This window comes from Nerophis ophidion, linkage group LG17 (assembly GCF_033978795.1).
Source record: "Nerophis ophidion isolate RoL-2023_Sa linkage group LG17, RoL_Noph_v1.0, whole genome shotgun sequence".
NCBI lineage: Eukaryota > Metazoa > Chordata > Actinopteri > Syngnathiformes > Syngnathidae > Nerophis > Nerophis ophidion.
This window is the reverse complement of record NC_084627.1, coordinates 5,025,053-5,150,664: the sequence shown is the minus strand read 5'-3', so window position 1 is coordinate 5,150,664 and position 125,612 is coordinate 5,025,053. Positions and strand designations below refer to the sequence as shown.

The 125,612-nt window shown below is 38.7% G+C and overlaps 3 protein-coding genes across 7 annotated transcripts; 2 read left to right on the top strand and 1 right to left on the bottom strand.

Moving 5' to 3' along the window:
* The first annotated feature begins 10,822 nt into the window (after positions 1-10,822).
* On the top strand, positions 10,823-53,624 carry anxa4 (annexin A4). 3 transcript variants are annotated; one of them, XM_061875837.1, is made up of 13 exons: positions 10,823-10,974; positions 21,641-21,692; positions 28,801-28,888; positions 33,607-33,701; positions 43,204-43,317; positions 43,406-43,496; positions 49,008-49,087; positions 49,146-49,202; positions 49,272-49,365; positions 51,352-51,447; positions 51,528-51,586; positions 51,726-51,848; positions 53,429-53,624. In XM_061875837.1, the coding sequence occupies exons 2-13, from the start codon at positions 21,684-21,686 to the stop codon at positions 53,480-53,482; spliced, it is 960 nt and encodes a 319-aa protein (XP_061731821.1). In that variant the 5' UTR covers positions 10,823-10,974; positions 21,641-21,683; the 3' UTR covers positions 53,483-53,624. The 3 variants fall into 3 exon arrangements, with proteins under 3 accessions (XP_061731821.1, XP_061731823.1, XP_061731822.1); XM_061875838.1 differs by lacking the exon at positions 10,823-10,974 and adding an exon at positions 13,321-13,345; XM_061875839.1 differs by lacking the exon at positions 21,641-21,692 and having other exon boundaries at positions 10,891-10,974.
* brf2 (BRF2 RNA polymerase III transcription initiation factor subunit) lies at positions 53,263-117,223 on the bottom strand. 3 transcript variants are annotated; one of them, XM_061875832.1, is made up of 5 exons: positions 116,967-117,223; positions 114,164-114,223; positions 113,767-114,088; positions 105,482-106,164; positions 53,263-53,467 (listed from the first exon to the last, which is right to left on the bottom strand). In XM_061875832.1, the coding sequence occupies exons 1-4, from the start codon at positions 117,112-117,114 to the stop codon at positions 105,483-105,485; spliced, it is 1,212 nt and encodes a 403-aa protein (XP_061731816.1). In that variant the 5' UTR covers positions 117,115-117,223; the 3' UTR covers positions 53,263-53,467; position 105,482. The 3 variants fall into 3 exon arrangements, with proteins under 3 accessions (XP_061731816.1, XP_061731817.1, XP_061731818.1); XM_061875833.1 differs by lacking the exon at positions 53,263-53,467 and adding an exon at positions 84,927-85,096; XM_061875834.1 differs by lacking the exon at positions 53,263-53,467 and adding an exon at positions 91,943-92,164.
* Positions 75,362-92,424, top strand: LOC133535856 (prolactin-releasing peptide receptor-like). The gene is made up of 2 exons (XM_061875845.1): positions 75,362-75,774; positions 91,744-92,424. The coding sequence occupies exons 1-2, from the start codon at positions 75,362-75,364 to the stop codon at positions 92,375-92,377; spliced, it is 1,047 nt and encodes a 348-aa protein (XP_061731829.1). The 3' UTR covers positions 92,378-92,424.
* Positions 117,224-125,612: the final 8,389 nt, after the last annotated feature.

Genomic DNA, 125,612 nt, shown 5'->3' with positions numbered 1-125,612 from the left:
TTTTTCTAGTAGATCCCCAAAAACAACATAACTCTCTTGTCATAAAGAGGATCTCTGACTAGTGTTTTTGCAATACCTCCCTAAAAACAGCAGTTCTCCTGTTATAGAGGATCTTAGACAAGCTTTTTTCTAGTAGATCCCTAAAAACAACATAACTCCCTTCATATAGAGGATCTTTGACTAGTAATTTTGCAAGAGAGCTTTAAAAAAACAGTTATTCTGTTATACAGGATCTTTGACAATCATTTTTTCTAGTAGATCCCCAAAAACAACATAACTCTCTTGTCATAAAGAGGATCTCTGACGAGTGTTTTTGCAATACCTCCCTAAAAACAGCAGTTCTCCTTTTATAGAGGATCTTAGACAAGCATTTTTCTAGTAGATCCATAAAAACAACAGAACCGTCCCTTCATATAGAGGATCTTTGACTAGTAATTTTGCAAGAGAGCTTTAAAAAAAACAGTTATTCTGTTATAGAGGATCTTTGACAATCATTTTTTCTAGTAGATCCCCAAAAACAACATAACTTTCTTGTCATAAAGAGGATCTCTGACTAGTGTTTTTGCAATACATCCCTAAAACAGCGCTTCTTCTGTTATAGAGGATCTTTGACAAGCATTTTTCTAGTAGATCCCTAAAAACAACAGAACTCTCCCTTCATATAGAGGATCTTTGACTAGTAATTTTGCAAGAGAGCTTTAAAAAAAAACAGTTATTATGTAATAGAGGATCTTTGACAATCATTTTTTCTAGTAGATCCTCAAAAACAACATAACTCTCTTGTCATAAAGAGGATCTCTGACTAGTGTTTTTGCAATACATCCCTAAAAACAGCAGTTCTCCTGTTATAGAGGATCTTAGACAAGCATTTTTCTAGTAGATCCATAAAAACAACAGAACGCTCCCTTCATATAGAGGATCTTTTACTAGTAATTTTGCAAGAGAGCTTTAAAAAAAACAGTTATTCTGTTATAGAGGATCTTTGACAATCATTTTTTCTAATAGATCCCCAAAAACAACATAACTCTCTTGTCATAAAGAGGATCTCTGACGAGTGTTTTTGCAATACCTCCCTAAAAACAGCAGTTCTCCTTTTATAGAGGATCTTAGACAAGATTTTTCTAGTAGATCCCTAAAAACAACAGAACGCTCCCTTCATATAGAGGATCTTTTACTAGTAATTTTGCAAGAGAGCTTTAAAAAAACAGTTATTCTGTTATAGACGATCTTTGAAAAATCATTTTTTCTAGTGGATCCCCAAAAACAACATAACTCTCTTGTCATAAAGAGGATCTCTGACTAGTGTTTTTGCAATACATCCCTAAAAACAGCAGTTCTCCTTTTATAGAGGATCTTAGACAAGCTTTTTTCTAGTAGATCCCTAAAAACAACAGAACTCTCCCTTCATATAGAGGATCTTTGACTAGTAATTTTGCAAGAGAGCTTTAAAAAAAACAGTTATTCTGTTATAGACGATCTTTGAAAAAGCATTTTTTTCTAGTAGATCCCCAAAAACATAACTCTCCTGTCATAAAGAGGATCTCTGACTAGTGTTTTTGCAATACATCCCTAAAACAGCGGTCCTCCTGTTATAGAGGATCTTTGACAAGAGTTTTTCTAGTAGATCCCTAAAAACAACAGAACTCTCTCTCTTTATATAAAGGATCTTTGACTAGTAATTTTGCAAGAGAGCTTTAAAAAAACAGTTATTCTGTTATAGAGGATCTTTGACAATAATTTTTTCTAGTAGATCCCCAAAAACAACATAACTCTCTTGTCATAAAGAGGATCTCTGACTAGTGTTTTTGCAATACCTCCCTAAAAACAGCAGTTCTCCTTTTATAGAGGATCTTAGACAAGCATTTTTCTAGTAGGTCCCTAAAAACAACAGAACCGTCCCTTCATATAGAGGATCTTTGACTAGTAATTTTGCAAGAGAGCTATAAAAAAAAAACAGTTATTCTGTTATAGAGGATCTTTGACAATCATTTTTTCTAGTAGATCCCCAAAAACAACATAACTCTCTTGTCATAAAGAGGATCTCTGACTAGTGTTTTTGCAATACCTCCCTAAAAACAGCAGTTCTCCTTTTATAGAGGATCTTAGACAAGCATTTTTCTAGTAGATCCCTAAAAACAACAGAACCGTCCCTTCATATAGAGGATCTTTTACTAGTAATTTTGCAAGAGAGCTATAAAAAAAAACAGTTATTCTGTTATAGAGGATCTTTGACAATCATTTTTTCTAATAGATCCCCAAAAACAACATAACTCTCTTGTCATAAAGAGGATCTCTGACTAGTGTTTTTGCAATACATCCCTAAAAACAGCAGTTCTCCTTTTATAGAGGATCTTAGACAAGCTTTTTTCTAGTAGATCCCTAAAAACAACATAACTCTCCCTTCATATAGAGGATCTTTGACTAGTAATTTTGCAAGAGAGCTTTAAAAAAAACAGTTATTCTGTTATAGAGGATATTTGACAATCATTTTTTCTAGTAGATCCCCAAAAACAACATAACTCTCTTGTCATAAAGATGATCTCCGACTAGTGTTTTTGCAATACCTCCCTAAAAACAGCAGTTCTCCTGTTATAGAGGATCTTTGACAAGTGTTTTTCCAGTAGATCCCTAAAAACAACAGAACTCTCTCTCTTTAAATAGAGGATCTTTGACTAGTAATTTTGCAAGAGAGCTTTAAAAAAAACAGTTACTCTGTTATAGAGGCTCTTTGACAATCATTTTTTCTAGTAGATCCCCAAAAACAACATAACTCTCTTGTCATAAAGAGGATCTCTGACTAGTGTTTTTGCAATACATCCCTAAAACAGCGGTTCTCCTGCTATAGAGGATCTTTGACTAGTGTTTTTCTAGTAGATCCCTAAAAACAACAGAACTCTCATTGACTAATATTTTTGCAAAAGAGCTTTAAAAAAAGGCAGTTTCTTCTAGAAGATCTTTGACAATATTTTTTTCTGGAAGATCCTTAAACACAGCACAGCTCTCCTGCTTTATAGAGGATCTTTGACCAGTGTTTTTCTAGTAGATCCCTAAAAACAAAAGAACTTTCCTTTTATATAGACCAGTGGTTCTCAACCTTTTTTCAGTGATGTACCCCCTGTGAACATTTTTTAAATTCAAGTACCCCTAATTAGAGCAAAGCATTATTGGTAGAAAAAAAGAGATAAAGAAGTAAAATACAGCACTATGTCATCAGTTTCTGATTTATTAAATTGTATAACAGTGCAAAATATTGCTCATTTGTAGTGGTCTTTCTTGAACTATTTGGGGAAAAAGAGATAAAAAATAACTGAAAACTTGTTGAAAAATAAACAAGTGATTCAATTATAAATAACGATTTCTTCACACAGAACAGGGCTGTCCAAAGTGCGGCCCGGGGGCCATTTGCGGCCCGCAGCTAATCGTTTACCGGCCCGCCACACATTCTGCAAAAATTGTAAAATTGATAGTATTGCAAAAATAAAAAAAATAAAAAACATTTGAAAAAAAGTGGAATGAGGTGAAATCTAATGAGAAAAAGTGGCAATGTTGACACAAAGCTGCCATGCAGGCAGTTTTTTTTCTTCCTTTTGTCTTTATTTTGTTTTTTTTCCCATTGCTCCCAAAAAAATGGACACAAATATTTATGTTATTAGGAATTATTATTTAAATATTATCACTTTAAAATGTTTTATGTTAAAAAAATTATGCATATGTTGTTTGGTTGCCATATAAAAACATCAAAGTTTTGACCAAAGAGCATAAAACAAACAAAATAATAGTTCAAACTTAAAATCGACAGATATACCGGAAGTTGATCTTGAAATTTAAGTGTTAAAAGTAAAAAAAAAAAAAACTAATAAATATGCATCACTTTATGAGTGGGGAACCTTTCGGATCTCAAATATATTTAGTGGATTTTATTTTATTTTTTACTGTGAATACTCAAAAATATTAAATATTTAAAATCAATGGTGTCCTACATTATTGATCTTTGTGGGCTTTAATTGCTAAATAAAGGAACTCTCCTGAAGGAGTCAATAAAGATCTATCTATCTATCTATCTATCTATCTATCTATCTATGTATCCATCCATCCATCCATCCATCTATCATCTATCTATCTATCTATCTATCTATCCATCTAAATACTGCATATTTCAGTTTTACTATAAAAAAACAAAGTTTTCTTTGACAGAAAAGGCATAAAACCTTATTTGTTTTACTTTATACCAACCTCAAGTTGATATAGAGATTTAATGTAAACATTAAATTAAATAATAATAATAATTTGACTTATTTTTAACATTTTAGTGACTGAGACCCTTTATGCTCCCCAGGAGCCCTAAGGATAATAAAACAAATCCATATATTTAGTTATGCTTTGAAAATGAAAAATATGAAAATGGCCCCCGCATGCTTACATTTTTCCGTGTGCAGCCCTCTGTGGAAAAAGTTTGGACACCCCTGACATAGAAGTAATCATCAACTTAAAGTGCCCTCTTTGGGGATTGTAACAGAGATCCATCTGGATTCACGAACTTAATTCTAAATATTTATTCACAAAAAATGAAGTCTTTAACATTAATATTTCTAGCAAAAAATCTAGCTGTTAACACTGAATATTGCATTGTTGCATTTCTTTTCACAGTTTTTGAACTTACATTCATATTTTGTTGAAGTATTATTCAATAAATATACTTATAAAGGATTTTAGAATTGTTGCTATTTTTAGAATATTAAAAAAAAAATCTCACGTACCCTTGGCATACCTTCAAGTACCCCCAGGGGTACGCATACCCCCATTTAAGAACCACTGTTGTAAATTAAGCTTGGTCTTAACATACATCTGTTTATTACATTAAAAAACATTAAAACTGCACGATCTTGTTGACCTCAACATAGCTGTTGTGACGTACAAAGCTCATAACCACATGCTGCCTGGGTGTCTGCAGATTGATTGATTGATTGAAACTTTTATTAGTAGATAGCACAGTACAGTACACACAATATACTCCATAATGTCCGCCCTAAGATCAGAAGGTTGTGAGTTCAAACCCTGGCCGAGTCATACCAAAGACAATACAAATGTGACCCATTACCTTCCTGCTTGGCACTCAGCATCAAGGGTTGGAATTGGGGGTTAAATCACCAAAAATGATTCCCGGGCGCGGCTACCGCTGCTGCTCACTGCTCCCCTCATCTTCCAGGGGGTGATCTAGGGTGATTGGTCAAATGCAGAGAATAATATCACCACACCTAGTGTGTGCGTGACAATTATTGACACTTTAACATTACATGAATATTAATTGCTCACGAGATTAAGGACTCCAAAGGGAAGTCTGGGTTTCCCTGCTTAGGTTGTTGCCCCCGCGACCCGACCTCGGATAAGCGGAAGAAGATGGATGGATGGATGGATGGATATTAATTGGTGAAGTAAGTAATATTTCATATGGTGGGATGAGTAAGATTATCTTGAAAATGAATGGATGAGATTAATTCAGAATGTTTATCAAGGTTTTTCTGCTTTGTTCTTTGTAAACACTGTAAGTTTGAAGAGTTTCTTGAAGTTGATGGTATTAGTACATTGTTTGATTTCTTTGCTTACTCCATCCCATAATTTAATTCCACAATACTGACATCCTTTTTTTTCAATTCTTATTTTTTATCTTCATTACTTATGTGATTTATTTCTATTCTATATTTGTTTCCACGACCCCACCTTAAATTGGAGTCCTTAATCTCGTTATATGCAAATATAATGACAATAAAGTCCATTCTATTATATTATAATATATTCTACTGAAGGTCTTAAGTGTTGTACGTGCGTACAAATGTTTTTAAAATACATTTTTTTCTAAGATTATATTTTTCCTCTTTTGTTGAGAAGAATTGTTGTATATTCTTGGGTAATATACAGAGGTGGGTAGAGTAGCCAGAAATTGTACTCAAGTAAGAGTACTGTTACTTTAGAGATTTATTACTCAAGTAAAAGTAAGAAGTAGTCACCCAAATATTTACTTGAGTAAAAGTAAAAAGTATGTTGTGAAAAAACTACTCAAGTACTGAGTAACTGATGAGTAACCTGTTTGTTTAATGATTACGGCAACAAATAATGCACAAAAACATAAAAATAGCAATGAGCAAATTCAGAGCCAGGAATATCTCTTAAGCAACTAAAACAATAATATATATTAAATACTAATACATTAAAATAAAAAAATAAGGCAAATTGAGCCACAATAACTTAACAGCACCGTAGTCTCAGTAGGCATTTATTGATTGATTGATTGATTGATTGATTGATTGAAACTTGTATTAGTAAATTGCACAGTACAGTACATATTCCCTACAATTGACCACTAAATGGTAACACCCCAATAAGTTATTCAACGTTAATCAATTACTTTATAAATGACCAAGTCGAGGTGATCTACCTCATATATACATATACACACACACACATATATATATATACATATATATATATATATACAGTATATAATTTATAGTTTTTTATTCTGACGTTTTTGTTGACATGTTAAAGGTGTTTTAATGAATATACATGCATGTTTAACATATAGATTCCTATCTTTCATGAAGACAAGAATATAAGTTGGTGTATTACCTGATTCTGCTGACTTGCATTGATTGGAATCAGACAGTATAGTGCTGATAATGTCCACATTTTCAAATGGAGGAGAAAAAAAGTTCCTCTTTTCTGTCTAATACCACATGAGAGTCGTTGGTTTTTGGCATCTTATTTGTCCAGCTTCCATATTCGTTTTTATACACTTTACAAGAAATACATTGGCGGAAAACTCCGTAGTTTGCTAGCTTATTTGCGCTGGCTTTCGGAGACTCTTATTTTGTTAGCGCAGGCGCGATGGAGCGGCACTTTTATTGTGAAGACAGGAACTGTGCAATCAGCCTTTAGGCTTTTGACGGGAAGTACGGTTGAAATAAAGTGTCTTTTTTCCTTTACACTTTTGATTGATTGATTGAAACTTTTATTAGTAGATTGCACAGTACAGTACATATTCTGCACAATTGACCACTAAATGGTAACACCCCAATAAGTTTTTCAACTTTTTAGGTCGGATTCGACGTGTGACAGTCACGTGACCGCCTGGTTTTGTTTGATTGGTCCAATGTCACCAGTGACTGCATGTGATTGGTGAAACGCAAGCATGCGTGGTTCCTACTTTGAATGCGTGTCTGACAAAATCAAAACAAACAAAGCGTGCATTAACAGATCGATAAAAAAAAAGTAGCGAGTAACGAGCTGATTGTAGATAAATGGAGCGGAGTAAAAGTAGCGTTTCTTCTCTATAAATATACTCAAGTAAAAGTATGTTGCATAAAAACTACTCGTAGAAGTACAATTTATCCCAAAAGTTACTCAAGTAGATGTAACGGAGTAAATGTAGCGCGTTACTACCCACCTCTGGTAGCATATTATAGTTTTCTTTGTGTTTTCATTGTAGCTGTTTGCAAATTCACTATGTCGTGGGATTTCAGTATTTTTGATTCAATAAATAAATGAAGAAAATAAATAAGTACTTTCTCTATATCCAACAATATGTATTATTCTAACTGACCTTGGAAACCCCTCGGGATCCCCCGGGAAGAGCTGGACGAAGTGGCTGGGGAGAGGGAAGTCTGGGCTTCCCTGCTTAGGCTGCTGCCCCCGCGACCCGACCTCGGATAAGCGGAAGATGATGGATGGATGGATGGAAGGTCTTAAGTGTTGTGCGTGCGTACAAATGTTTTAAATTCCATTTTTCTCTGAGATTATATTCCTCCTCTTTTGTTGAGAAGAATTGTTGTATAGTCTTGGGTAGCATATTACACTTTTCTTTGTGTTTAATTGTAGCTGTTTGCAAATTCACTACGTCGTGGGATTTCAGTATTTTTGATTCAATAAATAAATAAATAAAGAAAATAAACAAGTATGTTCTCTATATCCAACAATATGTAATATTCTAACTGATCTCGGGAACGCCTCGGGATCCCCCGGGAAGAGCTGGACGAAGTGGCTGGGGAGAGGGAAGTCTGGGCTTCCCTGCTTAGGCTGCTGCCCCCGCGACCCGACCTCGGATAAGCGGAAGATGATGGATGGATGGATGGAAGGTCTTAAGTGTTGTGCGTGCGTACAAATCTTTTAAATTCCATTTTTCTCTGAGATTATATTCCTCCTCTTTTGTTGAGAAGAATTGTTGTATAGTCTTGGGTAGCATATTACACTTTTCTTTGTGTTTAATTGTAGCTGTTTGCCAATTCATTATGTCGTGGGATTTCAGTATTTTTGATTCAATAAATAAATAAATAAAGAAAATAAATAAGTATGTTCTCTATATCCAACAATATGTATTATTCTGACTGATCTCGGGAACGCCTCGGGATCCCCCGGGAAGAGCTGGACGAAGTGGCTGGGGAGAGGGAAGTCTGGGCTTCCCTGCTTAGGCTGCTACCCCCGCGACCCGACCTCGGATAAGCGGAAGATGATGGATGGATGGAAGGTCTTAAGTGTTGTGCGTGCGTACAAATGTTTTAAATTCCATTTTTCTCTGAGATTATATTCCTCCTCTTTTGTTGAGAAGAATTGTTGTATAGTCTTGGGTAGCATATTACACTTTTCTTTGTGTTTAATTGTAGCTGTTTGCCAATTCATTATGTCGTGGGATTTCAGTATTTTTGATTCAATAAATAAATAAATAAAGAAAATAAATAAGTATGTTCTCTATATCCAACAATATGTAATATTCTAACGGATCTCGGGAACGCCTCGGGATCCCCCGGGAAGAGCTGGACGAAGTGGCTGGGGAGAGGGAAGTCTGGGCTTCCCTGCTTAGGCTGCTGCCCCCGTGACCCGACCTCGGATAAACGGAAGAAGATGAATTGATTAACGTGGACCCCGACTTAAACAAGTTGAAAAACTTATTCGGGTGTTACCATCTAGTGGTCAATTGTACGGAATATGTACTGAACTGTGCAATCTAGTAATAAAAGTATCAATCAATCAATCAATCAATCAAACTTACAAACCCCGTTTCCATATGAGTTGGGAAATTGTGTTAGATGTAAATATAAACGGAATACATCCATCCATTTTCTACCGCTTATACACTAAATTGGCCCTAGTGTGTGAATGTGAGTGTGAATGTTGTCTGTCTATCTGTGTTGGCCCTGCGATGAGGTGGCGACTTGTCCAGGGTGTACCCCGCCTTCCGCCCGATTTAGATAGGCGCCAACGCCCCCCACGGGAAACGGAATACAATTATTTGCAAATCATTTTCAACCCATATTCAGTTGAATATGCTACAAAGACAACATATTTGATGTTCAAACCTATAAAAAAAATGTGTGTGTGCAAATAATCATTAACTTTAGAATTCCATGCCAGCAACATATGACAAAGAAGTTGGGAAAGGTGGCAATAAATACTGATAAAGTTGAGGAGTGCTCATCAAACACTTATTTGGAACATCCCACAGGTGTGCAGGCTAATGGGGAACAGGTATGTCACACCCCGCCTCGGGTGAAGGTAAAGTAACCTCTGCAAACCGGACTTCAAATCAAGGATGGCAAGGCACGCAGTTGGCAACGGTTTACAAACATTTATTGAAAATCCCATAAAGTGTCAAGAGGTCAATCAATCAATCAATGTTTACTTATATAGCCCTAAATCACTAGTGTCTCAAAGGGCTGCACAAACCACCACGACATCCTCGGTAGGCCCACATAAGGGCAAGGAAAACTCACACCCAGTGGGACATCGGTGACAATAATGACTATGAGAACCTATGTCGAGCGGGTCTAACATGATACTGTGAAAGTTCAATCCACAACTGATCTAACTGATCTCAGGAACGCCTCGGGATCCCCCGGGAAGAGCTGGACGAAGTGACTGGGGAGAGGGAAGTCTGGGCTTCCCTGCTTAGGCTGCTGCCCCCGTGACCCGACCTCGGATAAACGGAAGAAGATGAATTGATTAACGTGGACCCCGACTTAAACAAGTTGAAAAACTTATTCGGGTGTTACCATTTAGTGGTCAATTGTACGGAATATGTACTGAACTTAGTGTGTGACTGTGAGTGTGAATGTTGTCTGTCTATCTGTGTTGGCCCTGCGATGAGGTGGCGACTTGTCCAGGGTGTACCCCGCCTTCCGCCCGATTGTAGCTGAGATAGGCGCCAGTGCCCCCCGCGACCCCAAAAGGGAATAAGTGGTAGAAAATGGATGGATGTACTGAACGGTGCAATCTACTAATAAAAGTATCAATCAATCAATCAATGGATGGATGGATGGATCTTTTTTGTAACACCAATAATGAATGAAGTGTACTTCATTCAGAATTAAGTCATTCCGTGATCAAACTCGGCTCCCGTTTTGAAACATGCGTCGTTGTTTTGTTATAGTCAAAGTCAACGTGCTACTTTCCGATTTTCACGTGGTACGTGAACGCATCGGCCCAACTCAAAAGGGGGAGTGGCGACTTGTCCAGGGTGTACCCCGCCTTCCGCCCGATTGTAGCTGAGATAGGCGCCAGTGCCCCCCGCGACCCCAAAAGGGAATAAGTGGTAGAAAATGGATGGATGGATGGATGGATGTACTGAACTGTGCAATCTACTAATAAAAGTATCAATCAATCAATCAATGGATGGATGGATGGATATTTTTTGTAACACCAATAATGAATGAAGTGTACTTCATTCAGAATGAAGTCATTCCGTGATCAAACTCGGCTCCCGTTTTGAAACATGCGTCGTTGTTTTGTTATAGTCAAAGTCAACGTGCTACTTTCCGATTTTCACGTGGTACGTGAACGCATCGGCCCAACTCAAAAGGGGGAGTGTCCAAGAGGGAAAAGAAGAGCTCCTTTCAAGAGGGTGGGACGCGAAGGCAGCTCGGCCGTTAAAAAGGTGACGTTTTCCGGGTGGATTCTGTCCTCTGGCTCCGTTTAGACAAGGACGAGGTAAGCCCTTTTTGTTCAGTTTATAACCACGTCTACTCTTATTGAGAACAGTTTGTCCGTGTTTGACGTAATAAGGGTCGGGACTACGGACTGACATTTGGGTGTGCCCCACATTCATTGCGAGTTAACGGTCATTTTTTTTTACAAGCTTTTAAAAAAAAAAAAAAAAAAAATCTAATTCCTAGATGTGAAACAATGTCTTTTTGTGAGTTTTAAGGAATATTGTTTCGCACTGTTGCGCAATTATTGCCAAGCTGTTATGTATATATTGCCAACATGGTGGCATAGGTAAGTGTTCCTATGTGACTTTGTTCACCTGTGACATTCACCTGAGCTGTTCTGTGTGATTGCATAGTAATTACGTCATCAGGGCTGCACTTTTCTCCCCGTGAAGACATTAAGTTGAATTACACGTAGCTGTTGAGGTGGCGACTTGTCCAGGGTGTACCCCGCCTTCCGCCCGATTGTAGCTGAGATAGGCGCCCCCCCCGCGACCCTGAAAGGGAATAAGCGGTAGGAAATGGATGGATGGATGGATGTTTTTCCTCCATGACACAAACCAGGTTGAGTTTGTATCCCCTAAACTAGTGTTTTTTTTCAACCACTGTGCCGCGGCACTCTACTGTGCCGTGAGATATTGTCTGGTGTGCCGCGGGAGTTTATGTAATTCCACCGAATTGTGTTGGAGCCATTATGGATTGAACTTTCACAGTATCATGTTAGACCCGCTCGGTCCCCTAGAGCAGGGATCTGGGGAACCTTTTTGGCTGAGAGAGCCATGAAAGCCAAATATTTTAAAATGTATTTCCGTGAGAGTCGTATCATATTTTTTAACACTGAATACAACTGTCAGGTTCACACACTGATGACATTTATTAAACAGACAAGAAGCAAGGAATTAAACAGAGACTGGATTCAATTTAGCTCAATGAGGAGAAACCCGTAGACCTGTACTCTAGTACAGTGTCATTCTACGCCTCCTTTTTCATTTGGACTTTCCCAGAATAAAACAACTGAATGCGTCCATCTCTTATTCTTTTTAATAACATTGTCACTCTGAAGCGAACCAATAATAAATAAAATACTTTTGACCATTAACGCGACCTCTTGAACAGGTGCGGTAGAAACAGATGGATGGATTCAAATGCATGAGATATGTTTTATATTTTGAACGTTTTTTTTAACACTGTGATTACCAGCGGAACTATTAATTACTTATCGTGTTAAGCAACGTCAGCGAAGATTTATCCGAGAGCCAGATGCAGTCATCAAAAGAACCACATCTAGTTCTAGAGCCATAGGTTCTCTACCCCTGCCCTAGAGGTCCTCTCCAAGGTTTCTCATAGTCAGCATTGTCACTGGCGTCCCACTGGGTGTGAGTTTTCCTTGCCCTTATGTGGGTTCTTCCGAGGATGTCGTTTTTGCAGTCCTTTGAGACATTTGTCATTTAGGGCTATATAAATAAACATTGATTGATTGATTGATTAAAAATAGTTTTTTGCAAAAGCCAGTAATTACAATCCGTCAATGTGTCGGTGCTGTCTAAGGCAGTGGTTCTCAAATGGGGGTATGCGTACCCCTTGGGGTACTTGAAGGTATGCCAAGGGGTACGTGAGATTTTTTTTTTAATATTCTAAGATAACCGTACTTCCTTGAATTGCCGCCGGGACGCTAATTAATTCAAAACCTCTTCTCAGTCCTGCGCTTACCAAAGGCATGCGGTAAAAGTAAGCATGCGCTAGTTATTTTAAAACCTCTTCTCACTCCGGCACTTACCAAAGGTATGCAGTAAAAATTTGAGTGTGATGTAAGCTTGGACCTTAAATCCTACCGAAGAGCTCTTAAAGGCCTACGCAGTCTGATATTAACATTGCAACACATGCCAATACGGCTTTTTTATTTGACTAAATTACAATTTTAAATTTCCCGGGAGTTTCGTCTTGGAAACGTCGTGTAATAATGATTTTTAGAAAATATGAGCGCTACGCACACACACACAGCTAAAAGTCGTCTGCTTTAACGGCATAATTACACAGTATTTTTGGAGATCCGTGTTGCTGAATCTTTTGAAATGTGTTTTAATGAATATTGGAGAAGTCACAGTAGAACGATGGAGTTGGGAAGCTTTAGCCCTTAGCCACACAAACACACGGTGATTCCTTGTTTAAAATTCCCGGACCTGAAACTTTACTATGGATCAGAGCGCGGTCAAGCAGACATGGATCCCAACCGTATGTCAACCAGCAGGTTCGGTGAGAAAGTTGTGGTTAAAAAATCGCTTCTTACCGGATATCAGCTGAGCTTGTGTCGTCCATACAGCTGCTGTCGACACTCGTGAGACATTGGCGTCAACACAGCCGTGGACTATCAGGTAATATTAAACTCACTAAAACACTAGCAACACAATACAAAGATAAGGGTTTTCCCAGAATTATCTTAGTAAATGTGTCTGAATCGCTCCCACTGCAATCGCCTTTTTTTTTCCTAGTCCTTCACCCCGAATTTCCTCATCCACGTTTCAATGCTATCGCATTTTTTTTTTTTAATTCATTTTTTTTTTTTCTAGTCCGTCGATATCAATATCCTCAAACACGAATCTTTCATCCTTGCTCAAATTAATGGGGAAATTGTCGTTTTCTCGGTCCGAATAACTGTTTTTGTTGGAGGCTCCCATTAAAATCAATGTGAATATGTGAGGAGCCCCCACTCTTGCGACGTCATCGTCTGCGACTTCCGGTAAAAGCGAGGCTTTTTCTGGAAGTACCAAAAGTGGCAAACTTTATCGTGGATGTTCTCTATTAAATCCTTTCAGCAAAAATATGGCAATATCGCGAAATGATCAAGTATGACACATAGAATGGACCTGCTATCCCCGTTTAAATAAGAACATCTCATTTCAGTAGGCCTTTAATCTTCTTCCCTTTATGCGATTTCAAATTACCGGTATTGAAATCAGCCTCCTCCATTTTGAAAATGATGACAGGGTGAGTGTCACAAGTTTGACCAGGCGGTAATTCAAGGCAGGCGCATACTATATGCCTGGCGGCAATTCAAGGAAATACGATGGCAACAATTCAAAAATCCTTTATAAATATATTTATTGAATAGTACTTCAACAAAATATGAAAGTAAGTTCATAAAGTGTGAAAAGAAATGCAACAATAGTGTTGACAGCTAGATTTTTTTGTGGACATGTTCCATAAATTTTGATGTTTTTTTGTGAATAAATGTTTAGAATTAAGTTGATGGATCTCTATTACGATCCCCAAAGAGGGCACTTTAAGTTGATGATTACTTCTATGTGTAGAAATCTTTATTTATAATTGAATCACTTGTTTATTTTTCAACAAGTTTTTAGTTATTTTTATATCTTTTTTTTCCAAATAGTTCAAGAAAGACCACTACAAATGAGCAATATTTTGCACTGTTATACAATTTAATAAATCAGAAACTGATGACATAGTGCTGTATTTTACTTCTTTATCTCTTTTTTTCAACCAAAAATGCTTTGCTCTGATTAGGGGGTACTTGAATTAAAAAAAATGTTCACAGGGGGTACATCACTGAAAAAAGGTTGAGAACCACTGGTCTAGGGCAGGGGTCGGGAACCTTTTTGGCTGAGAGAGCCATGAAAGCCAAATATTTCAAAATATATTTCTGTGAGAGCCATATCGTATTTTTTTTAACACTGAATACAACTAAATGTGTGCATTTTTAAGTAAGACCAACATTTTTAGAGTATAATAAGTCTCTTATTCTTTTTAATAACATTGTTATTCTGAAGCTAACCAATAAGAAATAAAATGTCATGTCTGTTGATCATGTTTTTGTTTGGCCATGTGCTGTTTGTCCTTTGGGCTCTTTAAGTTCCTGTTTTTTTTCCACTCCCTTGTCTGGTTTCCTATTTTACTCATTTTGTCCACCTGTCTCTGGTGGACAAAATGCCCGCTCACCTGCTTCCCGAGCACTAATCAGAGGCAGTATTTAAGCTTGTCTTTGCCAGTCAGTCGCCCTGCGCTGACTTGTTTCATGCCTTGCCATAGTTTCGTGCTTCATGCCATGCCAAGTAAGTTTTCTTTGATTTATGTTCATAGTCTTTTTATGCGTTAGCTTTGTTCCTTAGCCCAAGTTGTGCCTCCTCTGTGAGCGATTTTTGTTTGCATATTTTTTTTAGTTAAAATGAAGTCATGTTTTTACCTAAATACTTCTTACCATTAATGCGACTTCTTGAACAGGTGCTGTAGAAAAACGGATGGATGGATTTAAATGCATGGGAATGTTTTATATTTTGTACGTTATTTTTAGCTCTGTGATTACCAGCAAAATTATTCATAATTATCGCGTTAAGCAATGTCAGCTAAGATTTATCTGAGAGCCAGATGCAGTCATCAAAAGAGCCACATCTGGCTCTAGAGCCATAGGTTCCCTACCCCTGGTCTAGGGGGACGGCGTGGCGAAGTTGGTAGAGTGGCCGTGCCAGCCATCTGAAGGTTACTGGTTCAATCCCCACCTTCTACCATCCTAGTCACGTCCGTTGTGTCCTTGAGGAAGACACTTCACCCTTGCTCCTGATGGGTCCTTGTTATGCCCCACAATATTATTTTCTAAGACACCTAGTGGTGGAAATCAGTTTTTCAGTTTGTGTTCTATTTTGACCCTCCTGTCTTTCCGTAGCCAGCTTAGTGTGGGTGTGTTTCAGAGAGCAGTTGAGAGCAGATGTCAAACAAACAGCACTCACTGCAGGCTTTAAAGGCCTACTGAGATGAGATTTTCTTATTTAAACGGGGATAGCAGGTCCATTTTATGTGTCATACTTGATCATTTCGCCATATTGCCATATTTTTGCTGAAAGGATTTAGTAGAGAACATCCACGATAAAGTTCGCAACTTTTGTTTGCTAAAAGAAAAGCCCTGCCTCTACCGGAAGTCGCAGACGATGATGTCACATGTTGATGGCTCCTCACATCTTCACATTGTTTTTAATGGGAGCCTCCAAGCCCTCGGGAAGTCCTGTGGGGAGTGCTCAGAGAGTATGGGGTACCGGACTGTCTTATTGTGGCGGTCCGCTCCCTGTATGATCAGTGCCAGAGCTTGGTCCGCATTGCTGGCAGTAAGTCGGACACGTTTCCAGTGAAGGTTGGACTCCGCCAAGGCTGTCCTTTGTCACCGATTCTGTTCATAACTTTTATGGACAGAATTTCTAGGCGCAGTCAAGGCGTTGAGGGGATCCGGTTTGGTGGCCACGGGATTAGGTCTCTGCTTTTCGCAGATGATGTGGTCCTGATGGCTTCATCTGGCCGGGATCTTTAGCTCTCACTGGACCGGTTCGCAGCCGAGTGTGAAGCGACCGGAATGAGAATCAGCACCTCCAAGTCCGAGTCCATGGTTCTCGCCCGGAAAAGGGTGGAGTGCCATCTCCGGGTTGGGGAGGAGACCCTGCCCCAAGTGGAGGAGTTCAAGTACCTAGGAGTCTTGTTCACGAGTGAGGGAAGAGTGGATCGTGAGATCGACAGGCGGATCGGTGTGGCGTCTTCAGTAATGCGGACGTTGTATCGATCCGTTGTGGTGAAGAAGGAGCTGAGCCGGAAGGCAAAGCTCTCAATTTACCGGTCGATCTACGTTCCCATCCTCACCTATGGTCATGAGCTTTGGGTCATGACCGAAATGATAAGATCACGGGTACAAGCGGCTGAAATGAGTTTCCTCCGCCGTGTGGCGGGGCTCTCCCTTAGAGATAGGGTGAGAAGCTCTGCCATCCGGGAGGAACTCAAAGTAAAGCCGCTGCTCCTCCACATTGAGAGGAGCCAGATGAGGTGGTTCGGGCATCTGGTCAGGATGCCACCCGAACGCCTCCCTAGGGATGTGTTTAGGGCACGTCCAGCTGGTAGGAGGCCACGGGGAAGACCCAGGACATGTTGGGAAGACTATGTCTCCCGGCTGGCCTGGGAACGCCTCGGGATCCCCCGGGAAGAGCTAGACGAAGTGGCTGGGGATAGGGAAGTCTGGGCTTCCCTGCTTAGGCTGCTGCCCCCGCGACCCGACCTCGGATAAGCGGAAGATGATGGATGGATGGATGGATGGATGGATGGATGGGGAGCCTCCAACAAAAACAGCTATTCGGACCGAGAAAATGACAATTTCCCCATTATTTTGAGCGAGGATGAAAGATTTGTGTTTGAGGATATTGATAGCGACGGACTAGAAAAAAAACAAGAAAACGCGATTGCATTGGGACGGATTAAGATGTTTTTAGACACATTTACTAGGATAATTCTGGGAAATCCCTTATCTTTCTATTGTGTTGCTAGTGTTTTAGTGAGTTTAACAGTACCTGATAGTCGGAGGTGTGTCTCCACGGGTGTGTTGACGCCAGTGTCTCAGGGAAGTCGACGGCAGCCTTATGGGCGGCACAAGCTCAGCTAATCTCCGGTAAGAAGCGACTTTTTACCACAATTTTCTAACCGAAACCTGCTGGTTGACATTCGTTTGGGATCCATGTCTGCTTGACCGCTGTGATCCATGGTAAAGTTTCACTTCCGGGAACTTTAAACAAGGAATCACCGTGTGTTTGTGTGGCTAAAGGCTAAAGCTTCCCAACTCCCATATTTCTACTTTGACTTCTCCAATATTAATTGAACAAATCGCAAAGGATTAAGCAACACAGATCTCCAAAATACTGTGTAATTATGCGGTTAAAGCTGACGACTTTTAGCTGTGTGTGTGTGCAGCGCTCATACTTCCTAACAGCCCGTGACGTCAAGCGTACACGTCATCATTACGCGACGTTTTCAAGAAAAAATTCCCGGGCAATTTAGTAAACTAAAAAGGCCGTATTGGCATGTGTTGCAATGTTAATATTTCATCATTGATATATAAACTATCAGACTGCGTGGTGGGTAGTAGTACGTTTCAGTAGGCCTTTTAGCTTTCTTTTCGACTTTGAAGACTTTGAAGGTCTTAACCTTTTTACAAAATATACAATTGATCCTTCACTAAAAAGGCCTAAAATACACTACAAACGCTTGGGACTCTTTTTTTCATCAAGAATTATATCATGTTAGCTATCTGCTAAGCTAACCAGCAAAAAGCAAGAGCAGAATAGTCCTGGTTAGTGTGTGAATGTGTGTGTGAATGGGTGAATGCGGAAATACTGTCAAAGCGCATTGGGCTCCTTAAAAAGGGGTAGAAAAGCGCTAAAAAAGTACAACCATTTACATTTAATTTAATTTAGAGCTCGGCAGAGTAACCGCGTAATCAGAATCAGAAATACTTTATTAATCCCAGAGGGGAAATTAAAATTTTCAGCACAATCCCATTCAAGATCCGACAAACATTACAGGGAGACAGAACAGGATCGTTGACGGGTTTGCCAACTTCCATATCAATAGGTGGCAGCAGGTAGCAAATAGCTTTGTAGATGCCGGGGACGACGACAATGGTTTTCAGGTAAAAAGGTATTTAATGCTCAATCAATCAATCAATGTTTATTTATATAGCCCCAAATCACAAATGTCTCAAAGGACTGCACAAATCATTACGACTACAACATCCTCGGAAGAACCCACAAAAGGGCAAGGAAAACTCACACCCAGTGGGCAGGGAGAATTCACATCCAGTGGGACGCCAGTGACAATGCTGACTATGAGAAACCTTGGAGAGGACCTCAGATGTGGGCAACCCCCCCCCTCTAGGGGACCGAAAGCAATGGATGTCGAGCGGGTCTAACATGATACTGTGAAAGTTCAATCCATAGTGGCTCCAACACAGCCGCGAGAGTTCAGTTCAAAGCGGATCCAAGACAGCAGCGAGAGTCCCGTCCACAGGAGACCATCTCAAGCGGAGGCGGATCAGCAGCGTAGAGATGTCCCCAATCGATACAGGCGAGCGGTCCATCCTGGGTCTTGACTCTGGACAGCCAGTACTTCATCCATGGTCATCGGACCGGACCCCCTCCACAAGGGAGGGGGGGACATAGGAGAAAGAAAAGAAGCGGCAGATCAACTGGTCTAAAAAGGACGTCTATTTAAAGGCTAGAGTATACAGTTGAGTTTTAAGGTGAGACTTAAATGCTTCTTCTAGTGCTAAAACCTAAAATAAACTAAAGGCGAGTGCCGCTAAGAAAAGGACTTGAAGCTCAGGGAAGGCAATGCAAAACTAAAATTAAACAAAAACAGAACGCTGGACGACAGCAAAGACTTACTGCGTGTGGAGCAGACGGCGTCCACAAAGTACATCCGTAAATGACATAAGAAGCAACAACAAAATAGGAGCGTATGACAAGAACTAAAACACTACACACAGGAAAAAAAATTAGAAAACTCCAAATAAGTCAAGGCGTGATGTGACAGGTCGTGACAGTACACCTACTTTGAGACGAGCTAAATGCCCATCCATTCATTTTTTTTTACCGCTTGTCCCTATCGGAGTTGCGGGGGGCCGCTGGAACCTATCTCAGCTGCATCCGGGAGGAAGGTGTTGTACACCCTGGACAAGTCGCCACCTCATCACAGGGCCACGAGCTAAATGGTGAATGGGTTATACTTGTATAGCGCTTTTCTACCTTCAAGGTGCTCAAAACACTTTGACACTATTTCCACATTCACACATTCACACACTGATGCGGGAGCTGCCATGCAAGGCGCTAACCACCACTCATCAGGAGCAAGGGTGACGTGTCTTGCTCAAGGACACAACGGACGTGACTAGGGGATTGAACCAGGAATCCTCAAGTTGTTTCCCATTCTTGCTTGATGTACAGTTTAAGTTGTTCAGCGTTTCTGAGTGTTGTTGATAAATGGCTTCCGCTTTGCATAGTAGGACATAGAAGGACAGCTCCAGACTTGAGAAACTGATCAGGCGGGCCGGTTCTACAATGGGAATGAAACTGGACTCACTGGTGACGGTGGCAGAGAAGAGGACTGTTGACAAACTAGTGAGCATCCTGGATGATGCCAGTCACCCTCTGCATAGCGTTATCAGTAGCCAGAGAAGCCTGTTCAATGCTAGACTGCCTAATCCCAAGTGCAGGACTAATAGACTCAAGAACTCCTTTGTCCCACACGCCATTAGACTGTACAAGTCCTCTCTGGGACGGGGGGCGGGGGGTATTAGGATGACAGGGGATGCAAAACATTAACAGTGCGGTACGTTTTCATAACATGGTCACTACTGCCTACTTTGTCTTGTTATATTCTTATTTTACTGTTATATTGTTATTAGTAATACAAGTGTAAAATAGGTCAAACATTATTTTCAAAGCAATTGTTGGTGTAAACACATTTAAGTGTTAAAAACATTATTATCTGTATCCATTCGGCATCCATTGCGGAGGTCACCCAGGGGGGAAGGGGTCCATACGTCTGCGGTCCCTTTTGAAGGTTTCTCGTTGATCCCTTTGAGATGAGTTTTTTCCTACCCTGATGTGGGATCTGAGAGGAGGATGTCATCGTGGCTTGTGCAGCCCTTTGAGACACTTGTGATTAAGGGCTATATAAATAAACTTTGATTGATTGATTGATTGATATTGTTATTCCCATTGTTTTTATTCTTTTTGTAATATTTCTCTATTTTGTTTCCTTTTAAACCCTCATTATTTACTTTTTTTTTTTAAATTGATTTCAACTCTGTATACTGCTGCTGGAATTTTAATTTTCCTGAAGGAACTCTCCTGAAGGAATCAATAAAGTACTATCTATCTATCTATCTAGTAGAGATTGAACTTGCCAAAACAGATGTAGAGACCAACTGTAGTTACTGATAGTGGTTTTCTGAAGTGTTCCTGAGCCCACGTGGTGATATCCTTTACACACCGATGTCGCTTTTTGATTCAGTACCGCCTGAGGTACTGAATCACGGGCATTCAATGTTGGTTTTCAGCCATGCCGCTTACGTGCACGGCCACTATAGTGATGCATGCTCGGTTATTGTGGGAATTCATATCAAACCATTGCGAAAACGCCTTTTTTTGGTGTCAATATCGGCTGCTGAGTGTCATTTTTTTAATGAAACTGCTGGTGGCGTGCCTCAGAACTTTTTCAATGGGACGGCGTGGCGCAGTGGGAGATTGGCCGTGCGCAACCCGAGGGTCCCTGGTTCAAATCCCACCTAGTACCAACCTCGTCACGTCCGTTGTGTCCTGAGCAAGACACTTCACCCTTGCTCCTGATGGGTGCTGGTTGGCGCCTTGCATGGCAGCTCCCTCCGTCAGTGTGTGAATGTGTGTGTGAATGGGTAAATGTGGAAGTAGTGTCAAAGCGCTTTGAGTACCTTGAAGGTAGAAAAGCGCTATACAAGTACAACCCATTTAATGGTAAATAAAAATGTGTCTCTGCTCAGAAAAGGTTGAAAAGCACTGCAGTAAACACTCAAATGTGTGCTGACCCCTTTTTGTAAATATGTGGCGTGCACATGTACTGTATTTGCATGTGTGTCTACAAATATCACACGCTTACAACGAAACAGCCAGAATGCAGCCCTGGCAGAGTGTAAGATGACCCAGTGAAGCCATTGGTTGATTTAATTACAGGTGTGTGCAACAACAGAAACAGACAACAATGCTTAATTGGATTAGCAGGGACACAAGAGATGCTCTAAAGTGCATGTATTATTGATATGGGGTCAATGGGTTCAGTAAATAATAATAAGTACTTCCATTCTTATTTTGCAGCTTGCCTCAACTCCAATTTAAGATATCACCCAATTATCCTACAATGGCAGCGGTAAGTATGTGCATTTTTTGTAAATTTCATGTAATCGCTCCTACTCAAGATTGTGTTGACGGAGCAAAGCAGTCATAAACAATGAAACAAAAATACAAACATTTTTTACCGTAGCAATGCAGGTTAAAATGTTCCTATGTTCCTCAAGGAATACTAAGGCCTCGGTACAAACCCCGTTTCCATATGAGTTGGGAAGTTGTGTTAGATGTAAATATAAACGCAATACAATGATTTGCAAATCCTTTTCAACCCATATTCAGTTGAATGCACTACAAAGACAACATATTTGATGTTCAAACTCGTAAACTTTTTCTGTTTTTTTGCAAATAATAATTTAACTTAGAATTTCATGACTGCAACACGTGCCAAAGTAGTTGGGAAAGGGCATGTTCACCACTGTGTTACGTCACCTTTTCTTTTAACAACACTCAATAAACGTTTGGGAACTGAAGAAACTAATTGTTGAAGCTATGAGAGTGGAATTAAGTGGAATTCTTTCCCATTCTTGTTTTATGTAGAGCTTCAGTCGTTCAACAGTCCGGGGTCTCCGCTGTTGTATTTTACGATTCATAATGCGCCACACATTTCCAATGGGAGACAGGTCTGGACTGCAGGAAAGTACCTGAACTCTTTTTCTTTTTTCTTTTTTTTCAAAGCCACGCTGTTGTAACACGTGCTGAATGTGGTTTGGCATTGTCTTGCTGAAATAAGCAGGGGCGTCCATGAAAAAGACGGCGCTTAGATGGCAGCATATGTTGTTCCAAAACCTATAAGTACCTTTCAGCATTAATGGTGCCTTCACAGATGTGTGAGTTACCCATGCCTTGGGCACTAATGCACCCCCATACCATCACAGATGCTGGCTTTTGAACTTTGCGTCGATAACAGTCTGGATGGTTCGCTTCCCCTTCGGTCTGGAAGACACGATGTCGAATATTTCCAAAAACAATATGAAATGTGGACTCGTCAGAGCACAGAACACTTTTCCACTTTGTATGAGTCCATCTTAGATGATCTCGAGCCCAGAGAAGCCGGCGGCGTTTCTGGATGTTGTTGATAAATGGCTTTCGATTTGCATAGTAGACCTTTAACTTGCATTTACAGATGTTGTGACGAACTGTATTTAGTGACAGTGGTTTTCTGAAGTGTTCCTGAGCCCATGTGGTGATATCCTTTCGAGATTGATGTCAATTTTTGATTCAGTGCCGTCTGAGGGATCGAAGGTCACGGTCATTCAATGTTGGTTACGTGGAGTGATTTCTCCAGATTGTCTGAACCTTTTGATGATATTATGGACCGTAGACGTTGAAATCCTTAAATTTCTTGCAATTGCACTTTGAGAAACGCTGTTCTTAAACTGTGTGACTATTTGCTCACGCAGTTGTGGACAAAGGGGTGTACCTCGCCCCATCCTTTCTTGTGAAAGACTAAGCATTTTTGGGAAGCTGTTTTTATACCCAATCATGGCACCCACCTTGTGACAGTTTGACCCCACACTGTCACTGTTTGACCTTTGACTTCCTCTCAAACCGTGCACATTTGTTAAGAAGCTCAACATGGACACACTACAAACATTCAATCGTGTTAGTGAAAAGCATGCTCAACAAATAAATTGTAAGCTGTCACTCACCATGGCTCTGAATGCGTGGCTAAAAGAGTCAGGGTGGGGCTGAAGGCTGTATGTAGCTGAGCACATCTGCTTCGACTAATTAGGCCTAATTTGGGCCAAACCATGATTGTCAGGAGCCGGGTGTTGTTGAGGGACACTGGACATTTGAAAGTTGTGTTGTCTAAGCCTGAATACACTTTGTACAAAAGTGACTGCTTTAAAAATGCAAAAGTACTATGTGGATACTTTTTAGACATGTGATGGTTATTTATGGTGTAATTAAAAAAAATAACTGTTCCTAATTTCCCCTGTCAAAGTGGTCCCAGTTAGTGGGCGGGGCTATGGGATATTTAAGGGGAAAAAATGCAATTTTTCTGCCAGTCTGCTGTCTGTCCTGAGCAAGAGTTTGGCTCTACATGCATCAAACATCTACTGAGATTGTGGGTGCTTTGTCTTCCTGTTGTTGTTCACCGGGACTCTCGCTGCTGTGTTGGATCCGCTTTGGACTGGACTCTCGCGACTGTGTTGGATCCATTGTGGATTGAACTTTCACAGTATCATGTTAGACCCGCTCGACATAGGTTCTCATAGTCATTATTGTCACCGACGTCCCACTGGGTGTGAGTTTTCCTTGCCCTTATGTGGGCCTACCGAGGATGTCGTGGTGGTTTGTGCAGCCCTTTGAGACACTAGTGATTTAGGGCTATATAAGTAAACATTGATTGATTGATTGACCTCTTGACACTTTATGGGATTTTCAATAAATGTTTGTAAACCGTTGCCAACTGCGTGCCTTGCCATCCTTGATTTGAAGTCCGGTTTGCAGAGGTTACTTTACCTTCACCCGAGGCGGGGTGTGACATACCCGTTCCCCATTAGCCTGCACACCTGTGGGATGTTCCAAATAAGTGTTTGATGAGCACTCCTCAACTTTATCAGTATTTATTGCCACCTTTCCCAACTTCTTTGTCATATGTTGCTGGCATGGAATTCCAAAGTTAATGATTATTTGCACACACAAACATTTTTTATAGGTTTGAACATCAAATATGTTGTCTTTGTAGCATATTCAACTGAATATGGGTTGAAAATGATTTGCAAATAATTGTATTCCGTTTCCCGCGGGGGGCGCTGGCGCCTATCTCAATCGGGCGGAAGGCGGGGTACACCCTGGACAAGTCGCCACCTCATCGCAGGGCCAACACAGATAGACAGACAACATTCACACTCACATTCACACACTAGGGCCAATTTAGTGTATAAGCGGTAGAAAATGGATGGATGGATGGATGTATTCCGTTTATATTTACATCTAACACAATTTCCCAACTCATATGGAAACGGGGTTTGTAAGTTTGATTGATTGATTGATTGATTGATTGATTGATACTTTTATTAGTAGATTGCACAGTACAGTACATATTCCGTACAATTGACCACTAGATGGCAACACCCCAATAACTTTTTCAACTTGTTTAAGTCGGGGTCCACGTTAATCAATTCATGGTAAATGTAGTCTAAGCCATATTATATATAAACTGAGCTGCCATTTTTTGACTATAAAATCTACGGTTGTTGTTTTTCACTGTAAATGGAAAGACGGTACATTGATTTTAATAGTTGAAAAAACTGGCAGCTAAGTTGCCAGAATAAAAAAAAAAGAACTTGTACTGTTTTTCCATGAACAATATAATGTTGTAAAAACCTATGTAATAGTCAAATTCTGGTAATTAAACTGCCAGCTTTTTCTGTGAAAAAGCAAAACAAAAAACAGTGGTACTGTTTTTCCATCCATTCATCCATTTTCTACCGCTTATTCCCTTTTGCGGTCGCGGGGGGCGCTGGCGCCTATCTCAGCTACATTCGGGCGGAAGGCGGGATTTACCGTAAAATGTTTAAAAAAAAAAAAACTAACAAAAACCCCCCACTATATTTTTTAATAAAATGTTGTAAATGGAAAGTTTTTACTGTAAAATGGACAGTTTACTTAAAACCCATCCATCCATTTCCTACCGCTTATTCCCTTTGGGGTCGCTGGTGCCTATCTCTGTTACAATCGGGCGGAAGGCGGCGTACACCCTGGACAAGTCGCCATCTCATCACAGGACCAACACAGACAGATAACATTTACACACTAGGGCCCATTTAGTGTTGCCAATCAACTTATCCCCAGGTGCATGTCTTTGGAAGTGGGAGGAAGCCGGAGTACCCGGAGGGAACCCACGCAGTCACGGGGAGAACATGCAAACTCCACACAGAAAGATCCCGAGCCTGGATTTGAACCCAGGACTGCAGGACCTTCGTATTGTGAGGCAGACGCACTAACCCAGGGGTCGGGAACCTTTTTGTCTGAGAGAGCCAAGATGCCAAATATTTGTGAATTATATTTATATAGCGCTTTTCTCAAGTGACTCAAAGCGCTTTACATAGTGACACCCAATATCTATGTTACATTTATACCAGTGTGGGTGGCACTGGGAGCAGGTGGGTAAAGTGTCTTGCCCAAGGACACAACGGCAGTAACTAGGATGGCACAAGCGGGAATCGAACCTGCAACTCTCAAGTTGCTGGCACGGCCACTCTACCAACCGAGCTATGTATTTCCCTAAGAGCCATATAATATTTTTTTTAACACTGAACACAACTAAACGCGTGTATTTTTAAGTAAGACCAACATTTCCAGAGTATAATAGGTCTCTTATTCTTTGTAATAACATTGTTATTCTGAAGTTAACTGTGGAGGGGGCGTGGCCTGCGGGCCTGCAGCAAAGCGGGATGTTGCCAGGACCGGCATCGAAATCAGCGACAGGCGCGTAGACGGCCCACCTGGGCCTTTTTATCTAACCACCTGTCGCTCTGTTATAAGCAGGAGGAGAGACAGGGTCGGGGCTGGAGCCAGAGCGCGAGTGAGGACGAGAGGGACAAGAGACGAATGCTGGAAAGCAACTGAGAGAAAAATAAAATAAAACAATATTGTAACCACAACGATCCGTTGTGGTGAAGAAGGAGCTGAGCCGGAAGGCAAAGCTCTCAATTTACCGGTCGATCTACGTTCCCATCCTCACCTATGGTCATGAGCTTTGGGTCATGACCGAAAGGATAAGATCACGGGTACAAGCGGCCCAAATGAGTTTGGGTCTCTCCCTTAGAGATAGGGTGAGAAGCTCTGCCATCCGGGAGGAACTCAAAGTAAAGCCGCTGCTCCTTCACATGGAGAGGAGCCAGATGAGGTGGTTCGGGCATCTGGTCAGGATGCCACCCGAACGCCTCCCTAGGGAGGTGTTTAAGGCACGTCCAACCGGTAGGAGGCCACGGGGAAGACCCAGGACACGTTGGGAAGACTACGTCTCCCGGCTGGCCTGGGAACGCCTCGGGATCCCCCGGGAAGAGCTAGACGAAGTGGCTGGGGAGAGGGAAGTCTGGGTTTCCCTGCTTAGGCTGTTGCCCCCGCGACCCGACCTCGGATAAGCGGAAGATGATGGATGGATGGAATATTGTAACCCTAAAACCGGCTCTTGGTGGTCTTAAGAACCCCCAGGAGGGCAAGCCCCACACTAACCAATAATAAAAAAAAATACTTCTTACCATTAACGCAACTTCTTGAACATAAAAATGCATGAGAATGTTTTATATTTTGAACGTTATTTTTAACACTGTGATTACAAGTGGAATTATTCATTACTTATCGTGTTAAGCAATGTCAGCTAAGATTTATCCGAGAGCCGGATGCAGTCATCAAAAGAGCCACATCTGGCTCTAGAGCCTTAGGTTCCCTACCCCTGCACTAACCCCTCTCCCACTGTGTTGCCCCAGTTTACTTAAAACAATTTATATAATTAATAATGAAATCCCCTGTGACTTGTCCAGGGTGTATCCCGCCTTACCCTGCCTTCTGCCCGATTGTAGCTGAGATAAGCACCAGCGCCCCCTGTGACCCCAAAGGGAATAAGCGGTAGAAAATGGATGGATAATGAAATCTAGAGGAAAATTAATGCTTTATTCACTGTTATAACAGCAATAACTGCCATGTGGCCCTCAATGAAAACCAGTCTGACATTCCTGCGATAGGCAAATGACAGCTGTGCACAAATAAATGTAATGAGTTCAAAATAAAACTTGGAATATTTTTTTCTCCGCTCTCATTCCTCGCGACGCCCCCTAGAGCAGGGGTCACCAACCTTATTGAAACCAAGAGCTACTTATTGGGTACTGATTAATGCAAAGGGCTACCAGTTTGATACACACTTAAAGAAATAGCCAATTTTGTTCAATTTACCTTTAACTCTATGTTATGATTAATAATTAATGATATTTATCTTTGTGGGAACACTGATCATCTTAATGATTTCTCACAATAAATATATATTTTTGATGACATGTTTTAAATCTCTATAATCCAATCTGCACTTTGTTAGAAAATATAACAAATTGGACCAAGCTATATTTCTAACAAAGACAAATCATTATTTCTCCTTGATTTTCCAGAACAAAAATGTTCAAAGAAATTCAAAAGACTTGGAAATAAGATTTAAATTTGTTTTTACAGACTTTCGACATTTGCCAGAATAATAAATGCATTTATTTAAACAATTGAAGACCAAGTCTTTAAAATATTTTCTTGTATTTTCAAATTCTTTTTGAGTTGTGTCTCTCTTAGAATTAAAAATGTCGAGCAAATCGAGACCAGCTTGCTAGTAAATAAATCCATCCATCCATTTCCTACCGCTTATTCCCTTTTGGGGTCGCGGGGGGGTGCTGGCGCCTATCTCAGCTACAATCGGGCGGAAGGCGGGGTACACCCTGGACAAGTCGCCACCTCATCGCAGGGCCAACACAGATAGACAGACAACATTTACACACTAGGGTATAAAATGTAAAAAATAGAGGCAGCTCACTGGTAAGTGCAGCTGTGAAAGACTCAAGTCGTCGTCTTGCGGGTTCCAAGGACCGCCAAGGAAAGACATGCCTTTTGACCAGGTGTAGACTTCTTTTATTTTTTAATAAACAAAAGCTTTTGCTTGTTGCTTTTCAGCCTTCCCGTTGTCTGCGTCTGTCTCTCGCTCTCTTCCGGGTTGCCTCTTGGTAAAGAGCGTACTCTGCCTCTCTGTCGGGCTGTCGGCTCCGCCTCTCCACAGCTGCTATTTGAGCTATTTTTAGAACAGGCCAGCGGGCGACTCATCTGGTCCTTACGGGCGACCGGGTGCCCATGGGCACCGCGTTGGTGACCCCTGTTCTAGAGGATGCCGCTGTAGGCAATTTGCCAATACCATCAACTTTCATTTTTATTTTATTTTTAATTCCTTGAAAGCTTGTATGTTTTGTTTAACACATCAGAAAGAACCAAAGAATACCAACTAATGAGAATGATAAGATGTGCAGTAATATTTCATGAAATATTCAGATGTTTGCATAGAAGTGTGGTTATATCAAACTGTAGAGTCACTGTATTTTCCTCACTGCTGTAAAACCCTTTTTTTTTTTTTTTTTTTTAATGACTAGATTGGAAACCGTGGAACAGTTACTGAGGCTTCTGGGTTCGACCCAGAGGCAGACGTCCAGAAGCTTCGTGGAGCCATGAAGGGAGCGGGTGAGTCCACACACACAAACACACGCGCACACACACACACACACACGCGCACACACAGAGTAACATCTCCATGGAAAAACAAACAACACTTGCTCCTCCTCAATAGGAAAGTCTGAAAAGTAAGTTCCGTCTTGCTCAGGTTGTCCATTCATGCTGATTATTATGTCAATAGTCAGTTAGTTAGCTACCGTATTTTCCGGGTGTTACAGACTCAAGCCGTCGTGCGGGTTCCAAGGACCGCCAAGGAATGACATCATGGCGAGCAGGGTTAAACTTCTTTAATTGAAAGAATAAATTTCTCTTGCCGGGTTGCTTTTCAGCCTTGCCGTCCGCTGCTCGCGTCGTCCTCTTTCTTGGGCTCTCCGTCTCTCTCACTCGGCATCCGCTTCTCTCTTGTTCCGTCTCTTCTCTCCGTCTCTCTCCCCCACCTTCATGGCTGGCCCCCTTTCATACAGTGCGAGATGATTATTTAATTGTGCCCAGCTGGGCGACCCGTGCACCTGATCACGATTGCGGCGTCGCTCCCGGCGCGCCCCCCCTCGCTGATCGCTTGCCGTCCACGCCTCCTCACCGCCATCTTGGGCCGGGCTCTGGCGTGCCCTGCCTCGCTGTCAGACTGCCAGCTCCACCTCTCCACACCGGGCTATTCCGGTATTTAAGCCAGATCCACCAAATTTTATTTTTGTACATATAGGGCTTGTGCAGGGGCCCAGGCTTAGACCAATTTTTTATTTTTTTTCTCACCCGCCAAACCCCACCCCCCCATTGTTTACCTGTATCTCACCTTTTTTGTAAGGGGCGCCGTAAGTTGGCAGACCCGTCAGCGATCCTGTTCTGTCTCCCTGTAATATTTTATCCTGTTCTGTCTCCCTGTAATGTTTGTCTGATCTTGAATGGGATCCGGCTGAAAATTTTAATTTCCGCTTGGGGATTAATAAAGTGATTCTGATAATAGCCAAACCACACTATAAACCGCGGATAAATATCAGTATGAAATATTTTGTAAATGTTTAGTTACATACCATAAATCTTTCCAAACGGTGACAGTTACAAGGCAGTAAAACGGCTGATCAAGCAAAACAGAAGTCATCGTCATGGACCCACTAGCTGCGGATAGCTTTCCAATCAGCTAAACAGACTCAATAACTCCATGGTGATGTTTTGGTGGATTTAGGAAACAAACAATACAAAGAGAAGGCCATTGTAGGTTAATAATACTAACACAGACACTTGTAAACGGGTTAGCATAGTCGCTAATGCAACCGACGCTAGCTTGATTATATTAGCATGAAATATGCATGAAAACACTCTTACAGACAGCACACAGGACGGATTAGTAAGTATGAATTGTTGTAGTTATATTGTAAAACTAACTACCGTTGCTTGGGGTGATGAATCAAGGACAAACATTATAGACGAATAGGAAGTGCATTTTCAATCCGCAGCACCTGCAGCAAACATACTTGTTCAAAAGATGGCGCCGTAGCACAGACAATAACACACCTTTTCTGTGTCTCTGTAATATGAAAAGTATGTGTTGAATATAAACCATTATGACCGCTAGCGAAGAAAAATCTATACATTTTTCCGCAGTTTTATAAGCCGCAGGGTTCAAAGGGTTGAGAAAATAGTAGCAACATACAGTAATCAATCAATCAATCAATCAATGTTTACTTATATGGCCCTAAATCACTAGTGTCTCAAAGGGCTGCACAAACCACTACGACATCCTCGGTAGGCCCACATAAGGGCAAGGAAAACTCACACCCAGTGGGACGTCGGTGACAATGATGACTATGAGAACCTTGGAGAGGAGGAAAGCAACGGATGTCGAGCGGGTCTAACATGATACTGTGAAAGATCAATCCATAATGGATCCAACACAGTCGCGAGAGTCCAGTCCAAAGCGGATCCAACAAAGCAGCGAGAGTCCCGTTCAGAGCGGAGCCAGCAGGAAACCATCCCAAGCGGAGGCGGATCAGCAGCGCAGGGATGTCCCCAGCCGATAACTCAAAAAGTAACAGTTGGATTTTCATCAAACTTTTAGGAAATGTCAGAACTGGGATAAGGAACAAAGGATTACATTTTTGGGACTGATCCGGATCTTTTCTACCGCGTTGCCCTACATTTGCGTTATGAGCTTCAACTTGTGTGTGTGTGTGTGTGTGTGTGTGTGTGTGTGTGTGTGTGTGTGTGTGTGTGTGTGTAAGCGGGTGGCCCCGCCTCCAACCACAGATACAAAGACAGGAGATGACTGACGAGAGGCTATACTATGTTTCTTTAATTTCTTTAATTCAGCAATAGATAGCTAAAAAAAATCCATGTGCTGATTTCCATCTAATTTTCAGGAGATGTCAAAAATGGGATAAGGAACGAGTGATTGTATTTTGGGGCTGATCCGGATTACCATCTGGATTCATGATATTTTTTTTTACTATTGGGAGGTAGAGGGCACGGCTTAGGTATTTTTTCTAGTTGTGTGTGCATTCTAGCCAGCATTAAGGAGTACGTAGCAGACATTGTGTATCAGCAAAAATATATTAGAAGCAATGTGGATTTAGTTAGCAAGTGTAATCATCTTCCCCTGACTCTTGCTGCAGCTAACAGATGCTGTCTATGTGGAGGCTCGCTTACTTTTGCCCTATTCTGACTCCAAGTCATGAGACTGATGCCCTATACTTAAGTACTGATGTCTCAGAGGTGCCACTAGTGTGTATTGTTACGCTTCATGCTGGAATTTAGACTGTTTAAAAAACATTTCCTTGTGGTCTAATGGTGGCTATTTGGTCAAAATGTAGCATAGATGATGTTTTACAGATCATCCTCAAGTCGCTTTCTGACAGTCGCTTCAGGATGTGCCGTTTTGTGGGCGGTCTTATTTACCTGGCTCACCTTAGAGGGCGTCTTGTCCCCGTCATCTTTGTTGTAGCGGTGTAGCGTGCAAGGACGGGAGTGGAAGAAGTGTCAAAGGATGGAGCTAACTGTTTTAATGACATCCAGACTTTACTTCAATCATCAATTATTGCTCACGAGTGCAATAACAACGCCGTGAAAAACCGTCCGACCTGACCTCTCTAACAACTAAAGCTCCTTGGGTGAATAATATAAACTCACAACACCGGTATGTTTTAGCGCTTTCATGGCGAGTTTACTGACAGATATAAGTAAGAACTTTACACTACTTTATATTAGAAATGGCAACAGCTGAAGATGAATGTCCCATAACAAGAAGATAGAGGAAAAAGAAGAAGCTTATCGACAACGGTGTCGGCACAGACTACAAAGGCGGACTCACGCACATTTTCAGGATTTATCATCATCATCATCAGCCATTGTCAGTCCACTGCTGGACGAAAGCTGAGAAAGCCTCAGCATGTTTCTGCCATTTGGCGTACTTTTCATGCTGGTTATTAGCCTACACCTTCCACGCTGGCTTGGTGCGGGTTGGCAGTGGTATTTTATATCAGAGATCCTTCTCCTAGACTAATTGCCTTACTGGGCTGTCGAACTTAAGTCTGTCCTGTTTGTTGTCCGCGCCCTATTTACCCAGGGACCCGCTCAGCTTTATGGCGCTGACCGCCCGCCAGTCACAAGAGAAGGTGCAAACGGTTCTTTGTGTGCATTTTATAGACGTTAGTTGGGACTCACTAACCCCACACACAACCTCCCATTTCATGCCTGGATGTAGTTTAACGTCATACCCAGGATTTATGCAGATTCAAAATACAGATCAGCAGGTACCAGTAGGTAAAAAAAAAGTTGATTTTGCATAATATTGTGAAACAAAACACCAGGTAATATCTCTTACGTTATACACACACCATAATAATACTGGTATGTTGAAGCACAGTACAATCCATCAAGCTTCATAGCTTACCAAAGTTGTACTAAAACATTTTAATAGATTTTTGAGCGCTGTATGTAATGTTTTATATCATCAATGGAACACATTTTGGTGTTGTTTACTTGAGTCATATTACAGTCTACACGTGGGTGTGAGTTTTCCTTGCCCTTATGTGGGCCTACCGAGGATGTCGTAGTGGTTTGTGTTTTGGTTTGTGCAGCCCTTTGAGACACTAGTGATTTAGGGCTATATAAGTAAACATTGATTGATTGATTGATTATGTGTGACTGCCATCATATTGCAGTCTACACGTATCTCTTATGTCTGACTGCCATCTACTGGTCACACTTATCATTTCACCATGTACCAAATAAAATAGCTTGGAGGTCGGTAAGCACAACCCAAATTATCCCGTACATTAGGTACACCGGGTTATAAGACGCACTGTCGAGTTTTGAGAAAATGAAAGGATTTTAAGTGCGCCTTACAGTCCAAAAAATACGGTGCTACAATGTAACTTAAATGATTGGGATCGCAACACACTAGCATCGCAATGTGAGATTAAGTGCGAACATTACGCTGACTGACAGTAACATCATGCAAGGTAAGCCTATTCGTTGGCAAAAAACAAAATTATAAAACTTACGGTTCCTACGTCCGTAGCTTCGGGCTTTATTTTAAGATGTGTAGTGAAGCCAGCATTTTTACTAAATGGTGGGCGTCGACTAAGGGTGAGGTCCTACAGCTGGGAGCAGGTCGGAAGGAGAGTCGATACAGGTCATTTTTGCTGTAAAGCGCACATATTACTACTATAACTGCATGACAAAGTCAATGTTGCCAAATAGGGGATTTTTAAACTCTCATTGTCTTGCAGGCACCGACGAGGCCGCCATCACCGAGGTCTTAGCGCATCGTACCATTGCCCAGAGGCAGCGCATCAAGGAGGCCTACAAGCAGACAGTGGGGAAGGTGAGACATGTTCTTGTTAAAAAACGCAAAAGTCCTTACAGGAAAACAATGACGGGGTTTTTTTTACACTCCAAACAATGTAGAATTTAAACATCCAGAAGCTGCAATAAGTGCTGCTAGGATCCTGATGAGAGTGCGGAAATATGACCGTATTACACCACTTCTCAAATTCCTGTTCCACTCAGGATTGAATACAAAGTCTCCCTACTAACCCACCAGTGCCTCTATGGAAATGCCCCCCTCTACCTAAAAGAGCTACTCATCCCCAAATCCTCCACACTACACCTCCGATCCGGACAGGCTAACCTCCTCCAACCTCCGAGGACCAAGCTACCGCCGCTCCCAGTCTGTGGAACTCTCTCCCTGACCACCTGAGGGCACCACAGACTGTGAATGCTTTAAAAAAAGGCTTAAAACCCCTTCCTTTTTTTTTTAAATATATTTTTTAGATATATACATACTAAATAAATAATGATAAATGGGTTGTACTTGTATAGCGCTTTTCTACCTTCAAGGTACTCAAAGCGCTTTCACACTACTTCCACATTTACCCATTCACACACACATTCACACACTGATGGAGGGAGCTGCCATGCAAGGCGCCAACCAGCACCCATCAGGAGCAAGGGTGAAGTGTCTTGCTCAGGACACAACGGACGTGACGAGGTTGGTTCTAGGTGGGATTTGAACCAATGACCCTCGGGTTGCGCACGGCCACTTTCTCACTGCGCCACGCCGTCCCTAGCTAGCTCTGTTCTAGTTTTTATTTTTATTTTTTTAATACACTGTATCCCATTGAGGTTGTTTACTCAATGAAAAGTGCCTTTTACAAATAAAATCTATTATTATTATTATTATTATTAAAAGCCACCAAAATAGGAGCGCAAGACAAGAACCTGAAACATTACTCACGGCAAAACGCCAAAAAACTCAAAATAAGGCACGGCGTGTTGTGAGAGTTGTCAAACTTGGACTTGGATTTGGGTTGTTTCTTCGACGCAGAGGGAATTTGGAACGAGCCAGGCGTGAACGTGAGTACATGTTTAATTATTTAACACTATAACTACTAAAGACAAACAAAAAGTGCTCACAATGGAGGTACAAAACTTGGCTATGGAAACAAACACTTGCACGGTGGCATAAACAATGAACATGAAACAAAAGCTTGCACAATGGCAGAACTATGACCAACTAAAACAAAAACACTTACTGTGACGAGAAAGAGTGAGGACAAAGCAGCATGGATATCATTAGCAGGAGGTGCAGCATAGGAAGGTGAAGTTGCCAGTACGAAGACAGAAAAATAATGGCTTAAATAATCCATCCATCCGCGTATTCCCTTTTGGGGTCGCGGGATGGCTTAAATAATGACTATGATAATTAGAAACAGGTGTGAGGGCTGAGGACAAGGGCGGGACTTGAGGGCAAGGTGAAAATCAAAGAGTTGGCATGGAGACGAAAACAAAACAGGAAGTGCAAAGACAGAACTAAATGTCCAAAAAACTAAACATAACATGACCAAACATGGCAAGAAACAAAACATAATCTACAGGCGTGACAACAGTACACCTACTTTGAGAGAAGCGATATACTGATCAATGGTTGGTTATGGTTTAAAGTCGTATCCCACACTTGCGAGAACGACTTTTTAATTGTCCATATCGGCTGCTGAGTTAAATTTTTCAATGATTTCTGCTGGTGGTGTGCCTCTGGATTTTTTTCAATGAATAAAATGTGCCTTGGCTCAGAAAAGGTTGAAAAACACTGGTTTAGGGGACCGACAAATGACGTGTGTGTGTGTATGGATTGGAGCAGAATTGTTAGGAAAACCTACAAGCAGAAAGTAGGGAAGGTCAATCAATCAATCAATCAATCAATCAATGTTTACTTATATAGCCCTAAATCACTAGTGTCTCAAAGGGCTGCACAAACCACCACGACATCCTCGGTAGGCCCACATAAGGGCAAGGAAAACTCACACCCAGTGGGACATCGGTGACAATGATGACTATGAGAACCTTAGAGAGGAGGAAAGCAATGGATGTCGAGCGGGTCTAACATGATACTGTGAAAGTTCAATCCATAATGGATCCAACACGGTCGCGAGAGTCCAGTCCAAAGCGGATCCAACACAGTCGCGAGAGTACAGTCCAAAGCGGATCCAACACAGCAGCGAGAGTCCCGTTCACAGCGGAGCCAGCAGGAAACCATCCCAACAGCGCAGAGATGTCCCCAGCTGATACACAGGCAAGCATTACATGGCCACCGGATCGGACCGGACCCCCTCCACAAGGGAGAGTGGGACATAGAAGAAAAAGAAAAGAAACGGCAGATCAACTGGTCTAAAAAGGGAGTCTATTTAAAGGCTAGAGTATACAAATGAGTTTTAAGGTGAGACTTAAATGCTTCTACTGAGGTGGCATCTCGAACTGTTACCGGGAGGGCATTCCAGAGTACTGGAGCCCGAACGGAAAACGCTCTATAGCCCGCAGACTTTTTTTGGGCTTTGGGAATCACTAATAAGCCGGAGTCCTTTGAACGCAGATTTCTTGCCGGGACATATGGTACAATACAATCGGCAAGATAGGATGGAGCTAGACCGTGTAGTATTTTATACGTAAGTAGTAAAACCTTAGTCACATCTTAAGTGCACAGGAAGCCAGTGCAGGTGAGCCAGTACAGGCGTAATGTGATCAAACTTTCTTGTCAAAAGTCTAGCAGCCGCATTTTGTACCAACTGTAATCTTTTAATGCTAGACATGGGGAGACCCGAAAATAATACGTTACAGTAGTCGAGGCGAGACATAACAAACGCATGGATAATGATCTCAGCGTCTTTAGTGGACAGAATGGAGCGAATTTTAGCGATATTACGGAGATGAAAGAAGGCCGTTTTAGTAACGCTTTTAATGTGTGACTCAAAGGAGAGAGTTGGGTCGAAGATAATACCCAGATTTTTTACCGTGTCGCCTTGTTTGTTTGGTTGTCAAATGTTAGAGTTGTATTATTAAATAGAGTTCGGTGTCTAGCAGGACCGATAATCAGCATATCCGTTTTTTTGGCGTTGAGTTGCAAAAAGTTAGCGGACATCCATTGTTTAATTTCATTAAGACACGCCTCCAGCTGACTAAGGTGAGATGTGTTCTTGTTAAAAAAGGCAAAAATTCTTACGGGAAAACAATGGCGGGGTTTTTTTTTTTTTAGATCCCAAGGAATGTAGAATTTAAACCCAACGCTCACGTTTTCCGCGTGCTGTCTTGTCTGCAAAGCTGGCTTGGGCTTTGTTGCCATGGCGCTGATAACGTGACTGTTAATCATTCGCTAAAAAGGAAATGGGGAAAGTAAGAACAGGAACAAGTGAGAGCTTTGTTCTCTGCTGAGAGGAGGAACGCACCGCGTTCTTCTCCAGAATATAACACCCACGCTGCCGTCTTTCTGCGTCCGTACGATCAAAGCGGAAGGTCAAGTGGTGTTTTATCACGTTGGCGTGATGAGATAATGATCAGCCAGCGGTGCCGTGGTGATGTCAACAAGGTTATCTGAAGCAGGGGTTGGGTTAATATCGAATACAGAGTAGTAATGAGTCATGTCCAGGAGCATGAAGTTTAATGATGAGTCACAAATATTGTGCTCCATATAACATTGGGAAATAATATATAAATACTGAGCCAAAATCTCACAAATTTTTATATTTAAATAGCTTTTTTTGTTGTATTTTAAATAGAAGGACACACAAAATTCAGAAATTAAATTAGTTGAGTAATACTTTACACATTATTTTGTATATATCTTTTAGGACAGTGTTTTTCAACCACTGTGCTGTGGGAGATTATGTAATTTCACCTAATGGGTTAAAAAAAACAAAAAAAAAACATATATATATATATATATATAATATATTGTCCAGTTTCTCAGGCATATCGTATAGTAAATATAGTTGCCCAGATTTACTTTACAAAAGAGAAGTGTAGGATACTTCTCTTGTTGCCTTATTTGTATTGGACTTTATTAAATGTATTTATATTATTATTTGGTGCAGCCGGGAGGGGATAGAAAGAAGGAAAAAAAATGGAAGACAGAGGGGGAAATTGTGGGGATAGGAGGGGGATAAGACAGAGAGACAAACAACAACAGCAAACACAACAATAGAACAACATCAGGACTTTTTATAACTTTCGGAAGTTTATTTTGTACTTGAATTATTTTATAGGGTTAGGCGCAATAAGTGTTTAACTTCAGCCTAAACCCTTTCGGTCTGTAACATTTTTCATTTTCAATCTATGAATGTACAACTTTTTATTTTCAATCTATGAATGTACAACGGTTTTTTTTGCTTTGTTGACCATTGACCGAAGAACAATAAACTTGAAAAGACTTGAAAAGACATCAGCACATGCGATACGTACAAATATGATGGTTAAAGTGATAGCAAAGAAGCAGTTAGCGAAATAAATAATAGTACATATTTACACTACAAATGGAGCATTACAAATACTAATAGAAATAGCGCAATTGATAATGAACAATACCAATAATTTACGTCTTTTATCAACAATGTAGTTGTGCAAATGCAACAATACTTATACCTAATAACTATAGATAAAAAATGAATACCGGAAAATGGAGGGGAAGAAAGAAAAGCAACCTAAATTAACCTTGTAGATTGTTATAGATCAATAGGTTAAGCTTTGTCAGAGTGCATTGAAAAAAAAATAAAATAAAAAAAGTGAAGTGAATTATGTTTATATAGCGCTTTTCTCAAGTGACTCAAAGCGCTTTACATAGTGACACCCAATATCTAAGTTACATTTAAAGCAGTGTGGGTGGCACTGGGAGCAGGTGGGTAAAGTGTCTTGCCCAAGGACACAACGTCAGTAACTAGGATGGCACAAGCGGGAATCGAACCTGCAACCCTCAAGTTGCTGGCGCAGTCACTCTACCAACCGAGCTATGCCGCCCCATAAATGTTTGCAAACCAGTAGTTGTAATCCGCAAATGTGTCGGTGGCGTCTAGAGCTTGGCAGAGTAACCATGTAATACTCTTCCATATCAGTAGGTGGCAGCAGGTAGCTAATTACTTCGTAGATGTTTGTCGTGATTAGGGTTGGGCGATATTGCCTTTTTTTAATATCGCGATATTTTTAGGCCATATCGCGATATACGATATATATTACGATATTTTTGCCTTGGCCTTGAATGAACACTTGATGCATATAATCACAGCAGTTTGATGATTCTATGTGTCTACATTCAAACATTGTTATTCATATATGCTACTTTTAAACTTTCATGCCGAGAGGGAAATCACAACTAAGTCAATTGGACAAAAGTGTCTTTATTAAAGTTATTAAGCAATGGCACAAACATTCAAGTCATTTCCAAGACATAAATTGCAAGATTGTCAGAGACATTTTAAGTGTCAAATAAAAATGAGTTGCATAATAGGAAATCAAATAGTATGTGTCCTTCACTTTGTGGTATGTTACTAAGTTTATGAAATTATCTTCATTCTCTAGCGAGTGACTTTACAAACGATGCTACATATTAGCCGTAATGCTACTTTTTACAGCAACGCTTTCCCCCCCCCCACACTTGACAAATTACGATTGTCTGTTCGACATATTCCCACTTGAAGCCGAACCACCGCCAGACGATCAATCAATGTTTATTTATATAGCCCCAAATCACAAATGTCTCAAAGGACTGCACAAATCATTACGACTACAACATCCTCGGAAGAACCCACAAAAGGGCAAGGAAAACTCACACCCAGTGGGCAGGGAGAATTCACATCCAGTGGGACGCCAGTGACAATGCTGACTATGAGAAACCTTGGAGAGGACCTCAGATGTGGGCAACCCCCCCCCTCTAGGGGACCGAAAGCGATGGATGTCGAGCGGGTCTAACATGATACTGTGAAAGTTCAATCCATAGTGGCTCCAAGACAGCAGTGGGAATCCCGTCCACAGGAAACCATCTCAAGCGGATCAGCAGCGTAGAGATGTCCCCAACCGATACAGGCGAGCGGTCCATCCTGGGTCCCGACGAGCGGTCCATCCTGGGTCTCGACTCTGGACAGTCAGTACTTCATCCATGGTCATCGGACCGGACCCCCTCCACAAGGGAGGGGGGGACATAGGAGAAAGAAAAGAAGCGGCAGATCAACTGGTCTAAAAAGGAGGTCTATTTAAAGGCTAGAGTATACAGATGAGTTTTAAGATGAGACTTAAATGCTTCTACTGACATATTCCCACTTGAAGCCGAACCACCGCCAGACGATCAATCAATGTTTATTTATATAGCCCCAAATCACAAATGTCTCAAAGGACCGCACAAATCATTACGACTACAACATCCTCGGAAGAACCCACAAAAGGGGCAAGGAAAACTCACACCCAGTGGGCAGGGAGAATTCACATCCAGTGGGACGCCAGTGACAATGCTGACTATGAGAAACCTTGGAGAGGACCTCAGATGTGGGCAACCCCCCCTCTCTAGGGGACCGAAAGCGATGGATGTCGAGCGGGTCTAACATGATACTGTGAAAGTTCAATCCATAGTGGCTCCAACACAGCCGCGAGAGTTCAGTTCAAAGTGGATCCAAGACAGCAGCGAGAGTCCCGTCCACAGGAAACCATCTCAAGCGGATCAGCGGCGTAGAGACGTCCCCAACCGATACAGGCGAGCGGTCCATCCTGAGTCTCGACTCTGGACAGCCAGTACTTCATCCATGGTCATCGGACCGGACCCCCTCCACAAGGGAGGGGGGGGGACATAGGAGAAAGAAAAGAAGCGGCAGATCAACTGGTCTAAAAAGGAGGTCTATTTAAAGGCTAGAGTATACAGATGAGTTTTAAGGTGAGACGATGGATCCCCTGCTGTTTTTATTGGGAATTAAGTCTTCCTTCATTTGTTACCAGATCCGCACCATCTTTCTCTCTACGTTAGCAGCTAACATTAGCCACGTCGCTACCTCTCTGCCCTTTTTTTAAATTTTTTTTTATACCTCTCTGCCCTGCGAGGGCGTGTATGTGACGTGTGACGTATGTAAGTCTGCGAGAAGGAGAGAGAGGAAAGAGCGAGGAGAGCCTGAAGTTTACGCCCACAGCTAAAAGTCCTGCGTGTGAACGTATATTCGAATATTACGATAGTCATTTTCTATATCGCACAGAGACAACCCGCGATATATCGTATGTATCGATATATCGCCCAGCCCGAGTCGTGATCACAAAATGCAGACGACAGCGGGAGGCAGCATGCAGGTAAAAAAGGTATCTAACGCTTAAACCAAAAATATACAAAAGGCGAGCGCCACTAAGGATGGCTTTGCAAAACCAAACTAAATCTGAACTGGCTGCAAAGCAAGCAAAAACCGAATGCTGGACAACAGCAAAGACTTACAGCGTGAGGAGCAGACGGCGTCCACAAAGTACATCCGTACATGGCATGACCATCACCAATGTCCAAAAAAAAGATAGCAACAACTTAAATGTTCTTGATTGCTAAAACTAAACAGGTGTGGGGAATAGCGCTCAAAGTAAGACGTGAAACTGCAACAGGAAAATACCAACAAAACAGGAAAATGATGATCATCCACACTTACCGACTGCCTGGAGGAGATAAAGGCGTGGATTAAACACAATTTTCTTCAACTGAACAACTCCAAAACCGAAGCCATTCTAGTCGGCACCCCACATCAGACTCGGTCGTACACCATCAGCAGCATCACCTCCTCCGGCCACGACATTCACTAATCTGGGTGTTAGAATGAACCCTCACTTGACCTTTGAGGCTCGAATAAAACAACTGTGCAAGACCTCCTTCTACCACCTCAGGAACATTGCTAAACTCCGCCCCTCACTCACTCTCTCTGATGCCGAGAGGCTCGTCCACGCCTTTTGTCATCTCCAGGCTCCACTACTGCAACATACTTCTTGTCGGGATCCCCAGCAAGAACATCCTGAAGCTGCAAAAAGTGCTGCTAGCATCCTGATGAGAGTGAGGAAATACAACCATATCACACCAATTCTCAAATCCCTTCACGGGCTTCCTGTTGCAGTCAGGATTGAATACAAAGTCTCCCTACTAACCCACCAGTGCCTCTATGGAAATGGCCCACTCTACCTCAAAGAACTACTCACCCCCAAATCCTCCACACGACACCTCCAAACCGGACAGGCTAACCTCCGAGGACAAAGCTACGAACAATGGGGGACCAGGCTTTCTGCTCCGCCGCTCCCAGTCTGTGGAAAGCTCTCCCTGACTACCTGAAGGCACCACAGACTGTGAATGCTTTTAAAAAAGGCGTAAAAAAACCTTCTTTTTAAAAAAGCCATTTTTTTTTAGATTTACCGTATTTCCTTGAATTGCCGCCGGCTATATAGTATGCGCCTTCCTAGAATTACTGCCGGGTCAAACTCGTTTCACAAAATAATTAGCGCATGCTTAGCATTACCGCCGGCTCAGGATTAACGCCGGGTCAAACTCGTTTCGCAAAATATTATTTTTATTAGCGCATGTCTAGAATTTCCGCCGGGTCAAACTCGTTTTGCAAAATAATTAGCATATGCCTAGAATTTCCGCCGGGTCAAACTCGTCACGTCACGAGTGACACTTCACCTGTCATAATTTTCAAAATGGAGAAAGCTGATTTCAATCATATGAAATCGCATAAAGGGAAGACGATTAAGAGCTATTCAGTAGGATTTAAGGTCCAAGCTATTGAAAATGCTAAAAAGAACAGTAAGCAGCTATGTTTTATTAGTATACCGTAGCTGCGTGTGTCAAATATGAGTCATTAAATGACTCCCGCCTCCTGGTGGTAGAGGGCGCTAGTGATCCTTCTTGCGACTACTCAGCTGCAACAGAAGTGACAACAAGCAGCAAGAGTCAGCAGCGATCGTTTATTTTTTCCTCTCGCTTGCACTTTTAACATGGAGGATTACATATCTAAAATAAAACAGTTTTCTAAACTGGACTTTCAATCGAAGCAGGAGGTAATAAAGGAAGCTCTCCATCGAGACAGAGAGACTTTTAAAACTGAAGAAAGATAAGGAAGACTTCTATAAACAAGTTATCGATGCTTTTGATCAGAAGGAGCTGCGCATGGACTTCATTTATAAGTAAAGGTAAGACCATTATAACGTATTTTTTTTTTAATTAAATGTGCTTTTCATGATGGTATCCTTACATCACACTCAAATTTATAAGCGCAGGCCTAAATTTACCGCATGCCTTTGGTAAGTGCCGGAGTGAGAAGAGGTTTTAAAATAATTAGCGCATGCTTGCCTTTACCGCATGCCTTTGGTAAAAGTCGGAATGAGAAGAGGTTTTGAATTAATAAGCGCCCCGGCGGCAATTCAAGGAAATACGGTATACATACTAGTTCTGGCTATTAGGCTGTTTTATTTGTATTTATTTTTTATTTTTATTATCTTTTTTTTTTTTTTTTTAAATACACTGTATCACTTTGAGGTTGAATTATTCAAACGTTCTTCCTCAGGACCTGTCAGAGGACTTGTCCTCAGAGCTGAGTTCCAACTTCAGGAGCGTGGTCCTGGGTCTGCTGATGCTGGCGCCGGCGTACGACGCCTCGGAGCTGAAAGCCGCCATGAAGGTCAGACGTGAACCAGGACGTTTGCCGACTCCAGCCAATAAAAAGGACACGGTTTCATGGGTGTTTTGACATGCGGCGTTTTTATCAGGGCGCCGGGACAGAGGAGGCGTGCCTCATCGACATCCTGGCCTCCAGGTCAAACGCCGAAATCCAAGCCATCAACGCCTTTTACAAAAAGGGTGAGTGGCAACTCTCACTTGCCATATCATTAGGGACACCCGCATACTGACAAAACACTTTTTTTGGATTTGTTTTTCATTCACAATCCTTATGTAAAACAGGCTTAACATGTTTTTCTTTGTTATGCATTCTAACTCATCAATAAACGCTAGCAAAAGTCAGCTAACAATACAGGTAATGGGACTCATTACCTCTATTGAAAAACCTCCAAAAAGCTCCATCATCGTTTCATAAAAACGCTGTAAGTATATGTGTCATGTAGTAACATTCATAATAACATTTAATATTCACATATTTTGGTCATTTTAAGCAAACTATGATCCAAAGCCTGAATATAAGGAGGATGAGCACAAAGTATTAGATAAGCAGATCCAGGACGCATCACTACTGCTAAGTGCTAAACAATAAATATGAATACAATAATAAATAAATCAATATTACAACAATCACTTACTGTACAATGTCTGCTCTCACTGGGAGGCCGACTGATGGGATGTTCATATATTTCTGTTTAGATGAAGAAATAATCATAATCCTCACATAGGTAGAAAAAAAAGGTTTTAACTATCATAATAACATGTAATATTCACATATTTTGGTCATTTTAAGCATACGGCGGGGTATTCATTTCACAGAGGTTCGCTATTTCGACTACTTGGAACAAATTATGATCCAAAGCCTGAATATAAGGAGGATGAGCAACAAGTTTTAGATAAGCAGATCCAGGAAGCAGCACTACTGCTAAGTGCTAAACAATAAATACAATTACAATAATGAATAATAAACAAATAATGAAACAATCACTTACTGTGTAATGTCTGCTCTCACTGGGAGGCCGACTGATGGGATGTTCATATATTTCTGTTTAGATGAAGAAATAATCGTAATCCTCACATAGGTAGAAAAAAAAGGTTTTAACTATCATAATAACATGTAATATTCACATATTTTGGTAATTTTACGCATACAGCGGGGTATTCATTTCACAGAGGTTCGCTATTTCGACTACTTGGAACAAATTATGATCCAAAGCCTGAATATAAGGAGGATGAGCAACAAGTTTTAGATGAGCAAATCCAGGAAGCAGCACTACTGCTAAGTGCTAAACAATAAATACAATTACAATAATGAATAATAAACAAATAAAGAAACAATCACTTACTGTACAATGTCTGCTGTCACTGGGAGGCCGACTGATGGGATGTTCATATATTTCCGTTTAGATGAAGAAGTAATCATAATCCTCACGCAGGTAGAAAGAAAAAAGGTTTTAACATTCATAATAACATGTAATATTCACATATTTTGGTCATTTTAAGCATACAGCGGGGTATTCATTTCACAGAGGTTCGCTATTTTGACTACTTGGAACAAATTATGATCCAAATCCTGAATATAAGGAGGATGAGCAACACGTTTTCGATAAGCAGATCCAGGAAGCAGCACTTCTGCTAAGTGCTAAACAATAAATATGAATACAATAATAAATAAAGCAATATTATAACAATCACTTACTGTACAATGTCTGCTCTCACTGGGAGGCCGACTGATGGGATGTTCATAGCCTCCCGTTTAGATGAAGAAGTATTCATAATCCTCACGCAGGTAGAAAAAAAAAGGTTTTAACAATCATAATAACATGTAATATTCACATATTTGGGTCATTTTAAACACACAGCGGGGTATCCATTTTACAGAGGTTCGCTATTTCGACTACTTGGAACAAATTATGATCCAAAGCCTGAATATAAGAAGGATGAGCAACACGTTTTAGATAAGCAAATCCAGGAAGCAGCACTACTGCTAAGTGCTAAACAATAAATACAATTACAATAATGAATAATAAACAAATAAAGAAACAATCACTTACTGTACAATGTCAGCTCTCACTGGGAGGCCGACTGATGGGATGTTCATATATTTCCGTTTAGATGAAGAAGTAATCATAATCCTCACGCAGGTAGAATAAAAAAAGGTTTTAACAATCATAATAACATGTAATATTCACATATTTTGGTCATTTTAAGCATACAGCGGTGTATTCATTTCACAGAAGTTCGCTATTTCGACTACTTGGAGCAAATTATGATCAAAGCCTGAATATAAGGAGGATGAGCAACACGTTTTAGATAAGCAAATCCAGGAAGCAGCACTACTGCTAAGTGCTAAACAATAAATATAAATACAATAATAAATAAATAAAATATTACAACAATCACTTACTGTACAATGTCTGCTCTGACTGGGAGGCCGACTGATGGGATGTTCATATATTTCCGTTTAGATGAAGAAGTAATCATAATCCACACCCATGTGGAAACCTTTTTTTGTAACATCAAATAGGGACAAGCGGTGGTAAATGGATGGATGGATGATAATAACATGTGATATTTACGTATTTTGGTCATTTTAAGCATACAGCGGTGTATTCATTTCACAGATGCATCACAACATTCACTATTTCGACTACTTTGAACAAATTATGAACCAAAGCCTGAATATAAGGAGGATGAGCAACAAGTTTTACAAAAGCAGATCCAGCAAGCAGCACTACTGCTAAGTGCTAAACAATAAATACAATTACAATAATAAAAAATAAACAAATAATAAAACAATCACTTACTGTACGTCTGCTCTCAATGGGAGGCCGAGTGATGGGATGTTCATATATTTCCGTTTAGATGAAGAATTAATCATAATCCACACCCATGTGGATACATTTTTTTTGTAACATCAAATAGGGACGAGCGGTGGTAAATGGATGGATGGATGATAATAACATGTGATATTTACGTATTTTGGTCATTTTAAGCATACAGCGGTGTATTCATTTCACAGATGCATCACAACATTCACTATTTTGACTACTTTGGACAAATTATGAACCAAAGCCTGAATATAAGGAGGATGAGCAACAAGTTTTAGATAAGCAGATCCAGCAAGCGGCACTACTGCTAAGTGCTAAACAATAAATACAATTACAATAATAAATAATAAACAAGTAATAAAACAATCACTTACTGTACGTCTGCTCTCAATGGGAGGCCGAGTGATGGGATGTTCATATATTTCCGTTTAGATGAAGAATTAATCATAATCCTCACGCAGGTGGGAAAAAAAATGTAGTAACATTCATAACAACATGTAATATTTACGTATTTTGGTCATTTTAAGCATACAGCGGTGTATTCATTTCACAGATGCATCACAACATTCACTATTTCGACTACTTTGGACAAATTATGAACCAAAGCCTGAATATAAGGAGGATGAGCAACACGTTTTACATGAGCAGATCCAGCAAGCAGCACTACTGCTAAGTGCTAAACAATAAATACAATTACAATAAACAAATAATAAAACAACCACTGTACGTCTGCTCTCAATGGGAGGCCGAGTGATGGGATGTTCATATATTTCCGTTTAGATGAAGAATTAATCATAATCCTCACGCAGGTGGAAAAAAAATGTAGTAACATTCATAACAACATGTACTATTTACGTATTTTGGTCATTTTAAGCATACAGCGGTGTATTCATTTCACAGATGCATCACAACATTCACTATTTCGACTACTTTGGACAAATTATGAACCAAAGCCTGAATATAAGGAGGATGAGCAACAAGTTTTACATAAGCAGATCCAGCAAGCAGCACTACTGCTAAGTGCTAAACAATAAATACAATTACAATAATAAAAAATAAACAAATAATAAAACAATCACTTACTGTACGTCTGCTCTCAATGGGAGGCAGAGTGATGGGATGTTCATATATTTCCGTTTAGATGAAGAATTAATCATAATCCTCACGCAGGTGGAAAAAAAAATGTAGTAACATTCATAACAACATGTAATATTTACGTATTTTGGTCATTTTAAGCATACAGCGGTGTATTCATTTCACAGATGCATCACAACATTCACTATTTTGACTACTCTGGACAAATTATGAACCAAAGCCTGAATATAAGGAGGATGAGCAACAAGTTTTACATAAGCAGATCCAGCAAGCGGCACTACTGCTAAGTGCTAAACAATAAATACAATTACAATAATAAAAAATAAACAAATAATAAAACAATCACTTACTGTACGTCTGCTCTCAATGGGAGGCCGACTGATGGGATGTTCATATATTTCCGTTTAGATGAAGAATTAATCATAATCCTCACGCTGGTGGGAAAAAAATGTAGTAACATTCATAATAACATGTAATATTTACGTATTTTGGTCATTTTAAGCATACAGCGGGGTATTCATTTAACAGATGCATCACAACATTCACTATTTCGACTACTTTGAACAAATTATGAACCAAAGCCTGAATATAAGGAGGATGAGCAACAAGTTTTACATGAGCAGATCCAGCAAGCAGCACTACTGCTAAGTGCTAAACAATAAATACAATTACAATAATAAATAATAAACAAGTAATAAAACAATCACTTACTGTACGTCTGCTCTCAATGGGAGGCCGACTGATGGGATGTTCATATATTTCCGTTTAGATGAAGAATTAATCATAATCCTCACGCAGGTGGGAAAAAAATGTAGTAACATTCATAATAACATGTAATATTTACGTATTTTGGTCATTTTAAGCATACAGCGGGGTATTCATTTCACAGATGCATCACAACATTCACTATTTCGACTACTTTGAACAAATTATGAACCAAAGCCTGAATATAAGGAGGATGAGCAACAAGTTTTACATAAGCAGATCCAGGAAGCAGCACTACTGCTAAGTGCTAAACAATAAATACAATTACAATAATAAAAAATAAACAAATAATAAAACAATCACTTACTGTACGTCTGCTCTCAATGGGAGGCCGAGTGATGGGATGTTCATATATTTCCGTTTAGATGAAGAATTAATCATAATCCTCACGCAGGTGGAAAAAAAAATGTAGTAACATTCATAACATGTAATATTTACGTATTTTGGTCATTTTAAGCATACGGTAGTCCATTCATTTCACAGATGCATCACAAAGTTTGCTATTTTCTGACAGACAACGACTACTTGGGACAAATTAAGTATCTTGTCTTTGCAGTCTATTCAATTGAATATAAGTTGGAAAGGATTTGCAAATCATTGTATTCAGTTTTTTATTTATTTTGGGTTTTGTAATAAAACAACCAAGCTGTACTAGTGTAGACAAATGGAAAGAAAACATGGTATTAGGTCAACCATTCCCATTTTAGCATGCTAACATTTTGTTAGCATGTCTATGGTTGCACTTACCGTGATTTTTCGTTACTTGCTGCTTTCTTGGAAATACTGTATGAAAACTGTTCCCATGTTATCTTAACATATTTTATTTTACTTTATCTTAGTTTTTAGAAATTCAACATTTTAACAGTTTTTTATTAGATTATTATTACGAGGAACTTTTTTGTGTCTTTTTAGCCTTTTGCAAGGTTTTGTGCCTTCTGTTTATTCATGACCGAGTAGTTTTATTGATGAATGAAGTTGAATAGAATCGTGTTTGTGTGGTCAGAACACGGGAGTGACCTGGAAGACGACGTGTGTGGAGACACGTCGGGAATGTTCCAGAGAGTTCTGGTCTCCTTACTAACGGTGAGTTGAAGAAGCCGACTGTTTGATTCCTGAAGTGATGTTTGATGGTGCGCTTCAGGCCGGGCGTGACGAAAGTGACACGGTGGACGAGGCCCAGGCGGTGCAGGATGCCAAGGCAAGGATGGAGTTCTTCAGGTCTTTGGACTAAAGTATGAGGTGTTTAACCAGGTTCTTACTCGTGCAGGAGATCTACGAGGCTGGCGAGGCTCGATGGGGAACAGACGAGGTCAAGTTCCTGACTGTTCTTTGTGTCAGGAACCAGAAGCATCTGTTGAGAGGTACATCTTTATCTACTTTTCACTTCTTCTTCTTGCTTTTCTTCTAATTCTTGCTTGTGTTCTTATTCTTTGTCTTCTTCTTTTGCTCTTCTTATTATTCTGCTTTTTTTGTTCTTCTTCTGCTTGCTCTTTTTCTTGCTCTTCTTTTCTTTCCCTGTCTTCTTCTGCTTGCAGTTTTCCCTCTTGCTTTTCTTTTCTTCATCATTCTTGCTCTTGTTCTCCGTTTTCTTCTGGCTTTTCGTCTACTTCTGGCACTTTTTCTTGCTCTTTTACTTCTTTCTCTTATTCTTTTTGATAGTTTTCTTTGTCATTTTCTTCTCACTCTTCTTTTTGTTGCAATTCTTGGTCTGGCTGTTCTTCTTGGTCTCCTTGTAGTTCTTATTTGTATTACTACTCTTCTTCTTCATCTTGCTTTTCTTTGTCTACTTCTTCTTACTCTTCTGCATTCTCTTTTTTTTGCTCTTCTTCATCTCCTTACTTTTCTTCTTGGTGTTGCTCATCTTCTTGCTCCTCTTCTTCTAATTGTTGGTCTTCTACTTGTTACTCTTCTTCTTCTTCTAATTGTTGCTCTTCTTCTTCTTTGTTGCTCTTCTTCTTTTCCTTCTAATTGTTGCTCTTCTTCTAAATGTTGCTCTTCTAATTGTTGCTTTTTTTGTTTTCTTCATCTTCATTGTTACTCTTTGTGTTCTAATTTTTGCTGCTCTTTTTCTTTTTCATTCTTGCTCTTCTACATGTTGCTCTTCTTTTTCGAGTGGTTGCTCTTCTTATAATTGTTGCTCTTTTAAATGTTACTCTTCTTCAAATTGTTGCTCTTCTTGTTCTTCATCTTCATTGTTGCCCTTCTTCTCCTTTTCCTTCTTCTTCCAATGGTTACTCTTGTCTAATTGTTGCTCTTTTTCTTCTCCTTCTAATTGTTGCTCTTCTTCTAATTGTTGCTATTCTTGTTCTTTTTCTTCTTCATTGTTCTTCTTCTTCTAATTGTTGCTCTTCTTCTTCAAATTGTTGCTCTTCTTGGGTTTTTTTTCTTTAGTGTTCTTCTTCTTAGTGTAATTGTTGCTCTTCTTGTTCTTTTTCTTCTTCATTGTTCTTCTTCTTCTAATTGTTGCTCTTCTTCTTCGAATGGTTGCTCTTCTTTTAAATGTTGCTTTTCTTGTTCTTCATCTTCATTGTTGCTCTTCTTGGTTTTTTCTTCTTTATTGTTCTTCTTCTTAGTGTAATTGTTGCTCTTCTTGTTCTTTTTCTTCTTCATTGCTTCTTTTCATATTCTTCTTTTTCTTCTAATTGTTGCTCTTCTTCTTTTTCTAATGGTTTCTCTTTTCTAACGGTTGCTCTTTTTCTTCTTCTAATTGTTGCACTTCTTCTTGATCTTCTTCTTCTTCTTGTAATTGTTGCCCTTGTTCTTTTTCTTCATTGTTGCTCTTCTTCTAATTGTTGCTCTTCTTGTTCTTCTTCATTGTTGCTTTTCTTCTTCCTCTTCTTATTGTTGCTCTTCTAATTGTATCCCTTCTTCTTCTTCTTCTTGTCCTAATTGTTGCTCTTCTCCGTCTTCTTATTGTTGCTCATATCATTGTTGCTCTTCTTCTTCTTCTAATTGTTGCTCTTCTTGTTCTTCTTCATTGTTGCTCTTCTTCTTCTTCTTCTTTGTTGTTGCCCTTCTTCTTCTTTATTGTTGCTCTTTTAGTCCTTCTTCTAATTGTTGCTCTTCTTCTTCTTCTTCATTATTGCTCTTCTTCTTATTACTATTATTATTGTTGCTCTTTGCCTTCTTATTTGCTCTTCTTCTAATTGTATCTGTTCTTCTCCTTCTAATTGTTGCTCTTCTTCTTCATTATCGCTCTTTTTCTTATTACTATTATTATTGTTGCTCTTTGCCTTCTTATTGTTGCTCTTCTTCTAATTGTATCTGTTCTTCTCCTTCTAATTGTATCTGTTCTTCTCCTTCTAATTGTATCTTTTCTTCTCCTTCTAATTGTTGCTCTCCTTCAGTGTTCCAGGAGTACCAGAAGATTTCGGGAAGAGACATCGAGGAGAGCATAAAGAGGGAGATGTCAGGCTGCCTGGAGGAGGTTTTCCTGGCTATAGGTTGGTCTCCCACGCCAATAAAGATGTTGTCTGGTTGCCGAATCTTCACTTCTCCTTTCCATTTTTGCCGGTTTCTGCAGTGAAATGCTTGAAGAACAAACCAGGATTCTTTGCAGAACGTCTGTACAGATCAATGAAGGTAAATATTTCATGCTTGTTTTGTCCAGCTGCTGTGTGTGCTCCACTGTCTCCACATTAAACATTCAGTAGTTGAAAGAAAAGCTGATGTTAGCGTGTGTGTGTGTGTGTGTGTGTGTGTGTGTGTGTGCGTGAACAAGGGTCTGGGGACCACAGATAGTGTCCTTATCAGAATAATGGTGTCCAGGGCTGAGATTGACATGCTGGACATCAAAGCACAGTTCCTGAAGATGTACGGCAAGACTCTGCACTCCTTCATCAAGGTGAGACACTTCATTAATACCCTCAATAAATCCATCCCTCAATAATTCAATCAATCAGACGGCTCTAACCGCTGTTTTAATGATAATTGTATGTGCGGTGAGGAATGTTCTAATCACATGGACATTCAGTGTCTGTCGACATGATGACTGTTTGTTTATTGGTGAATAATAAACTTATAATCAACTATTGATGAGTTCAATCATTGATAAACCCTTAAACACCCTAATTAAAGCAGGGGCTACGTTTTAAGTATAAGAGCCGAATATTGCTGATGTATAAACTCTTAGTTAACCCTCTAATTACAGTATGCATGCATCTGCATACTTTTTTTTACTATCTACCTGTGTTATACCTGTTTTGTAATCAACAATAAGTGCTTATGTAACCACATATTTGAGATATATATATATATTATATATATATTTATATAAACACATATACATTTGTATATATACACATATATGTCTATATACATATATATACACATATGTATATATATTTGTGTGTATATATATATATACTTATATACATTTATACACATATATATATATATATACACACATATATATATATACATACATACACATGTACTGTATGTATGTATGTATATATATATATATATACATACACACACACACATATATATATGTCTGTGTGTGTATATATATATACATACATATATATATATGTGTGTATATATATACATACATATATATATATATACACACACACACACGGATGTGTGTGTGTGTGTGTGTGTATGAATGTGTATATATATGGGTGTATATTTATATGTATGTGTGTGTATATATATGTGTATATTTTGTGTATTTATGTGTGTGTATGTATATATATATATAGTGTATATATTTATATATATATATATATATATGTGTGTGTATATGTATGTATCTATATATATATATATATATACACACACACACACATATATATATGTATGTGTGTGTTTGTATATATAGGTGTATATTTTGTGTATTTATGTGTATATATATATATATAGTGTATATATTCATATGTATGTATCTATATATATATATAGATACATATATATACACACACATATATATGTATGTGTGTGTTTGTGTATATATATATGTGTATATTTTGTGTATTTATGTGTGTATAGATATATATATATATATATATGTATATATATATATATATATATATATATATATATATATATATATATATATATAGTGTATATATATATATATAGTGTATATATATATATATATATGTGTGTGTGTGTACATGTATGTATATATATATATATATATATATACACACACACACACACTTTTGTGTATATGTGTCAGCTAGTTTGTATGTCAAGAGTGTTGTATATTGTAACCAATAATATTGGTTATTAATGCCTTCATAATCATACACTTATGTATTCAACAACAATGAATAATATATTTATTGAAACAAAATGCAAGATATTTTGTACTTACATTATATACTTGTGCTTATTCTTTAACAAAGGTGTCAAAATGTAATTAGTACTGCTTGTCTCACCACTCATGTATTTTCTTTGTTCCCCATCTGTCCTCAGGGAGACACATCCGGCGACTACAGCAAAATCCTGCTGGAGCTGTGCGGGGAGTGAAGGAAGAAAACAAAAGAGTCACATCAAATGACGAAATCCCGACGCGCATCATCATCTTCCAAATATGGCCTTTTACATTTCTCCTCTTGACCTCAGTGCCTTCTTTTATTCTTTCCAAAGCCCATTAAAAAGTAAGCCCACACGTCAAGTGTTGTTCTTCCAGGATTTACAGTAATAGTTTGAATACACGCCTGCCACATCTTTACAGACGCACCGGAGATAAATGTCATTGGCCTCCTGTCTCGTTACCGCCCATCAGGGTGCATTTCTTTAATTGGCAGCTGGTCTTTATTTGTGGAGTCAGCCCGCAATTCCATTAAGACAGCAGCTCTAATCAAGTTAAGGACCATGCTCGTACTGTATATACTATATATATATATATATATATATATATATATACATATATATAAGTAAACATTGATTGATTGATTGATATATTCAACTCTCATCTCAGTCATCTACTGTTGGCCACTGGGGGGCACTAACATTACTCTAAAGCAGTGGTTCTCAACCTTTTTTCAGTGATGTACCCCCTGTGAACATTTTTCTAATTCAAGTACCCCCTAATCAGAGCAAAGCATTTTTGGTAGAAAAAAAGAGATAAAGAAGTAAAATACAGCACTATGTCATCAGTTTCTGATTTATTAAATTGTATAACAGTGCAAAATATTGCTCATTTGTAGTGGTCTTTCTTGAACTATTTGGGAAAAAAAAGATATAAAAATAACTAAAAACTTGTTGAAAAACAAACAAGTGATTCAGTTCTATATAAAGATTTCTACACATAGAAGTAATCATCAACTTTAAGTGCCCTCTTTGGGGATTGTAACAGAGATCCATCTGGATTCATGAACTTAATTCGAAACATTTATTCACAAAAAAAGAAATCTTTAACATCAATATTTATGGAACATGTCCACAAAAAATCTATCTGTCAACACTGAATATTGCATTGTTGTATTTCTTTACACAGTTTATGAACTTACATTCATATTTTCTTGAAGTATTATTCAATAAATATATTTATAAAGGATTTTTACATTGTTGCTATTTTTAGAATATTTTTGAAAAATCTCACGTACCCCTTGGCATACCTTCAAGTACCCCTAGGGGTACGCGTACCCCCATTTGAGAACCACTGCTCTAAAGCAGGGGTCCCCAAACCTTTTCACTCGGGGGCCACAGTGGGTAAAATAATTTGTTATTTGTATACATATATATATATATATATATATATATATGTACTGCATAAGGTACATACAATGTGTATATATCTATATCTATACACATATATACATGCATACAGTACATATATGTATGTGTGTGTATATATATATATATATATAATACATGTACATAATATATATATGCAGAGTACATATATATATATATAGACACACACATACACAGATATATATATACATATATATATATATTATATATATGTACTATATATGTATGTGTGTCTATATATATATATATATATATATATATATATATATATATATATATATATATAGAAAGAGAGAGAGATTATGTATGTATATATACAAATATACACACATGCATACATACATATATATACACACACAAATATATATATATATGTATATATATATATATATATATATATATATATACACATACATATATATGTATATAGTACATATATGTACTATTTATATATACGTGTGTATATATGTATGTGTGTATGTGTATATATATACACACATACATATATATGTACTATTTGTGTGTGTGTGTGTATATATATATATATATATATATAGTACATATATGTACTATTTATATATACATGTGTATATATGTATGTGTGTGTATATGTATATATATATATACACACACACAAATGTACACACATATATATGTACTATATATGAATGTGTAATAGTGTGTGTGTGTGTGTGTGTGTATATATATATATATATATATATATATATATATATATATATATATATAAACATATATAGTACATATACATATATGTACTATATATATATATATATATGTACATATATATATATATATACTATATATGTATATATGTGTATATATATATGCTTAGGCTGCTGCCCCCGCGATCCAACCTGGGATAAGCAGAAGAAGCTGGATGGATGGACATAATTCTACTGTTTAGATGTAACTTTTGGGCGCATCTCACGGGGTTCTTTGTGACATTTTCTACGCCAACAAAAGGCGGCGACGCTTGCAACTCAAAACGTTGCCTGCGACTCAAAGCAAAACAATTGGGTGAAAGAAAGCTCTTATCTCAAAACACTCTTTAAGTTGAGGTATGGCCGTATTCAAACCAAATGAAGTCAAAAGTGCCAAATAACAAAAAGCTTCAAAATACATATTTCAACTACACAAAACACATTTGTGTGCATGAAAATAGAAAAGAACCGGAAAACATCCATCTTTTCATACTAGAATAGTGTCGCAAATCAATGTTGCAAATGGAATGAAACATAAGATGCATGTTTTTTGCCACGAAAGCCAGAAGGTTGACATTTATATAGCAACACCTCCACTCAACTCTCATTTCCAGCAGGGGAAGTGGCAAGAAGTGGATCCATCTCACATTTCATCTTTCCTGCCCATTGTGTGCAATACCATCAAAGACAGCAACATCTTATAGAAACCATGAATGCACACGCTGATAAAAGGAGGCACACACACACTGATGGAGAGGCAGGACCCGACTTCAAGGGTTATTAAAAATGTAAGAAAAAAAAAAATAGCATGTTCCTGTCATACTTGTAATACTGATCATGCACCTTGTAACTTATAACACACACAAAGTCTTGTCTTTAAATACAAAACCCCAAAGCAGTGAAGTTGTCACGTTGTGTAAAATGGTAAATAAAAAGAAAATACAAAGATTTGCTAATCCTTTTCAACTTATATTCAATTGAATAGACTGCAGAGACAAGATACCGCATTTCCTTTGAGTCACTAGAGAAAAAAAACAAAACAAAAAAAACGCTATATATAAATATGATTCACAATTTCCGCCAGGGCGCTAATTATTTTAAAACCTCTTCTCGCTCCTGCACTTACCAAAGGTATGCGGTAAGAGTAAGCATGCGCTAATTAATTTAAAACCGCTTCTCACTCCGGCACTTACCAAAGGCATGCGGTAAAAGTAAGCATGCGCTAATTAATTTAAAACCTGTTCTCACTCCTGCGCTTACCAAAGGCATGCGGTAAAAGTAAGCATGCGCTAATTATTTTAAAACCTCTTCTCGCTCCTGCGCTTACTAAAGGCATGTGGTAAAAGTAAGCATGCGCTAATTATTTTAAAACCTCTTATCACTCCTGCGCTTACCAAAGGCATGTGGTAAAAGTAAGCATGCGCTAATTATTTTAAAACCTCTTCTCGCTCCGGCGCTTACTAAAGGCATGCGGTAAAAGTAAGCATGCGCTAATTATTTTAAAACCTCTTCTCGCTCCGGCACTTATCAAAGGCATGCGGTAAAAGTAAGCATGCGCTAATTAATTTAAAACCTCTTCTCACTCCTGCGCTTACCAAAGGCATGCGGTAAAAGTAAGCATGCGCTAATTATTTTCAAACCTCTTCTCGCTCCTGCGCTTACCAAAGGCATGCGGTAAAAGTAAGCATGCGCTAATTATTTTAAAACCTCTTCTCACTCCTGCGCTTACCAAAGGCATGCGGTAAAAGTAAGCATGCGCTAATTATTTCAAAACCCCTTCTCGCTCCTGCGCTTATTAAAGGCATGCGGTAAAAGTAAGCATGCGCTAATTATTTCAAAACCTCTTCTCGCTCCTGCGCTTATTAAAGGCATGCGGTAAAAGTAAGCATGAGCTAATCATTTTCAAACCTCTTCTCGCTCCTGCGCTTACCAAAGGCATGCGGTAAAAGTAAGCATGCGCTAATTATTCTAAAACCTCTTCTCGCTCCGGCACTTATCAAAGGCATGCGGTAAAAGTAAGCATGCGCTAATTATTTTAAAACCTCTTCTCGCTCCGGCACTTATCAAAGGCATGCGGTAAAAGTAAGCATGCGCTAATTAATTTAAAACCTCTTCTCACTCCTGCGCTTACCAAAGGCATGCGGTAAAAGTAAGCATGCGCTAATTATTTTCAAACCTCTTCTCGCTCCTGCGCTTACCAAAGGCATGCGGTAAAAGTAAGCGTGCGCTAATTATTTTAAAACCTCTTCTCACTCCTGCGCTTACCAAAGGCATGCGGTAAAAGTAAACATGCGCTAATTATTTCAAAACCCCTTCTCGCTCCTGCGCTTATTAAAGGCATGCGGTAAAAGTAAGCATGCGCTAATTATTTCAAAACCTCTTCTCGCTCCTGCGCTTATTAAAGGCATGCGGTAAAAGTAAGCATGAGCTAATCATTTTCAAACCTCTTCTCGCTCCTGCGCTTACCAAAGGCATGCGGTAAAAGTAAGCATGCGCTAATTATTCTAAAACCTCTTCTCGCTCCTGCGCTTACTAAAGGCATGCGGCCGAGTCATACCAAAGATGATAAAAATGGGAGCCATTACCTCCCTGCTTGGCACTCAGCATTAAGGCTTGGAATTTGGGGTTAAATCACAAAAAATGATTTTTGGGCGTGGCCACCGCTGCTGCTCACTGCTCCCCTCACCTCCCAGGGGGAGATCAAGGGTGATGGGTCAAATGCAGAGGACAAATTTCACCACACTTAGTGTGGGTGTGACAATCATTGGTACTTTCACTTTTAACTTAAGACCTAAGTTAAGTTAAAAGTTAAAGTACAAATGCTTTGGTACTTTGACTTTTAACTTAACTTAAAATGTAAGTTAAGTTATTTAAGTTATTACACGCATTTGCTTTTTTGTGTACAATGCAAAGTGGAGGTCCTCACAATTCCAGAATGGCGTTTAATTACACACATTATGTATATTATTTTTCATTAGACAATGACCAAAGTTATTTACAATTATTTTTCAGAAATATTTTTCCATACATATCTCGTAACTAAAAAAAAAAAATGTTGTAAAAAAAAAGTAGAACGTTTTTTTTGTTTGTTTTTTCTACACAAAAAATTTTTATTTAGAGATTATCCAAAAATTTAATAACTTTTAGGATTTTTTTTTTTTATTGCATAACAAGCAAATTATTATCTAAAAAAAACAGTATTTTTTTGTATGTTTTTGTTTTTACATAATATATTATTAAAAAAAGTATCTAAAAAAAAAACCAAGTTTTTTAACTTAAATTAAGTTAAATGCCATTATGGAATTGTAAGGACCTCCGCTTACAATTTGTTGTAAAAAAAAAAAAAAAAAAAGTAGAAAGTTTTTTTTTTTTGTTTTTTCCACACAAAAAAATGTTATTTAAAAATTATCCAAAGATGTAATAAAGTTTTTAGGATTTTTTTTATTGCATAACAAACAAATTATTACCTAAAAAAAAAACTATGTTTAGTTTTGTTTTTGTTTTTACAAAATATATTATTAAAAAAAGCATCTAAAAAAATAATTTTTTTAAACTTAAATTAAGTTAAATGCCATTATGGAATTGTAAGGACCTTCGCTTAGAATTTGTTGTAAAAAAAAAAAAGTAGGAGGTCTTTTTTTTCCTTTTTTCCACACAAAAAAATTTTATTTAAAAATTATCCAAAGATGTGATAAAGTTTTTAGGATTTTTTTTTTTTGCAAACAAATTATTATCCAAAACAAACAAAATTTTTTTTTTTTTTTTTTTTACAAAATATATTATTTTAAAAAATTATCTAAAAAACTAAGTTTTTTTTAACCTAAATTAAGTTAAATGCCATTATGGAATTGTAAGGACCTCCACTTACAATTTGTTGTAAAAAAAAAAAAAAAAAAAAGTAGAAAGTTTTTTTTGTTGTTTTTTCCACACAAAAAAATGTTATTTAAAAATTATCCAAAGATGTAATAAAGTTTTTAGGATTTTTTTTATTGCATAACAAACAAATTATTACCTAAAAAAAAACTATGTTTAGTTTTGTTTTTGTTTTTACAAAATATATTATTAAAAAAAGCATCTAAAAAAATAATTTTTTTAAACTTAAATTAAGTTAAATGCCATTATGGAATTGTAAGGACCTTCGCTTAGAATTTGTTGTAAAAAAAAAAAAGTAGGAGGTCTTTTTTTTCCTTTTTTCCACACAAAAAAATTTTATTTAAAAATTATCCAAAGATGTGATAAAGTTTTTAGGATTTTTTTTTTTGCAAACAAATTATTATCCAAAACAAACAAAATTTTTTTTTTTTTTTTTTTTTACAAAATATATTATTTTAAAAAATTATCTAAAAAACTAAGTTTTTTTAACCTAAATTAAGTTAAATGCCATTATGAAATTGTAAGGACCTCCACTTACAATTTGTTGTAAAAAAAAAAAAAAAAGTAGAAAGTTTAGTTTTTTGTTTTTTCCACACAAAAAAAATGTTATTTAAAAATTATCCAAAGATGTAATAAAGTTTTTATGATTTTTTTTATTGCATAACAAACAAATAATTATCTAAAAAAACAGTATTTCGATTTTTTTTTTTTTTTACAAAATATATTATTAAAAAAAGTATCTAAAAAAAACTAAGTTATTTTTAACTTAAATTAAGTTAAATACCATTATGGAATTGTAAGGACCTCGACTTACAATTTGTTGTAAGAAAAAAAAAAAAAAAAGTAGAAAGTTTTGTTTTTTGTTTTTTTCCACACAAAAAAATTTTTTATTTAAACATCATCCAAAGATGTAATAAAGTTTTTAGGATTTTTTTATTGCATAACAAGCAAATTATTATCTAAAAAAACAATATTTTGTTTTTTTTGTTTTTACAAAATATGTTAATAAAAAAAGTATAAAAAAAAAAAAGTTTTTTTTAACTTAAATTAAGTTAAATGCCATTATGGAATTGTAAGGACCTTTGCTTATAATTTGTTGTGAAAAAAAAAAAAAGTAGAAAAGTCCTTTTTTGTCTTTTTTCTACACAAAAAAATGTTATTTAAAAATTATCCAAAGATGTAAAAAAGTTTTTAGGATTTACTTTTTTTTATTGCATAACAAACAAATAATTAACAAAAAAAAACTATGTTTAGTTTTTGTTTTTGTTTTTACAAAATATATTATTAAAAAAAAACATCTAAAAAAATTATTTTTTTAAACTTAAATTGAGTTAAATGTCATTATGGATTTGTGAGGACCTCTGCTTATAATTTGTTGTAAAAAAAAAATAAAAAATAGAAAGTCTTTTTTTTTCTTTTTTCTACACAAAAAAATGTTATTTATAAATTATCCAAAGATGCAATAAAGTTTTTAGGATTTTTTTAATTTATTGCATAACAAACAAATTATTACCGAAAAAAACAATATTTCGTTTTTTGTTTTTTGATTTTACAAAATATATTATTAAAAAAAGTATCTTAAAAAAAATTAGTTTTTTTTTTTTAACCTAAATTAAGTTAAATGTCATTATGGAATTGTAAGGACCTTTGCTTAGAATTTGTTGTAAAAAAAAAAAAAAAGTAGAAAGTCTTTTTTTTTTCTACACTAAAAAATGTTATTTAAAAATTATCCAAAGATGCAATAAATTTTTTAGGATTTTTTTTAATGCATAACAAACAAATTATTACCGAAAAAAACAATATTTCGTTTTTTGTTTTTACAAAATATATTATTAAGAAAAGTATCTAAAAAAAAATAAGTTTTTTTTTTTACTTAAATTAAGTTAAATGGCGGTAGAAAATGGATGGATGGATGGCCATTATGGAATTGTAAGGACCTTTGCTTAGAATTTGTTGTAAAAAAAAAAAAAAAAAAAAGTAGAAAGTCTTTTTTTTTTTTCTACACAAAAAAATGTTATTTAAAAATTATCCAAAGATGTAATCAAGTTTTTAGGATTTTTTTTATTGCATAACAAGGAAATAATTATCTAAAAAAACAGTATTAGCGACGTCACCTGTTGCATCGCACAGCAAACTAGACTGTGAGAGCGAATGAACAAAAAGGGCAGGCTTAAATAAAGGAGATAATCACAGAGCAAGCGAAGTTGGGAAGACTATGTCTCCCGGCAGGCCTGGGAACGCCTCGGGATCCCCCGGGAAGAGCTAGACGAAGTGGCTGGGGAGAGGGAAGTCTGGGTTTCCCTGCTTAGGCTGTTGCCCCCGCGACCCGACCTCGGATAAGCGGAAGAAGATGGATGGATGGATGGATCAGAGAGCAGGTGCGCGTGAAAAACAAGATGCAGGTGCCACTAATGCGTGGCTATGGCAACGGAAACAAACAGGAAGTGCCACCAGGAACTAAGGAAGACGAAAACCAAACAGGATGTGATATACAAACAGAACAAAAGCAGAGCCGCGGATCATGACAACCAGTGAAGATAAAAGCAAGTTAAAACCTCGATACGATCACACACGGAAAAAGTATACTGTTAAAAAACATTGTATTATGTCACATCTGTAATTGCATTTCGTGTAATTGTAAAAATATGAAAATGTTATGTGCTTGAGCAGACTTCCTGCACTCTGCAAACGACATCGAAACCAGCCTGTGTGTGTGTGTATGTATATATATATATATATATATATATATATATACACATATATATATATATATATACATATATATATACATATATATATATATATATACATATATATATACATATATATATATATATATATATATATATATATATATACATATATATATATATATATATATATATATATATATATATATATATATATACATATATATATATATATATATATATACATATATATACACACACACATTTAGATACAATATAAATATTAGGAAATTGTGTTAGATGTAAATATAAACAGAATACAATGATTTGCAAATCATTTTCAAGCCATATTCAGTTGAATATGCTACAAAGACAACATATTTGATGTTCAACCTGATAACGTGACAAAGAAGTTGGCAATAAATACTGATAAAGTTGAAGAATGCTCATCAAACACTTATTGGAAACATCCCACAGGTGTGCAGGCTAATTTGGGAACAGGTGGGTGCCATGATTGGGTATAAAAGCAGCTTCCATGAAATGCTAAGTAATTCACAAACAAGGATGGGGCGAGGGTCACTAATTTTTAAGCAAATTGTTCGAACAGTTTTAGAACGACATTTCCCAACGAGCTATTGCAAGGAATTTAGGGAAAATCATCAGAAAGTTCAGAGAATCCGGAGATGATATCACGGACCTTTGATCCCTCAGGCGGTACTGCATCGAAAACAGACATCGGCGTGTAAAGGATATCACCACATGGGCTCAGGAACACTTCGGAAAAAACACTGTCAGTAACTACAGTTGCTCGCAACATCAACAAGTGCGAGTTAAAACTCATTTATCAACAATATCCTGGAAACGCCGCCAGCTTGGCTGGGCCCGAGTTCTTCTAAGATGGACTGATGCAAAGTGGAAATGTGTTCTGTGGTCTGACGAGTCCACATTTCAAACTACATTTGGAAACAGAGAACGTGGTGTCCTCTAGTACAGTGGTCCCCCAACCACCGGGCTGTGGCCAGATTGGTACCAAGCCGGAGAAGAATTGTTTATTACTTTTTATTTAAAAAAAAAATATTATTATTATTATTTTTTTGATTAAATCAACATAAAAAACACAATATACACTTATAATTTGTGCACCAACCACAAAAAACTCCCTTTTTCATGACAAAAAACGTCCCTTTTTCATGACAAAGAAAAAAAAAAAAAGAAAAAAAAGTCCCCCGGGCCGCGGGACAAATTATTAGGATACAAAAAGGTTGGGGACCACTGGTTCAAATGACATTTCAAAATGGCTGAGGAGAGGGAAGTCCGGGCTTCCCTGCTTAGGCTGCTGCCCCCGCGACCTGACCTCGGATAAGTGGAAGAAAAATGGATGGATGGATGGATTTTTTTTTTTGTGTAAAAAAAACAAAGAAGAACAACTGTGGCCAGATTGGTACCAAGCCGGAAAAGAATTGTTTATTACTTTTTATTTAAAAAAAAATATTATTATTATTATTTTTTTGATTAAATCAACATAAAAAACACAATATACACTTATAATTAGTGCACCAACCACAAAAAACTCCCTTTTTCATGACAAAAAACGTCCCTTTTTCATGACAAAGAAAAAAAAAATGCACACACACACACACACACACACACACACACACACACACACACACACACACACACACACACACACACACACACACACACACACACACACACACCTCGGGCCGGGACAAATTATTAAGCGTTGACCGGTCCGCGGATACAAAAAGGTTGGGGACCACTGCTCTGGAACAAAGAGGAAAAATAACCATCCGGATTCTTATAGGCGCAAAGTTGAAAAGCCAGCATGTGTGATGGTATGGGGGTGCATTAGTGCCCAAGGCATGGGTAACTTACACATCTGTGAAGGCACCATTAATGCTGAAAGGTACATACAGGTTTTGGAACAACATATGTTGTCATCCAAGCAACGTTATCATGGACGCCCCTGCTTATTTCAGCAAGACAAGTGTTACAACAGCTTTTCTTCGTAAAAAAAAGAGTGCGGGTCCAGACCTGTCTCCCATGGAAAATGTGTGGCGCATTATGAAGCGTAAAATACGACTGTTGAATGACTGAAACTCTACATCAGGGGTGCCCACACTTTTTCTGCAGGCGAGCTACTTTTCAATTGACCAACTCGAGGGGATCTACCTCATTTATATATATCATTTCTATTTATTTATTAATGAAAGAGACATTTTTGTAAACAAGTTAAATGTGTTTAATGATAATACAAGCATGTGTAACACATATAGATGTCTTTCTTTCATGAAGACAAGAATATAAGTTGGTGTATTACCTGATTCTGATGACTTGCATTGATTGGAATCAGACAGTAATGATGATAACGCCCACATTTTCAAATGGAGGCGAAAAAAAGTTGTCCTTTCTGTACAATACCACATGAAAGTGGTTGGTTTTTGGCATCTAATTCATCCAGCTTCCATACACTTTACAAGAAAAACATGGGCGGCAAATTCCGTAGCTTGCTTGATTGACATTCACGGCACCCGAGGGTCTTGTGAGATGACGCTGGCTGCTGCCAGTTCATTATTATGAAAAAATGACGGAGAGGAAGGCGAGAAACACTTTTTATTTCAACAGACTCTCGCGCCGTCCCTTCCGTCAAAACTCTAAAGGCCGACTGCACATTTCCTATCTTCACAATAAAAGCCCTGCTTCATGCTACCTGTGCTAACTAAATACAGAGTCTTGGAAAACTGACGTGCACAAGCGATCCCTCAGAAAGCTGGCGTGCACATCCTCTAGTGTCCAAATAACTCTAAATTAAGTCTTTGTTACTTAGAATATGTTCCCCTAGTGTCCAAATAACTCTAAATTAAGTCTTTGTTACTTAGAATATGTTCCCCTAGTGTCCAAATAACTCTAAATTTAGTCTTTGTTACTTAGAATATGTTCCCCTAGTGTCCAAATAACTGTAAATTTAGTCTTTGTTACTTAGAATATGTTCCCCTAGTGTCCAAATAACGCTAAATTAAGTGTTTGTTACTTAGAATATGTTCCCCTAGTGTCCAAATAACTCTAAATGAAGTCTTTGTTACTTAGAATATGTTCTCCTAGTGTCCAAATAACTCTAAATTTAGTCTTTGTTACTTAGAATATGTTCCCCTAGTGTCCAAATAACTCTAAATTAAGTCTTTATTACTTAGAATATGTTCCCCTAGTGTCCAAATAACTCTAAATGAAGTCTTTGTTACTTAGAATATGTTCCCCTAGTGTCCAAATAACTCTAAATGAAGTCTTTGTTACTTAGAATATGTTCCCCTAGTGTCCAAATAACTCTAAATGAAGTCTTTATTACTTAGAATATGTTCCCCTAGTGTCCAAATAACTCTAAATTTAGTCTTTGTTACTTAGAATATGTTCCCCTAGTGTCCAAATAACTGTAAATTTAGTCTTTGTTACTTAGAATATGTTCCCCTAGTGTCCAAATAACTCTAAATGAAGTCTTTGTTACTTAGAATATGTTCCCCTAGTGTCCAAATAACTCTAACTCTAGCGCTAACAAAATAAGAGTCTCGGAAAGCTGGCGCGCACAAGTGATGTGCACGCCAGCTTTCTGAGGGATCGCTTGTGCACGCCAGTTTTCCCAGACTCTGTATTTAGTTAGCGCAGGCAGCATGAAGCAGGGCTTTTATTGTGAAGACAGGAAATGTGCAGTCGGCCTTTAGAGTTTTGACGGAAGGTACGGCGCGAGAGTCTGTTGAAATAAAAAGTGTTTCTCGCCTTCCTCTCGGTCATATTTTCATAATAATGATCTTGCAGCAGCCAGCGTCATCTCACAAGACCCTCCGGTACCGTGAATGTCATTTAAGTGACGTCTTGGTGAAGATTGATGATCACTCATTTTTAGGTCTATTTTTTTTTAAAAGCCTGGCTGGAGATCGACTGACACACCCCCCGCGGTCGACGTAATGGGCACCCCTGCTCTACATAAAACAAGAATGGGAAATAATTCCACTTCCAAAGCTTCAACAATTAGTTTCCTCAGTTCCCAAACGTCTATTGAGTGTTGTTAAAAGAAAAGGTGATGTAACACAGTGGTGAACATCAATCAATCAATCAATGTTTACTTATATAGCCCTAAATCACTAGTGTCTCAAAGGGCTGCACAAACCACCACGACATCCTCGGTAGGCCCACATAAGGGCAAGGAAAACTCACACCCAGTGGGACATCGGTGACAATGATGACTATGAGAACCTTGGAGAGGAGGAAAGCAATGGATGTCGAGCGGGTCTAACATGATACTGTGAAAGTTCAATCCATAATGGATCCAACACAGTCGCGAGAGTCCAGTCCAAAGCGGATCCAACACAGCAGCGAGAGTCCCGTTCACAGCGGAGCCAGCAGGAAACCATCCCAAGCGGAGGCGGATCAGCAGCGCAGAGATGTCCCCAGCCGATACACAGGCAAGCAGTACATGGCCACCGGATCGGACCGGACCCCCTCCACAAGGGAGAGTGGAACATAGGAGAAAAAGAAAAGAAACAGCAGATCAACTGGTCTAAAAAGGGAGTCTATTCAAAAGGCTAGAGTATACAAATGAGTTTTAAGATGAGACTTAAATGCTTCTACTGAGGTGGCATCTCGAACTGTTACCGGGAGGGCATTCCAGAGTACTGGAGCCCGAACGGAAAACGCTCTATAGCCCGCAGACTTTTTTTGGGCTTTGGGAATCACTAATAAGCCGGAGTCCTTTGAACGCAGATTTCTTGCCGGGACATATGGTACAATACAATCGGCAAGATAGGATGGAGCTAGACCGTGTAGTATTTTATACGTAAGTAGTAAAACCTTAAAGTCACATCTTAAGTGCACAGGAAGCCAGTGCAGGTGAGCCAGTACAGGCGTAATGTGATCAAACTTTCTTGTTCTTGTCAAAAGTCTAGCAGCCGCATTTTGTACCAACTGTAATCTTTTAATGCTAGACATGGGGAGACCCGAAAATAATACGTTACAGTAGTCGAGGCGAGACGTAACAAACGCATGGATAATGATCTCAGCGTCTTTAGTGGACAAAATGGAGCGAATTTTAGCGATATTACGGAGATGAAAGAAGGCCGTTTTAGTAACGCTTTTAATGTGTGCCTCAAAGGAGAGAGTTGGGTCGAAGATAATACCCAGATTCTTTACCGTGTCGCCTTGTTTAATTGTTTGGTTGTCAAATGTTAGAGTTGTATTATTAAATAGAGTTCGGTGTCTAGCAGGACCGATAATCAGCATTTCCGTTTTTTTGGCATTAAGTTGCAAAAAGTTAGCGGACATGCCCTTTCCCAACTACTTTGGCACGTGTTGCAGCCATGAAATTCTAAATGAATTATTATTTGCAACAAAAGCAAGTGTTGCATCTTCAGTCCACACGCCTCACCACTAATCACTGAACATCAAGGGGGTGTGCGTCCATTCATCTTCAGCCAGCCTATCTTCCCATTGGCCAGCGGCCATTCCCATGGATTTCTTCCTTTCCTCTCATCCTCCTCACTCACTCACCCTCTCACTCTCCACCACGGACAGCAGAGGAACACACGGAGAAGAGGACGGTCTGTTCTTGCTGCCAAACAAAGGTAAGTTGCCAAGTGCTGCCCTTTTTTTACTCAGAATACACCCTTCTTTTTTTTTCTCTTCACTTCAATATTTGAAAACTATCAGCAATTGCTGTAAATGAGCTCCGCTTCTTTCTCCTCCTTTTTAGACATGTTTAATAGCGCAAGCGTAAACATGCCATGTTTTATTAATACAACAAATAAAAGCATATAAAAAGGGTTGAAACATTGTCTGCAGGGATTAGTACTAAAACTAATAATATATCAAATAAATACATAAAACTAGTAATACTGGGAGACAGCTTCAAAATAGTTTGCTTAATATTATATAGATATTTATTTCATGTAATATCATTTAACTACTGACCGTATTTTAATATTGTCCAATAAGAAATGTACAAAATACTCTGATTATTTGTAGTTCTTTAACAAAAAAAAAATCTGAAAAAAGTATCTGAAAGTATGCATGTTTTTTGTTTACCCAAGAATGTTAGGAAAACAATATCTCAGCATCTATAGGGACGGTATAGCTCGGTTGGTAGAGTGGCCGTACCAGCAACTTGAGGGTTGCAGGTTCGATTCCCGCTTCCGCCATCCTAGTCACTGCCGTTGTGTCCTTGGGCAAGACACTTTACCCACCTGCTCCCAGTGCCACCCACACTGGTTTAAATGTAACTTGGATATTGGGTGTCACTATGTAAAGGGCTTTGAGTCACTAGAGAAAAGCGCTATATAAATATAATTCACTTCACTATAGTAAAAAAAAAAAATGTAGAAAGTTGTTCTTTGTTTTTTTTTTTACACACTAAAAAAAATCCATCCATTCATCCATTTTTCTTCCACTTATCCGAGGTCAGGTCGCGGGGGCAGCAGCCTAAGCAGGGAAGCCCGGACTTCCCTCTCCCCAGCCATTTTGAAATGTCATTTGAACCAGTGGTCCCCAACCTTTTTGTATCCGCGGACCGGTCAACGCTTAATAATTTGTCCCGCGGCCCGGGGGACTTTTTTTTTCTTTTTTTTTTACCATGAAAAAGGGATGTTTTTGTCACGAAAAAGGGAGGTTTTTGTGGTTGGTGCACTAATTGTAGGTGTATATTGTGTTGTTTATGTTGATTTAATTAAAATATATATATATATATTTATGTATATTTTTTTAAATAAAAATGAATAAAAAAATATTCTGCGGCCCGGTGGTTGGGGACCACTGATTTCAACCATCCAAAAATTGTAAAAAGATTTTTAGGATTTGTGTTTATTGCAGAAAAACAAAAACAAAAAAACAAATTATATAAAAAAACTAAGTGATTTTCTTTAAACGCAAAAATATAATCCAAATTATATAGATGGAAAAATAAGTATTTAGGGTTTTTACAAAATATATCATTAAAAATATCTAAAAAAAAAAAAAGGTTTTTGCCCATACACAAAAATATAAAAATATCTACAAAAAAAGTTGCAGTTTTATTTTTTTTTATTACATTATTACAAATAATATTTAGAAAAATATGTTTAAAAACAGTCTGTGGGTTCTTTTTTCAATAAAAAAAAATTGTATGTACAAAATGTACATACTTCACATTGTAGATATTATTTTTCATTAGACAATGACCAAAGTTATTTAAAATTCTTTCAGAAATATTATTTCAAAAATATCTCAGAAGTAAAAAAAAATGTTGTAAAAAATGTATAATTTTTTTTTGTTTTTTCTACACCAAAAATGTTTTATTTAAAATTAATCCCAAAATTTTATAAAGTTTTTATGATTTTTATTTATTTATTGCATAACAAGCAAATTATCCAAAAAAACAGTATTTCGTTTTGTTTTGTTTTTAAAAAATATATTATTTTTAAAAATTATCTAAAAAAACGAAGTTTTTTTTAACCTAAATTAAGTTAAATGCCATTATGGAATTGTAAGGACCTCCGCTTACAATTTGTTGTAAAAGAAAAAAAAAAAAAAGTAGAAAGTTTTGTTTTTTGTTTTTTCCACACACAAAAATGTTATTTAAAAATTATCCAAAGATGTAATAAAGTTTTTAAGATATTTTTTAATAGCATAACGAACAAATTAATTTCCAAAAAAACAGTATGTTTTTGTTTTGTTTTTGTTTTTACAAAATATACCGTATTTCCTTGAATATAGTATGTGCCTGCCTTGAATTACTGCCGGGTCAAACTGGTGATGTCATCATTTTCAAAATGGAGGAGGCTGATTTCAATACCGGTAATTTGAAATCGCATAAAGGGAAGAAGATTAAGAGCTATTCAGTAGGATTTAAGGTCCAAGCTATTGAATATGCTAAAAAGAACAGTAAGCAACTATGTTTTATTGATATCCCGTAGCTGCGTGTGTCAAATATGAGTCATTAAATGACTCCCGCCTCCTGGTGGTAGAGGGCGCTAGTGATCCTTCTTGCGACTACTCGGCTGCAAAAGAAGTGACAAAGATTGACGTGATATGTGCTAGGACGGATATGACGCGGGGGGTGCATGACGGACCTTTTAGGATGTAACACCACTACTCCTTTGCTGGCTATGTAAACATCCGGGCTGAAATAAAGCATGTTCCAGTCCTAAATACCCAGTGTATTATTTATACAATAACACTTCCTGGTGGCAGCGGTGGGATAAAGAGATCACCCACGGAGCAGAACGGGAGGGGGAGTTGTCCGAGGATAATTCTGAGGAGCCGAGCTAACTGATAGCAGTTTTCTAAACTGGACTTTCAATCGAAGCAGGAGGTAATAAAGGAAGATCTCCATCAAGACAGAGAGACTTGTAAAACTGAAAAAAGATAAGGAAGACTTCTATAAACAAGTTATCGATGCGTTTGATCAGAAGGAGCTGGCATGGACTTCATTTATAAGTAAAGGTAAGACCATAATAAGGTTTTTTTTTTTTTTTTAATTAAATGTGCTTTTCATGATGGTATCCTTACACCACACTCAAATTTTTACTGCATGCCTTTGGTAGAAGAGGTTTTAAAATAATTAGCGCATGCTTATCTTTACCGCATGCCTTTGGTAAGTGCCGGAGTGAGAAGAAGTTTTAAATTAATTAGCGCCCCGGCGGCAATTGAAGGGAGTGAAGTGAATTATATTTATATAGCGCTTTTCTCTAGCGACTCAAAGCGCTTTACATAGTGAAACCCAATATCTAAGTTACATTTTTAAACCAGTGTGGGTGGCACTGGGAGCAGGTGTGTAAAGAGGCTTGCCCAAGGACACAACGGCAGTGACTAGGATGGCGGAAGCGGGAATCGAACCTGCAACCCTCAAGTTGCTGACACGGCCACTCTACCAACCGAGCTATACCGCCCCACAGGGGAAATACGGTATTATTGAAAAAAGTATCTAGTCTGTCACAGTACTGTACTGTGCAGTCTACTAACACAAGTTTCAATCATCCATCCATCCATTTTCTACCGCTTATTCCCTTTCGGGGTCGCAAAGTTTCAATCAATCGATCCAAAACCCCCTGATGTACAGACAAAAGTATTCCACTGTGATGCATAATCGCCCCTTTATGGATCCGTTTTTAAAAACACTTCCAGCTTGTTGACGCAGCGCCGGCTGACAATTGCGAAAATGACACTTTGGCTATAAATAGTTGGGGGATGAAGGCATAAACCAGGGGTCTCAGACACGCGGCCCGCGAGACGTTATTTTGCGGCCCCCACCTTAATATGAAAGTCTAATGTTAGTGCGGTCCGTGACTTTTATATGAATGCCGCTTGACAGCGTTGTGTTATTTGGCGCCAAAATGGCTATTTCAACGTTCTGGGTTGCCTACCCCTGCATTAGTGGAAAAGCGGCAAATGAGTGGAAGCGACAGACATGTTGCCATGGAGACGAGGGTTTTCTTACACCGCGATACCTGTCTGTCAGTAATAACCGTCCCCGACAACCTGGACCAATTCAAACCGTTATTTGTAGAGATGTCCGATATTATCGGCCGATAAATGCTTTAAAATGTGAAGTGAATTATATTTACATAGCGCTTTTTCTCTAGTGACTCAGAGCACTTTACATAGTGAAACCCAATATCTAAGTTACAATCAAACCAGTGTGGGTAAAGTGTCTTGCCCAAGGACACAACGGCAGTGACTAGGTTGGCAGAAGCGGGAATTGAACCTGCAACCCTCAAGTTGCTGGCACGGCCACTCTACCAACTGAGCTGAACCGCATGTAATATCGGAAGTTATCAGTATTAGTTTCAAAAAGTAAAATGTATGACTTTTTAAAAGGCCACAGTACGGGAGTGGTACACGGACGTAGGGAGAAGTACAGACCGCCAATAAACCTTAAAGGGTGTCCTTTGCGTGCCGGCCCAGTCACGTAATATCTACGGCTTTTCACACACACACAAGTGAATGCAAGGCATACTTGGTCAACAGCCATACAGGTCACACTGAGAGTGGCCGTATAAACAACTTTAACACTGTTACAAATATGCGCCACACTGTGAACCCATGACAAACAATTCGGGAGAACATCCGCACAGCGTTGTGTTATTTGGCGCCAAAATGGCTATTTTAACGTTCTGGGTTGCCTACCCCTGCATTAGTGGAAAAGCGGCAAATGAGTGGAAGCGACGGACATGTTGCCATGGAGACGAGGGTTTTCTTACACCGCGATACCTGTCTGTCAGTAATAACAGTCCCCGACAACCTGGACCAATTCAAACCGTTATTTGTAGAGATGTCCGATATTATCGGCCGATAAATGCTTTAAAATGTGAAGTGAATTATATTTACATAGCGCTTTTTCTCTAGTGACTCAAAGCACTTTACATAGTGAAACCCAATATCTAAGTTACAATCAAGCCAGTGTGGGTAAAGTGTCTTGCCCAAGGACACAACGGCAGTGACTAGGTTGGCAGAAGCGGGAATTGAACCTGCAACCCTCAAGTTGCTGGCACGGCCACTCTACCAACCGAGCTGAACCGCATGTAATATCGGAAGTTATCGGTATTAGTTTCAAAAAGTAAAATGTATGACTTTTTAAAAGGCCACAGTACGGGAGTGGTACACGCGACGTAGGGAGAAGTACAGAGCGCCAATAAACCTTAAAGGATGCCCTTTGCGTGCCGGTCCTTTTCGGCTTTTCACACACACACACAAGTGAATGCAAGGCATACTTGGTCAACAGCCATACAGGTCACACTGAGAGTGGCCGTATAAACAACTTTAACACCGTTACAAATATGCGCCACACTGTGAACCCACACCAAACAATTCGGGAGAACATCCGCACCGTAACAAAACATAAACGCGACACCAAAAAATACCCAGAAGCCTTTGCAGCACTAACCCTTCCGGGATGTTACAATATTTTCTTTTCTCGCGGCCCGGCCTCACCCAGACTCTGCATCCAGTGGCCCCCAGGTGAATTGAGTTCGAGACCCCTGGTGTAAATGCATTCTGTTCGTAGAGGAGCTGGGGATAAGAGTGAATACCAGCAAGGGTGTAGTAGTCTTTCAAAAGGGGACAAGACTAATACGTCCGTTCAAATGACTTCCCTCCCATCCACAGGCTGGAATGGAGTTCAACCTTGTAACTTCCGTTAGGAATGTCGTAGAGACATGAAACAAAAACCTCTATGTAGGTCTCACTTAGACCTAGACTTCATTAACTGACATCCTTCAGCAAAAATCAACAGGAAGTTGGCAAAAACCCCTTTTAAAACAAAAGTTTCCTAAAAAAGGTCCTTTTTGCCTCTTTGAGCTGTAATTTGACCCCCTTAAAATGCTTCGAAACTCACCAAACTCGACACACTCATCAGGACTGGTGAAAATTGCGATCTAATAATGAAAAAAACCCTCAAAATTGCGCTCTAGAACTACTCCTAGGTAGAAAACACAGACAAAACTGCTTGTAACTTCCGGTAGGAATGTCGTAGAGACATGAAACACAGACTTCTATGTAGGTCTCACTTAGACCTACATTTCATTCATTTACATCCTTCAGCAAAAATCAAAAGGAAGTTGGCAATTACCCCTTCAAAACAAAAGTTTCCTAAAAAATATCATTTTTGCCTCTTTGAGCTGTAATTTGACCCCCTTAAAATGCTTCAAAACTCACCAAACTCGACACACACATCAGGACTGGCGAAGATTGCGATCTAATAAAAAAAAAAAAAAACCTCAAAATTGCGCTCTACAACTACTCCTAGGTAGAAAACACGGACAAAACTGCTCGTAACTTCGTAATATCTACGGCTTTTCACACACACACAAGTGAATGCAAGGCATACTTGGTCGACAGCCATACAGGTCACACCGAGAGTGGCCGTATAAACAACTTTAACACCGTTACAAATATGCGCCACACTGTGAACCCATGACAAACAATTCGGGAGAACATCCGCACCGTAACAAAACATAAACGCGACACCGAAAAATACCCAGAAGCCTTTGCAGCACTAACTCTTCCGGGATGTTACAATATTTTCTTTTCTCGCGGCCCAGCCTCACCCAGACGCTGCATCCAGTGGCCCCAAGGTGAATTGAGTTCGAGACCCCTGGTGTAAATGCATTCTGTTCGTAGAGGAGCTGGGGATAAGAGTGAATACCAGCAAGGGTGTAGTAGTCTTTAAAAAGAGGATAAGACTAATACGTCCGTTCAAATGACTTCCCTCCCATCCACAGGCTGGAATGGAGTTCAACCTTGTAACTTCCGTTAGGAATGTCGTAGAGACATGAAACAAAAACCTCTATGTAGGTCTCACTTAGACCTAGACTTCATTAACTGACATCCTTCAGCAAAAATCAACAGGAAGTTGGCAAAAACCCCTTTTAAAACAAAAGTTTCCTAAAAAAGGTCCTTTTTGCCTCTTTGAGCTGTAATTTGACCCCCTTAAAATGCTTCGAAACTCACCAAACTCGACACACTCATCAGGACTGGTGAAAATTGCGATCTAATAATGAAAAAAACCCTCAAAATTGCGCTCTAGAACTACTCCTAGGTAGAAAACACAGACAAAGCTGCTTGTAACTTCCGGTAGGAATGTCGTAGAGACATGAAACACAGACTTCTATGTAGGTCTCACTTAGACCTACATTTCATTCATTTACATCCTTCAGCAAAAATCAAAAGGAAGTTGGCAATTACCCCTTCAAAACAAAAGTTTCCTAAAAAATATAATTTTTGCCTCTTTGAGCTGTAATTTGACCCCCTTAAAATGCTTCAAAACTCACCAAACTCGACACACACATCAGGACTGGCGAAGATTGCGATCTAATAAAAAATAAAAAAACCTCAAAATTGCGCTCTACAACTACTCCTAGGTAGAAAACACGGACAAAACTGCTCGTAACTTCGTAATATCTACGGATTTTCACACACACACAAGTGAATGCAAGGCATACTTGGTCGACAGCCATACAGGTCACACCGAGAGTGGCCGTATAAACAACTTTAACACCGTTACAAATATGCGCCACACTGTGAACCCATGACAAACAATTTGGGAGAACATCCGCACCGTAACAAAACATAAACGCGACACCAAAAAATACCCAGAAGCCTTTGCAGCACTAACTCTTCCGGGATGTTACAATATTTTCTTTTCTCGCGGCCCGGCCTCACCCAGACTCTGCATCCAGTGGCCCCCAGGTGAATTGAGTTCGAGACCCCTGGTGTAAATGCATTCTGTTCGTAGAGTGACTACCAGCAAGGGTGTAGTAGTCTTTCAAAAGAGGACAAGACTAATACGTCCGTTCAAATGACTTCCCTCCCATCCACAGGCTGGAATGGAGTTCAACCACAGCGGCGTGTCGGCGAGCGCGCACAGAGTCTTCTACGAGGTGGCGGTCCGCGGCAACGAGAGCTCCCAGTTCGCCGACGTGGTCCTGCTGCAGACGTTCAAGCCCCTGATCGTCCCCTGCTACGTGCTGGTGGTGCTGGTGGGCGTCTTCAGCAACTACCTGCTCCTCTACGTCATCTGCCGCACGCGCAAGATGCACAACGTCACCAGCTTCTTCATCGGCAACCTGGCCTTCTCCGACATGCTGATGTGCGTGGCGTGCGTGCCTTTCACGCTGGCCTACGCCTTCAACCCCCACGGCTGGGTCTTCGGGCGCTTCCTGTGCTACCTGGTCTTCCTCATCCAGCCCGTGACCGTCTACGTGTCGGTCTTCACGCTCACCGCCATCGCTGTGGACAGGTGGGTGACTCCAGGCGTGGAACACTTTTGCCATAACTACCGTCTTTTCCGACTATAAGGTGCACTTAAAATATTTTCATTCAGTCAAAAATCCACAGTGCGCCTTGTAACCCGGTGCGGAATAATTCTGGTTGTGCTTACCGACCTCGAAGTGTGGCCGGTAGATGGCAGTCAAACATAATATATACATGTAGACTGCAATATGACGTCTCTGGTCTGTCTGCGTCACGACACTCGATGTTCTGGACATAGACACTGATACGAGACGATGTACCTTTGCTCAGATAGAAAAGTACAACTTCAGCATAATTGAAAACTGTATCGGGTTAGGGTTAGGGACTATAAGGTGCACGTGAAATCTTTTAATTTTTTCAAAAATCGACATGGCGCCTTGTAACCCGGTGCGGAATAATTCCGGTTGTGCTTACCGACCTCCAAGCTATTTTATTCGGTACATGGTGTAATGATACGTGTGGCCAGTAGATGGCAGTCAAACATAAGATATACATGTAGACTGCAATATGACGTCTCTGGTCTGCCTGCGTCACGACACTAGGTGTTCTGGACATAGACACTGATACGAGACGATGTACCTTTGCTCAGATAGAAAAGTACAACTTCAGAATAATTGAAAACTGTATCGGGTTAGGGTTAGGGACTATAAGGTGCACGTGAAATCTTTTAATTTTTTCAAAAATCGACATGGCGCCTTGTAACCCGGTGCGGAATAATTCCGGTTGTGCTTACCGACCTCCAAGCTATTTTATTCGGTACATGGTGTAATGATACGTGTGGCCAGTAGATGGCAGTCAAACATAAGATATACATGTAGACTGCAATATGACGTCTCTGGTCTGCCTGCGTCACGACACTAGGTGTTCTGGACATAGACACTGATACGAGACGATGTACCTTTGCTCAGATAGAAAAGTACAACTTCAGAATAATTGAAAACTGTATCGGGTTAGGGTTAGGGACTATAAGGTGCACGTAAAATCTTTTAATTTTTTCAAAAATCGACATGGCACCTTGTGACCCGGTGCGGAATAATTCTGGTTGTGCTTACCGACCTCCAAGCTATTTTATTCGGTACATGGTGTAATGATACGTGTGGCCAGTAGATGGCAGTCAAACATAAGATATACATGCAGACTGCAATATGACGTCTCTGGTCTGTCTGCGTCACGACACTCGATGTTCTGGACATAGACACTGATACGAGACAATGTACCTTTGCACAGATAGAAAAGTACAACTTCAGCATAATTGAAAACTGTATCAGGTTAGGGTTAGGGACTATAAGGTGCACGTAAAATATTTTAATTTTTTCAAAAATCGACATGGCGCCTTGTAACCCGGTGCGGAATAATTCTGGTTGTGCTTACCGACCTCCAAGCTATTTCATTCGGTACATGGTGTAATGATACGTGTGGCCAGTAGATGGCAGTCAAACATAAGATATACATGTAGACTGCAATATGACGTCTCTGGTCTGTCTGCGTCACGACACTAGGTGTTCTGGACATAGACACTGATACGAGACGATGTACCTTTGCTCAGATAGAAAAGTACAATTTCTGCACAATTGGTAAAAACTATAACAAGTTAGGGTTTGGGACTATAAGGCACACCTAAAATACTTTCATTTTCTCAAAAATCCACAGCGCGCCTTGTAACCCGGTGCGGAATAATTCTGGTTGTGCTTACCGACCTCCAAGCTTATTTTATTCGGTACATGGTGTAATGATACGTGTGGCCAGTAGATGGCAGTTTAACATAAGATATACATCCCTGTAACATTCTGTTTGTAAAATATATATTTGTATTAGAATTTCTTTAATATAATAACATCATTTCATGATTAATATTCATAGTTTAAGATTCCTATTAAATGACAGTAGAACGAGCACACATTTCATTGGCAAATTATAGCGTCACGACCTGGAATTACACTTTAATGTGTGGTGTTGGAGTTTTCTGACTTTTTGTATGGCTGTAAACGCACCACTGGCTAAGTGCTGTGTGCGCAAATGAGAAAAAGTGATATGACGGATGACAAAAATTGGTTTTGCTAGATAGAAACGTTGTTTTTTCCCCCCCCAATGTTTTGGCGATGTGTTTATAAAGAGTTTTGCTCGAAAAAATGATCGATGGAATTCCTGTCCTCCTTAAAGCGTCTCGACAGACGTTAACGTAACAATAAGTCAACAGTGATGACAAAAACTATTTTTTCTGATCTGTCAGTTACCATGAAAATTATTGTGCGCTTATTTTTAGGGACCGAATGTCCCTTTGGGACAGAGGACCCTATGGTATTTCTAAGGTTTTATTATTATTATACCGCCGCCTCTTTGAGCTGTAATCTAACCCCCTTAACATGCTTCAAAACTCACACATCAGGACTGGCGAAAAATGCGTTCTAATCAAAAAACCAAAACTCAAAATTGCGCTCTAGTGCCCCCTAGGAAAAAAACACAGACAAAACTGCTTGTAACTTCCGGTAAGAATGTCGTACAGACATGAAACAAAAACCTCTATGTAGGTCTCACTTAGACCTACATTACATACACTGACCTCCTTCAGCAAAAATCAACAGGAAGTTGGCAAAAACCCCTTTCAAAACAAAAGTTTCCTAAAAAATGTCATTTTTGCCTCTTTGAGCTGTAATTTGAACCCCTTAAAATGCTTCAAAACTCACCAAACTCGACACACACATCAGGACTGGGGAAGATTGCGATCTAATAAAAAAAAAAAAAAACCCTCAAAATTGCGCTCTAGAACTACTCCTAGGAAGAAAACACAGACAAAACTGCTTGTAACTTCCGATAGGAATATCATAGGGACATGAAACAAAAACCTCTATGTAGGTCTCACTTAGACCTAGACTTCATTAACTGACATCCTTCAGCAAAAATCAACAGGAAGTTGGCAAAAACCCCTTTCAAAACAAAAGTTTCCTAAAAAATGTAATTTTTGCCTCTTTGAGCTGTAATTTGACCCCCTTAAAATGCTTCGAAACTCACTAAACTCGACACACACATCAGGACTGGTGAAAATTGCGATCTAATAAAAAAAAAAAAAACTCTAAATTGCGCTCTAGAACTACTCCTAGGAAGAAAACACAGACAAAACTGCTTGTAACTTCCGATAGGAATATCGTAGGGACATGAAACAAAAACCTCTATGTAGGTCTCACTTAGACCTACATTACATACACTGACCTCCTTCAGCAAAAATCAACAGGAAGTTGGCAAAAACCTCTTCAAAACAAAAGTTTCCTTAAAAATGTCATTTTTGCCTCTTTGAGCTGTAATTTGACCCCCTTAAAATGCTTCGAAACTCACCAAACTCGACACACTCATCAGGACTGGTGAAAATTGCGATCTAATAATGAAAAAAACCCTCAAAATTGCGCTCTACAACTACTCCTAGGTAGAAAACACGGACAAAACTGCTTGTAACTTCCGGTAGGAATGTCGTAGAGACATGAAACACAGACCTCTATGTAGGTCTCACTTAGACCTACATTTCATTCATTTACATCCTTCAGCAAAAATCAAAAGGAAGTCGGCAATTACCCCTTCAAAACAAAAGTTTTGTAAAAACCCGTCACCTTTTTTCAAACATTATCTCCTCTGAGCGCGTTTGTCGTGTCGGCTTCAAACTCGCACGGGAAAGAGATTGAACCCTTCTGCGCAAAGAGTTTGTCTAAATGCTCCGGTTTTGATTTTACGAGCCTTCAAAGAGCCGTCTGACGATGGCCGCTTAACAGCAGGAAGCACCAGCGTGACCACACAATGCAGAGAAGGTAGGTACTGTGCGGGTAAAGATATGTTGACTGGGTGAAAGAAGGAGGCAGCAGTTTGACTCCAGGATACAGAGAAGGTAGGTAATGTGCGGGTCAAGATATGTTGTCCGGGTGATGGCAGGAAGCACCAGCGTGTATGGGTGAAAGAAAGTAGCACCAGTGTGACCCCAGGATGCAGGGAAGGTAGGTAATGTGCAGGTAGAGATATGTTGACTGTGTGAAAGAAGGAGGCACCAGTTTGACTCCAGGATACAGAGAAGGTAGGTAATGTGCAGGTCAAGATATGTTGTCTGGGTGATGGCAGGAAGCACCAGCGTGTATGGGTGAAAGAAAGAAGCACCAGTGTGACCCCAGGATGCAGGGAAGGTAGGTAATGTGCAGGTAAAGATATGTTGAATGGGTAAAGGCAGGAAACACCAGTAAAAGTCGGTCCCGTCCATCGCTGCTTGCAGCTTTGTGGACGCAAGAAACCAACAAGTTTTGAAGAGATAATGACGTGCATGTTATAATTCGCTGGGAATTTGTCCGAAACATCGCAATTCCGTTTATTTCCAAACCATTTTGGTCGCAGGTTGACTACATTTCACATTCAGATTAGCCTCAAATGTCAACACGACAGAAAAAGTCCAGCGTTAGTTCCTAGTCACCAAAACTGTCCCGTTGAAAATGTCGTTTTTAACAAGGTTCTGTCCTCCACTAATGAGTTCCACGGTGCCGCGGAACCTCAAGTTAAGTGTTTTGAGATAAAAGTGGTCGCTCAGCACGTTGTTATTCTTTAAATTGGTGCTGTCAAAATATTATTATTTTTAAATCAGATCAACCTCTTAAGTCCCAAGCTGTTTATTTAAAATGCTTTTATTTATTTCTCTTTGCTATATTGGACCATAATTAGAATAAGAACTAAGAATCATTTTTCATATGATGTGCTTATTAGTCCAGGGGTGTCCAAAGTGCGGCCCGGGGGGCCATTTTTTAAACGGCCCCACAACACTTTTTAAGAATACAATTGAAAAAACTTAAAAACATAAAAAGTGGTATAAAAGAGCAAAGAGGTGAAATGTAACAAGAAATTGTTGCAATGTTTACTCTTATAAACACAAAGCTGCCATGCAGGCTGTTTCTTTCTTTTAAAAAAATAATAATGAATCAAAATCAATGTCATTTGGAATAATTGACCTAGTCTCATTAAATATTCCACTTTGAAATATTTTATTGGGTAAAATGTTGTATATATCCATCCATTTTCCTACCGCTTATTCCCTTTCGGGGTCGCGGGGGGCGCTGGCGCCTATCTCAGCTACAATCGGGCGGAAGGCGGCGTACACCCTGGACAAGTCGCCACCTCATCGCAGGGCCAACACAGTGTTTTTCCATATTAAAAACTGAGCTTTTTTATTTTTTTAAAGAAGGGCATAAAACAAACAAACAAAAAATTTACAACAATAAAACTTAAAATTGACGGATAGATCTGAAGTTGATCTCGAGATTATTGTGCTAAAAGTAAACAGTAAAACATTTTTATAATTTATTTTTTACCACTTTAACAAGTAGGACAATTTTGTTATATAGAAGATCTTTGACTAGCGCTTTTGCAGTAGAATTTAAAAAGGGCAGAGCGCTTTTGTTATATAGAGGATCTTTGTCTAGAGTTTTTGCAGTGGAACTTAAAAACGGCAGAGGTCTTTTTTTATATAGAGGATCTTTGACTAGCATTTTTGCAGCAGAACTTAAAAACGGCAGAGCGCTCCTTTCATATAGAGGATCTTTGACTAGCATTTTTGCAGAAGAACTTAAAAACGGCAGAGCGCTCCTGTCATATAGAGGATCTTTGCCTAGCGTTTTTGCAGTAAAATTTAAAAACGGCAGCGCGCTCCTGTCATATACTGTAGAGGATCTTTGACTAGCGTTTTTTTGCAGTAGAACTTAAAAACGGCAGAGCGCTTTTGTTATGTAGAGGATCTTTGACTAGGGTTTTTGCAGCAGAACTTAAAAACGGCAGCGTCTTCTTGTCATATAAAGGATCTTTGACAAGCGTTTTTTGCAGTAAAACTTAAAAACGGCAGAGCGCTCCTTTCATATAGAGGATCTTTGACTAGTGTTGTTGCAGTATAACTTAAAAACGGCAGCTACTGTCATACTGAGGATCTTTGACTCGCATTTTTGCAGAAGAACTTAAAAACGGCAGAGCGCTCCTTTCATATAGAGGATCTTTGACTAGTGTTGTTGCAGTATAACTTAAAAACGGCAGCTACTGTCATACTGAGGATCTTTGACTCGCATTTTTGCAGAAGAACTTAAAAACGGCAGAGCGCTCCTGTCATATAGAGGATCTTTGCCTAGCGTTTTTGCAGTAAAATTTGTAAACGGCAGCGCGCTCCTGTCATATACTGTAGAGGATCTTTGACTAGCGTTTTTTTGCAGTAGAACTTAAAAACGGCAGAGCGCTTTTGTCATATAGAGAATCTTTGACTAGTGCTTTTGCAGTGGAACTTAAAAAAGGGCAGAGTGCTTTTGTTATATAGAGGATCTTTGACTAGGGTTTTTGCAGTAGAACTTAAAAACGGCAGCGTCTTCTTGTCATATAAAGGATCTTTGACAAGCGTTTTTTGCAGTAAAACTTAAAAACGGCAGAGCGCTCCTTTCATATAGAGGATCTTTGACTAGTGTTGTTGCAGTATAACTTAAAAACGGCAGCTACTGTCATACTGAGGATCTTTGACTCGCATTTTTGCAGAAGAACTTAAAAACGGCAGAGCGCTTTTGTCATATAGAGGATCTTTGCCTAGCGTTTTTGCAGTAAAATTTAAAAACGGCAGAGCGCTCCTGTCATATACTGTAGAAGATCTTTGACTAGCGTTGTTTTGCAGTAGAACTTAAAAACGGCAGAGCGCTTTTGTCATATAGAGGATCTTTGACTAGTGCTTTTGCAGTGGAACTTAAAAAAGGGCAGAGTGCTTTTGTTATATAGAGGATCTTTGACTAGGGTTTTTGCAGTAGAACTTAAAAACGGCAGCGTCTTCTTGTCATATAAAGGATCTTTGACAAGCGTTTTTTGCAGTAAAACTTAAAAACGGCAGAGCGCTCCTTTCTTATAGAGGATCTTTGACTAGTGTTGTTGCAGTATAACTTAAAAACGGCAGCTACTGTCATACTGAGGATCTTTGACTAGCATTTTTGCAGAAGAACTTAAAAACGGCAGAGCGCTTTTGTCATATAGAGGATCTTTGCCTAGCGTTTTTGCAGTAAAATTTAAAAACGGCAGAGCGCTCCTGTCATATACTGTAGAGGATCTTTGACTAGCGTTGTTTTGCAGTAGAACTTCAAAACGGCAGAGCGCTTTTGTTATATAGAGGATCTTTGACTAGGGTTTTTGCAGCAGAACTTAAAAACGGCAGAGCGCTTTTGTTATACAGAGGATCTTTGACTAGTGCTTTTGCAGTGGAACTTAAAAAAGGCAGAGCACTTTTGTTATATATTGGATCTTTGACTAGGGTTTTTGCAGTAGAACTTAAAAATGGCAGAGCGCTTTTGTTGTATAGAGGATCTTTGACTAGGGTTTTTGCAGTAGAACTTAAAAACGGCAGCGTCTTCTTGTCATATAAAGGATCTTTGACAAGCGTTTTTTGCAGTAAAACTTAAAAACGGCAGAGCGCTCCTTTCATTTAGAGGATCTTTGACTAGTGTTGTTGCAGTATAACTTAAAAACGGCAGCACGCTACTGTCATACTGAGGATCTTTGACTAGCATTTTTGTAGAAGAACTTAAAAACGGCAGAGCGCTCCTGTCATATAGAGGATCTTTGCCTAGCGTTTTTGCAGTAAAATTTAAAAACGGCAGCGCGCTCCTGTCATATACTGTATAGGATCTTTGACTAGCGTTTTTTTGCAGTAGAACTTAAAAACGGCAGAGCACTTTTGTTATATAGAGGATCTTTGACTAGGGTTTTTGCAGTAGAACTTTAAAACGGCAGAGCGCTTTTGTTATATAGAGGATCTTTGACTAGCGTTTTTGCAGTAGAACTTAAAAAGGGCAGAACGCTTTTGTTATATAGAGGATCTTTGACTAGGGTTTTTGCAGTACAACTTAAAAACGGCAGAGCGCTTTTGTTATATAGACGATCTTTGACTAGCATTTTTGCAGTAAACTTAAAAACGGCAGCACGCTACTGTCATACTGAGGATCTTTGACTAGCATTTTTGCAGAAGAACTTAAAAACGGCAGAGCGCTCCTGTCATATAGAGGATCTTTGCCTAGCGTTTTTGCAGTAAAATTTAAAAACGTCAGCGCGCTCCTGTCATATACTGTAGAGGATCTTTGACTAGCGTTTTTTGCAGTAGAACTTAAAAACGGCAGAGCGCTTTTGTTATATAGAGGATCTTTGACTAGGGTTTTTGCAGTAGAACTTAAAAACGGCAGAGCGCTTTTGTTATATAGACGATCTTTGACTAGCATTTTTGCAGAAGAACTTAAAAACGGCAGAGCGCTCCTGTCATATAGAGGATCTTTGCCTAGCGTTTTTGCAGTAAAATTTAAAAACGGCAGAGCGTTCCTGTCATATAGAGGATCTTTGCCTCGCGTTTTTGCAGTAAAATTTAAAAACAGCAGCGCGCTACCGTCATATACTGTAGAGGATCTTTGACTAGCGTTTTTTTGCAGTAGAACTTAAAAACGGCAGAGAGCTTTTGTTATATAGAGGATCTTTGACTAGGGTTTTTGCAGAAGAACTTAAAAAGGGCCGAGCGCTTTTGTTGTATAGAGGATCTTTGACTAGGGTTTTTGCAGTACAACTTAAAAACGGCAGGGCGCTTTTGTTATATAGAGGATCTTTGACTAGTGCTTTTGCAGTAGAACTTAAAAACGGCAGAGCGCTTTTGTCATATAGAGGATCTTTGACTAGGGTTTTTGCAGTAGAACTTAAAAACGGCAGCGTCTTCTTGTCATATAAAGGATCTTTGACTAGCATTTTTGCTGTATAACTTTAAAAACAGCAGACCACATCTGTCACATAGAGGCTCCACATTTGACCCATCCCCTTGTTCCACCCCCTGGGAGGTGAGGGGAGCAGTGAGCAGCAGCGGTGTGGCCGCGCCCGGGAATAATTTTTGGGTGATTTAACCCCCAATTCCACCCCTTGATGTTGAGTGCCAAGCAGGGAGGTAACGGAACACATTTTTACAGTCTTTGGTATGACTCGGCCGGGGTTTGAACTCACGACCTCCCCATCTCAGGGCGGACACTCTCACCACTAGATTTATTGGACTGATTCATTCAAAAAACAAAAAAATTACCATAAAAACTCCGGCGAGCAATTGTTAAACAGCAAGAGAAAAATAGTTAATCACAGAATTAAATGCCGTGGATTTCTGCCGACCAAGAAACATCCGAGTAGAAGACGGTATAGATGGGATGGGGGAGGGAGGTCCTCGGATCCACCCTGCAGGGGGTCTGCTTCGCCGATATACGCAGACCAGACAATCAACCCTGACTATCTTAGAAAGGTTTCCATGGGTGAACCTGCGAAAAGATGATTGCTGTTACCACAGGGGACCGAGGCCCGGTCCCAGCTGCACCGGTCTCACAGCAGGGGGTCCTCCATCTGGGAACATCCTCCCAGCACACTTAACTCACCTCCCTCCCACGGGCCAATTAAATAACTAACACTTCAACCGAGAGGCTGATAGGTGAAGCAGAATGATCAAAAAGTCGACTATTTCAACCCATGTTCATATTCGTTCAAACCCCGTTTCCATATGAGTTGGGAAATTGTGTTAGATGTAAATATAAACAGAATACAATGATTTGTAAATCCTTTTCAACCCATATTCAGTTGAATATGCTACAAAGACAACATACTTGATGTTCAACCTGATAACGTGACAAAGAAGTTGGCAATAAATACTGATAAAGTTGAGGAATGCTCATCAAACACTTATTGGGAACACCCCACAGGTGTGCAGGCTAATTGGGAACAGGTGGGTGCCATGATTGGGTATAAAAGCAGCTTCCCCAAAAATGCTCAGTCTTTCACAAGAAAGGATGGGGCGAGGTACACCCCTTTGTCCACAACTTTGTGAGCAAATAGTCAAACAGTTTAAGAACAACGTTTCTCAAAGTGCAATTGCAAGAAAATTTAAGGATTTCAACATCTACGGTCCATAATATCATCAAAAGGTTCAGAGAATCTGGAGAAATCACTCCACGTAAGCGGCATGGCCGGAAACCAACATTGAATGACCGTGACCTTCGATCCTTCAGACGGGACTGTATCAAAAACCGACATCAATCTCTAAAGGATATCACCACATGGGCTCAGGAACACTTCAGAAAACCACTGTCACTAAATACAGTTCGTCACGACATCTGTAAGTGCAAGTTAAAGCTCTACTATGCAAAGCGAAAGCCATTTATCAACAACATCCAGAAACGCCGCCGGCTTCTCTGGGCCCGAGATCATCTAAGATGGACTGATGCAAAGTGGAAAAGTGTTCTGTGGTCTGACGAGTCCACATTTCAAATTGTTTTTGGAAATATTCAACATTGTGTCATCCGTACCAAAGGGGAAGCGAACCATCCAGACTGTTATCGACGCAAAGTTGAAAAGCCAGCATCTGTGATGGTATGGGGGTGCATTAGTGCCCAAGGCATGGGTAACTTACACATCTGTGAAGGCACCATTAATGCTGAAAGGTACATACAGGTTTTGGAACAACATATGCTGTCATCTAAGCCCTTTCTTTTTCATGGACGCCCCTGCTTATTTCAGCAAGACAATGCCAAGCCACATTCAGCATGTGTTACAACAGCGTTGATTCTCCAAAAAAAGAGTGCAGGTACTTTCCGGGCCCACCTGTGGTCCAGACCTGTCTCCCATAGAAAATGTGTGGCGCATTATGAAGCATAAAATACGACAACGGACACAGCGGACTGTTGAACGACTGAAGCTCTACATAAAACAAGGATGGGAAAGAATTCCACTTTCAAAGCTTCAACAATTAGTTTCCTCAGTTCCCAAACGTTTATTGAGTGTTGTTAAAAGAAAAGGTGATGTAACACAGTTGTGAACATGCCCTTTCCCAACTACTTTGGCACGTGTTGCAGCAATGAAATTCTAAGTTAATTATTATTTGCAAAAACAAAATTAAGTTTATGAATTTGAACATCAAATATCTTGTCTTTGTGGTGCATTCGATTGAATATGGGTTGAAAAGGATTTGCAAATCATTGTATTCCGTTTATATTTACATCTAACACAATTTCCCAACTCATATGGAAACGGGGTTGGTACTATTGCATTTATTTACATTCCCATTTCAATTTTAAACACTCTTTTTTTTCCACATTTGTCCACCAGATGGAGCTAATTTTCCCCATTCAAAGCATGCATCAAAATTGCTATTGGAAAGTATATTTCATTCATTTTTACAGATTGTTTAGCCCGATGGGTACCAACCTTTCCAAGCCCACAATCCCTAGTCTCAGCCAAAAACCAAAGCGAGATCTACCCTAGCGTCACTAATACAGTATCGCCAAACTAATTCATTGATATCTGTCAGGTCCGAACATCGATGACATCTATTAAACAAGACAAGAAGCAAGGAAACAAACAGAGACAGAGTTCACTTTCGCTCAATTTGAGGGGAGACGTGAAGACTGTACTCTGATCAAACACTGTTTTGATCACATTAACACAATAGAAAAAGATGCCTTGGGCTTGGGCTGGGCTTGGATTAAGCTTGGGCAGGTCTTGGATAGAGGAAATCACTTCTGTCTCCTCCCATCGTACACAATGGATTTTTTTCAAGCCTTTGGCTTGATGCAACAAAGACAACCTCTTGTCTGTTTATCGGGAACCAAGAGAACGAAAAGTTTTTTTGATAATTTACATGCTGTCATGTTCGGTGGTCCGGATTATGTCTTTGTTATTTTGTGTTGTTTTGAACTCCATAGTTCCTGTTTTTTGGTGCACTTTTGTTTGTTTTGGTGATTTAGGATTTTCACCTGCCGCTGGTGTTCGGACGCTCACCCGGCCCTAATCATGAGAATATTCAAACCGCCCTTGCCAGTCAGTCGGTCTGGCGACGTTGCTCCTTTCATGATTAGTTCCCGCTGCTCTGTTCATGCCACCGTTCATGGTGCTCGTTTTCATGCCACAGTACGTCTTGTTTGTTCCAAGCCATGGTTTATGTTTGTTTCATGCCACATGCTGCTCGTTTTCATGCCACACTACGTCTTGTTTGTTCCAGGCCATGGTTTATGTTGTTTGTTTCATGCCACATGCTGCTCGTTTTCATGCCACAATACGTCTTGTTTGTCCCAAGCCATGGTTTATGTTGTTTGTTTCATGCCATATGCTGCTCGTTTTGATACCACATTATGTCTTATTTGTCACAAGCCATGGTTTATGTTGTTTATTTTATGCCACATGCTGCTCGTTTTCATGCCACAGTACTTCTTGTTTGCTCCAAGCCATGGTTAATGTTTGTTTCATGCCACATGCTGCTCGTTTTCATGCCACAGTACGTTTTGTTTGTTCCAAGCCATGGTTTATGTTTGTTTCATGCCACATGCTGCTCGTTTTCATGCCACAGTGTGTCTTTTTTGTTCCAAGCCATGGTTTATATTTGTTTCATTCCACATGCTGCTCGTTTTCATGCCACAGTACGTCTTGTTTGCTCCAAGCCATGGTTTATGTTGTCTGTTTCATGCCATATGCTGCTCGTTTTCATGTCACACTACGTCTTGTTTGCTCCAAGCCATGGTTTATATTGTTTCATGCCACATGCTGCTCATTTTCATGCGACAATATGTCTTGTTTGTTCCAAGCCATGGTTTATATTTGTTTCATTCCACATGCTGCTCGTTTTCATGCCACAGTACGTCTTGTTTGCTCCAAGCCATGGTTTGTTGTTTGTTTTATGCCACAAGCTGCTCCTTTTCATGCCACAGTACGTCTTGTTTGCTCCAAGCCATGGTTTATGTTGTCTGTTTCATGCCATATGCTGCTCGTTTTCATGTCACAGTACGTCTTGTTTGCTCCAAGCCATGGTTTATGATGTTTCAGGCCACATGCTTCTCGTTTTCATGCCACAGTATGTCTTGTTTGTTCCAAGCCATGGTTTATGTTTTTAGTTTCATGCCACATGCTGCTCGTTTTCATGCCATAGTACGTCTTGTTTGTTCCAAGCCATGGTTTATGTTGTTTGTTTCATGCTGCTCGTTTTCATGCCACAGTACGTCTTGTTTCCTCCAAGCCATGGTTTATGTTTTTTGTTTCGTGCCACAGTTTTGTGTTTATTCCTATTTTGATAGTGAATATTTTAAAAATGTTCCTACCGACCCGCCTGGTCCAGAGCAGTCCGTTTGCATCCCGGGGGAACAAACCTCGCAGTAAGCTGCGTAAACCCCCCCCCCCCCCCCCCCCCCCACCGCCCCGTCTTTACACATACAATTTTTCTGACAATATCTGTACTAATCCTGTGTGATAAAGAGGGGATACCGTCTTGTTTTATCATATATTACTGCCTTAGCACGTGTCAATGTTTACTTTTGCCTCTAAATCAACACAAAACCCGTACTTTGGAGCAATGTTCACATATTTTGTTATTCGGCCCGCTGCTGACGGCTCCTAGTCTCGCTTTAAGTGGGAACAAATATTAATAAGATGGCATTTTGGTGCCTTTTTTAAAATTTTTCTGAATAAATAACAGGAAATGAAAATCAATGCTTCTGCCGATCCTCGACTCATCTCAAGGCCGAGCAATGAAAAAGCAAATAATCCTTTTGTTATCAATATATTACATTTTTATAACCTTCTTTGACATCTTTTGTCATTGTGGACAAAAGAGAATATTCATGGAGTTTATAATTCTCTACATGTTAATCTTTTTTTTTTATTCTTGCTTTTGCTTTCCACTGCCGCTCAGCACAGATTTACAGTAGAGGGCCGCCTCCACTGATTATAAGTTATAAAGACGCTTTTGTGCAGGGCCGCATAAATACGCATGAATATTCATATTCTGTAAATTGGTTCTCTCTAAAATGTTTGCTGCGTCATCTTGTAAATCACTTTGGTAGGAAAAGTACTTCAATCTCCTGAAATGGACTATTTTGCAGCCACATAAACGTCTGTGCAGATTCTAATTGACGCAGTTAGTTGTCACACAAGTGGAAAAAGAAGTGGACTTAAAAAAATGTCTGATTTCATTGCAAAATGCAGCACGGGTTTTCTTGACTTCCGCGTCAAAAATAACGCCCAATTTTGTAGAACTTAAAAAAAAAAAAAACAGCAAAGCGCTCCTGTCATATAGAGGATCTTTGATTAGCGTTTATGCAGTAGAAATTAAAAACGGCAGCGTTCCTGTCATATAAATGTTCTTTGCCTAATGATTTTGTAGTAGAACTTAAAAAAACAAAAACAGCACAGCACTCCTGCCATATAGAGAATCTTTGACTAGCAATTTTGTAGTAGAACTTTAAAAACAGCAGACAGCTCGTATCATATAGAGGATCTTTGACTAGCAATGTTCCAGTAAAACTTAAACAGCAGAGCACACCTGTCATATAGAGGATCTTTGATTAGCGTTTATGCAGTAGAAGTTAAAAACGGCAGAGTGCTCCTGTCATATAGAGGATCTTTACAAAAGCATTTTTGCAGTAGAACTAAAAAAAAACAAAAACACCAGAGCACTCCTGTCATATAGAGGATCTTTGACTAGCGTTTTTGCAGTACAACTTAGAAACGGCAGAGTGCTCCTGTCATATAGAGGATCTTTAAACCAGCATTTTTGCAGTAGAACTTAAAAAAAAAAATGCAGAGCGCTCCTGCCAAATAGAGGGTTTTTGACTCGCGTTTTTGCAGTAGAACTTAAAAACGGCAGAGCGCTCCTGTCAAATAGAGGATCTTTAAACCAGCATTTTTGCAGTAGAACTTAAAGGACAGCATAGAGCTCCCGTCATATAGAGGATCTTTGACTAGTATTTTTGCAGTAGAAATTTAAAAACAGCAGACAGCTCGTATCATATAGATAATCTTTGACTAGCGTTTTTACAATAGAACACAAAAACGGCAGAGCGCTCCTGTCATATAGAGGATCTTTGACAAGCGTTTTTGAAGTACAATTTAAAAACAGAGGAGCGCTCCTGTTGTATAGAGGATCTTTGCCTATCGTTTTTGCAGTAGAATTTAAAAACAGCAGAGTGCTCCAGTCTTGAAGAAGATCTTTGACTCGTGTTTTTGCAGTATAACTTAAAAACGGCAGAGCGCTTCTGTCATAGAGAGGATCTTTGACAAGCGTTTTTGCAGTCGAACATAAAAACGGCAGAGCGCTCCTGTCATAAGGAGGATCTTTTCCTGCGTTTTTTGCAGTAGAACTTAAAAACAGCAGAGTGTACCTGTCATATACAGGATCTTTGACTAGTGTTTTTGCTGTACAACTTAAAAAAACAGCAGAGAACTCCTGTTATTTAGATGATCTTTGACTAGTGTTTTGGCAGTAGAACTTATAGGGCAGCGCGCTCCTGTCCTATAGATATCTTTGACTAGTGATTTTGCAGTACAAATTAAAAACAGCTGAGCGCTCCTGACATATAGAGGATCTTTGACAAGCGTTTTTGCAGTAGAACTTAAAAACGGCAGCACGCTCCTGTCATATAGAGGATCTTTGACAAGCGTTTTTGCAGTAGAATTTAAAAACAGCAGAGTGCACCTGTCATATAGAGGATCTTTGACTCGCGTTTTTGCAGTAGAATTTCAAAAAGGCAGAGCGCTCCTGTCATATACAGGATCTTTGACTAGTGTTTTTGCAGTAGAACTTAAAAAACAGCAGAGAACTCCTGTTATTTAGATCATCTTTGACTAGTGTTTTTGCAGTAGAACTTATAGGGCAGCGCGCTCCTGTCATATAGAGAATCTTTGACTAGTGATTTTGCAGTACAACTTAAAAACAGCTGAGCGCTCCTGTCATATAAAGGATCTTTGACAAGCGTTTTTGCAGTGGAACTTAAAAACGGCAGCACGCTCCTGTCATATAGAGGATCTTTGACTAGTGTTTTTGAAGTAGAACTTAAAATCGGCAGAGCGCTCCTGTCATATAGAGGATCTTTGACTTGCATTTTTGCAGGCGATGGTTGTTGACCTTGCTTTATTAACCTTATTATTTCAGGTTCTACGCGACAGTGCACCCCCTCAAGAAGCGCACCTCCGTGACCACCTGCGCCTCGGTCCTGGCCGGAATCTGGCTGATGTCCTGCGGCCTGGTGGCCCCCGCGGTGAGCCACACCTATCACGTGGAGTTCAAGGAGGAGGGCTTCACCATCTGCGAGGAGTTCTGGTTGGGCCAAGAGCGGGAGCGGCGGGTCTACGCCTACAGCACCCTGCTGGTCACCTACGTCCTGCCCCTGTCCGCCGTCTTCGTGTCCTACTTGTGCATCACCGTCAAACTGAAGAAGTGCGTGGCCCCCGGTCACAGGACGCAGGAGAGGGCCGCCGCCCAGCAAAGCCGGAAGAGGAAGATCTTCCGCCTGGTGGCCCTCCTGGTGTTCGCCTTCGCCGCCTGCTGGCTGCCCATCCACGTCTTCAACATTCTGCGGGACGTGGACATCACGCTCATCAACAAGCGCTTCTTCCTGCTCATACAGCTGCTCTGCCACCTGTGCGCCATGAGCTCCTCCTGCTGCAACCCCTTCCTCTACGCCTGGCTGCACGACCGCTTCCGAGCGGAGCTCAGGAAGACGCTCGAGTGCCGACGCCGCGTCGGAGCGCCCATCAATCACCGCGCCGCAGGTGTGGTCTTGTAGCGAAGCAACGGCAAAAGACACGACTCGTTCTTTTGGAATGCTGTGAAGCTTATGTCAGCATGTGGCCCCACTTTGGACTCTTTTCTTCAAACGCTTATTTACAGTAAGTCATTCATTTGACTTAGTCATTTTTTGACTTAGTAAGTATTGACTTACTAAGACACAAAACAGTCCTAGTTACCCGAGATACTGAGTATGTCATTATTTTGTCTTAGTAAGTCAATATTTAATAAGTAAAAATAAATAAGTCATTCATTTGACTTAGTAAGTATTGACTTACTAAGACACAAAACAGTCCTAGTTACCCGAGATACTGAGTATGTCATTATTTTGTCTTAGTAAGTCAATATTTAATAAGTAAAAATAAATAAGTCATTCATTTGACTTAGTCATTTTTTTGACTTAGTAAGTATTGACTCACTAAGAGAAAAAACAGTCCTAGTTATCTGAGATACTGAGTATGTCATTATTTTGTCTTAGTAAGTCAATATTTACTAAGTCAAAATAATTAAGTCATTCATTAGACTTAGTAAGTATTGACTTACTAAGACACAAAACAGTCCTAGTTACCCGAGATACTGAGTATGTCATTATTTTGTTTAAGTAAGTCAATATTTACAACGTTAAAATAATTTAGTCATTAATTTGACTTAGTAAGTATTGACTTACTAAGAAACAAAACAGTCCTAGTCACCTGAGATACTGAGTATGTCATTATTTTGTCTTAGTAAGTCAATATTTACTAAGTCAAAATAAATAAGTCATTCATTTGACTTAGTAAGTATTGACTTACTAAGAAACAAAACAGTCGTAGTCACCTGAGATACTGAGTATGTCATTATTTTGTCTTAGTAAGTCAATATTTACTAAGTCAAAATAAATAAGTCATTCATTTGACTTAGTCATTATTTTGACTTAGTAAGTATTGACCTACTAAGACACAAAACAGTCCTAGTTACGCAAGATACTGAGTATGTCATTATTTTGTCTTAGTAAGTCAATATTTACTAAGTCAAAATAATTAAGTCATTCATTTGACTTAGTCGTTTTTTGACTTAGTAAATATTGACTTACTAAGACACAAAACAGTCCTAGTTACCCGAGATACTGAGTATGTCATCATTTTGTCTTAGTAAGTCAATATTTACTAAGTCAAAATAATTAAGTCATTCATTTGACTTGGTAAGTATTGACTCACTAAGACACAAAACAGTCCTAGTTACCCGAGATACTGAGTATGTCATTTTGTTTTAGTAAGTCAATGTTTACGAAGTCAAAATAATTAAGTCATTCATTTGACTTAGTCATCATTTTGACTTAGTAAGTATTGACTTACTAAGACACAAAACAGTCCTAGTTACCCGAGATACTGAGTATGTCATTATTTTTTCTTAGTAAGTCAATATTTACTAAGTCAAAATAATTAAGTCATTCATTTGACTTAGTAAGTATTGACTTACTAAGACACAAAACAGTCCTAGTTACCTGAGATACTGAGTATGTCATTATTTTGTCTTTGAAAGTCAATACTTACTAAGTCAAAATAAATAAGTCATTCATTTGACTTAATCATTATTTTGACTTAGCAAATATTGACTTACTAAGACACAAAACAGTCCTAGTTACCCGAGATACTGAGTATGTCATTATTTTGTCTTAGTAAGTCAATATTTACTACGTTAAAATAACTTAGTCATTCATTTGACTTAGTAAGTATTGACTTACTAAGAAACAAAACAGTCCTAGTCACCTGAGATACTGAGTATGTCATTATTTTGTCTTAGTAAGTCAATATTTACTAAGTCAAAATAAATAAGTCATTCATTTGACTTAGTCATTATTTTGACTTAGTAAGTATTGACTTACTAATACACAAAACAGTCCTAGTTACCTGAGATACTGAGTATGTCATTATTTTGTCTTAGTAAGTCAATATTTACTAAGTCAAAATAATTAGGTCATTCATTTGACTTAGTAAGTATTGACTTACTAAGACACAAAACAGTCCTAGTTACCCTAGATACTGAGTATGTCATTATTTTGTCTTAGTAAGTCAATATTTACTAAGTCAAACTAATTAAGTCATTCATTTGACTTAGTCATTATTTTGACTTAGTAAGTATTGACTTACTAAGACACAAAACAGTCCTAGTTACCCGAGATACTGAGTATGTCATTATTTTGTCTTAGTAAGTCAATATTTACTAAGTCAAAGTATTAAGTCATTCATTTGACTTAGTCATTTTTTTGACTTAGTAAGTATTGACTTACTAAGAAACAAAACAGTCCTAATTACCTGAGATACTGACTGTCATTTTGTTTTAGTAAGTCAATGTTTACTAAGTCAAAATAATTAAGTCATTCATTTGACTTAGTAAGTATTGACTTACTAAGACACAAAACAGTCCTAGTTACCCGAGATACTGAGTATGTCATTATTTTGTCTTAGTAAGTCAATATTTACTAAGTCAAAATAATTAAGTCATTCATTTGACTTAGTCATTTTTTTTGACTTAGTAAGTATTGACTCACTAAGAGAAAAAACAGTCCTAGTTATCTGAGATACTGAGTATGTCATTATTTTGTCTTAGTAAGTCAATATTTACTAAGTCAAAATAATTAAGTCATTCATTTGACTTAGTAAGTATTGACTTACTAAGACACAAAACAGTCCTAGTTACCCGAGATACTGAGTATGTCATTTTGTTTTAGTAAGTCAATGTTTACTAAGTCAAAATAATTAAGTCATTCATTAGACTTAGTCATTTGTTTGACTTAGTAAGTATTGACTTACTAAGACACAAAACAGTTCTAGTTACCCGAGATACTGAGTATGTCATTTTGTTTTAGTAAGTCAATGTTTACTAAGTCAAAATAATTAAGTCATTCATTAGACTTAGTCATTTTTTTGACTTAGTAAGTATTGACTTACTAAGACACAAAACAGTCCTAGTTACCCGAGATACTGAGTATGTCATTTTGTTTTGGTAAGTCAATATTTACTAAGTCAAAATAATTAAGTCATTCATTAGACTTAGTCATTTTTTTGACTTAGTAAGTATTGACTTACTAAGACACAAAACAGTCCTAGTTACCCGAGATACTGAGTATGTCATTTTGTTTTAGTAAGTCAATATTTACTAAGTCAAAATAATTAGGTCATTCATTTGACTTAGTAAGTATTGACTTACTAAGACACAAAACAGTCGTAGTTACCTGAGATACTGAGTATGTAATTTTGTTTTAGTAAGTCAATGTTTACGAAGTCAAAATAATTAAGTCATTCATTTGACTTAGTCAGTATTTTGACTTCGTAAGTATTGACTTACTAAGACACAAAACAGTCCTAGTTACCCGAGATACTGAGTATGTCATTATTTAGTCTTAGTAAGTCAATATTTACTAAGTCAAAATAATTAGGTCATTCATTTGACTTAGTAAGTATTGACTTACTGAGACACAAAACAGTCCTAGTTACCTGAGATACTGAGTATGTCATTTTGTTTTAGTAAGTCAATGTTTACGAAGTCAAAATAATTAAGTCATTCATTTGACTTAGTCATTATTTTGACTTAGTAAGTATTGACTTACTAAGACACAAAACAGTCCTAGTTACCTGAGATACTGAGTATATCATTTTGTTTTAGTAAGTCAATGTTTACTAAGTCAAAATAAATAAGTCATTCATTTGACTTAGTCATTATTTTGACTTAGTAATTATTGACTTACTAAGACACAAAACAGTCCTAGTTACCCGAGATACTGAGTATGTCATTATTTTGTCTTAGTAAGTCAATATTTACTACGTCAAAATAATTAAGTCATTCATTTGAGTTAGTCATTTTTTTGACTTAGTAAGTATTGACTCACTAAGAGAAAAAGCAGTCCTAGTTACCCGAGATACTTAGTATGTCATTATTTTGTCTTAGTAAGTCAACATTTACTAAGTCAAACTAATTAAGTCATTCATTTGACTTAGTCATTATTTTGACTTAGTAAGTATTGACTCACTAAGAGAAAAAACAGTCCTAGTTACCCGAGATACTTAGTATGTCATTATTTTGACTTAGTAAGTATTGACTTACTTAAACACAAAACAGTCCTAGTTACCTGAGGTACTGAGTATGTCATTTTGTTTTAGTAAGGCAATGTCAAAATAAATAAGTCATTCATTTGACTTAGTCATTTTTTGACTTAGTAAGTATTGACTTACTAAGACACAAAACAGTCCTAGTTACCCGAGATACTGAGTATGTCATTATTTTGTCTTAGTAAGTCAATATTTACTAAGTCAAAATAAATAAGTCATTCATTCGACTTAGTCATTATTTTGACTTAGTAAGTATTGACTTACTTAAACACAAAACAGTCCTAGTTACCTGAGATACTGAGTATGTCATTATTTTGTCTTAGTAAGTCAATATTTACTACGTTAAAATAATTTAGTCATTCATTTGAATTTGTCATTTTTTGACTTAGTAAGTATTGACTTACTAAGACACAAAACAGTCCTAGTTACCCGAGATACTGAGTATGTCATTTTGTTTTCGTAAGTCAATGTTTACTAAGTCAAAATAATTAAGTCATTCATTTGACTTAGTCATTATTTTGACTTAGTAAGTATTGACTTACTAAGACACAAAACAGTCCTAGTTACCCGAGATACTGAGTATGTCATTATTTTGTTTAAGTAAGTCAATATTTACTAAGTCAAAAAAATTAAGTCATTCATTTGACTTAGTCATTTTTTGACTCAGTAAATATTGACTCACTAAGACACAAAACAGTCCTAGTTACCCGGGATACTGAGTATGTCATTATTTTGTCTTAGTGAGTCAATATTTACTAAGTCAAAATAAATAAGTCATTCATTTGACTTAGTCATTATTTTGACTTAGTAATTATTGACTTACTGAGACACAAAACAGTCCTAGTTACCCGAGATACTGAGTATGTCATTATTTTGTCTTAGTGAGTCAATATTTATTAAGTCAAAATAATTAAGTCATTCATTTGACTTAGTAAGTATTGACTTACTAAGACACAAAACAGTCCTAGTTACCTGCGACACTGAGTATGTCATTTTGTTTTAGTAAGTCAATGTTTACTAAGTCAAAATAAATAAGTCATTCATTCGACTTAGTCATTATTTTGACTTAGTAAATATTGACTGACTAAGACACAAAACAGTCCTAGTTACCTGAGATACTGAGTATGTCACTATTTTGTCTTAGTAAGTCAACATTTACTAAGTCAAAATAAATAAGTCATTAATTTGAGTTATTCATTATTTTGACTTAGTAAGTATTGACTTACTAAGACACAAAACAGTCCTAGTTACCCGAGATACTGAGTATGTCATTATTTTGTCTTAGTAAGTCAATATTTACTAAGTCAAAATAATTAAGTCATTCATCTGACTTAGTCATTTTTTGACTTACTAAGACACAAACAGTCCTAGTTACCCGAGATACTATGTCATTATTTTGTCTTAGTAAGTCAATATTTACTAAGTCAAAATAATTAAGTCATTCATTTGACTTAGTAAGTATTGACTCACTAAGACACAAAACAGTCCTAGTTACCCGAGATACTGAGTATGTCATTATTTTGTCTTAGTAAGTCAATATTTACTACGTCAAAATAATTAAGTCATTCATTTGACTTAGTCATTATTTTGACTTAGTAAATATTGACTTACTAAGACACAAAACAGTCCTAGTTACCCGAGATACTGAGTATGTCATTTTGTTTTAGTAAGTCAACCAAGCCTTATAAAGTCTGCCTAGCAACAAGCAGCAGTCAGGAAATGTGTGAATTCCACTGTGAAGTTTTGTAATCAATCGCTGATGATTTGTGTTGCCTGCTTGTGTGCGTCTTAATTTATTGTCGTATGTTGTCTCGTTGCACGATGATATTATGATGGACAACCTTTTTACCGCTTGGCCTAATGGATATTGCGGGCCGCTCAGTAATTGTATGGCGTTATTTGTCATCATGTTTACAATGAATTGACTTGAATCCAAATAATGGGCATGTTTTTAACGCTTGTCGTGAAGATGTTTTGAAGGCAGAATGTCTGCATTGCTGATATTTGGTGGCAAATATGCAGATTTGGGTGTTTCAAGTGGAGCAAAGCTTCTTTAGATTGGGGATTTTATTAGTGTGAGATCTGTTTTTTGTTTCATTCTTCACATATTTGCTGCTGTATATAAATCAACTGTGTATTATGACAGACGTTGTGAATAAAGACTGAAGCAAAAAAAAAAAAAAAATGAGACTCTAGAATATTGGATTCGGTTTGTGTATGTTCCTACTAATATTTTTAATAAACAACACAAAAAACCAGGCTCCAGCACCTCCCCACAACCCCAAAAGGGACAAGCAGTAGAAAATGGATGGATGGAACATAAACAACCACTGTTATAGTTGAATATTCCCTCCCCCAAAAATGCAATAATATATAAACAAGGTGAAACTAGAATAGTATGGTTGGTCAAATGGGACACAATTAAAAATTATATCTGATTATTTAATCCTTTAGTTAATTATTTCACTATTAATAATTTTATATTGTCAATTCATCATTTATTGATGTATTTTTTTCATATTATTTCCCAATTTAAAAAAGACAATAAATTCATTGTTTAATTATTGCACAATTGTATTTATTTCATGAATATGTGGGTTAATTTAAACGTGAAATAATTTATTAAATCATGAAATAATTGAATAATAATAATAATTTACCAAGTAATTAAATGTACTATTAAATTAAGTTAACCTTAATTATGTATTTAATACAATTATAATTAAATAATGACACATTTAAGAAATCATTTAACTTCTTAAGGCCCAAGCTGTTTGTTTACATGCGTTTTTTTTATTTCTCTTTGCTATTTGGACTTATTGGACCATAATTAGAGTAAAAACTAAACATCATCTTCTGATATGATGTACTTAGTCCATAAGTACACAAACGTGTACTTCAAGTGTAGTGACATGTTAATTTTCATTTTTTACACTTTTTTTTTCTTCTCCAAACTCTATTGTATGTTATACTCTGTGGCAGTATAAATGTCCACATAAGTGGCCATAAGACCCCAATTCAGTAGTGTACACAATTTTGGAAATAAGAGCTAAAAAGGTGCTGTCCACGCATGTGGCCACTAAGGTTTTAAAGAGACGGTTTGACAAAAAGACTATCCTAAATAAGATGATGTTTAGTTTTTACTCTAATTAGGGTCCAATAAGCCCAAATTTATTTTGTTTACATGCTTTTTTTTTATTTCTCTTTGCTATTTGGGCTTATTGGACCCTGATTAGAATAAAAACTAAACATCATCTTCTGATATGATGTACTTAGTCAATAAGTACACAAACGTGTACTTCAAGTGTAGTGACATGCTAATTTTCATTTTTTACACTTTTTTTTTTTTCCAAACTCTATTGTATGTTATACTCTGTGGCAGTATAAATGTCCACATAAGTGGCCATAAGACCCCAATTCAGTAGTGTACACAATTTTGGAAATAAGAGCTAAAAAGGTGCTGTCCACGCATGTGGCCACTAAGGTTTTAAAGAGACGGTTTGACAAAAAGACTATCCTAAATAATGTCACAAAAGGAGAGAAAGTCAAACACAAATACAAATAGACTAAGTAAAAATTAAAAGAGTAAAATAAACCAAATCTTGGGTGCAATGATAGATGAGAAAATAAACTTGAAATGTCATATGAAAATATACAACATTAGGTGGTAAGAAATATGTTCTGGACCAAAAGTGACTCCATATTCTCTACTGCTCGCCAGTGTTACCATATTTGATTTGTTGTGCAGAAATATGGGAAAAATAACTACAACAGTACATGTATTCACTTAACATGTTACAAAAAAAAAAAAAAGATGATTTAGAATAATACATACTGTTGGCTATTGAGAACATTCAAACCCTTTATTTATTTTACAAAATGATAGAAATTCAATGCATTTCCAAAGAGTTAAAATTATGTACAAGGCAAAATGAGGGTAATAGGTCATTTTTTTTAGCTGTTTTGTGTTTTTTTTTAACGTTTATTTGTATACGTTTGTTAGAGCAGTGGTTCTCAAATGGGGGTACGTGTACCCCTGGGGGTACTTGAAGGTATGCCAAGGGGTACGTGAGATTTTTCAAAAATATTCTAAAAATAGCAACAATTCAAAAATCCTTTATAAATATATTTATTGAATAATAATTAACCAAAATATGAATGTAAGTTCATAAACTGTGAAAAGAAATGCAACAATGCAATATTCAGTGTTGACGGCTAGATTTTTTGTGGACATGTTCCATAAATATTGATGTTAAAGATTTCTTTTTTTGTGAAGAAATGTTTGGAATTAAGTTCATGAATCCAGATGGGTCTCTGTTACAATCCCCAAAGAGGGCACTTTAAGTTGATGATTAATTCTATGTGTAGAAATCTTTATTTATAATTGAATCACTTGTTTATTTTTCAACAAGTTTTTAGTTATTTGTGTATCTTTTTTTCCAAATACTTCAAGAAAGACCCGCTCGACATCCATTGCTTTTGCTCTCCTGGGGGCGGGGGGTTGCCCACATATGCGGTCCTCTCCAAGGTTTCTAATAGTCATCATTGTCACTATCACCGAAGTCCCACTGGAGTGAGTTTTCCTTGCCCTTATGTGGGCTCTACCGAGGATGTCGTTGTGGTTTGTGCAGCCCTTTGAGACACTGGTGATTTAGGGCTATATAAGTAAACACTGATTGATTGATTGATTGATAATAAAACAGAAACTGATGACATAGTGCTACATTTTACTTCTTTATCTCTTTTTTTCAACCAAAAATGCTTTGCTCTGATTAGGGGGTACTTGAATTTAAAAAGAAAGGGGGTACATCACTGAAAAAAGGTTGAGAACCACTGTCTTAGAGAGCCTGCAGGAATGTAGCAGCAGAGTGCGTTAAATACGGCTGGTAAAGAGGTTTTTATTTCTTTCTTTTAAACACCATATACAAAAAGTTGCATTACTTAACATAAAGTGTTAAGAAATTTCCAATAACATAACATGATTATCAACAATAAATACAAATATATCCATAACGTTGCACCATCTCTCCAAAACGGACATTATGTGCTTAATTGTGCTGACCTTGCACATTTCTCTTTTAGTTTCTATTTTTTAGGTGGGGATGCAGCTCGTGTACAGCAGTAATTTGGGATAAACGTACATCATTTTGTGTAAGGCAGGAGTGTCCAAAGTGCGGCCCGCGGGTCATTTTTTAACGGCCCCACGGCACATTTTGAAAATACGATTGAAAAAATTAAAGGGGAACATTATCAGCAGACCTATGTAAGCGTCAATATATACCTTGATGGTGCAGAAAAAAGACCATCTATTTTTTTAACCGATTTCCGAACTCTAAATGGGTGAATTTTAGTATTAAACGCCTTTCTGTTTATCGCGCTGGAGGCGATGACGTCAGAATGTGACGTCGCCGAGGTAACACACCCACCATTTTCATTTTCAACACATTACAAACACCGGGTCTCAGCTCTGTTATTTTGCGTTTTTTCGACTATTTTTTGGAACCTTGGAGACATCATGCCTCGTCGGTGTGTTGTCGGAGGGTGTAACAACACTAACAGGGAGGGATTCAAGTTGCACCACTGGCAAGAAATCTGCCGCCAGACCCCCATTGAATGTACCAGAGTGTCTCCACATTTGACCGGCGATACTAAGACAGACATGGCACAGAGATGTATGGATAACCTGCAGATGCATTTGCAACGATAGTCAACGAAATCACAAAGGTGAGTTTTGTTGATGTTGACTGCCAGCTAATCGATGCTAACATGCTATTTACCGGCGGTGCTAAAGCAGACATGGCACAGAGATGTATGGATAACCTGTAGATGCATTTGCAACTATATTACGTTTCCTTCCACCCACTTTTAATGCGAAACAAACACTTACCAATCGACGGATTTAAGTTGCTCCAGTGTCAAAAGATGCGAAAGTCCTGATCGTTTGGTCCGCACATTTTACCGGGGATGCTAACGCAGCTATTCGGCCATGCTATGGCTATGAATAGCGTCAATAGCTTCAGTTTCTTCTTCAATATTTTCATACTCCAACCATCTGTTTCAATACATGCGTAATCTGTTGAATCGCTTTAGTCGCTGAAATCCGAGTTTGAATCCGAGCTAATGTCACTATATCTTGCTGTGGTATTCCCATTGTTTGTTTACATTGGCAGCACTGTGTGACGTCACAGGGAAATGGCCAGTGTCTTCGCAGAGAGTCGAAAATAAGGCACTTTAAAGCTTTATTTAGGGATATTCCGAGACCGGGAAAATTTTGAAAAAAAACTTCAAAAAATAAAACAAGCCACTGGGAACTAATTTTTATTGTTTTTAACCCTTTTGAAATTGTGATAATGTTCCCCTTTAAAAACATAAAAAGTGGTATAAAAGAGCAAAGAGGTGAAATGTAACAAGAAAATGTTGCAATGTTTACTCTATTAACACAAAGTTGCCATGCAGGCAGTTTCTTTCTTTAAAACATAATAATGAATCAAAATCAATGTCATTATGAATTATTGACCTATTTAAGGCTCCAATTACGTCACATTAAATATTCCACGTTTTGATATTTTGGGGGAAAATTATGCATTTTTGGAGCTGTTTTTTTTTTTTTTTTTTTTTAAATAAGGGCCGAAAACAAACAAACCGAAAACATAACAATGCGACTTATAAGTAACGGGTAGATCCAAAGATGATCTCGAGATTATTATGTTAAAAGTAAACAATAAAAAAATATATAATTTATTTTCTAACACTTTAATGAGTAGGACCCTCTTAGATCCCAATAATTTTGGTGTGATTTGTTTTTAAGTGTCATTGCTCAAAAAAATAATAATTAATTAAAATCAATGGTGTTATGAGTTATTGACCTTTTTAAGGCTCCTATTATTATATAGTCTCAAATATTCCACTTGAAAATTTTATTGGGTGAAAATATTGCATATTTTGTGTTTTTTTCATAAAAAAAAACTTATATTGACATGTTATATTGACAGAATGACCTAATGTTGATCTAGAGCAGGGTTAGGGAACCTAAGGCTCTGGATCCAGATGTGGCTCTTTTGATGACTGCATCTGGCACTCGGATAAATCTGAGCTGATATTGCTTAACACGATAAGTAATGAATAATTCCACTTGTAATCACAGTGTCAAAAATAATGTTCAAAATATAAATTATTCACATGCATTTTTAATCCGTCCATCCGTGTTCTACCGCACCTGTTCAAGAAGATGCGTCAATGGTATGAAGTTATCTATTTATTATTGGTTAGGGTGGGGCTTGCCCTCCTGGGGGTTCTTCAGACCCCCAAGCACCGACATGAGAGCCTGTTTCAGGGTTACAATATTGTTTTATTTTTCAATAAGTCTCTCAGTTGTTTTCCAGCAATTGTATTTCCAGCCCCAACCCCATCTCTCCTCCTGACTGCTGCTTATAACAGAGCGACAGCTGATTAGATAACAAGGCCCAGGTGGGCCATCTACGCACCTGTCGCTGCAGGCCCGCAGGCCACGCCCCCTCCACAGTTAGTTTCAGAATAAAAATGTTATTACAAAGAATAAGAGACCTATTATACTCTAGAAATGTTGGTCTTACTTAAAAATGCACGCGTTTGGTTGTGTTCAGTGTTACGGAAATATGTTTCAAAGTATTTGGCTTTTTGGCTCTCTCAGCCAAAAAGGTTCCCGACCCCTGATCTAAGGATTTAAAACTTGAAAAATAATACAAAAAATACTACTGAATAAGGACACGTTTTTAATATTTTTTTGACCAAAATCCTATGGGGACTGAGTGAAGGCCTAAAGCAGGGGTGCCCATTACGTCGATCGCGAGCTACCAGTCGACCGCGGGGGGTGTGTCAGTCGATCTCCAGCCAGGCTTTTAAAAAAAATAGACCTAAAAATGAGTGATCATCAATCTTCACCAAGACGTGACTTAAATGACATTCACGGTACCGGAGGGTCTTGTGAGATGACGCTGGCTGCTGCAAGATCATTATTATGAAAATATGACCGAGAGGAAGGCGAGAAACACTTTTTATTTCAACAGAGTCTCGCGCCGTACCTTCCGTCAAAACTCTAAAGGCCGACTGCACATTTCCTATCTTCACAATAAAAGCCCTGCTTCATGCTGCCTGCGCTAACTAAATACAGAGTCTCGGAAAACTGGCGTGCACAAGCGATCCCTCAGAAAGCTGGCGTGCACATCTCTTGTGCACGCCAGCTTTCCGAGACTCTTATTTTGTTAGCGCAGGCAGCATGAAGCAGGGCTTTTATTGTGAAGATAGGAAATGTGCAGTCGGCCTTTAGAGTTTTGACGGAAGGGACGGCGCGAAAGTCTGTTGAAATAAAAAGTGTTTCTCGCCTTCCTCTCTGTCATTTTTTCATAATAATGAACTGGCAGCAGCCAGCGTCATCTCACAAGACCCTCGGGTGCCGTGAATGTCAATCAAGCAAGCTACGGAATTTGCCGCCAATGTTTTTCTTGTAAAGTGTATGGAAGCTGGATGAATTAGAGGCCAAAAACCAACCACTTTCATGTGGTATTGTACAGAAAGGACAACTTTTTTTCTCCTCCATTTGAAAATGTGGGCGTTATCATCATTACTGTCTGATTCCAATCAATGCAAGTCATCAGAATCAGGTAATACACCAACTTATATTCTTGTCTTTGTGAAAGAAAGACATCTATATGTGTTACACATGCTTGTATTATCATTAAACACATTTAACTTGTTTACAAAAATGTCTCTTTCATAAATAAATAAATATAAATGATATATATAAATGAGGTAGATCCCCTCGAGTTGGTCAATTGAAAAGTAGCTCGCCTGCAAAAAAAAGTGTGGGCACCCCTGGCCTAAATGTATATTTTTTTATAGATATATTGTATTGATTTTTAAAATCAAAAAAATATCAAAATGGCCCCCGCTTGCTTTGATTTTTCAGTGTGCGGCCCTCGGTGGAAAAAGTTTGGACACCCCTGGTGTAAGGACTACGGGCGTCGTTCCTCACTGACCTCATTTGCTGGTCTCGGTCTGCGTCAGTAACGCCGCCTGTGACAAAGCGAACTCCCTGGCCTCCTGCGGGGTGCGAATGTAGGAATCGATCTCCCCATCGGAGATGTCCTCGTCACCCGTCACATCTTTCAGACTTTCCGGCTCCGCTTTCCTTTTCTTGGCGCGAGTCACGCACGGGGGTGCGAACAGCACCCTGTTCCCCCAGTTGGCTTGTGGACGCTGGGCAGCTTCGCTCTCCTCGTCTGTCGGCTCGTCACGGTCCTGCTGCAAAGCCGCCTCATGGGTCCTCAAAGCGCTCCGCAACAAAGCGGACCTGTTCTTGACGATGTCCTCCACGTGCCTGACGACGTTCTCCGGAGTCACCGCGTCCGTCACCCAGGGGATCTCCTTGCCCAGTTTGCAGAGCGCCCCTTTTATCTCGGCCACTCTGGTAATGGCCGCCTTGTGCTTCCTCATCTTGGCGAGGAGGCAGAACTTCTTCAGGGTCGTTTTGAGGCGAAGCCGGTTGGGGTTCAAGGACTGCCAGGCCAGGAAGACCGTGGCCATCATTAAGGGGACGGGTTTGCGTCCTGTCACGATCAAGGAGTCGGCGGCCACTTCCACTAAGGCCAGGGCTCGTTTGTTCAAATCACGGTGGTCCTCGGCTAGGTCTTCATGCACGTCGTGGGGGGTTATTTTATATCTGATGAGGAGAAAAGAAAACGGGTACAAAATCAGGCCTGGAATTTTTACTTTAAGGTCATTTACATTTACATTTCTTTATCATAAATTATTTGTTTCCATCTTTGAGCAGGGTATGTCCCACTCTCCTTTGTGGAGGGAGTCCGGTCCGATCCGGTGGCCATGTACTGCTCGCCTGTGTATCGGCTGGGGACATCTCTGCGCTGCTGATCAGCCCCGCTTGGGATGGTTTCCTACTGGCTCCGCTGTGAACGGGACTCTCGCTGCTGTGTTGGATCCGCTTTGGACTGGACTCTCGCGACTGTGTTGGATCCATTATGGATTGATCTTTCACAGTATCATGTTCTCATATGTTCTCATAGTCATCGGTATCACAGTATCATGTTCTCATATGTTCTCATAGTCATCAGTATCACAGTATCATGTTCTCATAGTCATCATTGTCACCGATGTCCCACTGGGTGTGAGTTTTCCTTGCCCTTATGTGGGCCTACCGAGGATGTCGTAGTAGTTTGTGCAGCCCTTTGAGACACTAGTGATTTAGGGCTATATAAGTAAACATTGATTGATTGATTAATTGATTTTATTTCATTTTTAGTATTCCTTTGCAGTAACTCACACGTGACTGAATAAAGCCTATTTTGGACATTTTTGTTAGTTGGTTTTTTTCACTCTTTTTATTGGAATTAATTACCTTTAATTCAGCTAATTTCCTCATCATAATTACAGACAGAAAGTCACAACAATTAACTGCAACTTTTACCCCAACACCACACTACAGTTTCCATTGCATTTTTGGGAAGAACTTCTGCAAATTTAAAGGGGAACATTATCACCAAACCTATGCAAGCGTCAATATATACCTTGATGTTGCAGAAAAAAGACCATGTATTTTTTTAACCGATTTCCGAACTCTAAATGGGGGAATTTTGGCAAATTAAACGCCTTTCTGTTTATCGGTCTTTTAGCGATGACATAATAAAAACATTACAAACACCGGGTCTCAGCTCTGTTATTTTCTGTTTTTTCGACTATTTTTTGGAACCTTGGAGACATCATGCCTCGTCGGTGTGTTGTCGGAGGGTGTAACAACACTAACAGGGAGGGATTCAAGTTGCACCACTGGCAAGAAATCTGCCGCCAGACCCCCATTGAATTTGCCAGAGTGTCTCCACATTTGACCGGCGATGCTAAGACAGACATGGCACAGAGATGTATGGATAACCTGCAGATGCATTTGCAACCATTAAGTCAACGAAATCACAAAGGTGAGTTTTGTTGATGTTGTTGACTTATGTGCTAGTCAGACATATTTGGTCGCAGCATGACTGCCAGCTAATCGATGCTAACATGCTATTTACGCTAGCTGTATATACATTTGAAACTAGATACCCACATTTAATGCGAAACAAACACTTACCAATCGACGGATTTAAGTTGCTCCAGTGTCACAAGATGCGAAAGTCCTGGTCGTTTGGTCCGCACATTTTACCGGCGATGCTAATAAGGCAGCCATGCTATGGGCCACTTCATTAGGTACACCCACGCTATGGCCGAATAGCGTCAATAGCTATTCGCTCAATAGCTTCAATTTCTTCTTCAATTTCGTTTTCGCTATCTGCCTCCATACTCCGACCATCTGTTTCAATACATGCGTAATCTGTTGAATTGCTTAAACTGCTGAAATCCGAGTCTGAATCCGAGCTAATGTCGCTATATCTTGCTGTGGTAACCGCCATGTTGTTTGTATTGGCAGCCCTGTATGACGTCACAGGGAAATGGACAGTCGCATCGCAAATAGCGAAAATCAAGAACTTTAAAGCTTCTTTTAGGGATATTCCGGGAGGTGTAAAATTTCGGAAAAAAACTTCGAAAAATAAAACAAGCCACTGGGAACTGATTTTTTTTGTTTTTAACCCTTTTGAAATTGTGATAATGTTCCCCTTTAAGCATCTCAAAAAAGCCCAAGAGAACCTGGTAAAAAGAAGTCAATGTTAAAAAAAAACTTTCATTCAAGATGCGAGTAAAGTAATTGTTTTTTCTCGATTAGCTGAAATCCTGTGCTGTCTGTGGTCAGGGTTACAAAAAACACAAACTGATCAAAAAGGATTAAAATCACAAGCGGATGTAATGTTAAAAGAAATAGCCTTAAAGCCTTAAAGCAAGGGTGTCAAACTCAGTTTTCATTGAAGGCTGCCTTCAGAGGGACGATTTTTTAAAATAAATTCACATTATGCATGCATGTATTAACCTGTGATTAATTAATTAATCGAAATGCATATGCATTTGATTATTAGATTTTTTTTATGTATAACTTGCTTTAAAATCATACATAAAAGGTAACAAGCAGATAATTAACTATTTGTTTATATCTCACAAAAAGAGTTTTGCAATACAGTATATAATAATTTGCACGATCAGATAATACTAAAGTTTAAAATATGCTTTTTTTTTCTGTCAAAATTAAAAGGACGAATGCATTTAGTAAAAAAATAAAATAAATAAATATTGAAACCCATTTTTTCAAGGCTTTTACGGGGCCACATAATATGATGTGGCGGGCCAGAAGGGTGGAATGCCGTCTCCGGGTTGGGGAGGAGACCCTGCCCCAAGTGGAGGAGTTCAAGTACCTAGGAGTCTTGTTCACGAGTGAGGGAAGAGTGGATCGTGAGATCGACAGGCGGATCGGTGCGGCGTCTTCAGTAATGCGGACGTTGTACCGATCCGTTGTGGTGAAGAAGGAGCTGAGCCGGAAGGCAAAGCTCTCAATTTACCGGTCGATCTACGTTCCCATCCTCACCTATGGTCATGAGCTTTGGGTCATGACCGAAAGGATAAGATCACGGGTACAAGCGGCCGAAATGAGTTTGGGTCTCTCCCTTAGAGATAGGGTGAGAAGCTCTGCCATCCGGGAGGAACTCAAAGTAAAGCCGCTGCTCCTCCACATCGAGAGGAGCCAGATGAGGTGGTTCGGGCATCTGGTCAGGATGCCACCCTAACGCCTCCCTAGGGAGGTGTTTAGGGCACGTCCAACCGGTAGGAGGCCAAGGGGAAGACCCAGGACACGTTGGGAAGACTATGTCTCCCGGCTGGCCTGGGAACGCCTCGGGATCCCCCGGGAAGAGCTGGACGAAGTGGCTGGGGAGAGGGAAGTCTGGGCTTCCCTGCTTATGCTGTTGCCCCCGCGACCCGACCTCGGATAAGCGGAAGAAGATGGATGGATGGATGGGCCAGAAGTGGCCCCCCTGGCCTTGAGTTTGACATCCCTGTCTTAAAGCATCGCAGCTTTTTGAAAATGCTACCGCAAATCACAAAATAATCACTCAAAAAGCCTGCAAAATCCTGCAGGGATATTTCTAGCTTAAAAGAGTAAAAGTGAATGAATCAAAAATCATTTAAAAAAGGAAAATATTTGTTGTCTGATGAAATGTATGTATTGTGCTTTCACATGTTTAAAAGAGTAAAAATAAGCTAGACACTGTATATTAAAAATGTAATTAGACAACTAAACGGTGTACTCACTATTTATATATAAGCTGCATCGCTTTATTTATTTTCACATTCATGTATTATTTGAATTTGGGTTGGTTTGCAAATTGTACAAGTTAAGGCAATTTTTGAGGTTCCACTGCATTTTAAAAATAAGACACATCATTTTTATTAAAGGGGCCCACGTTATACGATGTATCTTAAATACAACATAAAAACGTTCAAATGTATCAGGAATTCATTAACACTGGAGGCAGCTCAAACTTATTTTAATGCAATGATTATGTCTCGTTTTTATTATTATTATATATAACATGTTGGTCGCAGGCGAGCAAAATGACACCGAGGCCATTGGAAACGTTGCACAAATAATCGCTTCAAAATCCTTAACCGAAAACCACAACATCACCATCACTGTTTAGTTCTCCAAAAATTCAGATTGTTAAACTTAGCTAACATTCAAAGATTAGCATCAATATGAATGGCCCATCGAATCCTAAATAACGCTGCACCAGCGCCACTTAAGCACTATGTCCAGTTTACATCTGCTGCGACAACTAGAAGCACATAAGCCTCCACCAGTGTAGCGTAACCCGATGTAAAACATCTTTTGCACAATCAGCCTTTTGATATAAAGCCATAAAGGAATGGAACGACCTCACAACTAACTTGAAAAGTCAAACAGATTACTTTTCATTCACAATTAAAGTTAAAAAGTGGCTTTGGAGCAAAGCTGCTCACACGGTCAATAAGGTGGACACTGTTTGACAAATCAACCTAAAGTGTATTATATTAATCCATGACAGCATTTTTATTTTGAGCGGTATAGCTCGGTTGGTAGAGCGGCCGGGCCAGCAACTTGAGGGTTGCAGGTTCGATCCCCGCTTCCGCCATCCTAGTCATTGCCGTTGTGTCTTTGGGCAAGACACTTTACCCACCTGCTCCCAGTGCCACCCACACTGGTTTAAATGTAAAAATTAGATATTGGGTTTCACTATGTAAGGAGCTTTGAGTCACTAGAGAAAAAGCGCTATATAAATATAATTCATTTTATTTCATAAATTGTAAAGTGTGTCTGTTAAAACCTACTCAGTTGCCTAGTGGTTAGAGTGTCCGCCCTGAGATCGGTAGGTTGAGGGTTCGAACCCCAGCTGAGTCATACCAACGACTATAAAAATGGGACCCATTACTTCCCTGCTTGGCACTCAGCATCAAGGGTTGGAATTGGGGGTTAAATCACCACAAATGATTCCTGGGCGTGGCACCGCTGCTGCCCCCTGCTCCCCTCACCTCCCAGGGGGTCAATAAGGGGATGGGTCTAATGCAGAGGACAGATTTCGCCACACATAGTGTGTGTGTGACAATCATTGGTACTTTAACTTTAAAATCATGGTGGTTTTTTTTACAAATGATGACAGATGTGAACAAGAGCATCCATCCATCCATCCATCATCTTCCGCTTATCCGAGGTCGGGTCGCGGGGGCAACAGCCTAAGCAGGGAAACCCAGACTTCCCTCTCCCCAGCCACTTCGTCTAGCTCTTCCCGGGGGATCCCGAGGCGTTCCCAGGCCAGCCGGGAGACATAGTCTTCCCAACGTGTCCTGGGTCTTCCCCGTGGCCTCCTACCGGTTGGACGTGCCCTAAACACCTCCCTAGGGAGGCGTTCGGGTGGCATCCTGACCAGATGCCCGAACCACCTCATCTGGCTCCTCTCGATGTGGAGGAGCAGCGGCTTTACTTTGAGTTCCTCCCGGATGGCAGAGCTTCTCACCCTATCTCTAAGGGAGAGCCCCGCCACACGGCGGAGGAAACTCATTTCGGCCGCTTGTACCCGTGATCTTATCCTTTCGGTCATGACCCAAAGCTCATGACCATAGATGAGGATGGGAACGTAGATCGACCGGTAAATTGAGAGCTTTGCCTTCCGGCTCAGCTCCTTCTTCACCACAACGGACCGGTACAACGTCCGCATTACTGAAGACGCCGCACCGATCCGCCTGTCGATCTCACCATCCACTCTTCCCTCACTCGTGAACAAGACTCCTAGGTACTTGAACTCCTCCACTTGGGGCAGGGTCTCCTCCCCAACCTGGAGATGGCACTCCACTCTTTTCAAGAGCATGTATGATATAAATGAGTTGTGGTTGTATTGTATATTAAGTATGTGTCCATGAAAGGGCATTTTAGGACTTTTCTTAATTTGATTACCTGCTTTGGTATGATTTTATTGTCATAATTTTATTGCATGATTCGTGTATCCCTTTATTTGATGTAGCCAGGGACTGCAGTTGGAAATAAGCTGTCCATCCATCCATCCATCCATTTATTACCGCTTGTCCCGTTCGGGGTCGCTGGAGCCTATCTCAGCTGCATTCGAGGTATTTAGCTATAATCTGGTACAGAACATATCTGTGTTGGAGCTTAATGTTTCTGTGCATTGTCCCTTCAAATGAAGACTCAACTACTTTCAAGACGTGTTGTGCAGCCTTTTCTCTTAAAACTGGCATGAGCAAGTAAGGAATATGATGGATTTTTATCATATTTGCTGCTCATAAACAGGCTCCAGGAAGACATATTATTCTCCTTAAGAAGCCCCTTTTACCTTTTTTCGCACCAACTTACCACTGCTTTACTACTTATTCTTGACCAATGGTTCTTAACCTGGGTTCGATCGAACCCTAGGGGTTCGGGGAGTCGGCCTCAGGCGTTCGGCGGAGCCTCCACCGCAAAGGTCAAGACACACCTTACTCATCGTGTACAAACCCCATTTCCATATGAGTAGGGAAATTGTGTTAGATGTAAATATAAACGGAATACAATGATTTGCAAATCATTTTCAACCCATATTCAGTTGAATACTCTACAAAGACAACATATTTGATGTTCAAACTCATAAACTTTTTTTTTTTTTGCAAGTAATTAACTTAGAATTTCATGGCTGCAACACGTGCCAAAGTAGTTGGGAAAGGGCATGTTCACCACTGTGTTACATCACCTTTTCTTTTAACAACACTCAATAAACGTTTGGGAACTGAGGAAACTAATTGTTGAAGCTTTGAAAGTGGAATTCTTTCCCATTCTTGTTTTATGTAGAGCTTCAGGCGTTCAACAGTCCGGGGTCTCCGCTGTCGTATTTTACGCTTCATAACGAGCCACACATTTTCCATGGGAGACAGGACTGCAGGCGGGCCAGGAAAGTACCTGCACTCTTTTTTTACGAAGCCACGCCGTTGTATTACGTGCTGAATGTGGCTCGGCATTGTCTTGCTGAAATAAGCAGGGGCGTCCATGAAAAAGACGACGCTTAGATGGCAGCATGTGTTGTTCCGAAACCTTGGGAAGCTGTTTTTATACCCAATCATGGCCGCCAACTGTTCCCAATTAGCCTGCACACCTGTGGGACGTTCCGAATAAGTGTTTGATGAGCATTCCTCAACTTTATCAGTATTCATTGCCACCTTTTCCAACTTCTTTGTCACATGTTGCTGGCATTGAATTCTAAAGTTAATGATTATTTGCACAAAAAAAATGTTTATAAGTTTGAACATCAAATATGTTGTCTTTGTAGCATATTCAACTGAATATGGGTGGAAAATGATTTGCAAATCATTGTATTCTGTTTATATTTACATCTAACACAATTTCCCAACTCATATGGAAATGGGGTTTGTTTGTATATATATATATATATATATATATATATATATATATATATATATATATATATATATATATATATATATATATATATATATATATATATATATATATATATATATATATATATATATATATATATATATATAAAAGACATGCACCTGGGGATAGGTTGATTGGCAACACTAAATTGGCCCTAGTGTGTGAATGTGAGTGTGAATGTTGTCTGTCTATCTGTGTTGGCCCTGCGATGAGGGGGCGACTTGTCCAGGGTGTACGCCGCCTTCCGCTCGATTGTAGCTGAGATAGACGCCAGCACCCCCCGCGGCCCCAAAAAGGGAATAAGCGGTCGAAAATGGATGGATGGATATATAAATAATATATATATGTGTATATTATATATATATATATATATTTTTTTTTTTTTCACCAAATCACCACTGCTTTACTACTTACTCTTGACAATGTGCCTCCATTAAGTCGGTGACGTTGACGAGCGGCGCCTGGATCTTGAGACTCTTCATCAATTCCTGGTAAACGGCCCCCACCATCAACGTGTCCGCCTCTAGCAGGGAGCTGATGGTTCCCATGGTGATGGGCCAGTCGAGCTGCCTGCAGCTGAGCAGGACGCAGCAGCCAGCCAGGTTCTCCTTCTTCTGCAGGCTGACGAAGATGAAACTCTGGTGCTCGTAGGCCTGCTTAAAGTACGTCTTCGATTGGTCCTCGATCTCCTTGCTGACCCGGAGAGCTCGGCAGATGGCGGTGACTCGCTGCTGGCCTGTGCGGGCGGGGACAGGAGTGGTCGATAAATCACGGCGGCGGGTTTAAGCAAACACTTAAGTGATGAGCTCACCGTTTATCTGGTTTAGACAGGGCTTTTTGGCCACGGCTGCTGTCCAACTGTAGCTAACATCTGTAAAAAACGGATGGGGAAAAAGCCATTAGTCAGTTTGCACCTCAAATTATAGTACAGTATAGTACGGTGTGGTCTGTTATGGACATATATACAAAGTTACATTAAGCAACATCACAGGGTTGCAGTTGCAAAATCCAACATGACAGAGAAGAAACACAAAGATTCAAAAGTGGCCACTTGAACGCCCCCTGGTGGTGGCCAAGGAGGTTAACCACTGCAAAAGTGGTAGCCACAAACATTTTAATTATATTTATATAGCACTTTTTTCTCTAGTGACTCAAAGCGCTTTACATAGTGAAACCCAATACCTAAGTGAAGTGAAGTGAATTATATTTATATAGCGCTTTTCTCTAGCGACTCAATGCGCTTTACATAGTGAAACCCAATATCTAAGTTACATTTTTAAACCAGTGTGGGTGGCACTGGGAGCAGGTGGGTAAAGTGTCTTGCCCAAGGACACAACGGCAGTGACTAGGATGGCGGAAGCGGGAATCGAACCTGCAACCCTCAAGTTGCTGACACGGCCACTCTACCAACCGAGCTATACCATATCGACACTGGCACTGGAAGCAGGTGGGTAAAGGCAAGCGGTCCACCCCCGGGGTCCCGACTCTGGACAGCCAGCACTTCATCCATGGCCACCGGACCTGTGCCCCCCTTTCCACAAGAGAGAGTGGGGCATAGGAGAAAAAAAAAAAAGAAACGGCAGATCAACTGGTCCAAAAAGGGAGTCTATTTAAAGGCTAGAGTATACAGATGAGTTTTAAGGTGAGACTTAAATGCTTCTACTGAGGTGGCATCTCGAACTGTTACCGGGAGGGCATTCCAGAGTACTGGAGCCTGAATGGAAAACGCTCTATAGCCCGCAGACTTTTTTGGGGGGTCTGGGAATCACTAATAAGCCGGAGTCCTTTGAACGCAGATTTCTTGCCGGGACATATGGTACAATACAATCAGCAAGATAGGATGGAGCTAGACCGTGTAGTATTTTATAGCTATACTGGCTCACCTACACTTAAAATGTGACTTAGGTATAAAATACTACACGGTCTAGTTCCAGCCTATCTTGCCGATTGTATTGTACCATATGTCCCGGCAAGAAATCTGCGTTCAAAGGACTCCGGCTTATTAGTGATTCCCAGAGCCCAAAAAAAGTCTGCGGGCTATAGAGCGTTTTCTATTGGGGCTCCAGAACTTTGGAATGCCCTCCCGGTAACAGTTCGAGATGCCACCTCAGTAGAAGCATTTAAGTCTCACCTTAAAACTCATTTGTATACTCTAGCCTTTAAAAAGACCCCATTTTTGGACCAGTTGATCTGCCGTTTCCTTTCTTTTCTACTCTGACCCCCTCTCCCTTATGGAAAGGGGGGCACAGGTCAGGAGGCCATGGATGAAGTGCTGGCTGTCCAGAGTCGGGACCCCGGGGATGGACCACTCGCCTGTGCATCGGTTGGGGACATCTCTGCGCTGCTGACCCGTCTCCGCTCGGGATGGTCTCCTGCTGGCCCCACTATGGACTGGACTCTCACACTATTATGTTAGATCCCATATGGACTGGACTCTCACTATTATGTTAGATCCACTATGGACTGGACTCACTATTACCTGAGATCCACAATGGACTGGACTCTCACTATTATGTTAGATCCACTATTGCCTGGACTCTCACTATTATGTTAGATCCTATGGACTGGACTCTCACACTATTATGTTAGATCCACTATGGACTGGCCTCACACTGTTATGTTAGATCCACTATGGACTGGCCTCTCACTATTATGTTAGATCCACTACGGACTGGACTTTCACACTACCATGCTAGATCCACTATTGACTGGACTTTCACACTACCATGCTAGATCCACTATTGACTGGACTTTCACACTATTATGTTAGATCCACTATGGACTTGCCTCTCACACTATTATGTTAGATCCACTATGGACTGGACTTCCACTATTATATTAGATCCACTATTGACTGGACTCACACTATTATGTTAGATCCACTATGGACTGGACTCTCACTATTATGTTAGATCCACTACGGACTGGACTCTCACTATTATGTTAGATCCACTATGGACTGGACTCTCACTATTATGTTAGATCCACTACGGACTGGACTCACACTATTATGTTAGATCCACCATGGACTGGACTCTCACTATTATGTTAGATCCACTATGAACTGGACTCTCACACTATTATGTTAGATCCACTATGGACTGAACTCTCATACTATTATGTTAGATCCACTATGGACTGGACTCACACTATTATGTTAGTGTGAGTCCACTATCATAATAGTTCACTATTATGAGTTCCAGAGTGAACTCATAATAGTGTGAGTTCACTATGGACTGAACTCACACTATTATGTTAGCTCCACTGTGGACTGGACTCTCACAATATTATGCTAGATCCACTCGACGTCCATTGCATTCGGTCTCCCCCCCCCCGAGGTGTCACCCACATCTGCGGTCCTCTCCAAGGTTTCTCACAGTCATTCACATTGACATCCCACTGGGTTGTGAGTTTTTCCTTGCCCTGATGTGGGATCAGAGCCGAGGATGTCGATGTGGCTTGTGCAGCCCTTTGAGACACTTGTGATTTACGGTTATATAAAACTAGAACTACATTTTTTTTTTAATCAAGTACATGTATATATAATTAGTGATTAACAAAAAAATAAAGATTAAAGAGCTCAAATAAAAATAAAAAAGTTAGCAGCTTCGCACCTCTGCCTTCGAAGGTATCATGAGTCAAAAGTCCCTCCGACGCCACCGCGCCGCAGTCCGCACAAACCAGCTGCCGTTGTGCGTGCAAGTCGTCCTCCACCACGTTTGAAGAACCGCAGCCAGGACATTTTAAACCTGCTGCGGACATGTTGAGTGTTGGTCAAATACCGCCGCCAACTGTAGGAACCTTTTAAACTATCTCAAAGCTCACGCCGCCAAACCCGGAAGTTTAGCGGAAGCTATGGTAAGAGCAACACAAAAATAGTTCCGTGTAGAAATATTTATATACCGAGAAATAACGCTTCCGCTTTACGACACAATCCAAATACAGTGAAGTGCTGAATATTAAAAAAAAACATGTGACTACAATGTAACTACAGAAATAAATATCACGAGAAAAAAATGCAACCAACGTTTTGTTTTTCAAGGTACCTGTAACAGCGAAAAAGTCATATTTTTTGGAGACATGCCCTCGTAACGTAAACACATTTGTAACATCAATACATGTACAAACCCCGTTTAGATATGAGTTGGGAAATTGAGTTAGATGTAAATATAAACGGAATACAATGATTTGCAAATCCTTTTCAACCCATATTCAGTTAAATATGCTACAAAGACAAGATATGAATTACCATGAATTGATTTACGTGGACCCCGACTTAAAGGCCTACTGAAATGATCCATCCATCCATTTTCTACCGCTTATTCCCTTTTGGGGTCGCGGGGGGCGCTGGCGCCTATCTCAGCTACAATCGGGCTTGAAGGCCGTGTACACCCTGGACAAGTCGCCACCTCATCGCAGGGCCAACACAGATAGACAGACAACATTCACACACTAGGGCCAATTTAGTGTTGCCAATCAACCTATCCCCAGGTGCATGTCTTTGGAAGTGGGAGGAAGCCGGAGTACCCGGAGGGAACCCACGCACTCACGGGGAGAACATGCAAACTCCACACAGAAAGATCCCGAGCCTGGATTTGAACCCAGGATTGCAGGACCATCGTATTGTGAGGCAGACGCACTAACCCCTCTGAGATTTTGTTATTCAAACGGGGATAGCAGGTCCATTCTATGTGTGATACTTGATCATTTCGCGATATTGCCATATTTTTGCTGAAAGGATTTAGTAGAGAACATTGACGATAAAGTTCGCAATTTTTGGTCGCTAATAAAGAAGCCTTGCCTGTACCGGAAGTAGCAGACGATGTGCGCGTGACGTCACGGGTTGTGGAGCTCCTCACATCTGAACATTGTTTACAATCATGGCCACCAGCAGCAAGAGCGATTCGGACCGAGAAAACGACAATTTCCCCATTAATTTGAGCGAGGATGAAAGATTTGTGGATGAGGATATTGAGAGTGAAGGACTAGGGGGAAAAAAAGGTGATTTCAGTGAGAGCGATTCAGAGGTTATTAGACACATTTACTAGGATACTTCTGGAAAATCCCTTATCTGCTTATTGTGTTACTAGTGTTTTAGTGAGATTAAATAGTACCTGAAAGTCGGAGGGGTGTGGTGACCATCAGTGTCTCCGGTGGGAGGAGGTAATAGTCCGCAGCAGCTGTAGGAGGACGCAGGCTCCGCTCATAACTACGGTAAGAGCCAACTTATTACCACAATTTTCTCACCGAAACCTGCCGGTTGACATGTAGTCGGGATCCATGTTCGTTTGACCGCTCCGACCCATAGTAAAGCTTCACCTTCAGGAATTTTAAACAAGGAAACACCGGCTGTGTTTGTGTGGCTAAAGGCTAAAAGCTTCCCACCTCCATCTTTCTACTTTGACGTCTCCATTATTGATTGAACAAATTGCAAAAGATTCAGCAACACAGATGTCCAGAATACTGTGTAATTATGCGATCAAAGCAGACTACTTATAGCTTGGATCGGGCTGGAAAATAATGTCCGCTACAACCCGAGACGTCAAACACACGCGTCATCATACCTCGATGTTTTCAACACGACACTTAGCGGGAAATTTGAAATTGCAGTTTAGTAAACTAAAAAGGCCGCAATGTTAATATTTCATCATTGATATATAAACTATCAGACTGCATGGTCGCTAGTAGTGGCTTTCAGTAGGCCTTTAAACAAGTTGAAAAACTTATTGGGGTGTTACCATTTAGTGGTCAATTGTACGGAATATGTACTGTACTGTGCTATCTACTAATAAAAGTTTCAATCAAATCAATCAATCAAATATTTGATGTTTTTTTGTAAATAATAATTAACTTAGAATTCCATGGCTGCAACACGTACCAAAGTAGTTGGGAAAGGGCATGTTCACCACTGTGTTACATCACATTTTCTTTTAACAACACTCAATAAACGTTTGGGAACTGAGGAAACTAATTGTTGAAGCTTTGAAAGTAGAATTCTTTCCCATTCTTGTTTAATGTAGAGCTTCAGTCGTTCAGCAGTCCGGGGTCTCCGCTGTCGTATTTTACGCTTCATAATGCGCCACACATTTTTGATGGGAGACAAGTCAGGACTGCAGGCGGGCCAGGAAAGTACCCGCACTTTTTTTTTTTTTTACGAAGCCACGCTGTTGTAACACTTGGCTTGGCATTGTCTTGCTGAAATAAGCAGGGGCATCCATGAAAAAGACAGGGCTTAGATGGCAGCATATGTTGTTCCAAAACCTGTATGTACCTTTCAGCATTAATGGTGCCTTCACAGATGTGTAAGTTACCCATGCCTTGGGCACTAATGCACCCCCATACCATCACAGATGCTGGATTTTCAACTTTGCGTGGGTAACAGTCTGGATGGTTCGCTTCCCCTTTGGTCCGGATGACACAATGTCAAATATTTCCCAAAACAATTTGAAATGTGCACTCGTCAGACCACAGAACACTTTCCCACTTTGCATCAGTCCATCTGGATGTTGTTGATAAATGGCTTTCACTTTGCATAGTAGAGCTTTAACTTGCACTTACAGATGTAGTGACGAAGTGTATTTAGTGACGGTGGTTTTCTGAAGTGTTCCTGAGCCCATGTGGTGATATCCTTTAGAGATTGATGTCGGTTGTGGATACAGTGCTTTCTGAGGGATCGAAGGTCACGGTCATTCAATGTTGGTTTCCGGCCATGCCGCTTACGTGGAGTGATTTCTCCAGATTCTCTGAACCTTTTGATGATATTATGGACCGTAGATGTTGAAATCTTTAAATTTCTTGCAATTGCACTTTGAGAAACGTTGTTTTTAAACTGTTTGACTATTTGCTCACACAGTTGTGGACAAAGGGGTGTACCTCGCTCCATCCTTTCTTGTGAAAGACTGAACATTCTTTGGGAAGTTGTATTACGTGCTGAATGTGGCTTGGCATTGTCTTGCTGAAATAAGCAGGGGCGTCCATGAAAAAGACGACGCTTAGATGGCAGCATATGTTGTTCCGAAACCTTGGGAAGCTGCTTTTATACCCAATCATGGCACCCACCTGTTCCCAAGTAGCCTGCACACCTGCGGGATGTTCCAAATAAGTGTTTGATGAGCATTCCTCAACTTTATCAGTATTTATTGCCACCTTTCCCAACTTCTTTGTCACGTGTTGCTGGCGTCAAATTCTAGTTAATGATTTGCAAAAAAAAAACAATGTTTATCAGTTTGTTCATCAAATATGTTGTCTTTGTAGCATATTCAACTGAAAATGTGTTGAAAATGATTTGCAAATCATTGTATTCTGTTTATATTATTTCCAAACTCATATGGAAACAGGGTTTGTAAAAATAACTATTAGGTAATGACAGCACTTTTTTCTTCTTCCATATTAGTCTAAAATGAAAAACATTCAACACTTTTTTGGCATTTATCTGACTGGTGATGGGACAACAAATAAGGTTGTTTTAACATTCGCACATTTATATTTATCCAAATAAAGTAGAACATAAATGGTTAGTTCCATCTCCAGGTTGAGGAGATCTTTCCCCAAGTGGAGGAGTTCAAGTACCTCAAAGTCTTTTTCACAGGTGAGGGAAGGGAATCGAGAGACCTATCGGCGCAGTGACGCGGACCCTGTATCGAACCGTCGTGGTGAAGGAGCTGAGCCGGAAGGCAAAGTTCTCAGTTTACCAGTCGACCTACCTGAGCTTTGGATTGTGACCGAAATGACAAAAATAAAGCCGCTGCTCCTCCACATCAAGAGGAGTAGGGAAGAGGTGGCTCTCTAGCTGGGCTTCTCTGCTTAGGCTGCTGCCCCGTGACTCTGCCTCAGATAAGCGGAAGAAGATGGATGGATTGAACCAAAACACGTCAAGTTCTAGTAATAATTAAAGCAGGGCCGCACACTGAAAAATCAAAGCAAGCAGGGGCCATTTGGATATTTTTTTATTTTAAAAAACAATACTTGTATAAAAAAATACACATTTCAGCCTCCACCTCAGGAACCCCAAAGGGCTTTGGTCAGAAAAAAGTATAAAAAATGTGTCATTATTCAGTATTATTTTTATTCTTATTCAAGTTTTAAATATCTAGATCAACATTAGGTCTATCTGTCAATATAATGATTTTAAAGATTTAAGTTGTATGCTCTTTTTGTCACAAAAAAATTAAGTTTTTTTATGGAAAAATCACAAAATATGCAATATTTTCACCACAAAAAATATAAAAAGTGTCATTATTCATTATTTTTATTCTTATTCAAGTTTTAAATATCTAGATCAACATTAGGTCTATCTGTCAATATAATGATTTTAAAGATTTAAGTTGTATGCTCTTTTTGTCACAAAAAAAACCAAGTTTTTTTATGGAAAAAAAATCACAAAATATGCAATATTTTCATGCCAAAAAATATAAAAAGTGTCATTATTCAGTATTATTATTTTTATTCTTATTCAAGTTTTAAATATCTAGATCAACATTAGGTCTATCTGTCAATATAATGATTTTAAAGATTTAAGTTGTATGCTCTTTTTGTAAAAAAAATACGTTTTTTATGGAAAAAAAAAATCACAAAATATGCAATATTTTCACCCCCAAAAATATAAAAAGTGTCATTATTCATTATTTTTATTCAAGTTTTAAATCTCTAGATCAACATTAGGTCTATCTGTCAATATAATGATTTTAAAGATTTAAGTTGTATGCTCTTTTTGTCAAAAAAATACGTTTATGGAAAAAAAAAAATCACAAAATATGCAATATTTTCACCCCCAAAAATATAAAAAGTGTCATTATTCATTATTTTTATTCAAGTTTTAAATATCTAGATCAACATTAGGTCTATCTGTCAATATAACGATTTTAAAGATTTAAGTTGTATGCTCTTTTTGTCACAAAAAAAATATGTTTTTTAATGGAAAAAAATCACAAAATATGCAATATTTTCACCCCAAAAAATATAAAAAGTGTCATTATTCATTATTTTTATTCAAGTTTTAAATATCTAGATCAACATTAGGTCTATCTGTCAATATAATGATTTTAAAGATTTAAGTTGTATGCTCTTTTTGTCACAAAAAAATAATTTTTTTTAATGGAAAAAAATCACAAAATATGCAATATTTTCACCCCAAAAAATATAAAAAGTGTCATTATTCAGTATTATTTGTATTCTTATTCAAGTTTTAAATATCTAGATCAACATTAGGTCTATCTGTCAATATAACGATTTTAAAGATTTAAATTGTATGCTCTTTTTGTCACAAAAAAACCCAAGTTTTTTTATGGAAAAAAAATCACAAAATATGCAATATTTTCATGCCAAAAAATATAAAAAGTGTAATTATTCAGTATTATTATTTTTATTCTTATTCAAGTTTTAAATATCTAGATCAACATTAGGTCTATCTGTCAATATAATGATTTTAAAGATTTAAGTTGTATGCTCTTTTTGTCACAAAAAAATTAAGTTTTTTTATGGAAAAATCACAAAATATGCAATATTTCCACCCCAAAAAATATAAAAAGTGTCATTATTCAGTATTATTTTTATTCAAGTTTTAAATCTCTAGATCAACATTAGGTCTATCTGTCAATATAATGATTTTAAAGATTTAAGTTGTATGCTCTTTTTGTCACAAAAAAATTAAGTTTTTTTATGTAAAAATCACAAAATATGCAATATTTTCACCCCCAAAAATATAAAAAGTGTCATTATTCAGTATTATTTTTATTCAAGTTTAAATCTCTAGATCAACATTAGGTCTATCTGTCAATATAATGATTTTAAAGATTTAAGTTGTATGCTCTTTTTGTCACAAAAAAAATACGTTTTTTTATGGAAAAAAAAAATCACAAAATATGCAATATTTTCACCCCCAAAAATATAAAAAGTGTCATTATTCATGATTTTTATTCTTATTAAAGTTTTAAATCTCTAGATCAACATTAGGTCTATCTGTCAATATAACGATTTTAAAGATTTAAGTTGTATGCTCTTTTTGTCACAAAAAAATTTTGTTTTTTATGGAAAAATCACAAAATATGCAATATTTTCACCTCCAAATTATAAAAAGTGTCATTATTCAGTATTATTTTTATTCAAGTTTTAAATCTCTAGATCAACATTAGGTCTATCTGTCAATATAACGATTTTAAAGATTTAAGTTGTATGCTCTTTTTGTCACAAAAAATTTTAGTTTTTTTATGGAAAAATCACAAAATATGCAATATTTTCACCCCAAAAATTATAAAAAGTGTCATTATTCAGTATTATTTTTATTCAAGTTTTAAATCTCTAGATCAACATTAGGTCTATCTGTCAATATAACGATTTTAAAGATTTAAGTTGTATGCTCTTTTTGTCACAAAAAAACTAAGTTTTTTTATGGAAAAATCACAAAATATGCAATATTTTCACCCCAAAAAATATAAAAAGTGTCATTATTCAGTATTATTTTTATTCTTATTCAAGTTTTAAATCTCTAGATCAACATTAGATCTATCTGTCAATATAACTATTTTAAAGATTTAAGTTGTATGCTCTTTGTCACAAAAAAATAGTTTTTTTTATGGAAAAATCACAAAATATGCAATATTTTCACGCCCAAAAATTTAAAAAGTGTCATTATTCAGTATTATTTTTATTCTTATTTAAGTTTTAAATATCTAGATCAACATTAGGTCTATCTGTCAATATAATGATTTTAAAGATTGAAGTTGTATGCTCTTTTTGTCACAAAAAAATAATTTTTTTTTATGGAAAAATCACAAAATATGCAATATTGTCACCCCCAAAAATATAAAAAGTGTCATTATTCAGTATTATTTTTATTCAAGTTTTAAATCTCTAGATCAACATTAGGTCTATCTGTCAATATAATGATTTTAAAGATTTAAGTTGTATGCTCTTTTTGTCACAAAAAAATTAAGTTTTTTTATGGAAAAATCACAAAATATGCAATATTTTCACCCCAAAAAATATAAAAAGTGTCATTATTCATTATTTTTATTCAAGTTTTAAATCTCTAGATCAACATTAGGTCTATCTGTCAATATGATTTTAAAGATTTAAGTTGTATGCTCTTTTTGTCACAAAAAAATTGTTTTTTTATGGAAAAAAATCACAAAATATGCAATATTTTCACGCCAAAAATATAAAAAGTGTCATTATTCATTATTTTTATTCAAGTTTTAAATCTCTAGATCAACATTAGGTCTATCTGTCAATATAACGATTTTAAAGATTTAAGTTGTATGCTCTTTTTGTCACAAAAAAATTAAGTTTTTTTATGGAAAAATCACAAAATATGCAATATTTTCACCCCAAAAAATATAAAAAGTGTCATTATTCAGTATTATTTTTATTCAAGTTTTAAATATCTAGATCAACATTAGGTCTATACGTCAATATAATGATTTTAAAGATTTAAGTTGTATGCTCTTTTTGTCACAAAAAAATTAAGTTTTTTTATGGAAAAAAATCACAAAATATGCAATATTTTCACGCCGAAAAATATAAAAAGTGTCATTATTCAGTATTATTTTTATTCTTATTGAAGTTTTAAATATCTAGATCAACATTAGATCTATCTGTCAATATAATGATTTTAAAGATTTAAGTTGTATGCTCTTTTTGTCACAAAAAAATAAGTTTTTTTATGGAAAAATCACAAAATATGCAATATTTTCACCCAATTATTTTTTCAAGTGGAATATTTGAGATTATTAAATAATTGGAGCATTAAAACAGTCAATAACTCATAACATTGATTTTAATTATTTTTTGAGCAATGACACTTAAATCACACAAAAAATATCGGGGATCCAAAAGGGTACTACTCATTAAAGTGTTAAAAAATAAATGATATATTTTTTTTACTCTTTACTTTAAACACAATAATCTCGAGATAAACTTCAGATCTATCAGCCAATTATAAGTTTTATTGTTTAGGTTTAGTTTGTTCATTTTAGGCCCTTCTTTAAAAAAAAACAGCTCAGTTTTTTTTAAATGGCAAACACAAAATATGCAACATTTTCCCCCCAAAAATATCTCAAAGTGGAACATTTTACGTGACATAATTGGAACCTTGAATAGGTCAATAATTCATAATGACATTTATTTTGATGCATTATTACATAGGTTAATTGGCAACACTAAATTGGCCCTAGTGTTTGAATGTGAGTGTGAACGTTGTCTGTTTATCCGTGTTGGCCCTGCGATGAGGTGGCGACTTGTCCAGGGTGTACGCCGCCTTCCGC

Excerpts from the sequence above, each read along its gene's own strand:
- anxa4 (XM_061875837.1), top strand. Across the intron at positions 28,889-33,606 it reads TGGAGCCATGAAGGGAGCGG|GCACCGACGAGGCCGCCATC; the intron begins GTGAGTCCACAC and ends ATTGTCTTGCAG. Across the intron at positions 43,497-49,007 it reads CAACGCCTTTTACAAAAAGG|AACACGGGAGTGACCTGGAA; the intron begins GTGAGTGGCAAC and ends TTGTGTGGTCAG.
- LOC133535856 (XM_061875845.1), top strand. The coding sequence starts at position 75,362 with ATGGAGTTCAACCACAGCGGCGTGTCGGCGAGCGCGCACAGAGTCTTC. Across the intron at positions 75,775-91,743 it reads ACCGCCATCGCTGTGGACAG|GTTCTACGCGACAGTGCACC; the intron begins GTGGGTGACTCC and ends TTATTATTTCAG.
- brf2 (XM_061875832.1), bottom strand. The coding sequence starts at position 117,114 with ATGTCCGCAGCAGGTTTAAAATGTCCTGGCTGCGGTTCTTCAAACGTG. Across the intron at positions 114,089-114,163 it reads CTGTCTAAACCAGATAAACG|GCCAGCAGCGAGTCACCGCC; the intron begins GTGAGCTCATCA and ends CCGCCCGCACAG. Across the intron at positions 106,165-113,766 it reads ATGGAGGCACATTGTCAAGA|ATATAAAATAACCCCCCACG; the intron begins GTAAGTAGTAAA and ends TCTCCTCATCAG.